The 126,370-nt window shown below is 41.5% G+C and overlaps 5 protein-coding genes and 3 long non-coding RNA genes across 45 annotated transcripts in view; 5 read left to right on the top strand and 3 right to left on the bottom strand.

Moving 5' to 3' along the window:
• The window catches only part of ZNF45 (zinc finger protein 45), a 23,194-nt gene extending 2,876 nt beyond the window's left edge, over window positions 1-20,318 (top strand). For 6 of the 17 annotated variants that reach the window (XM_074023807.1, XM_074023809.1, XM_065534548.1 and 3 more), the window contains 7 exons: window positions 1,002-1,123; window positions 6,262-6,420; window positions 6,512-6,584; window positions 8,526-8,572; window positions 11,038-11,164; window positions 11,773-11,865; window positions 16,422-20,318. In XM_074023807.1, coding sequence (XP_073879908.1) covers window positions 8,558-8,572; window positions 11,038-11,164; window positions 11,773-11,865; window positions 16,422-18,238 — 2,052 coding nt within the window. In that variant the 5' untranslated portion in view covers window positions 1,002-1,123; window positions 6,262-6,420; window positions 6,512-6,584; window positions 8,526-8,557 and the 3' untranslated portion in view covers window positions 18,239-20,318. The remainder of the gene's footprint in view (window positions 1-1,001; window positions 1,124-6,261; window positions 6,421-6,511; window positions 6,585-8,525; window positions 8,573-11,037; window positions 11,165-11,772; window positions 11,866-16,421) is intronic. The other 11 variants (XM_074023810.1, XM_074023808.1, XM_065534549.1 and 8 more) reach the window with 3 other exon arrangements.
• Window positions 20,319-29,978: 9,660 nt separating this feature from the next.
• On the top strand, window positions 29,979-65,465 carry LOC102136046 (uncharacterized). 6 transcript variants are annotated; one of them, XM_065534560.2, is made up of 6 exons: window positions 29,979-30,095; window positions 30,845-30,935; window positions 41,217-41,312; window positions 41,740-41,795; window positions 61,236-61,372; window positions 61,952-65,465. In XM_065534560.2, the coding sequence occupies exons 3-6, from the start codon at window positions 41,304-41,306 to the stop codon at window positions 61,987-61,989; spliced, it is 240 nt and encodes a 79-aa protein (XP_065390632.1). In that variant the 5' UTR covers window positions 29,979-30,095; window positions 30,845-30,935; window positions 41,217-41,303; the 3' UTR covers window positions 61,990-65,465. The 6 variants fall into 6 exon arrangements, 1 of the variants encoding a protein (XP_065390632.1); XR_012427661.1 differs by lacking the exon at window positions 61,236-61,372; XR_010583027.2 differs by lacking the exons at window positions 61,236-61,372; window positions 61,952-65,465 and adding an exon at window positions 54,561-54,786.
• Window positions 41,831-43,216, top strand: ZNF404 (zinc finger protein 404). The gene has a single exon (XM_074023820.1). The coding sequence runs from the start codon at window positions 42,237-42,239 to the stop codon at window positions 43,074-43,076; it is 840 nt and encodes a 279-aa protein (XP_073879921.1). The 5' UTR covers window positions 41,831-42,236; the 3' UTR covers window positions 43,077-43,216.
• Window positions 56,277-75,864, bottom strand: ZNF283 (zinc finger protein 283). 16 transcript variants are annotated; one of them, XM_074023818.1, is made up of 9 exons: window positions 75,705-75,864; window positions 75,159-75,323; window positions 74,813-74,893; window positions 71,720-71,783; window positions 67,638-67,706; window positions 67,271-67,358; window positions 65,044-65,123; window positions 64,879-64,948; window positions 56,277-61,054 (listed from the first exon to the last, which is right to left on the bottom strand). In XM_074023818.1, the coding sequence occupies exons 7-9, from the start codon at window positions 65,068-65,070 to the stop codon at window positions 59,355-59,357; spliced, it is 1,797 nt and encodes a 598-aa protein (XP_073879919.1). In that variant the 5' UTR covers window positions 65,071-65,123; window positions 67,271-67,358; window positions 67,638-67,706; window positions 71,720-71,783; window positions 74,813-74,893; window positions 75,159-75,323; window positions 75,705-75,864; the 3' UTR covers window positions 56,277-59,354. The 16 variants fall into 16 exon arrangements, with proteins under 16 accessions (XP_073879919.1, XP_065390629.1, XP_045236619.2 ...); XM_065534557.2 differs by lacking the exons at window positions 64,879-64,948; window positions 67,638-67,706 and adding an exon at window positions 69,142-69,250 and having other exon boundaries at window positions 64,997-65,123; XM_045380684.3 differs by lacking the exon at window positions 64,879-64,948 and having other exon boundaries at window positions 64,997-65,123; window positions 67,625-67,706.
• Window positions 75,865-75,954: 90 nt separating this feature from the next.
• On the top strand, window positions 75,955-76,537 carry LOC135968360 (uncharacterized). The gene is made up of 2 exons (XR_010583028.1): window positions 75,955-76,162; window positions 76,368-76,537. It is a non-coding gene; the product is annotated as an uncharacterized lncRNA (long non-coding RNA).
• Window positions 76,538-85,841: 9,304 nt separating this feature from the next.
• Window positions 85,842-113,725, top strand: LYPD5 (LY6/PLAUR domain containing 5). 2 transcript variants are annotated; one of them, XM_074023805.1, is made up of 6 exons: window positions 85,842-85,997; window positions 102,586-102,946; window positions 110,020-110,148; window positions 110,864-111,040; window positions 111,252-111,398; window positions 111,954-113,725. In XM_074023805.1, the coding sequence occupies exons 3-6, from the start codon at window positions 110,085-110,087 to the stop codon at window positions 112,187-112,189; spliced, it is 624 nt and encodes a 207-aa protein (XP_073879906.1). In that variant the 5' UTR covers window positions 85,842-85,997; window positions 102,586-102,946; window positions 110,020-110,084; the 3' UTR covers window positions 112,190-113,725. The 2 variants fall into 2 exon arrangements, with proteins under 2 accessions (XP_073879906.1, XP_045236616.2); XM_045380681.3 differs by lacking the exons at window positions 85,842-85,997; window positions 102,586-102,946 and adding an exon at window positions 108,299-108,429.
• On the bottom strand, window positions 87,941-93,573 carry LOC135968604 (uncharacterized). The gene is made up of 3 exons (XR_010583519.2): window positions 92,777-93,573; window positions 91,247-91,409; window positions 87,941-88,344 (listed from the first exon to the last, which is right to left on the bottom strand). It is a non-coding gene; the product is annotated as an uncharacterized lncRNA (long non-coding RNA).
• On the bottom strand, window positions 102,539-104,228 carry LOC135968358 (uncharacterized). Its single transcript, XR_010583022.2, has 2 exons — window positions 104,092-104,228; window positions 102,539-103,268 (listed from the first exon to the last, which is right to left on the bottom strand). It is a non-coding gene; the product is annotated as an uncharacterized lncRNA (long non-coding RNA).
• Window positions 113,726-126,370: the final 12,645 nt, after the last annotated feature.

Here is a 126,370-nt window from a genome sequence, read left to right as displayed (position 1 = left end):
TGTTAAGGTACAGTCTTTTTTGTTTTTGAGACAAAGTCTTGCTCTGTCGCCGAGGCTGGAGTGCAGTGGTGTGATCTTGGCTCACTGCAACCTCCACCTCCCAGGTTTGAGCGATTCTCCTGTCTCAGCCTCCCCAGTAGCTGGGATTACAGGTGTGCACCACCATGCCCAACTAATTTTTGTATTTTTAGTAGAGACGGGGTTTTGGCATGTTGGTCAGGTTAGTCTCGAACTCCTGACCTCAAGTGATCTGCCCGCCTCTTCCTCTCAAAATGCTGGGATTATAGGCATGAACCACCATGCCTGGCCAGGTTTAATATTTATCACATGGAGATTATGGTAAGGACTGCTGACATTTGTTGGGTGTTTCTTATGACTTGGAGAATTTCTAGTGGTTTCCATGCACTAGCTTATTTGTTTTTTATGACAGTTCTATTTTATTCTGATTTTAAAGATGAAGAGCAAACACAGACAAGTTAACTATACAGATGACCCGGTGGCATAGTCAGCGGGGCAGAGCCAGAATCAAACTTCAGTAGCAAGTCGGAACACTCAGTAACTGAATAACCTTGGGCAAGTTACTTGAACTTTCTGTGCCTCAGTTTTCTTACCCGTTAAGTAGGGATGATATTAATAACTACCTCGTAAAGTTTCTGTGAACAGATATGTAACAATGTTTGAAGTAGCGCCTCGCATGTAGTAAGTCCTCTGTGTATTATAGACTAAAGCTGGCCTTCATCTTCTACAGATAAATTGAAAAATGCAACAAGTTATTGAAGGAGCAAAGGGGTGTGTGTGTGTGTATATATATATATATTTTTGCTTTGTTTTGTTTTGAGACAGAGTCTCGCTCTGTCATCCAGGCTGGAGCGCAGTGGCACAATCTCGGCTCACTGCAACCTCCGCCTCCAGGGTTCAACCAGTTCTCTGCCTCAGCCTCCCGAGTACCTGGCATTACAGGCGTCCGCCACCATGCCTGGCTAATTTTTTTGTATTTTTAGTAGAGATGGGGTTTCACCATCTTGGCCAGGCTGGTCTTGAACTCCTGACCTCGTGATCCACCTGCCTGGGCCTCCCAAAGTGCTGGGATTACACGCGTGAGCCAACACACCCGGCCTCAAAGGTATATTTTTAAGTATTCTTTTCTTCCCCACTTTCTGCTTTTTCTATGGATGCTTTAATTCTGTTATATATTTAAACAAATGTGTATAGTTTCTATGATAGTGATTGCTGAAACCTATAACGAAGTCTAATTTGCTGTCTTTTGAACTTAGCGAGTCCCTGTGGGATGATTCTATGGTCTATATTGCCTTAATAAAAAGGTCTATGCCTGCACTATCCAATAGTGTAGCCATTAGCTACATATTATTATTGGCACCTGAAACATGACTAGTCTGAATTGAGATATGTTATAATCGTAAGGCACAACAGATTTCAAAGACCTACTATGAAAAAAAGAATGTAAAATCCCTCAGTAATTCTTATACTGATTACAAGTTGAGGGGATAATATTTTGGATATGTTGGGTTAAAGAAAATATATTGTTGAAATTAAGCTCACTTGCTTCATTTTACCTTTTTAAATGTAGCTATGAGAAAAATTTAAATTACACAAATAGCTTGCCAGCATTATATTTCTCTTGGACAGCACTGGTCCAAGAGAAAGGGAAGCCTCCCCTTTCACTCTGAGAATTTGCCTCCAGAAGCATTACCAGTCATTCTGCAGCTCTTTCCTCTTAGAGAGAGCTCGAGGGGCATCTTATACTGGAGAGAAGCAGGGAGCTGATAATCAGTAGGCCTGAGTGCCAGGCAGAGCCATGCCCCCAGCTTCCCGGGTGCCCGTGGACAGTTCCGTCAACTCTTTAAGAGGCAATGTAGAATAATGGCAGTGGTTCTTGAACTGTGGTCACATCAGAATCACAAGACCCAGGCCCTAGACTCCTTCTGTGAGCTTGAACCTCTGTGTTCTTTATTAGTAATTCAGGTGTTCTGGTCACCTATTCACCCCATTGGTAAAGGAGGGATTCCCCACCTGCTACTGTCTAAGAGTCCCCCAGACATTGAAACTTAATCCCCATTGTGGTATTATTAAGAGGTGAGGCCTTTGGGAAATGATTAAGTCATGAGGGCATGAAGGAGTTAATGCCCTTATAAAAGAGGCTTCAGAGAGAGAGTTCACCTCCCTTGTTCTTCTGCTATGTGAAGACACAGCATTCCCCCGTCCCCCTTTTCCCCTACCCTTTTGCCACGTGAGAACACAGCAAAAAGGCCCTCACTGGACCCACAACCTGCTGGAGCCTTGATCTTAGACTTCCCATCCTTCAGAACTTTTAAGTTTAGGAGTACACGTGCAGGTTTGTTATATAGGTAAACTTGTGACATGGGGGTTTGTTGTACAGATTAGTTTGTCACTAGTGCCCATTAGTTATTTTTTCTGATCCTCCACGCTCTGATGGAGACCCCAGCATCTGTTGTTCCCCTCTATGTGTCCATGTGTTCTCATCATTTAGCTCCCACTTATGAGTGAGAACATGTGGTATTTGGTTTTCTGTTACTGTGTTAGTTTACTAAGAATAATGTCCTCCAGCTCCATCCATCTTCCTGCAAAGGACTTTTTTTTTTTTCTTTTTTTTTTTTTTTTTGAGACAGTTTTGCTCTTGTTGCCCAGGCTGGAGTGCAATGGTGCCATCTCAGCTCACCACAACCTCGACCTCCCCGGTTCAAGCATTTCTCCTGCCTCATCCTCCTGAGTAGCTGGGATTACAGGCATTCACCACCTTGCCTGGTTAATTTTGTATTTTTTTTTTCAGTAGAGACAGGGTTTCTCCATGTTGGTCAGGCTGGTCTCATACTCCTAACCTCAGGTGATCCACCTGCCTCAGTCTCCCAAAGTGCTGGGATTACAGGTGTGAGCCACTGCACCCAGTCAGGATATCTTTTTTATGGCTGCATAGTATTCCATGGTATATATGCACCACATTTCCTTTATCTAGACTGCTGTTGACGGGCATTTAGGTTGATTCCACGTCTTTGCTAAATACCAGACCTATGGCTTTTTAACAAAAAAAAAAAATTTCTGTGTTCTTCAGGGCTGAATTACATGCCTTCAGTTATCAGATATCTACATGGCTTTCTCTTCCTATATTTGAGGTCTCTGCTCAAATATAAGAGAAATCTTTCATGACAAAAACTTGTTCTGTGACAGCCCCTCCTTTCATCTCTTTTTATTTCTTTACCCTGCCTTCTTGTTCTTAAAAGTGTCTCTCACTATATATTGGGGGTTTGTTATGCCCTCGTGGCCCATTATAATATCAGCTTTGTGAGATCAAGGTCTTTGTTCACTGCTGTATATTTCACATCTAGGACCCTTGGCTGGCACAGAGTAGACCCTTCAACAATTATATGTGGAATGAATGGTTCAGGTGATAAATAATGAGGCCTTGATCCACATGGTGTATCTATCAACTATTCACTACATCATTAAAGTAGCCATTGTGCAAATCTTTGAGTTCCTTCCAAATGCTTGTAGCAATATAGTAGGTGTTGGGGATGGAGCAGGAAACGAAACTCCCCATTAGACAGGTGTAATGCATATAAGTAAGTAAATATCTAGAAGGATGTTAGAGAGGAATAAGGGCTTAGAGAAAAGAATTAAGCAGAGATGAGGGATAGGAAGTGTTGGGGTGCAGTTAGGAGACCGAAATTATCTACAGGATGGCTAGAGACTCTGAGGTGGTGACATTTGAATAAAGAAGGAAGAGGTTCTTAGTGTGGCTCTTCTAATAGTCTCTCCGGCCCTAGCCTCCTCCCCATCAAGCCTCCTCCTGTCTGAGAGAGTAATCTGTTTCTAACACTCCTTTCCGGAAGTTCTTCAGTGCTCTCCTGCTGACTTGCAGATAATATTGTGACTTGAACATCATCATGGTTTGAATTCTGCCTTCCTGTCCCATCTCTTTCTGCCTATTATTTGTCTTCACATCATGACATTTGTTCTCTGGGAGTTTTATAGTGATTTTGATTCTCTGGCTAATACAGCTCAGTCATCCTCCAGGGCTCAGATTAAGCCACGTTTGCGTAGAACCCCCTGCATTCCAGTGTGGGCTTAGGAGCCCATTCCTCATGCTGCCAGAGGATGCTGTGCACTACTCTGGCATTTAGCCATGTGTAGTGGAATTGCCAGTTTCCTCATCACTAGACTGTGAGCATCTTGAGGCTGGAGAATTGCATCTCTTTTAGTAAGGTTCCCACAAGTCTTCATTGAGTTAATAAACTCATCTATTTAATGAAGTAGTAATAAATTCACCTGCCTAGTGCTAATTATGCAGGCAGTAAAACAGTGTTCGTTCTCAGTATTTTAAGGGACATATTCTGTAGGTTCCGTAACAGTGACTCATGCTGCATTGACTTTGAAGAGCAGAGAGTACTGTCCTAAGATGTATTTAACAAAATCCAGAGATGCTTTTCCTTCCAAAAATGACTTTGATCTTGCCCAAGGACAGCAAATATTGCGAAAGACCTAGAGGAAAAACTTGGAAATAAAATCTCTGCTCTCCAAATCCTCCCAACTGGAGTCAGTCTCAGAATTATACAACTCAGAGAGACCTTAGACCAACTAGTCTAGTCTTCCTATGTGCATCTCCATGTCTGATGGTGGGTTCATTCATTCTTTCAGTCATTTCTGCTGGGCAATTACTTTGTACAGGAACTGTTTTAGGTACTTGGGATATAAAGCTGAATAAGCATTCATCACAAGACAGATGGTTGATGTGCTATTATCACTTTTTTCCCCAAGGCAATGGAAATATGCCCCCTGCAAAACATTCTTATTGAGAAGAGGTTGCTGGGCAAATAATAGAGTTAGAACAAAGTGAATTACAAATTCTAAAAGTATTTCAGGCTGGGTGTGGTGGCTCACACCTATAATCCCAGCACTTTGGGAGGCCAAGGTGGGTAGATCACTTGAGGTCAGGAGTTCAAGACCAACCTAGCCAAAATGGGGAAACCTCATCTCTACTAAAGAAACAAAAGAAACAAAAAAAATTAGCCAAGAATGGTGGTGGGTGCCTGTAATCCCAGCTATTGGGGAGGCTGAGGCAGGATAATCTTTTGAACCAGAAGGCTGAGGTTGCAGTGAGCCAAGATCATTCCACTGAACTCCAGACTGGGCCACAATGTGAGACTCCATTTCAGAAAAATAAATAAATATTTCTTCTAAGATTGGAAGGTTTTATGTTTCCCGTTTCCATAGTAAGGGTTCTTCTATCTGAACTGAGAGAACTAAGAATAATTTACTAATAAATGAAACAGTAATTAACTAATACTAAACTTTTAATCTGGGTATTTTACTCTGTTTCCACCCTCCATAGAATCAGAATCATACCCTGAGAGCTACAAGGAGAACTCCATTTTTCACTGTGCAGGGGCTCTCTCCTGAAGGGTCAAGTGGAATCTGGAATCCAGCCCATGCTTCCCCATCATCAAGCCATGTGAAGCTGCAGACTCCCTGAGTGTCTTAGTCCGTTTGTGCTGCTATAACAAAATATACCATAGACTGGGTGGCTTAAACAGCAAACCTTTATAACTCACAGTCCTGGAGATGGGGAAGTCCATGATCAAGTCACTGGCAAATCCAGTGTCTAATGAGGCCACTCTTAGTGGTTTGCAGAAGCTATTGTCTTGTATCTTCCTGCGGGGAAGAGAGAAGGAGCTAGGTTACTTGCTTTTCTTACAAGGACAGCAATCCCATTATGGAGGCTTCACCCTCATGACCTAATTACCTCCTAAAGGCCCCACCTCCCAATAACATCACATTAGGGCTTCAACATAAGAATTTTGAGGGGACACAGACGTTGGTCCACAGCAGCAAGGGAGGGGCTCCTTGACTGTTTCATGTAAAGCAGCTGCATGGGTTTATGCATAACTTCTATTGATTGTTTAAGCTGCCAGAAACTGTTCCACGTGTTTTATGTATACTTAGTCACTTTCACTGATCTTCCTATGAGGTAGTTATTATTATTATATCCAATTTATAGATTAGACATTAGAGCACAAAGTACTAGCAAGTTGGAGATGCCCATATTCCAGTACTGGTGGGCTGGTTCTGGAGTCTAGACTGTTCACAACTCTGTTCTCTACTCCCTTAAGCAGCTCCCTTGGCTTCAGAGTCCAATCTCCATTTCTCTGCCTTTTACCCCTAACTCTGGAGCCCTCATTTCTCCTTCCATGAAACCTTAGATTCCTATCTGCTTATTTTTGTCTTTAGAAGCAACAGAGAGACAAGATTTGGAATAGTGGCTCTTGTATGAAAGCCAGATTCAGGTACTGTTCCTGCCTCTTGACCTCACCGAGCCTCAGCTTCCTCGCCTGTTAAATGGATACAATTGCCATCATCATATTTGTTGAGAACTCCCTAAAATGCCAGGTATTATGCCAAGGGCATTGCATAAATTCACTCATTGATTCCTCACAGTAATCCTATGATTAACATCCTGTTTTCATTTCCTTTCTTTTAGCTGAGCATAGGCACAGAGGTTTGGGTGGTTGGACCAAGATCACACAACTGATGCAACAGTAGGTTCTTCACAGGTATGTGTGAAGTACCTTAATGAAACATCATGGACCAGCTTCTTCATATGTTAAACATCACCATTTTTGTTGTTATTACTGTACTTACTGTAGCTTGTTAATTTCAGTGACATTGATTATCTAATTTATAGCTGCATAAATCTTGCAGAGTCACGATTTTTTATTCAATTTCCTCTGTCTCTGTGATAATCTTTTTAAGGCCGTACTGTTAAAGTAAATTTTGCAAGGTCTTTTTTTTTTAGATTTTGTCTTTCTCTTTAGAGATAGAGTCTCGCTCTGTTGGCCAGGTTGGTCTTGAACTCTTGGCCTCAAGCAATTCTCCCACCTTGGACACAGAGTGCTAGGATTACAGGCATAAGCCACCATGCACAGCCAAATTTTTCAGGGTCTTATACCTTTTAGAAACCAGTCCATATAGTCAAATTCATAGAGAGAACGTGGTTATCAGGGGCTGGGAGGGGGAATGGGGAATTATTACTTAATGGGTACAGAAAAAATTCTGATGATGGATGGTGGTGATGGTTGCACAACAATGTAAATGTACTTACCGAACGTAACCACTTAAATGGTTAAAATGGTAAATTTTATGCTACATATTTTACTATCAAAAAAGCAGTCATCTATGTACAGTAGTCCCCCCTTATCCACAGCAAATACCTTCCAAGAGCCCCAGTGAATGACTTAAACCTCGGATATTACCGAAGCCTCAATATACTATGTTTTTCCTTTACCTACATACTTAGGATAAAGCTTAATTTATAAATTAGGCACAGTAAGAGACTAACAATAACTCAAAATAGAATAATGATAAAATACTGTAACAAAAGTTCTATCAACATGGTCTCTCTGTCTCTCAAAATATCTTACTGCACTCTACTCACCTATTTTTGGACCATAGTTGACTTCAGGTAACTGAAACCACAGAAAGCAAAACTATGGATAGGAAGGACCTCTGTAATCTTAAGTATTATTGCAAAAGCCTCAAATTAAGTGTGGGAAACCAAGAGAGAATAACAGGTATTTCAGAGGTTAAAGGCAAGGTTAAAGCACAAACCTCTACTAAAAAATTCATTGGCTGAGTGTGGTGGCTCAGGCCTGTAATCCCAGCACTTTGGGAGGCTGAGGCAGGAGGATCACTTGAGCTCAGGAGTTCGAGACCGGCTCGGGCAACATAGCAAGACCTCGTCTCTACAAAAAGTCAAAAAATTAGCTGGACATGGTGGTGCACACCTGTGGTCCCAGCTACTTGGGAGGCTGAGGTGGGAGGATCGCTTGAGCCCAGGTATGAGTTCATGATTGTGCCGCTGCACTCCAACCTGCGCAGCAGAGCAAGACCCTGTCTCCAAAAAATATATATATATATTGGTAGAAACCATTAATGAGGACAGGTTTTATGTTACTGAATGTTATATGCTTTTCTGCAGCTAAGAAGTAAGGTACTCTGAAAATGTTCTTTGAGCTTTTCCCCTCATTTAATTCGTAAACAATCCTATGAGGTTAATTCTCTCATTGTTAATCTCTTCATTTTATGGCGTGAAAGAACTGAGGCACAGAGATATTAATAATTTGTCCAGGATTTCATAGCAAATAACAATGCCATAAATCTAGGCACTTGGCCCCAGAGGTTACTCTTAATCTGAGCATTTTACTCTCAATTTCTACTCCCCCTAGAATCAGTCATACCCTGAGAGCCACAAGGAGATACTATGTTAGGGGCACACTGTGTGTGGTCAGGCAGGTCACTCGCTTGCCAGAGTCTTACAGTCAGAGGGACAAGTAGTATCTGGAATCCAGCCTAGTCTCTGTTCATCAAGCCAGCCTGAGGAAGGAACACTGTTGCTATTTCATGTTTAAAAAACAGCTATGTGGGTTAGTGACATCCTTGGCCAAACTCTCATGGCTTTTTTCTCCTTCCCCCTTGTTTTCTCCTTCCCTCTTAAGACTTGGCACTTCTCCAGAAGGAGGAGGACAAAATGACGAAGTCTAAGGTGAGTTGGACCTCCCTTTCTCCATAAAAATTGTCATCTCATTTCTGAAAGATTACACACACCTTATTCTTTTTGTTAGGAAGATGAAGGAGAACAGTAGACATTTAAGAACCTCTTGTGTGCCAGATGCTTGCTGCTTTTTACTTTTGTGTTAATTTTTCTTGCTTCACTTTATGACTTTATGATTTGATAAATAAGCATAGAAAAGTCAGTAACAGAATAAAAATCTCTCATTTTCCTACTATTTCCCTTACAAAACAACTGTTTTGATTTTCCATGTTCTTTTCCTCAGATGTATTCTGTGTATTTGTAAGCATTGTATAGATAAAATGTTCAAGTTACACCTTTTCTAATTAATATTATTTGCCGCATATTTTTATAGTCCCTTGAATTGATGCTACTCTGTGGTGTGTGTGTGAAATAACTTTTCTCCTCATTCATCAACATTTAGGTAGTTTAGAATTTTTACTGAAAACGGTTACTACAGTTTTCCCACAAATAACCGTTTTTTTCCAAAAAGCAATTTGAAGGAGTTTTGCTATTATTTACTTTTAATGTTATAGAAACACTATATTGAAAAAGTACTTTTGATATGTGGTACTTTGGGTATTTCGTATATCAATGATTCAAATATGACATCGTGCAACATGATATCTCTGATCAGAGAAAACATTATTAGGTATTTCCATGTAAGAAAGCTAGATTTTTCTTACCCAGGCCTGAGTTGTACCCTATGTATGTTTATTTACTGATCTGTATTGTTTTACTCTTATGTTAACTTATTTTATTCAAGTAATAATGTACTTAATTTTAGAAGTCCAGTAGTACAAGAGGACTTACCAGATACTTTTCTTACTGTATTTATTCCTCACACCAACTTTATGAGGCAGTACTTGGTCTCATGCGCATTTTAATTACAAAGAAACAAGATTGTAGAATTGTGGAAAGTTGCTTAGTTTCACTTAGGATACCAGAGATCCAACTGATTTCAAAAGACTCCAGGATTTTTACTTAATTGAAGAGAGAGAGGCAAAGGAAAAGAATTCTTCACTCAGAGGACCTGGCCCTTTTTGTGTGGGTGCCTAGCTTGTCCTGGTTAGTGGAAGATGCCTCAGATAATACCACCTCTACTTGATTCTCTCCAGTGGCCTCTTCTTCTCTATGATCACTGTCATTCATTTAGGGCACCTGAATGTGCAGGGCTCCAGGGATGAACAGCGTTCATATGATTAAAACAATATGATATGCTGGCTGGGCGCCATGGCTTATACCTGTAATTCCAGCAATTTGTGAGGCTGAGGCAGGTGGATCACTTGAGGTCAGGAGTTCGAGACCAACCTGGCCGAACATGGCAAAACCCTATCTGTACTAAAAATACAAAAATTATCCTGGCATGGTGGTGCATGCCTGTAATCCTAGCTTCTTGGGAGGCTGAGGCACGAGAATCACTTGAACCCAGGAGGCAGAGATTGCAGTGAGCTAAGATCATACCACTGCACTCCAGCCTGGGGAACAGACAAGGCTCTGTCTCAAACAAACAAACAAACAAACAAACTATACGATATGCTAGTGATTCTGTATCATGGGTGATTTTACCACCCCGCCCCCCACTCCCCGGCAATATCTGGAAACATTTTTGGTACCACAGGTCAGGGGTGCTACCAGCATCTAGTAGGTAGAAGCTAAGGATGCTGCAAAACACCCTACAGTGCCCTAGACACCCCCACACAGCAGACAGCTATTCCGCCAGAAATAGCAATAGTGCTGAGTTTGAGAAACCCTCCTCTACACAAAGCTATACGACACCAGCAAAATGTAGGTGAACAACAACGTATATGCTAAAAAAAACAGACTTAAAATCATCACTAGAAATTTTACAGAGTTGTAAGATAAAACTCTAAATGGAATATCAATAAAAGGACAGTAACAGGCGAGATACCAAAGAAAAATAAAGATGTCCAGTAAATATATGAAAATATGATCTTACTAATTAAGTACACACCAAAAAACCAAGTTGTTTCTTACTGAACAGATTGCCTAGGATTTTGAAAAAGTCAGTTATATTCAATGTTATATATGGTATGGAGAATCAATGATATTTACTTTCTCTTGGGGATAGGATAAGATAGGGAAAAATTGAAAAGAAGATCTGTCGTACATCATAATTTGGAAGTTGCATATTCTCTGACATTGTGATTTTTCACTTCTTGGAACTTACCTAAGAAAATAGGTGGGTAATATCTATGTAAAAAGTTGTTCTTTACAGCATTTATTATAAAAAGGAAAAATCTCTAAAATATAATACACTTTATATGGAATGTTTAACTATATGATAGTAAAGTTGAGTATGGTCTCTTAAGAATCTGGCACCTTTCCCTACACATCTTTTTCACATTTCTCAGTGCTATCTGTCTTCCAGTGGACCTATATTGCAAGATTTAGGTGGAGTGTGTTTGATGTTGTAGGAGCCAGTGACATTCAAGGACGTGGCTGTGGTCTTCTCTGAGGAGGAGCTGCGACTGCTGAACCTTGCCCAGAGGAAGTTGTACCGAGATGTGATGCTGGAGAACTTCAGGAATGTGGTCTCAGTGGGTGAGGACAGGCATTCTCTGACTGAACATTGTCTCCCTCTGGTGTCTCTCTGTCCTTGGGTATACAGGGCTTTGGAGCTCTTGAACTGGTTTTCAGTTTTCTAATCATCCATCATAAGACAGATATGGAATTTTTAGTCTTTCCCCCTGGCAAAAGTGTGTATTTTGTTAATGAACTATAACTTGACAGCATGACAACTATACACTTTTATACTTTCTCAAATTGTGGTCATCTCCAATTAATGGCTCATGATATACATTTGATGAATTGTACCATTGGTTTTTTTAATGAAATAAAATGGGGTAGAAAATGTCAGAGCACTTGGCAATAACTGCACATTGCAGCAAAGACTATGTCTTGTTGCCAAGAAGAATGTGAGAGACAATGGAGAGGGTATGATGAAAACATATTTTTTTTCTAGTAATTTATACTTATATCTGCATATCTTGGGTCTTTGCATGAAATATACTTCCTCCAATGGGTCATGATTAGAAGTGTGGAAAACACTAATTTTGATGTCCTGAAGATGATGAAATGAGGACAAGAATTTTTAGTAATTTTGGCCTCTAATGTATTAATTATAAACCTATGTCCTTGCCTTTTCACAGGGCATCAGTCCACACCAGATGGTCTGCCCCAGTTAGAGAGAGAAGAAAAGCTGTGGATGATGAAGATGGCAACCCAGAGAGATAACTCCTCAGGTGAGGAGGGGCTGGGGCTGCTGGACTTTTTTCTTTTCCTTTTTTTTTTTTTTTTTTGAGACGGAGTCTTGCTCTGTAGCCCGGGCTGGAGTGCAGTGGCCGGATCTCAGCTCACTGCAAGCTCCGCCTCCCAGGTTTAGGCCATTCTCCGGCCTCAGCCTCCGGAGTAGCTGGGACTACAGGCGCCCGCCACCTCGCCCGGCTAGTTTTTTGTATTTTTAGTAGAGACGGGGTTTCACGGTGTTAGCCAGGATGGTCTCGATCTCCTGACCTCGTGATCCGCCCGTCTCGGCCTCCCAAAGTGCTGGGATTACAGGCTTGAGCCACCGCGCCCGGCCTTTCTATTAGTCTTGGAGATATTCCAAGGTTGGTAAACAAAAATATGTGATGAAGGCATAGTCTAGAACAGTTTTTTCCCCCTGATAAATATCTAATCTAATTCTAATTTATTGGGTGCTTTTGGATATATGAAGATCTGTATTCATTAACCCACTTAGTTTGTTCAGGATGCTAAAACAAAATAGTATGGACTGGGGAATTTATAAACAACAGAAATTTATTTCTGACATTTCTGGGGGCTGGGAAGTCCAAGTTCAAGGCATCAGCAGATTCGATGTCTGCTGAGGGCCCACTTCCTGATCCAATGACAGCACCTTCTTGCTACGTCCTTAAATGGAAGGGGCAAGAAATCTCTCTCAGGCCTCTTTTATAAGGGCACTAATCCTATTCATGAAAGATCTGCCCTTATGACATAATCACCTTCCTAATGCCTTAGGAGTTAGGATTTCAGCATACAAATGGCAAGGGCACACACATTGAGACCATAGCACCCACATCTAATGAAAGCTTAGCTTTAGTTGTAATCAAATTGAGTATCATTTCCCCCTTGTGGCTTTCCTGTAGCCATTAATAGTGAATCTTGCTCACTTGGTGAAGAACTACTTTGTAGAATAAAGATTCTCATAGCCACTTTTGAGGCAAGTCTCTATAAAAGAAAATCACTTTACACAAGGAAAAAATAATGTTTAGAGAATAGCTTTTAAGTCTTTCCCTTTAAAAGTGTTCTTTGTGGCAACCATCCCCCTCTTCCAAAGAGAGTTACAGAAAAGAATGTTACTTCTCATTTTAGACATCCCTATTCAAATATGGTATGTATAGCAATGCCTTTATTATCTACAAAATTAGCCACTAAGCAAATAAATGTTATAGAAGATAGCCATTAAATAAACATATTCTAAAGAAGGTAGATTTTAGTTTTCTCTTCATTGTAATAAGGGGCTAACATATCATTTTCAATTAGAAACATTATAACCTGGGCAAAATAGGGAAATTGCCCTACTCAAATTGACACATTCTCAGGAAGACAAAAAAAAAGTCACATTTAAAAGTGAAAACTTGCGGCTAGGCATAGTGGCTCATGCCTGTAATCCCAGCACTTTGGGAGGCTGAGGTGGGTGGATCACCTGAGACCAGGAGTTCCAGACCAGCCTGGCCAACATGGTGAAACCCCGTCTCTACTAAAAATACAAAACTCAGTTGGGCATGGTGGCGGGCGCCTGTAATCCCAACTACTTGGGGGGCTGAGGTAGGAGAATCACTTGAACCTGGGAGGTGGAGGTTGCAGTGAGCCTAGAGCGCGCCATTTCACTGTAGCCTGGGCAACAAGAGTGAAATTCCATCTCAAAAAAAATAAATAAACATAAAAGTCAAAACTTGCAAAATATATACAGACATGACAAACTAAGTAGGCTTCAACTTAAAGGAAACACATTTATCTGTTTTCCAAGTTTCCATTATTACAATATAACTTTCTATTTGAACAATTTATTTGATTAAGAAATTAATACCTTTCTTAATCATTTAGGCTAGGAGGTGTCAAACTTTTGAGTATGAGTTACAATAAGAAATACATTTTATATCATAAATAATATAAACATTCACATATGGGTAGATGTGTGTGTGTGTGGCCTTAAACAATAATTTATGCAGAGAAATACATTACTGCTTACAAAACACATCTAATATTTTTCTATTCTGTTAATGCTTGTCACAAGTTACTGAATTTATTTCAAACTCACTAATAGTCCTAGCCTTCAGTTTGAAAAACAATGGCGTGATCCATATAGAAAAATGTATTTACATCCATCCATTTTCATAGTCTGCTTTCAGAGACAACATTATTCCCGAGTCTCTAAATATTGACTCCTACTTGAAAAAGGAAAAATTTCAAAAACAATGAGAGAACAAAAATTTTAGAAGCAATCAATCCCTAGATACCCTGGCCACTTTTCTGCCTTGCGATTTTTTTTTTTCCTAGGTAATTGTTACCATGATTCTGTGATCAGCATGATTTTCTCATCAGCACTATCCACTTAGCTTAGCCCTGCATCCAGTAAAACCTTAAAACTTCCCAGAAGAATCGCTCTTTCCAGTCCCTTTCCCATTAGGCATAGTTTACTTGAAAAAGTTCTTTCACTTTTGTAATTTGGCTCAAAGTCTCCTAGAGAAGACAAGTGGGAATTCTTTTATTCAATACATCTATTGAACACTGTGTGTCAGGCGGAGCTCTTGGGTGATGATAAAGTGGTGAATGATATAAAATGCTTGTGCTCATGGATGGCAACATCCGTTCAACAGAGACATAAAAAATAATAAGGGACATATTTAGTTTGTCAGAGGGTAATACGTGCTTTGTCAAAACAAAACACGTGAATGGAACTTGCCAGGGGAGTGAGGTAGATGGGGAGAATTTACTATTTGATATTGAGTGGGAAAGAGGCCTCACTGGGCCGGGCATGGGGACTCACAACTGTAATCCTAACACTGTGAAAGACGGAGGCAGGTGGATAGCTTGAGCTCAGGGGCTTGAGACCAGCCTAGGCAAGATGGTGAAACCCCAGCTCTACAAAAAATACAAAAATTAGCCAGGTGTGGTGGTGTGCCTCTGTAGTCCCAGCAGCTTGGGGGGATAAGGCAGGAGAATCACTTGAGCCAGGAGGTTGAGGCTGCAGCGAGCCAGGTTCACGCCACTGCACTCCAGCCTGGGTGACAGAGTGAGACCCTGTCTCAAAAAAACAAAAAGGGGCCGGGCGCGGTGGCTTAAGCCTGTAATCCCAGCACTTTGGGAGGCCGAGGCGGGTGGATCACGAGGTCAGGAGATCGAGACCATCCTGGCTAACATGATGAAACCCCGTCTCTACTAAAAATACAAAAAACTAGCTGGGCGTGGTGGCGGGCGCCTGTAGTCCCAGCTACTCGGAGGCTGAGGCGGGAGAATGGCGTGAACCCGGGAGGTGGAGCTTGCAGTGAGCCGATATCGCGCCACTGCACTCCAGCCTGGGAGACACAGCGAGACTCCGTCTCAAAAAAAAAAAAAAAAAACAAAAAACAAAAAACAAAAAGGGCCAGGCACGGTAGCTCACACTTGTAATCCCAGCACTTTGGGAGGCTGAGGCGGGTGGATCACAACATCAGGAGTTCAAAACCAGCCTGACCAACATGGTGAAACTCCCCTGGTGGTTATGGAAACTTTAATTGCTATTAGGTTTTAGAATAATGTATGTTATTACCATAAACCTCTTCTCCCAGGTGTTCTTATGGAGGATATTTCCTAGCAAGAGGTAAAGGACCACTATCTGTTTACACTTGAACTTTAGGTATGTAGGTCAGCAATCCCCAATCTTGGCATCAAGGACTGGTTTGTTGGAAGATGGTTTTTGCACAGACTGGGGGCGGGGGGATGGTTTTGAAATGAAACTGTTCTACCTCAGATCATCAGACCTCAGTTGGATTCCCAAAAGGAGCACGCAACCTAGATCCCTCACGCACACAGTTCACAATAGGATTCACGGTCCCATAAGAATCTAATGCCGCCACTGATGTGATGGGAGGTGGAGCTCAGGCAGTAATGGCCATTTGCCTCCTGCTCACCTTCTGCTGTGTGGCCCATTTCCTAACAGGCCACGGACTGGTATTGGTGCACGGCCCAGGGGTTGGGGACCCTAACTTAGGTGATAAGGTATTTTCTGAAAAATGTATGTCTTTCTAACTAGCACAGTGCCTCAAAATCTCCCAATCTTGGAATAAACTTCCAATGAAATAATCCCAGGCAAAGGTTTTTGATAATTTATGGTAGGAGTTTTGCTAGACATTTTGAACAGGGCCACTTTGTTCAGATGTCTATGCAGTAGGCAAATTTTGTGGAAGCTATTCATTAGACATCTGCTATAGCAAAAAATTAGGCTTTTAGTAAGGTGCAGTTTCTTGGTAAAGATTTCTTAGGAAACATGTTTCCTGTTCTGCAACCACCACATTTTTACCTGGTAGCTCACACAGAAATTTAGTGTGATTCTAAGCAGGTCTCATTAATGTGTAGTGAATGAGAACCTGATGACTCCCTCTTGGTGTCTTGGTACATGTACATGATGATAATGAGAAATGGAACCTTCTCCTGGTTCAATGAAGCCTTAGGCTGTGGGCCTGAGTTTATAAACTTGACATCTTGGAACAAAACATTATTCACATGCTCCATCTCCAAATTTTCTTTATCCTTTTAGGAGGCAAGAATCTAAAAGAGATGGAGACTCTTCAAGAAGTAGGATTAAGGTACCCGTCTCATGAAGAATTTTTCTGCTCCCAGATCTGGCAACAGATTACAAGAGAGTTAACCAAGTATCAAGATTCTGTGGTAAACATTCAAAGAACAGGCTGTCAGTTGGAAAAACGAGATGATTTGCACTATAAAGACGAGGGATTCAGTAATCAAAGTTCCCATCTTCAAGTTCACCACAGAGTCCACACTGATGAAAAACCCTACAAAGGAGAACATTGTGTGAAAAGTTTCAGCTGGAGCCCTCATCTTCAAATTAACCAAAGGGCTAATGCAGGAGAGAAGCCCTACAAATGTGAAAAATGTGATAATGCCTTCCGTCGGTTTTCAAGTCTTCAAGCCCATCAGAGAGTCCACAGTAGAGCAAAATCATACACAGATGATGCAGCTTATAGGAGTTTTAGTCAGAGGTCACATCTTCACCATCATCAGAGAGTTCCCACTGGAGAGAATCCATACAAATATGAAGAGTGTGGGAGGAACATTGGGAAAAGCTCACATTGTCAAGCTCGTCTGATAGTTCACACGGGAGAGAAACCCTATAAATGTGAGGAGTGTGGGGTAGGCTTCAGTCAGAGATCGTATCTTCAGGTTCATCTGAAAGTTCACACTGGAAAGAAACCATATAAGTGTGAAGAGTGTGGGAAGAGCTTCAGTTGGCGTTCACGACTACAGGCTCATCAGCGAATCCACACTGGCGAGAAACCATACAAATGCAATGCTTGTGGCAAGAGCTTTAGTTACAGCTCACACCTTAACATTCATTGTAGAATCCACACAGGAGAGAAACCCTATAAATGTGAGGAGTGTGGGAAAGGTTTCAGTGTGGGTTCACACCTTCAGGCCCATCAGATAAGCCACACTGGAGAGAAACCATACAAATGTGAGGAGTGTGGGAAAGGCTTCTGCCGGGCCTCAAATCTTTTGGACCATCAAAGAGGCCATACTGGAGAGAAACCATATCAGTGTGATGCATGTGGTAAGGGCTTCAGTCGTAGCTCAGATTTTAACATTCATTTTAGAGTCCATACAGGGGAAAAACCCTATAAATGTGAGGAGTGTGGCAAAGGCTTCAGCCAGGCCTCAAATCTTCTGGCCCATCAAAGAGGCCACACTGGAGAGAAACCCTACAAATGTGGTACATGTGGGAAGGGCTTCAGTCGGAGCTCAGATCTTAATGTACACTGTAGAATCCACACAGGAGAGAAACCCTATAAATGCGAGAAGTGTGGTAAGGCCTTCAGTCAGTTCTCCAGCCTTCAGGTGCATCAGAGAGTCCACACTGGAGAGAAACCATATCAGTGTGCAGAGTGTGGGAAAGGCTTCAGTGTAGGTTCACAGCTTCAAGCCCATCAGAGGTGCCACACTGGAGAGAAACCTTATCAATGTGAGGAGTGTGGGAAGGGCTTCTGTCGGGCCTCAAATTTTCTGGCACATCGTGGAGTCCACACAGGAGAAAAACCATACCGATGTGATGTGTGTGGTAAGCGCTTCAGGCAAAGATCCTACCTTCAGGCCCACCAGAGGGTCCACACAGGAGAGAGACCATACAAATGTGAGGAATGTGGGAAAGTCTTCAGCTGGAGCTCATACCTTCAAGCCCATCAAAGAGTTCACACTGGAGAAAAACCATACAAATGTGAGGAGTGTGGGAAGGGCTTCAGTTGGAGCTCAAGTCTTATCATTCATCAGCGAGTCCATGCTGATGATGAGGGTGACAAGGACTTTCCTTCATCAGAGGATTCACACAGGAAAACTCGATAAAATATGTTTTACTATCTCAGATGGGTGCTGAAATATTTTAATTATCAGAGCTATCATAGACAAAACATTTGTTTTATAAAGTCAGTAGTTTGGCCGAGTGATTGGGAGACCACACAGCAGAGAAACCTCACAAGAGTGGAGACATATGGACTGCATTCAGAACACTGACCATTAGCTGATACATGCAGACAAGAGGATCAGGAAGGATGAGTCTGATCTGGAGTAAACCAGAAGTACTAAGATGGGAATGCTGAACGCTATTCCACTAGAATATAAGGTCCAAGAGGGTAGGGACTTTGTTGACTGCCAAATCTACTCTGCCTTTTCAGTGCCTAACACATTGTAATTTTTCAGTAATATTTGAAATTACTGTCATACTTGAAATTCAGTAATATTTGACATTTATCTCTAAAAGTTTCTCTAAAATTATACTCAGAAGAAGAATTCTTTAATGCTTGGAAGATATATAAGTTAGTCATATGGCCTGATTTTCCCATTTTTGCAGGTCTCGTGGATGAGTGTTTATCAAACTGAAGGTTGCAGCTTGTTAGTGGGTCCAGAGATCAGTTTCTGGCTAGCAACTAGAAATTTTGTATGTTAACAGTACTTTATTGAGGTGTAATCTGCATGCAGTAACATGCACAAGTCTCAAGTTTATGGCTTCCTGAATTTTGACAAATGTAATAATCACCAAGATCCATGTATACAATGTCTATTAAACCAAAAAGTTTTCTTGTGCCCATTTCCAGTCAATCCCACCTCCAGTGCCAAGTATTATGATTTCTATACCATAAATTACTTAGGTCTGTTCCTGAGCTTCCTATGGATTTAGTATGTACTCATATCTAGATTCTTATGATCAAATGTATGATGATCTCAGTAGATTCAGAGAAAACATTTGACAAAATTCAGCATCCACTCATGATGAAAAAATTTTTCATAAAAGGCATCCATGAAAATCATACAAGCTAATCTTATTTTTTTACAGATGAGGGAATAATTTATATACAGTGACTTTTTTTACATTATTAGGGAATAATTTATATACAGTGAAACTGACTAGTGTATCATCATGCATTTTGGCAAGTACTGTCATATGAACACCACCATCACAATCAAGACATTCAACAGTTCTAGCACCCCCTGCCCTGAAACTTGCTTGTTCTGTTTAGTCAGTCCCTCTCCCCATCACCAGCCCTTGTCAACCACTGACTTATTTTCCATCTGTATAGTTTATATCATTACCAGAATGTCATATAAATGGAATCCTAGAGTATGTTTCCTTTGGAGTCTGGCACCTTTCACTTAATGCTTCTGAGACTCATCTGTCTTGTTGCATGTATCAGTACAGAAGTCATTTCTTTTTATTGCTGAATAGTAGTCATATGGATGTGCCAGTTTGTTTATACATTTATCACTGGTGGGATATTTGGGTTTTCAGTTTGTAGTGATTATGAAGAGAGCTGCTGTCAACATTTGCAAACAGTTTTGTGTATCCACATTTTCTTTTGTCTTAGTAAATATCTAGGAGTAGAATTGCTGGGTTGTATGGTAACAGTATATTTATGAAAAACTGACAGACTTTTCTAAAATAACTGTACCATTTTACATTCCTACTACCAGTGTATGAAAGTCCCAGTACCTTAACTTCACCAACAATTGGTATGTCAGGGTTTTGTTTTGTTTTTATTTTGTTATTAGGATTTCAAAGGTTTTATACTGGGATTTCATTTTGGTTTAATTTACATTTCCTTAATGGCCATTGAGCATCTTTACTGCTTGTTTGCTACCCATATGCCTATTTTCTTTTGTGAAATATGTTCAAATCTTTTGTCCATTTTTTTAAAACCTGAGTTGTTTGTTACTGATTTTTGAGAGTTCTTTATATGTTCTGGATAGATATCTTTGTCAGTTATGTGTTTTGCAAATATTGTATACCATTATGTGACTTGTGTTTTTATTCCATTAACAGTATTTTTCACACTAGAAATTTTTTTTTTAATGAAGTTCCTTTTTTGTCTTTGGTAGATTGTGCTTTTGGTTTCAAATAAAAGAACTCAGCCTAATCCAAGGTCACAAAGATTTTTCTCCCACTTTTTTTATCACAACTTTTATGTTTTCAGGTTTTATATTTAGGTCTATGATATATTTGAGTTAGTATTTATGTAAGATGTGAACCTTTATATAACGGAGGTCCACTATTTGCATATGAGAATCCAATTAACTATTCTTTCAGTATTGCCATGGCACCTTTATGAATCCACTAACCATACGTGTATGGGTCTTTTTCTGGCCTCAGTGCAGTTTCATTGATTTATGTGTCTATCATTTTGCCAAATATTGCACATCTTGACTTTTGTATCTGTATATAATGTCTTCAAACCAGATAGTGTGAGTCTTCCAACTCATTATTTTATTTTGGCTATCAAATTTGTTTGCTTTACCATAATTTCCAGAATCAGCTTTGTCATCTGTAAAAATAATTTGCCGGGATTTTTATTGAGATTACAATGAATATTATAGATGAGTTTGGGGACAATTGACATTTTAGCAATACTGAGAATGTTCTAAACCATATACACAGTATCTGCCTATTTGTTTAGGACTCCCTTATTTCTTCAGTAATTTGTAGTTTTAACCTACAGATCCTGCACATACTTTGTTAGATTTATACCTACACATTCCTTTTTTGGGGGTTCTAAATTAGTACTGTTTTTCAAATTTCAATTTTCAATTGTTCTTTTTCAATATATAGAAATACAGTTGATTGTTTTATGTTGACCTTGTGTCCTATGATCTTGCCAATCTTAGTTATTGGTTTAAGTAGCTGTTCTATTGATTGCTTGGGATTTTCTGTGTAGACAATCCTGTCATCTGCAAAAAAAAAAGAAGGAAAAAAAATGTGCTTTTCCCTCCCAATTTATATGCCTATTACAGCCCCTCTACTATGATATGGGGAAACTTCTTCCAAGGTTAGGTTTGAATGTCAAAAGTCCTTCCAAGATTAGGTTTGTATGTCAAAACTCCTGACAGTAGTCCTTTGGAATGATCAAAGAAAGATGATTACAGGGGTGGGAGGGCTACCCAGAAAAAGGTCCAAAACAGAGAGGAAGAATAGTCAGTGTTCAGTCAGTTTATAAAGGGGGATGTCCTGCCAGCACAGAGTTTAAAAGAGGTGGTGGAGGGCATATGCACTTGTGGAGCAGTAAGTGAACGTTATCAGGATTGTGAGGGAGACTGGACATAGGCAAGAGATGCCTAGAGGTGGCTTGCACTAAGTCAAACTCCAAGTTTCCTCCAATCTTAACAATTCACCCCTGATGTTTGGGTTAGCAGCAAACTCCCAGGTTTCCTGTAAATAAACTTGCATTTGAGAGAGGCCAAATATGCAAAGTTGACCCAATAAAATTAGGCCAACAACGATGATAGCTCCCTGTAAGATAATGTGGCACCAGATGATGTTAATCCAGGCAGAAGGAGGCAGTCAGGAGAAGAAATGGGGATTCAGAAACTCTTGCTACATTTTAGTAACTGAGTAACATCGTTGACTGTTTTGGTTTATCTATTGAATGATTCTGGAGAGCTTTCCTGTTTTTATTGACCTACACGCAGCCAGAGGTTCCCTTCAGAGGGCCACCTTGAGATGCCACTAGTTCATCTAATGCAGTATTTTATCAACTACCATGACAGCTACAGAGCTTTATCTCATTACGGGCTTCTAAATCTTGGGCTATTTGGTATATATGGTCTGCCAGGAATTGTGACATTGTTTAGCAGCTCTAAGAACGAAGTCTGCTACAGAACTGAAAAGATCTAGACTTATGCCCATTATACCAGAGATTGTGACGAGGCCCAATTTATAATATATAAAAAGGTGGCCTGGTATCCCCTTTTATGGGAAGGGCATTCACCAGTGCATACGTGTGAGACCCTTGTACTTTCAATGGCTTTATATACTATCGTTGATAGAGGGCAGGAAAGGTGGGACTGTAAAGGGAAATTTCATGAGGAAGAACCTTGGTGAGGTTGAGGGAGTGCCTGGGGAAGTAAAGGAGCTGGAGGGTGACCAGAGAGGATGGCAACTAGATAGTAGTATGGATATCAAATAACTCCCAAGAGTGTGGAAATTAGTTGTACGAGTGGTTACCCAGATTGGGACGCCTGCTGGCAGGCCCAGCGTTGTTGGAGTTTTATTTCTTGGATGACATGTTCTGTTGCTGTTTCACATGTATTATCTGGCAAGTTGAAGAAAGTAGGATGTGGTGTCATGACGAAGGAATAGTGCAGAGTGAAGCATGGATTGCTGGACAATGGGACTCGTGCTAATGCAGTGGTGGAGGTCACTGTGGAGACCATAGGGAGTAGTTATCATGTCCAGGTCCCAAGCGTTAAGCATGAAGGGAGGTATAGTTTTAAAGGCTTTTGTGTGGGGGTCATTTCACCCAAAGGATGAAATTAAGTGGTGGGGCACCAATGGGTGTAAGTTGGCTAGTTTATAGGGCATTGGCTTACACCAAAAGGGCATCACATGAGGAGCCAATAGAATGGGACAAGGACAAATCTACTGCAGTTCCTTGATGCAGCAGAGTAGGTCATTGGCAATGGTAGGTCCCTGTGTGCTGTCATTCATCAGGGTTTGGATATACCTAGATAAGTAAGGGCCTGCCAGTAAGCTTTAGCTTCTTGCAGAGTGTGATTACATTGTGCAGGACAGGAAAATACATGACTGTAGACAGCTATATAGCAGGCAGTGTGGGAGCTTCAGTTAAGTGTAAGGTTTTATGTTAATCTGGCTAGGTGTTGGGCTGTGTTTAATGTTTGATTTAGCTGAAGGTGTCAAAGGTTGCAGTTTTACTTTTCTCTCATGTCCCTTCTTTTTCCCTCCCTGTTGTCTTTGAATTTCCCTAAGAAGTTTAAAAACAGAATCTGTGTCTTGCAGCCTTCTCAGTTTTATTATCCTGTTGTTACACAAGAATCCTATTGATATGTGGTAAAGTGTGGGGAGAGGGAAAGTGTTCTACAATCATACGATTTAATCTGTCTTTTAGTAGGCCTGAGTCCCTGGCCTGTGACCTTCAGACACAGTTCTTAGTCTTTCTGTTTTCCCCTTAGGTGAGACAGGAAGGCTAAAGAGGGCAGGAGTTGGCATATTGCCTTTCTCCCAAGTTATATAAGTATTTGATAAAGTCATTTCCCTTGGAGAGCAGTCCTTTGTTACGTGGAACACTCTCAGTGTATTTCAAAATAGTTACTTTTATCCTCCTCCAAAACATGAGATTTTTCTTGTATATTCACCATGAGAACCTAGTAGCATTACTGGAGGTAAATTCCATGAAAATGTGAAGCTCCCCCTAAGACTGGGTCCCTGGAAGATTTTTGAAGCTAGCCTCCAATGAATTCTCTAAATTACCAATTAAGCATTCCTACCAATAACATTGCTAATTACTTATTACCAGCTAATTAGTAACAGTTACCAACACTTAGTTACCAATTAGCTGGTAATACTTAATTAAACTGCTAATAAATATTACCAATTAGCTGGTAATACTTAATTAGCAGTGTTATTGGTAACACTTAGTTACCAATATTCTTTCCCTGCCTAAATGGTCTTACTTGATCCTGCTCCAAGTAAGCTGATCTCTATTTGCTTTTCTCTCCAGATTTAGGGCTTGTGGTTTGCCTTTTGACCTCTATTATCTGACAGATCCAGAAAAAATTAATTTCTTTAGTTTTTTGTTGTTGTGAGGATGGGAGTGATCCTCCCAGAAATCGGACTGACTTCCAGAAATTGGATTATCTGGTTTTTTTTTTTAATTATTGTTGTTGCGTTCTAAGAGTTTTTGTATTCTAGATACTAGTCCATTGTCATACGTATGATGGGCAAATATTGTCTCCAATTTAGTGGGTATCTTGTCACTTTCTTTATGGTATCATTTGTAGTAAAAAGGTTGAATTTTGATATACTCCTATTTATTATTTTGCTTGTGCTTTTGGTGTATCTGAAATATCACTGCCTATTCCAAACTCATGAAGATTTGCCCCTGTGTTGTCTTTGAAGAGTTTTATAGTGTTAGCTCCTATGTTTACGTCAGTGATCTGAGTTAATTTTTGTTTATGGTATAAAGTAGAATTCCAACTTCATTCTTTCTTTGCAGACAGATATCCAGTTGTCTTACCATCATTTATTGAGAAGACTATTCTTTCCCCTACTAAATGGCCATAGCACCCTTGTTGAAAATGAATTGACAATAAGTGTCAGGACTTATTTCTGGACTTTGAAATCTATTCCACTCATCTGTATGTCTACCCTTATGCCAGTACCACACTGTAGTTTTCTAGTAACTTTTGAAATTGGGAAATTGAGTCCTCCAACTTGGTTCTTCCTTTCTAAAGTTGTTTTGGTTATTTTGGGTCCCTTGTGTCTCCATATGAATTTAGGATCAGCTGCTCAATTTCTGGATGTGGTGGTGGTGGGGGGGAGCCAGCTAGGATATTGATAAGGATTGCATTGAATCCATAGATCAATTTGGGAGGGATTGGATCTTAACATTAACTTTTCTTATCCATGAACCACAGATGTCTTTCCTTTTATTTAGGTCATCTTTAATTTATTTCAATGATGTTTTATAGTTTTCAGTGTACAAACTTTCCTCTTCATTTGTTAACTTTATTCCTAAGTATTTTCTTCCTTTAAATTCTATTGTACATGGAATTGTTTTCCTTTCATTTTTTTGATTATTCATTGCTAGTGTGTAAGAACACAATTTTTTTGCATATTATCTTCCTGTAACTTTGCTGAACTCATTTACTAGTCTTACTAGTTTTTTGTGATTTCTTTAGGACTTTATGTGTATAAAATCATCTCTGCAAATATAGCCTTACTTCATTTTACTTCTTCATTTCCATATGGATGTCTCTTATTTCATTTATTTGCCTAGTTGCCCTGGCTAGAACCCCCAGTGTGTATCAAATGAAAGTGGCGAGAGTTGGCCGGGCATGGTGGCTCATGCCTGTAATTCCAGCACTTTGAGAGGCTGAGGCAGGGAGATCATTTGAGGTCAGGAGTTCAAGACCAGCCTGGGCAACATGGTAAAACCCCATCTCTATTAAAAATACAAAAGTTAGCCGGGCGTGGTGGTAGGCGCCTCTAATTCCAGCTACTCAGGAGGGGTAGGCAGGGTTGAGGCAGGGGAATCCTTTGAACCTGGAAGGTGGAGGTTGCAGTGAGCTGAGATCACGCCACTGTACTCCAGCCTGGGCAACAGAGCAAGACTCCCATCTCAAAAAAAAAAAAAAAAAGTGGTGAGAGTGCACATCTTTGTCTTGTCTCTGATCTTAGTACTCTTTCACCATTAAGTATGATATTAGCTGTGGGTTTTTTATAGATGCCCTTTATCATGTTGAAGAAGTTCTCTTCCATTTCTAATTTGTTGAATGTGTTGTTTATCATGAACAGGTATGCATATTTCATGGATTTCTCTCTTTCTCGCTGTCTTTTTTGTTTGTTTGTTTGTTTCCTTTCTTCTGCCTACTTTGGGTTTCAGATGTTCTTTTTTTCTTGTTTCTTAAGGTAAAAGCTTAGGTCACTATATTAGTCTGTTCTCACACTGTTATAAAGAAATCCCTAAGACTGAGTAATTTATAAAGAAAAGAGGTTTAGTTGGCTCACAGTGCTGCAGGCTGTACAGGAAGCACAGTGGCTTCTGCTTCTCAGGAGGTCTCAAGGAGCTCTTACTTACGGCACAAGTCACATGGCTGGAGCAGGAGGAGGAGAGCGAGGGAGGAGGTGCCATTCACTTTTAAACAACCAGATCTCCTGATAATTCACTCACTATACAGTACCAAAGGGGGATAGTGCTAAACCATTCATGAGAACTCCACACCCATGATCTATTCACCTAACACCAGGCCCTACCACCAACACTGGGGATTACAATTTGACATGAGATTTGGTGGGGACACAGATGCAAACCATATCAGTCACTGATGGACTAATAGTGTTTATCTTAAGAAACAAGAGCAAAAGAAGATCATCTGAAACCCAAACCGTATTAGTCACTGAAACACTCTTCTCTTTTAATACAGGCATTTAATGCTATAAATTTTCCTTGAAGTCTTATTTTATTTACATCCTATATGTTTTCATATGTTGTTTTTATTTTTAATTTTATTGTATTTGACCTATTGACTGTGAAATGCTGGCCGGGTCTGGTGACTCACACCTGTAATCCCAGCACTCTGGGAGGCCCAGAAGGGCAGATCGCTTGAGGTCGGGAGTTGGAGACTAGCCTGGCTAACATGGTGAAACCCTGTCTCTACTAAAAATACAAAAATTAGCCGGGTGTGGTGGCTTACACCTGTAGTCCCAGCTACTCAGGAGGCTGAGGCAGGAAAATCGCTTGAACTCAAGAGGTGGAGGTTGCAGGGAGCTGAGATTGCACCACTGCACTCTAGCCTGGGTGACACAGCGAGACTCTGTCTCAAAAAAAAAAAAAAAAAAAAAAAAAGGTTATTTAGTTCCTGCTGTCTTTTTGTTATTGATTCCTAATTTAATTCCATTGTGGAATAGAGAACAAATTCTATATAACTTGAATCCTTATAAAGCTTCTGAGATTTGTTGTATGGTCCAGGTTATAGCCTATCTTGACATATGTACTTGGAAAAATTGGGCAATTTGCTGTTGTTTGGCAGAATGTTATGTCAATTACATTTAATTGGTTGATAATATTGTTCAAGTTTTCTTTGTCCTTATTGATTTTTCATCTATTCTATCAATTAGTGTCAGCAGAATGTTGCTATGTTTGACTATAATTGTTATTTCAACTTCTGTGTAGTTTTACACATTTTTGTGTTTTTGGTCTTTTATCCAGTCTGTTGTTCATCCTGGGTCATTTCTACTGTTCTGTCTTCCAGTTTCCTGATTCTGTCCTCTGTTCTCTCCATTCTGCTGAATACATCCAATGAGTTTTTAATTGGTTACTAAATTTCTCAGGTCTCAGAATTCCTTGTTGTTCCTTTATATCTTTGCTTTCTTTGCTGAGATCCATTCTATATTTTCATTTGTTTCAAGCATGTTCATAATTACTGTCTAAAGCATTTTTAAGGTGGATGCTTTAAAATTCTTGTCAAATAGTTCTAATATTTCTATCCTAGTGTAGGCATCTATTGAGTCTTTTTCATTCAGTTTGAGATCTTCCTAGTTCTTGGTGTGATAAGTGATTTTCTGTTAGAACTGAACATTTTTGGTTTTATGATGTGAGGCTTTGGATAATACCTAACAAAGTACCACCGACTGGGCAGCTTAAACAACACAAATTAATTTCCTTACAGTTCTGAAGGGTAGAAGTCTGATATCAAAGTGTCAGCAGTATTGTTTTTTGTGAGGCCTCTCTCTTTGGCTTGTAGATGGCCATATTCTTCTGGGAGGCGTGCTACCTTCACACACCCTTTGAGTATCTGTGTCCTGATCTCCTCTTCTTATAAGGATACGAATCATACTGGATTAGGGCCCATACCAAAGACCTCATTTAACCTTAATTACCTCTTTAAAGACCTTATCTTCAAATACAGTCCACATGTTGAGGTACTGAGAGTTAGGACTTCAACATATGAACTCAGGGAGTGGAGTACACAATTCAGTTTATATCACCTGCTCTCCTCTGACATCACTGTGGTAGGGGAATTGGGTCCTGCCTCATTATTATGAGGTGGTGACAGAAATCCAGATTTCCCACTCAGCCTCCATTGATACCCACGGGGATGCTTATTACTAGTTGCAGGGATGGGAGTTCCCACTAGACCTCCACTGATACCTTTCTCTGGAGGGAACGGAGTGCCTTATTACTGCACTCCATGTGGTTTCTACTGTTAGCACTGGGTTAAGGGGTGGGGAGTGGCCTCATTCCTCACTGTGTGGTGAGGAAAGTCCTAACTCTCCAGGCAACAGTGGAAGCACGGGTCTTTGCTTGCATGCTGGGGATAGTGGTGAAGGTTTTTCCTGTGGTATTTGACTAGAGCACGGCAGTAATTGTCTAAAAGTTTTCCTTCTTGCTAGGCTGCCCTCTTCCTTGTCTTTTGGCTAAAGAGAGCAGGCTTTTGCTGGGACTTTTTTGTCTGTGCCCATTGGTGTACTGGGACTGCTGGCTTCTTTGGCTTTAAGTCTGGCACAAAGGAGGCACAAAGAAAACCAAGGGAACTCAGCACCAGTCTACCTTTTCTCTACCACTCAGTCTTCTTTTTCTCTCTCTCTTTTTTTTTTTTTTTTTTTTAATAACCAATGCCCAGGGTTTTGATTGTACTTCATTGGATGAATAGAAAAAAGTACATCTATTCCATCTTCCTGGAAGTCCCTTCTCAATTTTCTTTTTTTCTTTTCTTTCTTTCTTTTCTTTTTTTTTTTTTTTTTTTTTGAGACAGAATCTCACACTTTCTCCCAGGCTGGAGTGCAGTGGCATGATCTTGGCTCACTGCAACCTCCACCTCCTGGGTTCAAGTGATTCTCCTGTCTCGGCCTCCCAAGTAGCTGGGACTACAGGCACGTGCCCCCACACCTGGCTAATTTTTGTATTTTTACTAGAGATGGGGTTTTGCCATGTTGGCCAGGCTGGCCTCGACCTCCTGGTCTCAAGTGATCCACCCACCTTGGCCTCCCAAAGTGCTAGGATTACATGCATGAGCCACCACACCCAGCCTTTTCACAACGTTTAAAATACCAATTTTCCTGAAAAGTACCCATATATTGAATGCAATTCCAATTAAAATGACAATGCCACAAACATCCCCATTCATGTATTTTGGTGAATATGTATACACACTTTTGGGTTAAAGAATGGAACTCCTAGGTTATAGCAAATGCATATATTCGAATTCAACAGATCTTGCCAAATAGTTTTCCAAAGTGATTGTATCAATTTATACACTCGCCAGTAAACTACGATATTAAGTTTCTTTGACCTTAAAATTCATTTTCTTATTTTGAAAGAAAACACTTCTGTGGGCTCTTGGTACTTCGCCCATTCTGCCTAATGGATAAGTAGGCCGTAGTAGTATGCACCTTGGACAAATCAACCAGATTCGTATTTTAAGTGAGAGGATGGCAAATGGGCATGGGAAATTTCAGAGTGGGAGTTGGAGTGAAGGGAGAGGGCTTTAAAAATTTATATAATCTCAAAGTCTGAAACAAACCATTTTATGTCCAAAGTAACACACTTAGAAACAAACCATAATCAGGAATACAACCCCATTCATGGTCTCACGCAGTGAATTCCACAATGTCACAGAGTGAAAATATAAAACACACAGGCATTCTTGCTGGAAAACTAATGCACACTTAACGCCTGCTGTGCTCCTGGAGCTACTATAGGCGCTGGCGCTACCTGGGAGCGCGAAAAACAAAAGCCCCTGTTCTCAGAGAGCTCGCACCTAGAGTACCAACCGCGGACCGTACTCTGGAGCTCGCCACCTTCTCTCACACGCAGGTTTGAGGCTTTGAGGTCTGCATACCCGTGCTCTGCATTCTCCGGCCAAGACTCAAGATTCCACTCGCCTCCTCTAAACACGCAGGACGACCTGAAATCATAGCCCTTAACAGTGCAAGTCAACCAACGGTCCAGAGGGCCAAGCTCTTGCGCATGCGCCCTCCGAGCATAGTCTACAGAATGGCGGGCGCCGTGGACATGGTTATTCCAGATGGACTACATTTCCCAGAAGTCACCGTGCTTGGATCGCCCTCGAGCTCTAGGTCTTTTTCCGGTGTCCGAGCGGTTGTAGGCCCTACGTGGTGAGTAGATCGTGTCCAAAGAAAAGAAATCAGCGGAGGCTTCCACAGTCCCTGGTTGGAATGGAACCGGCGATGAGGGTGAGAGGCGCTGAAGACCGGAAGACCCAGGGCGTGGACGGGGGTGTCATGCCTGGAGTTTCAGTGGAATTTCAGGCCTGTCTTCTTGAGCAGCAGAGGAGGAGATTGTGTGTGCCTGTGAGAGACTGTGTGGTTGTGTGTGTGTGTGTGGGTGTGATGAACGAATAGTGTTGTGTATGTGTGTGTATGTGTTAGACGAATGAATAGGGTTGTGTACCTGTGTGAATTGTCACTGTGACTCCAGGCTCTAGGCTCTGCAGATTCCTCAGCACTGTCGCCTCACAGACACTTGGGATCTGCAGCAGATAAAGAGAGAAGCCAGATCCATGGAGGCAGGAAGAATCCCAGCAAGAAAACACAGACTTGATCTTGAGATGAGATTTTTGAAGTTGGCTGCGGCCTCAAGGCAGGCTCTGAGAAGACTCGATAACGAGTTCTCAGCAATGGGAATCCCTCCTGGATATTTCCCCCTTGGAAGCTCCGAGAAGCCAGCTATGTTTGTAACTATAGCCTTTCTAAAGCTCTAACCCAGGAACCTGCTGTGAATTAGAGACAGGTTCCACCCTAGACATCAGTGACCTTGGCCTCTCTCGTATTGGGAAGGTCAACACTGTTCCAGTTTCCCTCCTCTTCCCATCTGGTTGTGCTCAGTGAAGTAGCTGAGCAGGTATAATCATTGAGGGTATTTCCTAAGTTACTGTGCTATCCAAGAAACCCCAGATGTCTCATGATTGCCTTCTCTTTTCCAGTGCTGCCCTTCTGTTAAAAAAAAAAAAAAAAAAAAAAAAGATCCTGAAAGAGGAAAGAATTTTTGTTACACATCTGAAAGCTAAAGTCCAGGTGAGTTTATATTTCCTCATTACTCGTAAAATGCTCTTTAATTTTAAAGACAGGAAACCCTTTCTTCTCTTTGGAAATGTCCTGTCTAACAGTGACATATCTGTGAATATGCCATTACAGCCTCCTTTCAGGGCCCTTAAGCCCTTCTCTTCATAATTTAACGTTTTGCCTACTGCGAGCTATTATATTTCTAATTGTTGACTAAAAACTAGTCTATAATGAACACCATTTTGCAGAGATCTTTGCATCCTTTTATAGCCATTCCCTAAGTATAAACCCTAGTTTCAAAATGTGAGTCAAATATCAGATATTTACCATATGCTTGTACTTGTTGGGATACAATGACAAAAAGATATAGTTACTATCCTCAAATGACTTGGTATCCAGTAAGGAAAATGAAATCAGAATAGGGATAAGAAAGATAGTTGATGTGAAAGGCCACTAGAGAAATTCAGATGACCTGTCTTGGGAGTTCACAGGGAAGAGACATTATTCTGACTATAGCAGCATTGTCAGGATATGATCAAACTGTGAGAATTCAGTGAAAGAAAATGGGTCTTACACCTTAGAGTTTTTATTCTAATGATGTTAAATGCAAAGTGACATTAAATGGAACAAGATGTCTTAACAACTGTTTGCAGGACACTGTGATTAGGAGGATAGATACAGAAGTAAAATAAACCCATCTATCAGGAATATATAATAGGAAGCAGCTTTGAGACTACCAGTAATGCATACAAAATATCAGAGTCTCCGATTTACAATGACATAACTTTTCTACAGGCAAACGAATCATAGGGTGGATTCAGGTAATGGGAACTGATGAAAATAAAGTAAAAGCTTTCAATAAAACACAGCAGCAGTTTTTAGAGCAGCGTTGGTTCTCAAATGTAGGATGCATCAGAATCACCTGCAGGGCTTGTTCAAACAGAGTTTGCTGGGCCCCAGCGGCAGAGTTTCTAATTCAGTAGGTCTGAGGTACAGCCGAGTATCTGCGTTGGTAACAAGTTCCCAGGGACTATATTTAGAGGACCTTTGTTCTAGAGTATTCTAAGCTTTTTCCTCCGGATCAAAAGATATTTACAAGGTAAGGCGGGGAGGATTTTTTCCCACCTGTTCAGAAAGAAGATTGCTCTGTTAAAAATTCAGAAATCTATCTAACTACGTCTCAAGACAAAAAGATATAGTTGCTATCCTCAAATGACTTGGTATCCAGTAAGGAAGAATAAATAAAAATAGGAATAAGTAAGATAGTTGCTTTTTTAAGAAAAGGTTTAATTTTATGAAATATACTTTTAGGAAAAGGCAGAAACCCAGGACTGTAAAATAAATATTAAGTAAGTTAATATACGGGTTTATGTTTTCCATACTTTTTTCAACTTATTGATGTCAGTTTTTCTCTCTATATTGATAAATACATATATTTTATAAATGTAATCATATTTACAAACCTATCATCATGAGAATGATGGAGTGACTCCAGCTGAGTGTTCAGCTGGACAAAATAAGGTTGTTTCTGGTATTTGACTACTATGAATAAAACTTCTATGAACATCCTTTACAAGTCTTTGTGTGGACATATGTTTTTGTTTTTCTTGGGTACATACCAAAGGGAGGGCGTGTTACCTAGTTTACATTCCAACTGCAATGTGTATAAGGTCCAGTTGCTCCTCAAACTTGCCAATACTTCGTGTTGTCAGACATTTTAACTTTAGCCAACCTGGTGCATGTGTAGTGGTATCTCATTGTTATTTTTATTTACATTTTCCTGATAATGATGTTAACATCTTTTCATATGATATTACCTATTTTTATATACTCTTGGGTCAATCAACTATTTTCCCCATTTTTAAATTTGATTTGTCATTTTCCTATTGATTTGTAGGAATTTATAAATGTATTTTGAACACAAGTCTTTTGTGTGTGTATACAGACATAAAAAGGAGCGGGGAGGAGGAGAGAAATGGAGGGAGGGGGAGGGGGAAGGGAGAGAGAGAGAGAGAGGTAGAGAGGGAGAGAGGAAAGAGTTCTTGTGCTTCTTATTCACTTTCTTAATCATGTCTTATTATAAATAGATGTTCTTAATTTTAAGGAAGACCTATCTGCTTAGGTATGTCCACAATAAATGGGCTGGGTTATGAAATTTACATGAGGGCTTAAGAAATTTGGCTCAGGATCACAGCTAGCTTGCAACACATTTTCATCTTTCACTGTTTCAGGTCATAACCTACACAACTTCACCAGTGCCTAGGAATGTTCAAGGCCTTGCCTTGGGTTCAAACCTACAGGGGAAAACATGCAACTGAACAGGTCACAGGGAGGTCAAGGCACTCTATGAAACACAGAGAGTAGGGGAAACTTGGGGAACCTAGTTGAGTATGATTGGCATTTTTCGTTTCTTAAATGTTTGGGAGAATTCGCCACTGAATCCTCTTGGCCTGACATTATTTTTGTGAGAAGATCCTTAATACAGATTTAATTTCTTTAATAAATAAAACAATATTTAGATTTCCTTTTTTTTTTTTTTTTTTTTTTTTGAGACGGAGTCTCGCTCTGTCGCCCAGGCTGGAGTGCAGTGGTGCAATCTCGGCTCACTGCAAGCTCCGCCTCCCGGGTTCACGAGGTGGGCGGATCACAAGGTCAGGAGATCGAGACCATGGTGAAACCCCGTCTCTACTAAAAATATTTAGATTTTCAATTTCTTATATCAGTTCAAATTGTGTTTTCAAGGAATTTTTTTTTTTTTTTTTTTTTTTTTTTTTGAGACGGAGTCTCGCTCTGTCGCCTGGGTTGGAGTGCAGTGGCCGGACCTCAGCTCACTGCAAGCTCCGCCTCCCGGGTTCCCGCCATTCTCCTGCCTCAGCCTCCCGAGTAGCTGGGACCACAGGCGCCCGCCACCTCGCCCGGCTAGTTTTTTGTATTTTTAGTAGAGACAGGGTTTCACCGTATTAGCCAGGATGGTCTCGATCTCCTGACCTCGTGATCCGCCCGTCTCGGCCTCCCAAAGTGCTGGGATTACAGGCTTGAGCCACCGCGCCCGGCCGTTTTCAAGGAATTTTAACATTTCATCTACATTTTCAAGTTTATTAAAAAGTTATGAAGTTCATACAATTCTGATTTTAATGCCTGTAAAATATGTAGTGATATCTTCTTTTATATTCCTGATATTAGTAGTTTTTTCTTGATCAGTGTAACTAGAAGTTTATTATTCTTATTAATCTCTTCAGTGAAATAGCTTTGGCTTTATTGATTTTTCTTTATTGTATATCTGGGTTTTTTCTGTTATTCGTTACTTTTGGTATGTTATACTTTCTATAGGTTTAATTTGCTTTTCCTTTTCAAGCTTCTTGATGTATATCACTGGTTTTCAGCCTTTCTATTTTGATAAAACATATATTTAAAGCTTATGTTTTCATAAACATTGGTTTACCTGCATCTCACAAGCTTTGATATATCTTACATTCACTATCATTTAACTCAAAATATTTTCTAGCTTCCGTTGATTTATTATTTGACCAGTAACTATTTAGAAGCATCCCTTTTACACAGGCACATCTCATTTTATTTCATGTTGCTTTATTGCACTTTGCAAATATTGCAATTTTTACAAATTGAGATTTGTGGTAACCCTGCATTGAGCAAGTACATTGTCTCTGTTTTTCAACAGTGTGTGCTCGCTCTGTCTCTGTGTCACATTTTTGTAATTCTAGCAGTATTTAAAACTTTTCCATTATTTTTACGGTGACTGTGATCAGGGTCCTTGATGTTACTGTTGTAATTGCTTTGGGACACCATGAGCCACACTCATATAAGATGGTGAACTGAATGAATATATGTTCTGTGTCTTCTGACTGCTCCACCAACCAGCTATTCCTGTCTCTCTTCTTCTCTTTGTGACTTCCTATTTCCTAAAACACAACAATATTGAAATCAGGCCAATTAGTAGCCCTACAATGGCCTCTAAGTGTTCAAATGAAAGGAAGAGTCCTCCATTTTTCACTTTTAATCAAAAGCTAGAAGTGATTAAGCTTAGTGAGGAAGGCATGTCAAAAGCCAAGATGGGCCAAAAGCTAGACCTCTTGTGCCAAACAGTTAGTCTAGTTGTGAATGCAAAGGAAAAGTTCTTGAAGGAAATGAAAAGTGCTACTCGAGTCATATGGAGATACTGCTGATATGGAGAAAGATTAGTGGTCCAGATAAAAGATCAAGCCAGCCATAAAATTCCCTTAGGCCAAAGCCAGAGCAAAGACCTAACTCTCTTCAATTTTGTGAAGTCTGAGAGATGTGAGGAAGCTACAGAAGAATGGTTGGATGCTAGCAGAGCTTGGTTTATAAGATTTAAGGAAAAAAGTCATCTCCATAACATAAAAGTGCAAGGTGAAGCAGCAAGTGCTGATGTATACGCTGCAGCCAGTTGTCCAGAAGATCTGGCTAAGATAATTGATGAAGGTGGCTACGTTAAACAAAAGATTTTCCATGTAGACAAAACAGCCTTCTGTTGGAAGAAGATGCCATCTAGGACTTTCATAGCTAGAGAGAAGTCAATGCCTGGCTTCAAGGGGCAGGCTGACTCTCTTGTTAGAGGCTAATGCAGCCGGTGACTGTAAGTTGAAGGCAATACTCATTTACCATTCTGAAAATCCTAGTGTCCTTAAGAATTGTGCTAAATCTGTTCTGCCTGTGCTCTAGAAATGGGACTGTTGTGCCAAAGCCTGAATGACAGCACATCTGTTTATGGCATGGTTTACTCAATATTTTAAACCCACTGTTGAGACCCACTGCTCAGAAAGAAAAAAAAAAAAGATTCAAAATATGACTGCTGATTGACAGAGTTCACCCGGGAACTCTGATGGGGATGTATGGAAAAGATAAATTTTGCTTTCATGCCTACTACCACAACATCCACCCTGCAGCCCATGGATCAAGGATTAATTTCAACTTTCAAGTTTTATTTTTTTAAGAAATACATTTCATAAAACTCTAGCTGCCATAGATTGTGATTTCTCTAATGGATCTAGGCAAAGTGAATTGAAAAGCTTCTGGAATGGATTTAACATTCTGGATGCCATTAAGAACATTCCTGATTCATAGAAAGAGGTCAAAATGTTTAACAGGAGTTTGGAAGAAGCTGATTCCAACCCTCACAGATGACTTTGAGGGGTTCAAGACTTGAGTGGAGGAAGTAACTGCAGATGTGGCAAAAATAGCAAGAGAACTTAAATTAGACATGGAGCCTGAAGATGTGGCTGAATTTCTGCAATCTCATGATAAAACTTTAATGGATGAGGAGTTGCTTCTTACAGATGAGCAGCTAAAGTGGTTTCTTGAAATGGAATCTACTCCTGGTGAAAATGCTGTGAATGTTGTTGAAATGAAAGCAAATAATTTTGAATAGTACACAAGCTTAGTTGATAAAGCAGCAACAGGGTTGGAAAAGATTGACCCCAATTTTGAAAAAAGATTCCCTGTGAGTAAAATGCTATCAAACAGGATCGCATGCTACAGAGAAATCTTTTGGAAAGGAAGAGTCAATTGATGTGGCAAACTTCATTATTGTCTTTTTTTTTTTTTTTTTTTAAGACAGTCTTGCTCTGTCACCCAGACTGGAGTGCAGTGGCGTGATCTCGGCTCGCTGCAACCTCTGCCTCCCGGGTTCAAGCACTTCTGCCTCAGCGTCCCAAGTAACTGGGACTACAACTGTGCACCACCACGCCCAGCTAATTTTTTTTTTTTTTTTTTTTTGAGACAGAGTCTCTCTCTGTCGCCCAGGCTAGAGTGCAGTGGCACAATCTCGGCTCACTGCAGCCTCCACCTCCCGTGTTCAAGCAATTCTCTGCCTCAGCCTCCAAGTAGCTGGGATGACAGGTGCCCACCACCACGCCTGGCTAATTTTTGTATTTTTAGTAGAGGCAGGGTTTCACCATGTTGGCCAGGCTGATCTTGAACTCCTGACCTTGTGATCCACCCACCTCGGCCTCCCAAAGTGCTGGGATTACAGGTGTGAGCCACCGTGCCAGGCTAATTTTTGTATTTTTAGTAGAGACAGAGTTTCACCATGTTGGCTAGAATGGTCTCAATCTCTTGACCTCGTGATCCACCCACCTCGGCCTCTCAAAATGCTAGGATTACAGGCATAAGCCGCTGCACCTGGCCCATTACTGTCTTATTTTTAGAAATTGTCATAGTCATCCCACCCTTCAGCAACACTGATCAGTCAGCAGCCATCAACATCAAGGCATTACCTTCCACCAGCAAAAAGATTTTGACTCTCTGAAGGCTCAGATGACCATTAGCATTTTTTAGCAATAAAGTATATTTAAATTAAGGTATGTACCTTAATTTTTAGGCATAATGCTATTACACACTTAATAGTACAGTATAAACATAACTTTTCTATGCACTGGGAAACCAAAAAATTCATGTGGCTCACTTTACTCCAGTATTCTCTTTATCGTGGTGGTCTGGGGCCAAGCCAGCAATATCTCCATGGTCTGTCTGTATTTGGAAATATTTGAGAACCTCTTCTTTTTGAGTTCTAAGCTAATTGTAAAGGCTCAGAAAATATACATTGTTTTACATTAATCCTTTGTAATTTATAGATGCTTTATAGCACAGAATGTTATTCTGATAAATATGATGTAATCATTTGAACAGAATGTGTAGTCTGCAGTTTGGGAGTATAATGTTCATTTGGTTTAATTTGGTTAATCTTGTTCAAACTTTTATGCCTTTGTGGATTTATTTTTGGTGTTCCTATCATAGTTACCAATAGAGAGTGTTGAAATCTCTAACTTTAATTTCAAATTTGTCTCTCCTTTAATTCTGTTGACATTCATTTTATATTTTTTGAAACTATGTTATTAGGTACATACAAATATAGGCCTACCATTGTATTCTTGCTGAATTGCAGAATATGACCCTCTTTATTACTTACAATACTTCTTGCATTAAAATCTACTTTATCTGTTATTAGTATAGCTATGTCTGTTTTCTTCTGAATACTGTTTGATAGATTTTTCCATGTTTTTAAACACACGTGTCTTTACAGTTAGAGAACGTTTCTTGTAAGCAGCCTAATTGATCCTATTTTTCTTTTTAACCTAATCTGCTAATATTGGTTTTGAATTGCAATGGTTAGTTCATTTACATTTACTATAATTACTTTGGTTTAAGAATGCCATCTTGCTATATGTTTTCTGTTTGTCTCATTCTTTATTTTTTAAATTGCTCTTTTCCTGACTTTTTTGTATAAATTCAGGTTTTTTTTTTTTTATTCCATTTCATCTCCTCTGTCAATTTTTTGTTGTTGTTGTTTTGGGTTTTTTTTTTTTTTTTTTTTTTTTTGGAGATGGGGTCTCCCTCTTGCCCAGGCTGGAGTGCAATGACTCGATCTCGGCTCATTGCAACCTCCACCTCCCAAGTTCAAGCAATTCTCCTGCCTCAGCCTCCCGAGTAGCTGGGATTACAGGCACCCGCCACCATGCCTGGCTCATTCTTGTATTTTTAGAAGAGACGAGATTTTCTCATCTTGGCCAGGCTGGTCTCGAGCTCCTGACTTCAGGTGGTCTACCCTCCTCGGCCTCCCAAAGTGCTGGGATTACAGGCATGAGCTACCATGCCTGGCCTCGTCTATCAGGTTTTTCAATTGTACATGTTTGTATATTCTTTTGTTTTATGTATTTATTTTTTGAGACAGGGTCTTACTCTGTTGCCCAGGTTGGAGGGCAGTGGCATAGTCTCAGCTCACTGCAACCTGCACCTCCCAGGTTCAAGCAATTCTTCTGCCTCAGACTCCCAAGTAACTGGGATTACAGGCATGCCACCAAGCCCAGCTAATTTTTGTGTTTTTAGTAGAGACGAGGTTTCACCATGTTGGCCAGGCTGACCTCAGGTGATCCACCCACCTCAGCCTCCCGAAGTACTGGGATTACGGATATGAGCCACCACTCCTGGCCGCTGAGATATTATAATATAATATGTGTCTTTAATAGAGTCCCCATAGTGCAAGGACCTTTCAGTAGTCATTAATAGAGGTTAATATGTTAACTCCATTAACCTCCTTGCTCATCATTTTTGCTTTTATTGTCATTCCTCGATCCTATATTACAAGCCCCATAAAACATTATTATTTTCATTGCTTTAAATAATTCATTTGTTTAGTCATATCAGTCATGTCTTTACTCCATCTACAGCTGTTCATTGCTTGTTTGCATATTCATGCTTCCATCTGGGATTACTTTCCTTTAGCCTAATGCTTTCTTTTAGTATTATATTGTGGATCTATTGATAAAGAATTCTCTTAGCATTTGTTTCAACAAGTATTTAGTTCACCTTTATTTCTGAAAAATTTTTCTCTGGGTATAAAATTCAGAGTTCTCAGTTTTTTTCTTTCAGCACTTTAAAGATATACGTTCCATTCTTTAGGCTATGATAGTTTCTATTGAGAAGTCAACCATTTTTCTTACTGTTTTCTTATAGCTGACAGCTTTTTTTTTTTTTAACTATGTGGTTTTAAGTTATGTTTTTCAATGTTGTTTTTCAGCAGTTTGACTATGATATCTCTAGGTGTGAATTTCCTCATTTTATTTTGATTAGGTTTGACAAGTGTTTTATTTATATATCAAGGTATTTCCTGAGCTTTGGAATGTTTTTGTTCATTATTTCTTTAAATAATTTTTCTGTCCCATTCTCTCTTATTTTCTTCTAGATGTTCAGTGTCACGTTTTCACTGTTTCTTGAATTTTTCTTTTCAATTGTGTTCTCTTTTTTTCCCCTCTCTGCATAAGATTGTTGTTAATTTGAGGCGCAGTGCATTGCCTCAGACTTGTAATTCCAGCTACTTGGGAAGCTGAGGTGTGAGGATCACTTGAGCCCAGCAGTTTGAGGCTGCAGTGAGCTATGATCATACCACTGCACTCCAGCCTGGGTGACAGAATAAGACCCCATCTCTAAAATAATAATAATAAACATAGAGGATTTTTTGAAAGAAAGATCATTGTAAATTTGACTTAATGTTGCATAATAAGCTCTTTTTTTGAGACGGAGTCTCCCTATGTCACCCAGGCTGGAGTGCAGTGGCACGATCTCAGCTCACTGCAACCCCCATTTCCCCAGTTCAAGTGATTCTTCTGCCTCAGCCTTCCAAGTAGCTGGGATTACAGGCGAGTGCCACCACACCTGGCTAATTTTTCTATTTCCAGTAGTGACAGGATCTCACTATGTTGTCCAGGATGGTCTCAAACTCCTGACATCAAATGATCCACCTGCCTTGGCATCCCAAAGTGCTGGGATTACGGGCATGAGCCACCGCACCCAGCCCAATAAGCTCTTAATTAATTTTATAATTCTAAAATATTCATGTGATTGTCTTTTCAGATCTGATACTCTATTGATTTACTCCATTTTGCTCATCTTTTCCTTTCTTTTCTTTAGCATGTTAATCACATTTTCAAGCCCTTGTCTGCTAGCTCCCATATCTGGATTCTTTGTGAGTCTGTTTCTGTTGATATTTTGTTTTCTCCTACTCATTAGTAACTTTTTCCTGTTTTTTTCATGTTTAGCAGTTATCATGTGTTGGCATAATCTATTATATGTTACAGAGACTCTGGATTATGTTATCTTCCTTTAATGAGTCTACTTCAGGGTTTTTCACCCTTGACACTGCTGACATATTTGGCTACCTAATTCTTTGTTTTAGGGACTTTCCCGTGCATTGTACATTGTTTAGCAGCATCCCTGGTCTCTTCCCACTAGATACCTTAACACCTCTGCCTACATTATGACAACCAAATGTGTCTCCAGGCATTGCCAAATGTTCTCTTAAGAACAAATTCATTGCCTGTTCAGAACCAGTGATCTACACAATGGTTTTTAATATCTACCTTATTTTCCATTATGTGAATACACAGTCATTTATTTAATTAACTACCCATCTATGTATCTTTAGATTTTTCTCCAGCTTTTTTCATTACAACTAATATGTATCATCACATTCCTTTATACATCTTCAAGCACATTTTATAATTATTTCCTTTAGACAGAGTCTCAGAAATGACCTTACATGGTTAAGTTCTTCTTATGCGGAGATTTGCCTACATGTATTAATGCCCTTGATTTTCACAAGTCTACAGGACACCATAAGAATGCACTTTGCCCTACAACCTCACTAATATGTGGTACATCATCAACCTTTTAAATCTGACAACTAAATGCCTGTAAAATGACAGTATCTTATTGCTTATAAACATCATCTCTTCAGTAAAGTTACGTATCTTTTGGCAGGTGATGCCTTGATTACCTAGCTTTGGCTTCTCTGAACTCTGCTTCTCTGGTAAAGGATACCTGAAGAGATCTAGCATTTCTAAAACCATGGCCCAGGTGAGTGGATGTCTCTTTTGCTTTTCTGACATATTGTGATTGTTTAATTCATGTAATATTTTCATTTTTTATCCTGAAACCTCCTATCTCAGAAAGCTGTCTCTTGGAACCTATTTCACATTCCTCCTCATTTGCCCTCCTTTTTTGAACTGATTTTCACAATCTTCTGTATGTTCAGTCTTCTCTCAAGAGCAGTGAACTAGTGACTTTTTCTTTGCCTACTCATAAATCTTGCATCCTCCTGTGCACTTTCATAATTTTCTGAGCCCTTCTTGCCTTTTAAAAATTGCATGGCAGTATTTTAGAATTTTCTAAACTCTTTTACTACTAACATATACACTTTTAGTTTATCACTATTTTTAATATAGATGTCCTCTCCCTACCCCTATTATTGGAAAATAGCATTTGTTTTTTCATTTTCTTGCAGACCTTGATTTCACAACTGAAAGTGACAAGTTGTCTTCAGAAAAAAGAAATTATGAGGTAAATGCATACCATCAGGAGACACTGAAAAGAAAGAAAACCTTCAACCTTATGAGGTTTATTTTCAGAAATGACCCACGGTACACAATTGAATTTGGGAGACAATAGGGACCTAAAGTGGGATGTTTTAGTCAAGTGATATTCAGAAAACATAAATCCCTTCCCCTACATCAGAGAAATAACACAAAAGAGAAATCATATGCATGTAAGGAATATAAGAAGGGCTTTAGAAAATAGTCACACCTTACTGAACACCTGAGAGACCATACTGGTGTGAGACCCCATGAATGTAATGAATGTGGAAAAGCATTTGTAGTTTCCCAGCATTTTATTAGACATTGAAAAATCCACACTGATTTGAAACCCTATGAATGCAATGGATGTGAGAAGGCCTTTAGGTTTTATTCACAGCTTATTCAGCATCAGATAATTCATACTGGTATGAAACCCTATGAATGTAGGCAATGTGGGAAGTCTTTTAGACTTTATTCTCACTTTACAGAACATCAGAAAATTCATATTGGCTGGAAACCCTTTGAATGTAAGGAATGTGGGGAAACGTTTAGATTATATCGACATATGTGTCTGCATCAGAAAATTCATCATGGTGTGAAACCCTATAAATGTAAAGAATGTGGAAGGGGTTTTGGTCATCATTCAGGTCTTTACCAACATAAGAAAATTCATTCTGGTGAGAAACCATATAAATGTGAACAATGTGAAAAGGCCTTTGTTCTCAGCTATCTACTTGTTGAACATCAAAGAAATCATACTGGTGAGAAACCTCATGAATGCATGGAATGTGGAAAGGCTTTTAGTAGGGGCTCAAGCCTTCTTAAACATAAGAGAATTCATAGTAGTGAGAAACTCTATGATTGTAAGGATTGTGGAAAGGCCTTTTGTAGAGGCTCTCAACTTACACAGCATCAGAGAATTCATACTGGTGAGAAGCCATATGAATGTAAAGAATGTGGGAAGACTTTTAAGCTTCATTCATCTCTTATTCAACATCAGATAATTCATACTGATTTGAAGCCATATGAATGTAAGCAATGTGGGAAGGCCTTCAGTCATGTTAGAGACCTTAAGACACATCAGTCCATTCATGCTGGGGAGAAACCCTATGAATGTAAGGAATGTGGAAAAACCTTTAGACTTAATTCTCAACTAATTTATCATCAGACAATTCATACTGGTTTGAAACCCTATATATGCAAAGAATGTAAGAAGGCCTTTCGTTCTATCTCAGATCTTTCTCAACATAAGAATTCATACTGGTGAAAAACCCTATGAATGTAAAGAATGTGGTAAGGCATTTAATCGTAGTGATCGACTTACTCAACATCAGAGAATTCATACTGGTGTGAAACCACACAAATGCAAAGAATCTGGTAAGGCCTTTAGTCATTGCTATCAACTTAGTCAACATCAAAGATTTCACCGTGGTGAGAGATTCTTAATGTAATAAGAGGGAAAGCCTTTAGCCATGGCACATCTTTTACCGTTGTCACTATTATGATGCTATAGTGAAGATTTTTTTTTTTTTTTTTTGAGACGGATTCTCACTCTGTTGCCCAGGCTGGAGTGCAGCGGCACTATCTCGGCTCACTGCAAGCTCCGCCCCCCAGGTTCACACCATCCTCCTGCCTCAGCCTCCAGAGCAGCTGGGACTACAGGCACCCGCCACCATGCCTGGCTAATTTTTTGTATTTTTTTTAGTAGAGATGGGGTTTTGCCATGTAGCCAGGATGGTCTTGATCTCCTGACCTATGATCCACCTGCCTTGGCCTCCCAAAGTGCTAGGATTACAGGTGTGAGCCACCACGCCCAGCCTATAGAGAAGATTAAACTAGTTAATATAGAATATAAACACTTGGAAAGGCATCTGGCACATAGTATTTGCTTACTAAATATATTATTTTTATGATAATTGTTAGATTTACTAAAAATAAATTTTATAGAAGGAAGACCTATGAGCGTGATATTTTGAAAATATTCTATCATCACTTCATATAATTTTTTCTGGACAAAATCCTGTAGAATATATTAAATGAGAAATTTTTAAATTCAAAATTCATACCCCTGAAGATTAATGCTGGAATAAATACTGTGTATTTATTGAATAATGAAAGTATAGCTGTTGAAAATTAGAGAGTGGTTTAAAGAAATTTTTTCACAAATTTTGTAATACAGATAACATACATTTGACATCCTCTACAATTAAAATAAATTAGAAATGAGCAGTTAGGTAGCCAAAAGACGGATATTAACTTGGAAAAGTTTCCCCAAGTTTATGAAAATGTTAAGATTTACATACTTAGAGAAAAGGTAACTGTTTACAGTGGTGCAATGAAGGCTTGTTTGCCCTTCACCTAGTTTTAGTACATCTGATGTCTCTCTTTTTTATATGTATATACTAACACATATATACACACAAATACATATATACCCATACATGTCTCATATCTATGTATATACATAGACATATATATCATACTTATTACACATGAATATATATATTACATACATAATTTTTCCTGTTTTTTGAGCGAATGTTTTAGGTATCATTCACCTCTAAAAAGCAACGTACAACTGCTAGGATCAAAATTAATCTTCTAGATATCTACTTAACTATTGTCATAAAAAATTAAGTAACCCTATAATGTCTTAAAATATTTACTCCATTTGCAAATTTCTTCAATTTTTAAAATAATGGCTTTTAGACTGGCTTTTTTACAAGCCAAGAACTAAACTAATCTCATATATTTTATATGATTATGACTTATTAAGTCTGTTTTAGTCAAGAGCCTACCCTTCATCATTTTGTGACATAGACTTTTAGAGACTTTAGATTTGACCTAAATAGTGTTGCACATCCTGTGTTTGTCTTATTGTTTCTGAAGGTGTGATTAACTTGTTTCTTTGTCCTCTATATTTACTGTGACCTGGAGGTTATGATTAGAGGCTTGATTGGGTTTCAGATTAAATATTTTTAAAAGACTACTTCATAGATAGTATTGTGTACTTAATATTGTAAAATGTCAGGTGGCCTACAAGTGAAACTTTGTTTTATCCCTTGATTCATGTATTGACCACCAGCTCCTTCCATTGTATGGGTGAATTTTTTCTTTGCAATTAAATAAGTAATCCATGGAAAGTCATGTTGGAAATTTAAACAGTCTTCTGTATTCTATTTTTAGAGATGGGGTATTGCTATGTTGCCCAGGCTAGAATTCAGTGGCTATTCACAGATGTGATATAGCACACTATAGCCTTGAACTCCTGGGCTAAGGCAATCCTCGTGCCTCAACCTCTGGAGTAGCTGGGACTATAGGCACACAGTGCTACGTCCAGTTGCTTAAAGAAATTAAGATGAAAATCCTCATCTTTTATATTTACCCATATATTTACTATTTCCCATGCTCTTTATTTCTTTCCAGAGATCTGACTTTTTCTCTGGTGTCATTTCCCTACAGTTTGAGGAACTTAACTTAGCATTTCTTGGAGTGAATATCTGCTAGTGATGAATTTTCATAGTTTCTTTTATTGAAATGCCCTTATTTTTTAAGGATTTTTTCTAGCTATAGAATTCTGGGTTGGCAGTTTTTTGGAGATATATGAATATATATGTGTGTATACGCACACACACAAAGAATACACACACATATATATATACTTATAAAGGTAAAGAGATATATATTGTTTCATATATATATAAATCACTGACTTCCGGTCTTCAGGTCTCCATAGATTGCAAGAAGAAGTCATTTGAATTGTTTTTTCTCTGTATGTAATGTGTCCTTTTTCTCTGGGTGCTTTCCAGATTTTCTTATTACCTTTGGTTTTCAGCTGTTTGAATATGATGTGCCTAGGTATGGTTTTCTTTGTGTTAATTCTGCTTGGGATACTCTGAGCCTCTGAAACTTGTACACATGTGCCTTTCACCAAATTCCAGAAATTCTTGGCCATTATATCTTCAAATATTTGTTCTGCATTTACTCTACTCATACATTAAGTTTTTTGGTACTGTCCCACAGGTCACTGTCTTTGTTATTTATCTTCAGTAATTTTTTCCTGTTCTTCAGCTTGGACAACTTCTGTTACTCTATTTTCAAGTTCACTTATTCTTTTTTTCTATCATTTCAGTTCTGCTGCCAAGCCTATCTATCAAATTGTTTAATTTCAGATATTGCATTTTTCAGTTCTAGAATTTTCCTTTAGTACTTTTATAGTTCCTATTTCTTTACTAAGATTACCTATTTCTTCATTGCATGCATCTTTTCACAAGGCTTTTGAGTCCTGTTAAAATCCTCTATATATTGATTCATACTAGAAAAATATATAAAATCATTTTTATGAACTTATACTGTGAAAAGTTTTCATTTCAATGAATGTTCCTATTATTTTGACTAGGTCACAAAAAAAGCTTTTCCTTTCCTTGGAGTTTCAGATTTTGTTTATTCATACGCAATGTGATACTGGTAAGAAAAAAATCAGTCTTTTTTTCCTTGATTATTAAATGTTTGGGAAACTTTCCTTAAAGGAAGTCTTGAACCGGAGTTCAAAGTACAAGAAATCTTTGTAAATCTCTTACACCATTAAACAGGTGAGCATTGGGAAAGAACATAAGATAAATTGTTCTCTATTTCTGTTTTGTTTTGTTATGTTTTTTGAGATGGAGTCTTGCTCTATCACCCAGGCTAGAGTGCAGTGGCGCGATCTCAGCTCACTGCAAGCTCCACCTCCCGGGTTCATTCCATTCTCCTGCCTCAGCCTCCCAAGTAGCTGGGACTACAGGTGCCTGCCACCACACCTGGCTAATATTTGTATTTTTAGTAGACACAGGGTTTCACCATGTTAGCCAGGATGGCCTCGATCTCCTGACCTCATGATCACCCACCTCAGCCTTCCAAAATGCTGGGATTACAGGCGTCAGCCACCACGCCTGGCCTCTATGTCTTTTAACAGTTCCATGAAGTAGTCATGATTCATAATATTTACATGTATATACTTCATAGGTATACTCTTTATACAGTAGAGCAAAGCAGTTAGGGAGACATCAGTCTCTTGCATTAAAATTTCAAGGAATTCAGATTTTTAACCTAATACAGCTGGTGTATCATCTATTGTGATAGAAATATTTTTTCATACCTAACAGAAATTTTTCTTTGACAGATTGGAATGTAACCTTGTATGGCCACTATGGAACAGTATGAAGGCTCCTCAAAAAAACCTATGAAGAGAAGTAACCACATGGTCCAGCAATCACACCCAGACATTTATCAAAGGACAGGATATCCATATATCCAAGAGACATCTACATCCCCATATTTATTGCAACACTATTTATAATAGCTAAGACATGAAATCAACCTGGGTGTCCTACAACAAATGAATAGATAAAGAAAATGTGGTGTATATATATACACAGTGGAGTACTAAGCCATAAAAAGAATGAAATTCTGTCATTCACAAGAGTTATTCAAGGTTATAGTCAGAAAACCTTTAGCAAAAATTAATACTGGGGAAATCTATTTCATTTCACTTCATACCAGGGAAAAAAGCAAGAATGTCCTTCATTACTGCTTCTTTTAAATTAGTAGTAGAGCTCCTGTCCAACACTTTAAAGCAGTGGTTCCCAACCTTTTTAAAGGCACCAGGGACCGATTTCCTGGAAGACAATTTTTCCGTGCTCTGGGGCCAGGGAAGGGATAGTTTTGGGATGACTCAAGCACATTACATTTATTGTGCACTTTATTTCTATTACTGTTGCGTTATAATATATAATGAAATAATTATATAACTCACCATAATGTAGAATCAGTGGGAGCCCTGAGCTTGATTTCCTGCAAATAGACAGTCCCATCTGGGGGTGATGGGAGACACTGACAGATCAGCAGGCATTAGATTTTCATAAAGAACACACAACCTAGAACTTTTGCATGCACATTTCATGATAGGGTTCATGCTACTATGACAATTTAATGCCTCCACTGATCTACAGAAGGGGACCTTAGTCAGTAATGTGAGTGATGGGGAGTGGCTATAACTACAGATGAACTTTGCTTGCTCTCCTACTGCTTACCTCCTGCTGTGTGGCCCACTTCCTAACAGTCTTGGGGACCTCTGCTTTAAAGCAATAAAAAGAGGGCCAGACATGGCGGCTCATGCGTGTAATCCCAACACTTTGGGAGGCTGAGGCAGGAGGATATCTTGAACTTAGGAGTTTAAGACTAGTCCAGGCAACATAGGGAGACCCTGTCTCTACAAAAAGTTTAAAAACCAGCCAGGCATGGTGGCCTGTGCCTATAGTCCCAGCTACTCGGGAGGCTGAGGTGGAAAGACCAATGGAGCCCAGGAGTTTGAGGCTGCAGTGAGCTATGATCATACCACTGCACTCCAGCCTGGGCAACAGAGCAAGACCCTATCTCAAAAAAATATATAAATAAAGCCAGAGAAAGAAAATACATAAAAAGAACATGATAAAATTAATATTTTAGATAATATAATAAACTAAGAAAACACCAAAAAATCATCAGATAAATTATTAAAACTAATATGAGACTTCAGAAAAGGTATGGATTCAGGGATTTTGCCCATGCCTTTTGGATGCCACTTACAGTCTTGGCAAGCCAGATCTAGAGGTTTGTGGGAAGCCTTTATACAGAACTTACAGGCAGTGCATTAACCATGCTACATGTTTTCACTTATATAATACCCTCCACAGTGCTATGACATAGTTATACTATTGTTATATCTCTATTATAGATACTAAAGATTAAGTGACTTGAGATTAAGACATTAAGTAAACTACTAGTAAGTGGTGGAGGTTTAGTCTCTAAGATAATGCCCTCAACCACTGCACTATTTTGTGTGGCGTGAGTTCCCGAATCAAAGAATAAGGGTTGATTCCTTCACACTACATTCAAATTACCAGAAGTTAATTAAATCCAGGAAGTAATACTATTCCAAATTGCATCCTTATAAATATTAGGTTCCTCAGTGCATTTAACTCCACTTTGGTCCTCACATATTTTCCTTCCCTAAATATGAGAAACTCATACTATTCAGAGTCTTGAGTTTTATTCTCTAAAGGAGGCAGCAGTACTCCACCTCTATTTAGAGTCTAAATATTAATCAATCCATTTTCTCTTTTATTCCTTTAACAAATATTTGAGCATCTTCTCTGAGCCATACATTTCTCTAGATACTGCAGATACAATGATAGCAAGAGAAGCATATTCCCTGATCCTGTGGAACTTATAACCAAGAGTGTAGACAATCAGCATGGGGACAAATAATGTCACTTTCTCTGACACATTATTTAAAATCAAAGAATGCCTGGCCGGGCACGGTAGCTCAAGCCTGTAATCCCAGCACTTTGGGAGGCTAAGGTAGGTGATCACTTGAGGTCAGGAGTTCAAGACCAGCCTGACCAACACGGTGAAACCCCATTTCTACTAAAAATACAAAAATTAGCGGGACGTGGTGGCACATGCTTGTAATCTCAGCTACTCAGGAGGCGAAGGCAGGAAAACTGCTTGAACTCGGGAAACAGAGGTTGCAGTGAGCTGAGATCGTGCGACTACACTCCAACACAGGCAACAAAGCAAGACTCCATCTCAAAAAATTAAATAAATAAATACATAAAATAAAAGAATGTCACTTAGTGTTTGTGCAATGAGGAAAATTTTTTAAATAATCCGGAAGAGTGTAACTGACAGAAGGGTGGGGCTAATCAAGTGGGTGGTCAAGAAAGACCTGTTCAATCAGGTGGCATTTGGGCAGAGACCTGAATTACAAGAAGCCTGTTACAAACCGAGAAGGTGCATTCCAACAGAGTGGCCGGCAAGTGATAGATAGCTTGCTATTTTTTAAGGAATAGAAATACTTCATCCTGGATGGAGTATAGTAGACCATGGCAGGCAGTGAGGGGAGGGGAGTCATAGAAATAATGTCAGAATCCTGTACGCAAGACCATATATGACCTGTAGGAATTAATGATGAGTTTAAATTTGATTCCAACTGTGATTGGAAGCCTTTGGAGGGGCTTAGCACTAGAGACACTTAAATAACTAACAAAAGAAATAATGCACCAATATAAAATTAGCTTGTTAATCTTGCTTCCATCTCATCATGAAATTTGAAACCCCTAAGTTTGTGCCCCCCCCAAAAAAAACCCCCACTGACATTCTCTCTAGAATACAAGGCCTGGAGCCACTGTTGCTATGGGAAATTATGTGGAAAAATAATTTCACCTCTATATACCTATTTATCCTTTTCTCACTAAACCCACCCATTATTCGTTTCCTGAATCCCAGGGGCAGAGAGTCATCGTTACTCCCACCTCTCTCATCCTCATCCCATTGCTCTATAAAGATAATAAGGGATCAAGGACAGAAAGAAGGATATTTCAAATCCCTTCAAAATTTTGTTTTTCAGTTGGATACAGGAATGCAAGTGTATACAGACAGAAGGCATCTCAGAGAGCCTCTATAAGGAAGATAGATTCCCATTCCTGCTAAATGCCAATTTGCAATTTTGCAAAGTAATTTTTAAGCACAACTGCAGTTTAAAAGCACACTATTCCCTGGTACACACATCACTGCACTTCTTTTAGAAAAGAGTCTGATTCCTTTACCATTTATGCCCCCCAGAGACTGGAGGGCATTTTCCCCCTAGAAAAAGCCTCTAGTTGATTCTGAATCTCTGCTCATTGTAGAGTTCTTGACTTTTGACTGTTTCTGTCCTGGCACAGGACTGTGTGCAGGATAAATGTCCCCACCCAAAACATTAACCTACAAATTACAGAAATTGAGGATACGGTTTTTGTAATATGAGTCCCTGATGCAGACTGGAAACTTTTAGTAACATCCCAAGAGGAAATGTAGAAAGAATACATAGGCATCATGCCCAAGTTTGCACAGACAGAAAATTAGCTTTGCTTTGAGCACACTGCTTTGCTTTTAGTTTAATAAGCTGTACTATGGAGATGGGGCAGTGACGCACAGATTTTCCACTGTTGAATGACCACCGCAACATTCACTGTAAATTATCTCTAGAAGTCTGCAGCTATAGAAATAATTCCAAAACTAACACCTACAGACAAGACATGTTCTCCTAAAATCTTTCTCCTTCTCACTCAAACCAAAATGGTCAGATTTTCTCCTTTCTTCCTGTTTTTATCCCCACAATTATTCATGAACAGACATACTTCGTGACTTTAATCATTCTGCTACAAGCCATAAGACTCATTTTAAGCAATATTAATATAGAATCATTTACTCAACTGTTTTGCTATTGTTAAACGTGTACAAAATAGATATAAATTTTATATATTCATGTAACAACCAGGAACTTTTTTTTTTTTTTTTTGAGACAGAGTCTCACTCTGTCGCCCAGGCTGGAGTGCAGTGTGGCGCGATCTCGGCTCACTGCAAGCACCGCCTCCCAGGTTCACACCATTCTCCTGCCTCAGCCTCCCGAGTAACTGGGACTACAGGCTCCCACCACCACGCCCGGCTAATGTTTTGTATTTTTAGTAGAGAGGGGGTTTCACCATGTTAGCCAGGAAGGTCTCTATCTCCTGACCTTTGTGATCCGCCCTCCTTGGCCTCCCAATGTGCTGGAATTACAGGCGTGAGCTACCGCGCCCGGCCCAACTGGGAACATTTTTATAGTAAAGGTTTATATTTTCCAGTTGACTAAAGTCATGGGAATAAACTATTCTCAATGAAACCATTGATTATTTCTCAGTTGCCCCCCACAGTGGAATGTGTTGACTCACAGTTGGTATGAATCTGGTAGCTTAGAGTATTTGCCACAATTCTTCCCTTACTCTCCGCCCTTGGCAGAGCTCATCCCTGCCCCATTGGTGTTGGGCTTGGCCATGTGTCTAGTCAACAGAATTTGGGTGGATTACAATGGATATAGATACTTGAAACATGCTTTGGCTCAGCCTCTTGTGTTTCTGTCATCTACTATGAAAAGAACATGCCTAGGAACCTGCTGGCCAAGAATAGGGAGACACCAAAAACAGAAAGGTAGAATAAAATCCTTTCAACCACGTGAATTATTTCCAAGTCACCTCTTCAAAGAAAGCAAGTGGAAGGGGTTTTCCACCAAAATGAATGAGTAGAAAACAAGAAATTCAGTAGAGGAGAGAGGTGAAGAGAATCCCAGTGGTGATGGTGGTGGAGGCCACAATATCTCTTATGCACCAGGCAGAGATCTGGGCAAACAGTCCAGAATGAACCATATTTTTAAAATGTGGCCAAGGACACTGCAGACCCTTCCTCCACAGTAAACACTTGGGTACAGTGAAAATAAATTGAACCAAAATTTTTACTGATGAAATCCATAATGACACTGGTATATGACTAACACTGAATTATGAGATATTAAAGGAATACTTTCAAGTCTTGAATGTCTACCCCAAGGCAATGTACTCTGCTATGTACATGGACCATCTGCTCAAGAACACAGAAGAGGCTGGCAAGTGTAGTCGTCTCTGAAATGGATGATTTTATAGCTTCAGAAAAGGTGAGAGATAAGATTTTTGTTTCTTTTGAATTTCGTGCTATGTATGTGTGCTGTAAAAATGAACTGAGGCTGGGTGTGGTGGCTCACACCTGTAATCCCAGCACCTTGGGAGGTGGAGGCAGGTGGATCACTTGAGGCCAGGAGTTCAAGACCAGCCTGGCCTACATGGCGAAACCCTGTCTCTACTAAAAATGCAAAAATTAGCTGGGCACGGTGGTGCACACTTGTAGTCCCAGCTACTTGGGAGGCTGAGGCAGGAGAATCGCTTGAACCCGGGAGGCAGAGGTTGCAGTGAGATCACGCCACTGTATTCCAGCCTGGGTGACAGAGAGAGACTCCGTCTCAAAAAAAAAAAAAAGAGTAAATATGTTCACCCTGTGGGGAAAAGAAAGAGAGATCAGACTGTTACTGCGTCTATGCAGAAAGAAGTAGACTTAAGAGACTCCATTTTGTTCTGTACTAAGAGAAATTCTTCTGCCTTGAGATGCTGTTAATCTGTAACCCTAACCCCAACCCTGTACTTGCAGAGACTTGTGCTGTGTTGACTCAAGGTTTAATGGATTTAGAGCTGTGCAGGATGTGCTTTGTTAAAAAGGTGCTTGAAGGCAGTATGCTTGGTAAAAGTCATCACCATTCTCTAATCTCAAGTACCCAGGGACACAATACACTGTGGAAGGCCGCAGGGACCTTTGCCTAGGAAAGCCAGGTATTGTCCAAGGTTTCTCCCCATGTGATAGCCTGAGATATGCCCTCATGGGAAGGGAAAGACCTGACTGTCCCCCAGCCCGACACCCGTAAAGGGTCTGTGCTGAGGAGGATTAGTGAAAGAGGAAGGCCTCTCTGCAGTTGAGATAAGAGGAAGGCATCTGTCTCCTGCTCATCCCTGGGAATAGAATGTCTCAGTGTAAAATCCGATAGTATGTTCTATTTACTGAGATAGGAGAAAGTCGCCTTAGGGCTGGAGGTGAGACATGCTGGCGGCAATACTGCTCTTTATTGATGTTTGTGTGCGTGCACATCAAGGCACAGCACCTTTCCTTAAACTTATTTATGACACAGAGACCTTTGTTCACATGTTTTCCTGCTGACCCTCTCCTCACTATTACCCTGTTGTCCTGCCACATCCCCCTCTCCGAGATGGTAGAGATAGTAATCAATAAATACTGAGGGAACTCAGAGACCAGAGCCGGCACGCGGGTCCTCCCGTATGCTGAGCACTGGTCCCCTGGGCCCACTGTTCTTTCTCTGTATTTTGTCTGTGTCTTATTTCTTTTCTCAGTCTCTTATCCCACCTGATGAGAAACACCCACAGGTTGTGGAGGGGCTGGCCCCCTTCACACCCGAATTCCAGTTACACCTTGGTTTCATTTCCACATTGTAAATCTTGGCCTTCTCAGTCAGGTTAACTAACAGAATTCCAGAAATTAAGCGTAGACTCCTCTGAGTCTGGAAGAAAAAATACTTAACAAGGTTAGACCAAAAATATTTTCCCTGTCCCCTACATCTACAATCAGATAATATTCTACATCACAAAAAATTCCTAGTAAATGTTCTAACAATATAGACTTTATATTTCAGGATTTTTGCTTTTAAAAATTAACATTAAGGGGGGCGCAGTGGCTCATACCTGTAATCCCAGTACTTTGGGAGGCCGAGGCGGGCAGATCACCTGAGGTCGGGAGTTCGAGACCAGCCTGATCAACATGGAGAAACCCATCTCTACTAAAAATACAAAATTAGCCAGGCGTGGTGGCACATGTTTGTAATCCCAGCTACTAGGGAGGCTGAGGCAGGAGAATTGCTTGAACCTGGGAGGCGGAGGTTGCGGTGAGCTGAGATTGCGCCATTGCACTCTAGCCTGGGCAACAAGAGCGAAACTCTGTCTCAAAAAAAAAAAAAAAATTAACATTAATCTCTAAAAAACTGAAATTATGTTTGGTGGTCTTAATATATACATTTAATTTAAATTGTCTTATGAAATTTATACATATTTGTAATTTTACTTTTTAAAATAAAGGATCACTTGTTATGTCTCACATATATATAAAAAGCTAATGAAACTTAAGAGTCTGATTTTTTATTTAAATAAAACCTTTCAGAGTCTATGGTTAATTTAAAGTAATACCAATGATTATTTCAGGAATTACATATAACCCATTTTAGCAACTAAAAGCAGATGTACACTGCTGGCTAATGGGAAATGTTTCCTTGTTCCTGTCACAGGAGATGCTCTCCCTTATTATTTTCTGTGGATGTTGTCATGTCTGTTTGTAATATCTGGAAGCCTGCCAGCCATCATGGTGCCAGCCAACAGTGGGGAGTGCAGAGTGGAAAATGGAAGAGAAACTGAGCCTCTGAAAATTTAATTTTGCTGATGAATCAAAAATATCTGGAGCCCACTGTCCCTCTGAAAGCATGTTATATCATTCAATATACTTCCTCATTGTTCTAGCCAGTGTGGGTTTTTTTTTGTTTTTGTTTTTGTTTTTGTTTGAGACAGAGTCTCGCTCTGTCACCAGGCTGGTGTGCAGGGCACTATCTCAGCTCACTGCAAGCTCTGCCTCCCGGGTTCACGCCATTCTCCTGCCTCAGCCTCCCGAGTAGCTGCAACTAAAGGTGTACATCACCATGCCCAGCTAATTTTTTTTTTTTTTTTTTGTATTTGTAGTAGAGATGGGTTTCACCGTGTTAGCCAGGATGGTCTTGAACTCCTGACCTCATGATCTGCCTGCCTCGGCCTCCCAAAGTGCTGTGATTATAGGCATGAGCCACCACGCCCGGCCCCAGTGTGGTATTTTAATTTCTACTGAGTGTATCCTAACTGAATCAAACATCTAAGTGTCATGGTTCATACTGGGAACTGGAGATGCAAAGATAAAGCTGATTCCATCACAGCCATCAAAACCAGCTCACTATCTGGTGGGGAATACACACACACACACACACACACACACACACACACACACACACACAGAGAGAGAATGTCATGGCCTAGGTGTTAACTGTTGTCCTCCAAACTGAACAGAGGCTCTGTAAAAAACAGACACATCAAATGTATCCAATGCCCGGAGCAAGGAGCAAAGACAAATTGCAAGAATATACAAATAGGCAACAATCAGAAAACGGAAAATTAAACCACAATTATCAACAATCAAATGCCACTCTATTACCTGTGAGAGTAATGAAAATATTCTTTAAACTGATGATGTCAAGTATTAATCAAAGATGTGGAGAAAGCAGAACATTGATATACTGCTAGTGAGAGTATAAGTCGGTTCATTTGTTTGGAAAACTGTTTAGAAGAACTTAAACTTACTAAAAAGTTGAACAGATATGTATCCATGACCACACCCCAGCAATTCCACTCCCCGTGTATACAGAAAGAAATGTGTACACGTGTGCTCCAAAAGACATGTACAAGTATGAACATAACAGCCCTATAAGGAAGTTCTGACTTCCCAACACATTATTCTTAAGAACACATAATGAAGGATTTTCAACAAGGGGCCATGTTGGGATGCTTCTTTTATGTGGGTCTTGGCTAGTACTACATGGCTATGAAGGCTCCTTAAAGGAACTGTGCTGAACACTCAATAAATCTGTTATGTCTGAAGTAGGAATTAAAAGACAAGAAAAAATGCAACAGATGGAACTAGAAAAGTAGTCAAGGATCAAACAAAATAACCTAACAGGATCATACAATATTAAAGAACAGGCTACTGCAATACCAAAACAAAAATACAATAACAAAGAAAACTACTATATAATGTCACTCATGAGATGCAAAAATACTAAATAAAATGGCAAAATGAAATCAAGCAATGCATCAGAAGGATACCGTGACTAACTGGAATATCCAGGAAAGGGGAAAAAGTCAGTGAATCTGTCAGAATAAATCATCACATTAACAAATTAAATACCATACAACTGTAGAAACAGATAGTGAAATGGCATTTAATTAAACTCAGGAGTCACCCCTACTTAGCTACAACAAAGATGTTCACTTGTAACTGAGAGCATGATGCTGCTATTCCATCATAGCTAACAACCAGACATGGTGAGTGAAATTATCTTTTGGTTATAGCAGCATTTCCCAATGCAATTTCACCCACCTACAAAGATAATAGGTCATGGGAATCAGTATTTCAACAGTGAAGTTTGCCATACACCAGTTTAAACAAAGTTCAACCATTTTCTTCACTGGAATAGTCTTTTTTTTCTCTCTTCTCTTTAGTCTTTTGATAAGCTGGTGAGGTGCTTTTGCTTGTTCCTTAAGAGGGGATTTAGTAGATGCTACTTTATAAGCTTCTTTAGCTTCTTTAACTATAAAATCCTCCTTCATTTTCAAGACTAGTAAGCACTGGTGATTCCTTGAGATATAATTTCAGAAATGTTGGGATAAGGCACCGTGTCTACATTTCTTGGTTAACAGGCAAATGTGGCACCCAGAGGGAGTGGCATAGTAGCCAATTACCAATAATATATCCTGTTAAAACTCCCAAAGTACTCTGCTTTGTGTTACAGTTGATTATTAAAAGTGCAATTGTTGGCTTTTTATGCCTTTGAAAAAGTGCAATCATGTAGAATGATGATCACTAGAGGGTGAATGACTGATTGAACAGTGATATTACGAATTCCCTATGTGCACAAAATAGAGAGGTCAGGTGTAGACTTATGGCAATGAACCACAGACATTTAGTTATCAATGCATTAGTTCTGATGGAACTAACATTTTTTAAAAGACATAATTTTTAAAAGGGTCGATTTCTAACTGTGTGAGTATATAAACACACACTCTATTTCATCATAACTAACCTGCCTTGATGCTAACACTAAATCATGACAGCCACCTGGTTGAAAGTGGTTACAAGAAGCCATCAATTTTAAGACGCACTGTGATTTCCAAATAGTAAAATACAGCCAGGCGCAGTGTCTCACACCTGTAATCCCAACGCTTCGGGAGGCTGAGGCAGGTGGATTGCTTAAGACCAGGAGTTCAAGATCAGCCTGGACCAACATGGCAAAACCCCATCTCTACTAAAAATATAATTAGCACACAGGTGCACACCTGTGGACTCAGTTACTTGGGAGGCTGAGGCACAAGAATCACTTGAACCCAAGAGGTGGAGGTTGCAGTGAGCCAAAATCACATCACCGCACTCCAGCCTTGGTGACAGAGAGATCCTGTCTCAAAAAAAAAAAAAAAAAGTAAAATACATACCATATGATCACACATTTCCAAAGATCATTGATCAAGGTTGACCAATCCTATTAGGTATATAATAGATCTTTACAACGGACAACTCTAGTAGTTATCGTAAGTGATCAAACTTGGCACTGGTGCTAGTGGGGGAAATGGATCCTATCTGCTTCTGATGTACTGCAAGATGAAGTACACATCACCATCTATGAAGTGTTCTGGTAAAAAATGCTTAAGCCTCTATTTCCAACTTCATGTTATGAGAAATGTGAAGAAGAGGCCCATATAAAATTTCACCATCAGGAAAGAAACTAATGTGTGACATTCTATAAAACAGCTTTCCTAAACTCTTCAAAAGTCTGGGTTTTTTCACGTCTCAATTTTTAGCTCAGCTTAAGGGATAAACTCTAAATTAAAATCCCCTCAAATTCTTTATACTGTACTAGATCTTACCCAGAATGAACTATCTGAAATTCAAATGGATGAGTGGTTATAGGAAGCTTTTCTGAATTCATTCCTCCAAATGGTTGTGCTTCTCCTAAGAATTCACCAGTAGTAATACTAATAATAAAGACAATATGAACAATAGCTAATATGTTTTGAGCATAGGCTACATACCAGATACTCTTCCAAGTATACGATGCATACTAAATCCATCTAATCTCTATAACAGCATTATTAGTTACCATCAGCATTTTAAACATCATGTCCAGAGGAGATAAGCATTTTGCTCACCATCCTACAGGTAGTATGGAGGTGAAATGGTGATGACAGTATGGTATATGCCATGGATAAAGGTTTTCCTACATTTGTTACATTAACAGAGTTATTCTCTAGGATGAATTTACTGAAGTTTAACAAAGATTGAATAGTGTTAGAAGGCTTCTGTACATTTAACATATCTGGTATAAATTATCTTATGCTGTTACAGGCATTAGAAAATTTTGATTCCCTCATTTGCCAAATCTTTCTATAGTATGACTGTCCTGCTATTCTAATCATAGAGGTGCAAGTGAAGAATTTCTTATTTAAATTAAATTATATCGTGACTTGTCTCATGTCTTGAAAAATGTGAGTCTTGTCTCTAAAATTATTTCTGGAAGAGAACAAACTTTGTTTTCAATTCTCAATCATTTATGGACTGATAATTTTGTAAAATAGAATGTTATGGAAATGTCAAATTGCTATAAAAGTTCCAAATATTTACTCACTTTCCTCATTTATCTCATGATTGACAGATGACAATTTTATGACTGCACCAGTCTCTGGATAATAATTTGAGTGGCATCTGTCTAAAGGCCTTCCTTTAATTCTAATTCAAATGATTTCTCATTTTGATGAATTCTCTGATGTACTCTAGGATATTTACTATGTCTATAAGCCTTCCCAAATTCCTTATGTGCATAGGATTACACAGCAGTATGAATTCTCGGATGTGCAGCAAGAACTGAATTAAGTTTAGGTCCTTCCCACATTCCTTCCATTTAAACCTTTTTAACAAATACCAGTTATCTGATGTTATCAGACTTTGTGTCATGAATAAAGATCTTCACACATTCCTTACATTTAAATGATTTTACATCAGTATAAATTGATATCCAATAAGACTGTACAGAAGTCTAAAGGCCTTTTCATATTAGTTATATTCAGAATATTTCTCACTAGTATGAATTGCTGGATAGCAAGATAATTGTCCATACACAGAAACAAATGACTTTTGCACATCCCTTACATTCACAAGGTTTCTCAAGAGTAAGAGTTCTTATTATGATGAGTTGTCTGTAAACACACACAAAATGTTCTGTTACAACTTTCAATCATAAGGTTTCATCGGTATCAATTTTCTCATTTGAGTAAGTTGTCCACAGAAAGGCTTCCCCACATTCTTTATATTTGTAGGGTTTATCATTACAAGTTCTCTCATGAACAAGTTTTGAGCCATGAGTAAAGGTCTTCCCGAATTCCTTACATTGATAAAGTTTCTCACCAGTATGAAATCTCTGATGAACACTAAGTTGATAGCCACTACCAAAGGCCTTCCCACAGTCTTTACATCCATAAGTCTTCTCATTAGTATGCACTCTCTCATGCTTAATTAGGCTTGAACCCCAACTGAAGGCCTTCCCACATTCCTTACATTTAAAAGGTTTCTCACCGGTATGAATTTTCTGATGTTGAGTAAGGTGATAGCCACGACTAAAAGCCTTCCCACATTCTTTACATTCATAAGGTTTCTCCCCTGTATGGATTCTCTCATGTTGAACAAGACTTGATCCACAATTAAAAGCCTTCCCACATTCCTTACATTCATAGGGTTTCTCACCAGTATGAAATACCTGATGTCGAGTAAGTTGATACCCACTACAAAAGGTCTTTCCACATTCTTTACATTCATGGGATTTCTCACCAGTATGAACTCTCTCATGTTTAACAAGGCTTGAACCCCAACTAAAGGCCTTCCCACATTCCTTACATTCAAAAGGTTTCTCACCAGTATGAATTTTCTGATGTTGAGAAAGGTGATAGCCACGACTAAAGGCCTTTCCACATTCTTTACATTCATAAGGTTTCTCACCAGTATGAATTCTTGCATGTTGAATAAGACTTGATCCGCAATTAAAAGCCTTCCCACATTCCTTACATTCATAGGGTTTCTCACCAGTATGAAATATCTGATGTCGAGTAAGTTGATAGCCCCAACAAAAAGCTTTTCCACATATTTTACATTCATAAGGTTTCTTACCAGTATGGATTTTCTGATGCTGAGTAAGTTGATAGCCACGACTGAAGGCCTTCCCACATTCTTTACATTGATAAGGTTTCTCACCTGTATGAATTATCTCATGTTTAGCGAGGCTTGAGCCCCAAAAAAAGGCCTTCCCACATTCCTTACATTTATAAGATTTCACACCAATATGAATTTTCTGATGTTGAGTGAGGTGATAGCCACGACTAAAGGCCTTCCCACATTCTTTACATTCATAGGGTTTCTCACCAGTATGGATTCTCTCATGTTTAACAAGACTTGATCCCCAACTAAAGGTCTTCCCACATTCCTTACACTCATAGGGTTTCTCACCAGTATGAAATCTCTGATGCACATTGAGTTGATAGGCACTTAAATAATTCTTCCCACATTCTTTACATTCAAAGTGTTTTTCAGCTGTATGAGTTCTCTTGTGTTGAACAAGTTTTGAGCCATGACTGCAAGCATTCACACGTTCCTTATAAACATAGGGTTTCTCTGTATTATGAATGCTTTGATGTGGAGTAAGAGATTTACTTTTTCTGTAAGAGGGTATTTCTTCATAGCTGATTATCATTTGACTGAAGTATCCCTCTTGACATCCTTTTAGTCCCTCGAATATACTTTTGCACTTCCAATTATTTCTGAAGATGGATGCCTCAAGGCCAAGGGTTTTACTTTTTTCCTTCATCTCCCATTGGGAAAAATTTATTTCAAAAATATCCTTTTCTGAAAATATTTTTTTGGTCTCGTATGTTGTTGACTCCAAATCTGAAAGAAAACAAGAAAACCACACATTTTATTTCCTTCACTAGGAAAAAAAAAAAAACTATAGTAGAAATAAAAGACAAATTAGGTGACTTTACTGAACTCATCAAGGCACTCCCCTATTAAATAACAAACTTAGCCTTGATTTTGCAGCTCTTGTGATCTCAATGTTCTGATTTTATAGTTTTCTGGAGGATTCCACAAAGTTCACTTCAACAAGTCCCTCATTTTCCCATGCTGATGTTGCCTCAAACCAAATGTCAGCTTCCATCAGTCAAGCCCTTATGTGCCCAGTTGTGGTTATCCAGTGTCCCCTGCTAGGTATGTATCTTAATGGGAATCAAATTCTTATCATAATGAGCTTTGGCTGATTTTGTTTTGTCTAACAACTCTTTTGTCTTAACAACTCAATGTCACAACTCTTGTCATTTTATCGAGGCAGCCATGGACAATATGTAAACATATAAACAAATGGGTAAGACTATGTTCCATACAACTTTATTTGTAGAAACAGGTGGATTTGGTGTATGATGTCACAAAATTACGCATGGACAAAAGATTATTCAAAGTGCAATGATTTTAATGTAACATAGTACGAAAAGTTCACAGATATGGTGTGTACCAGCTAATCACATCCCTCACTCCTCAGCCCCACCACAACTGTGGGGAGGGCAGCAGCCTGTATTCCTGGAACAGCCAGCTGGGACCTGGGTGGTCAGTGTGACTTTGTCTTCCAAAAACTTCAGGGTTGTGCAGTTTGGTGGGTTTTGTGTTACTTTGAGGGACCAGCACAGATGACTGCCTTGATTTTAGCTCCATCAGTCACAGAAGCTTTCCCCAGAAGCATCTATTGGAAGATTTAAAGGGCTAATGGACCTTTTCTTCTCCCCCTTTTTATAGCCAGATATTTAAGTAAATCTTTGTCTGGTACTAACTGACTGCAGAGATGATGGAACAGAAACTTCAGTGACCACATACAATAAGGAATATACAATTTGCCAAAAGAGTTTGAAAAAGTCTGACAGCTCCAGCCCTCAACAAGCAGAAATCAGCCATGCCTGAGGAATGGGAAAATTGAATCTCCAGAGGTACCACATTATAATACTCAAAATGCCCAGTTTTAACAAAAAATTACAAGCATACAATGAAACAGGAACATAGGGTGCCCATTCACAAGAAAAAAAGAATCGACAGAAACCATTCCAGAGGAAGCCTAGACATTTAATGAACTATCCAATATGCTCAATAAGCCTAAAGAAACCATGGACCAAGAGCTAAAGGAAATCAGGAAAACAGTGTATGAACAAAATGAAAATATCAATAAAAGGATAGAAATTATTAAAAAAAAAAAAAAAAAAAGAAACCAGACAAATTCTGGAGTAAAGTAACTGAAATGAAAATTTCAATAGTGGATTCAGCAGAAGAAAGATTCAGCAAACTTGAAAATGAGTCATTTGAAATTATTGCACTAGAGGAGCAAAAAGAAAAAGGAATAGTGAACAATGAAGAGAGCCGGAGGGATTGATGGGATACTGTCAAGTACACCAACATACACATCTTAAGAGTCCCAGAAAAAGAAGAGAGATAAAAGTACAGAAAAAAAAATGTGAAGAAAGAATGTCTGAAAACATCCAAAATCTGACAAAAGGCAGGAATACACATATGCAAGAGACTCAACAACTTCAGGCAGGATAAACCCAAAGAGACTCATATCTAGACACATTATAGTCAAATTATGGAAACCCAAAGACAAAAAGACTTCAGAACACAGGAAGAAAGCAGAAGCCTAACACATACAAGAATCCTCAACAAGACTAACAGCTAATTTCTCATCAGAAACCATGGAGAACAGAAAGTAGTAGGATGGTATATTGAAAAGTCCCAAAAGAAAAAACACTGTCAACCAAGAATTCTACACCAGCAAAAACTGTCCTTTAAGAATAAAGGTAAAATTAAGACATTTTCAGAAAAAACAAAAGCCGAAAGAGGTGATTACCAGTAGACCTACTCTAGAAGAAATGTTAGAGGGAGTGTTTCAGGCTAAAGTGAAAAGACACAAAACAGTAATTAGAAGCCATAAGAAGAAATAAAGAACATTGGTAATAGTAACTACATGAGTAAATAGAAAAGTTAGTATTATTGTACTTTTGATTTGTTGATTTAAAAGACAAACGCATAAAACAATAACTATAAATCTGTCATAAAGTAACCCGGCATTTCAAAGCAATAGCTGATTATAAAACTAAAGCAGGGAAATTTCATACAAAATAAACCTCTGACACCTTGTTTATCAGAAAATCAGGAGGTACTTAAAGAGTATGCCAAAAAGCCATATCATGAAAGGATTCCCACCGACCAAATCTGGAACAAGCTCCAACACTTTGAGCTTCAAAATAAATAACAGAAAAAACAGAATATAGCCCATTGACTAGAAATGCAACATATGAATAAATGGAAAGTTTGAAGAGGAACACAATATTTATTTATTTATTTATTGAGACAGGGTCTTGCTCTGTCACCCAGGCTGGAGTGTGGTGACACAATCTTAGCTCACTGCAGCCTCAACCTCTTAGGCTCAAGCAATCCAGTCACCTCAGCCTCCCAGTTGCTGGGACTACAGGTGTGCACCACCAGAGCCCAGCTAATTATTTTGTATTTTTTGAAGAGATGGGGTTTTGCCATGTTGCCCCATGCTGGTCTCGAACTCCTGGCCTCAAGCAATCCACCCGTCTCAGCCTCCCAAAGTGCTGGGATTACAGGTTTGAGCCTCCACTGTGCCCAGTTCTACAATATTTAATAGTTTCAAAGTTCTTCCCTATAAAATACTTATGGAAGGGAAAAAAAGCAACTGCACAGGGAGGAAGCCAGCAGACACCACCTTAATCAAGTACTCAGAGTGAATAACATGAGTAATGACAAATCATTCATACTACCCAACAAAATGCAGGGAGAAGAATGCAGCATCGATTCTGTGATAATCCTGCCAAAGATTCATACTCTAAATCTAATCATGAAGAAAGAGCAGACAAACCCAAACTGAGGAACACTGTACAAAATAACTGGCCTGTAATCTTCAAAAGCATCACAGACATATGTGCAAGTCAAGGAAAGACATGTGAATGGTTTCAAACTGAAAGAGACTACACAATCCAAATTCCACAAACAAGAACAACAAAACAATATATTATCTGGCCCCTTCCTATCTCCCTGGCGTAATTTCTTAGTACATATTCCTTTAATAACTCTACCCTAGAGTTCTGGTAAAGTTTCTTTCCAACAACAGGGCCTTTGCATTTGCTGTTCACTGTGATTGATCTGTTCTTCTCCCACATATTCACATAGCTTGAATATCTCTATTCTTGAACATCTGTTCAAGAAAGCGTTCCTTGACCATCTTATCTAAATTAGCCCTGTCAGTCCCCATCATTTTCTATTCCCTTACACTGTTTACCTTTTCCAAAGAATTTGGTTCATTACACACTATTTATTTATTCACTTACTTATTTGATGTTTCTCCTTTACTACAAAGTAAACTGCATGAAAATAGGCAAGTTATCAAAACTTGTTCATGATTCAATGAATAGTGCTCAGCACAAGGCTGGCCAGAAGTAGACATTCGATAAAGTATTTGCAGAATTTATGAAATCTGGTTTCTTTGACAATGGTTACGAAATAAATGTCCTATAATGCAAATCCAGCCCCTTGGCCATTAAAGGAGAGAGGTGATTGTAGGGAGGGCCCGAGAATGGTGTAAAGCTCACTGAGGGATGGGGAAGATCAATGTGTTTAACGAACCCATTTCTAACCCAGCAAGTATAAGAACATACCCTTGGGAAGGGGAAGAAGAAGTTCACCTGGTTTCTTCAAAGATAGCCCTGGAATTTCCAGTGCAGAAAACTGATGATGCAAAGAGGAGACTAAATTATTTCAGGCAGATGACCTTACCCAGTGACACCAAGTTACTATAGTTCTCCAACATCACATCCACGTACAAGTCCCTCTGAGCAGGGTCCAGGCATTCCCACTCCTCCTGAGAGAAGTCGATGGCCACATCCCTGAATGTCACCAACCCCTAAAACCAAAAACCCATGTATTACTTGTGAAATTAAAGAAAACATTTCCAAGAGGGAAAAAGAGGGTATGAAGGATAAACTACAAAGAGGGGGAGAAATACAACAATCAAGGAGGCTGAAAGCCTCTGATATAGGTAGGAAAAAGCAAGAAAATCAGTGTGACTAAAGCAGAATGTCAACATGTTCTAGAAGAATCCTGTTACAGCAGAAAAAACTTCCCGGATACTATAAGATAACTCAGCTATCCAGACCTGTCTGGTAATACATTTTTAAAATCTCAGTTTCTTCTCTGTTAAATAAAAAGTGCATGTATGTATACATCATGCATATTTACTATGTGCTATGTGCCTTTCTCATAAATTATTTGTAAAAGTGAATTGCTCACCATCTTTCTCCTTTAAGAAATAAAAACAAGGCCTGGTGCAATGGTTCATGACTGTAATCCCAAGCATTTTGGGAGGCTGAGGTGGGCAAATCACTTGAGGTCAGGAGTTCGAGACCAGCCTGGCCAATATGTGAAACCCCATCTCTACTAACAATACAAAAATTAGCCAGGTGTAGTGGCAGATGCCTGTAATCCCAGCTACTTGGGAGGCTGAGGCAGAAGAATCGCTTGAACCTGGGAGGTGGAAGTTGCAGTGAGCTGAGATTGCACCACTGCACTCCAGCCTGGGTGACAGCAAGACTCTGTCTCAAAAAGAAAGAAAGAAATAGGAAAACATGTAAACTTTTTCCCAAATGTACTACAAAATCTTTATTTTATAAAACTGATTCCCATTAAATTAGGGACTATCAACAAGACTCGAATACATCATTGTTAGATTACATCATAAGCATTTTTTCTTATAATGAATAAACAATTTTTTTATTTGTTGCAATTCATTTTATCCTCTCAATATATGGCTTAATCACTCAATTATATCTGTACATTTAGGCTGAACAAAACTTCTGTAGACTTGCTTGATTGTGGAAATATATTATCATCTAGACCTTAGGCATCATCTTATCTGTTACTATCAACTACCCCTCGCTTAGTACGTTACTTGTTCCTGAGTTAGAGGATGCTGATACAGGACACATGAGGACACTGATATAGGATGTTGCACATGACACAAATGTCACTCATGACCTACACATCCTGGTTGATGAAAAAATGACTTCAAAGTCAACTGGTTCAAAATCCACTGGTGATGGAGTCCTTTGGTGACTCCAGAGACCACTGGTCTTCATCTCTTAGGAAACTCCTAGAAAGAACCACTAACACCCCTTTTTCTAATCTGAAGCACCTCCCAACACATGCAACTTCACATAAACCGAGGTTGAGACCAAGAAACCCCAAAGTCCATCTTATCTCTGTGGAAAACTTGGGTCTATGGAGAAGTTCCAAGGTTTTGCATGTGGTCCAATGGGACCCTCATCACTAACTAATCACACTGCAGACCTGACATGGGAATGAGAAACTCGGGTAAGGGAAATGGTGCCGATGTGGCCAATCAGAGGTGATACCAAAAGGCATCACCCAAGACAGTCAAGATGGTTAAACATGAAAGTGCTCCCAGAGAATGCATAAACAACTAACATCACTCTTCGGGTGACCATCCAGCTGTCTAACGACAGTGTCTTTGGTAGCCACCTTCTAAAATCAGCATCTTACCCTAAATTTAAAAATACTGCTGTTTTCAAAATCCCTGCAGTCTTTCATTCTCTTCCCTTTCCTCCTTTATATGACTCCCGTTGGTGCCTTTGATGGAGGAAATCAATGCACTATTGATTTTCTTTGCATACAAGTAAAAGTGTGTTAAAAGTGTGTTGTTAACTGTATTTCTTTGAGTTATCCTTAACAGAAGCTTAAGTATTTCCCTCAGAGGACTCCATTGCTCTATCATTGCTCTTACTAGAAGACTGGGAACACAGGAGATGTTAAGTAACATCTTCAATGAATATGACATTGATTAAAAAGGGGAGGGGTACAAGGGGAGGACACTAAGCTATTTGGCACCATCCACCACTGGAATAGGAAGAACTGAGAAGCGGGTTCAGGGATGGAGTTCTGTCAGACAGAAGGCTTTAGGAAAATTTAAAAAAAAAAATATTCACACGCCCTGAAAATCACAGTATTTCATGGAGAGAAAAAATACCAACTTACATCAGTCATGGTTCTGGAATTGCAAGAACTAATTAATGCTCCATGGGATTCCTCTATTGGTGAAGCACAGAATCCAGAAAAGCCAGAACTGGGGAGGGAAAACGAAGTGTTAAACCAGGCGTGCCTCAGTGATCCCATCCTGACTTACGCTAATAGAAGATCTTATCTTCTCCATGCCTGCTTCTGCTACACACCCCACGTGCCATTTATGGAATCCAAACTTCCACCTAAACCCCAAAGTTCTTCAGCAGGGAGGTTTCTGGCAGTGTCTGGTTCTGAGGATGTGAATCTGGACCTGGGATCTGACGATTCAGTCCTGCCCAGGAGATCAGATCATCCTCTTTCCATTCCTACCTCTCAGGAATACCTGTCATGGTCCAAGCTAGAATGTCCTTCATGGGTTCAGGACTGAAGGAAGTTGATCAAGACATGGGAGCTGGACAGGATGTATAAAGAATTCATCAGGAACCCAAAAAGCTGACTTTCCAATGCATATATCAGTAATATTTATGACACGGAACATGATGCAATGAGTACATGCTAACTTAGGGAAATAAGATATACTCAATAGAAAAAGGAGGTTATGAGATTTATGGTATGATTACATTTATAAAATACATACATATCAATACAGAAAGACTGACAATCACATCAACAGATAAAAAGTGTTTAGAAAGTTATGCATCTCAAGAAAAAAAATAAAAAATAAAATTACATATCTGTATATATTAATAACATTTATCTTTTCATTATGATCATGTTTTTTGTTTAGGTAATCCACATAATCACTGTAACCATGGCCATGCATTACACAAACTGTATAATTTCTACATATGCCTATGTCTTGCCTAGAAAAAAAAAAATGGATGAAATTCCCCAAGTTATGCCATGGATATATTAATAGAATAATATTAGTGTAATAATACTAATATATCCATAGCATAAGTTGGGGAATTTCATCTTTTCATTTCTGTTTTTTGGGGGTTTTATTTTATTTATTTATTTTTTTTGAGACGGAGTCTCGCTCTGTCGCTCGGGCTGGAGTGCAGTGGCACGATCTCTGCTCACTGCAAACTTCGCCTCCTGGGTTCACGCCATTCTCCTGCCTCAGCCTCCCGAGTAGCTGGGACTACAGGTGCCCGCCACCATGCCCAGCTAATTTTTTGTATTTTTTAGTAGAGACGGGGTTTCGCCCTGTTAGCCAGGATGGTGTCGATCTCCTGACCTCGTGATCCACCCGCCTCGGCCTCCCAAAGTGCTGGGATTACAGGCATGAGCCACCGTGGCCAGCCTATTTTTTTTTTTGTTCCTTTTCCATTAATGAGGTTTTGATTCTGCTTTTCTTATTTTGACTGATAGATTTATTTTGTATCTGAACCTGTCTTAAACATAGTATCCTCCAGATAACTAACTGCTGAATCACCTGATCGTATTAGGCTCACTTTGCAACTAACAGTAGTAGTATAAACTTTATAGAATAAATTCCATTTGCCTCCAAATGCTTGATCATGATTCAACAGTATTGCTTATAACTACCTTCCTATGAGTTCCTAAAGCAGGTCCCCTGGATTGCCTACTGGCCTTTGTTGCTGGCTGCTGACTGCCTTACACTTACTCCAAGGCATATTTGGTCTCCAAGGTAACACCTATGTCTTCCAAACACTGTATTACCCCCTAAGTACAAGTATTACAGGGTCAGGCATTTGGGGCAAATTCTTCACCCAAAACTTCACTTAAGAAATTGCTAAAGAACAAAGAAGCACACAAGAGGAATACACAAGGATATTCAACCAAAAATAACTTCTGATCACTAAAAATGAGAAACTAGGTAATAGTAAACAAAAGGTTTAATAAATTGCGACCCACCATACCCTCATTGGTTATGATGGTGTTGGTTCATATTCATTGATGAAGAAAGACACATATGATCAATTCCTTAGGCAGGCAGGTTTGTGACTAACATAATGTGGGAGGTATTTTCTGTTGAAATTGAGATAAAAGATCTGGTGTCAGACCTTTAGGATGTGAATTTGACCTTGATAGTTACCAATTTCTCAACACTTCTTTTTCCCCATCAATAAGAGAAAAGTGTTCACTATAGAAGAGTAAGAAATCCATACAAAATACTGAATGGTATATGATAATTGTTTATAAGTTGTCTTTGTTTCTTCTTCAGAGACAGGGTCTTGCTCTGTTGCCTAGGCTGGAATGATGTGGCAGAAACACAGCTCAATGCAGCCCCAACCTCCTGGACTCAGGTGATCCTCCCACCTCAGCCTCCCTCCCCAGTAACTGGAACCACAGGTGCATGCCACCATGCCCTGCTAATTATTATTTTTTAAAATTGTTTGTAGAGACAGGGTCTCACTGTGTTGTCCAGGCTGGTCTTGAACACCTGAGCTTAAGGAATCCTCCTGTCTTGACCTCCCAAAGTGCTGGGATTACAGGTGTAAGCCAGCAGGCTTGCCCACATTGTCATCGTTATTATTGAAAATGGCTAGGCACGGTGGCTCACGCCTGTAATCACAGCACTTTGGGAGGCCAAGGCGGGTGGATCACGAGGTCAGGAGATCGACACCATCCTGGCTAACACAGTGAAACCCCATCTCTACTAAAAATACAAAAATTAGCTGGGCATGGTGGTGGACGCCTGTAGTCCCAGCTACTCGGGAGGCTGAGGCAGGAGAATAGTGTGAACCCGGGAGACGGAGCTTGCCGTGAGCCGAGATCGCGCCACTGCACTCCAGCCTGGGCGAAAAGTGAGACCCCATCACATAAAAAAAAAAAGAAAAAAAGAAAAGAAAATGAAGAATGTTACTGTCCCTTATCCTGTTATAACAAAGAAACTTAATGATACTCTCTTTTGCTCACAGTAAAACGTGTCCTTCTCAGACCTGCTTTCTTATAACACGAACTCAAATTTCACAGGTCAGCCTTGAGCCTGTACTCTTCCTAAATAACAATGTGAGAAAAACAGGTTCTCAGAAACATGCAGAGGAATATACCACTTCCTCCCAGAAGATACATAGAGATTCAGCATCATTAAGCTGCATCAGAAAATACAACCCGAGGCCGGGCGCGGTGGCTCAAGCCTGTAATCCCAGCACTTTGGGAGGCCGAGATGGGCGGATCACGAGATCAGGTGATCCAGACCATCCTGGCTAACCCGGTGAAACCCCGTCTCTACTAAAAAACACAAAAAACTAGCCGGGCGAGGTGGCGGGCGCCTGTAGTCCCAGCTACTCGGGAGGCTGAGGCAGGAGAATGGCGTAAACCTGGGAGGCGGAGCTTGCAGTGAGCTGAGATCCGGCCATTGCACTCCAGCCTGGGTGACAGAGCGAGACTCCACCTCAAAAAAAAAAGAAAATACAACCCGATTAGGTATCAAGCTGAGAACTTAACCAGAGGCTCAGTCTTACTCTTCTGTACAAATTGGTGGTTTAAACATTTACAACCATAACCTTCTCATTCTACCTTCTGGTATTTACACCTGTCTTTGGAAATGTTATCTGTAAAATGTATTTTTTTGTAAGATGGCTCTATATTGAAGATTATTGCCATTGTCTGGCGAGGTAACCTTTAAAATAATATAATTCTAAAACTCCTTTTTGCCTGGTAATTCATTTTTAAATGACATTTCTATAATCCCAGAAGTTGTGCATATTTGAAGGTTTTCAAATAAGGGAATCACTAGCACTTCCCTCTTATCCCTAAATATTCAAAATTAACGTACAACCTAGATCTGGGTTGTTTCTTTTTCAAACTAAGAACTAAAGAGTCTTCAATTCATTTACATCACCAATTACTATAATTTTATTCTGCAGGAAAAAAACAAACAAACAAAAAACAAAACAGACCCATAGGCTAAAAGGAAAAAGGATTTAAACAAAAATATTCCAAAGTGCCGGGTGTGGTGGCTCACGCCTGTAATTCCAGCACTTTGGGAGGCCAAAGGAGGCAGACTGCTTGAGCTCAGGAGTTCAAGACCAGTCTGGGAAATATGGTGAAACCCCAGCTCTACCAAAACAGGAAAAATTAGCCAGGCATGGTGGCACACACCTGTGGTCCCAGCTACCTTCCCTCTGAGGTGGGAGGATCGCTTGAGCCTGGGAGGTGGAGGTTGCAGTGAGCTGACACTGCACCACTGCACTCCAACCTGGGTGACAGAGTGAGACACTATCTCAAAAAAGAAAACAAAAAACAAAACAAAAAAAACATTAAAAATGATTAACTCTAGAGGATGTGATTTTTAGCTTCCTTCTCGATATGTCTCCTAGATTGCTGAGGTTTTTTTGGACCAAGCCTGCATTAATTCCATAATTGGAACTATAAAGACATTTCCAAATGTAAAAGACTGAGTGACAGGAAGGATATATTTCAGTCATGAAGAAAACTGAACAAATGGCGCCAACACTGAAAATCAGTGGGCCTGAAACAATTCACACCTACCAGCTCTTGAACATCCTGTAGCTGTTATTCAATGTAATGAGACACGTTCACTGTCAAGATTCTCCTGTAAATCAACACAAATTAGATAGACCACCTTCAAAGTCTGAGGAAGAAAATAAATGTGCATAAACAAAACAGTATTTGGTACATAGTAGATGCTTAATAAGTATGGCTGCACCTCTCCACTTCTTCACTGAATGACGAATTAAAGTAACATTTTAGATGTAATCCTTGAAATATGTCTTCCAAAACCCTGTCTTATTAGATGGGATTGACAGGTAACACAATATTCTTGAGCACTTTTGTTTATAACTATAATGATTGCTTAAAATTGCATCATTTATATTTTTCCTTCCTTTGATTCTTTATAAACTTAATTTTTATTAGGTGCATATCATTCCATCACTAGATATACTAAAATTTACTTGACTATTTCCATTCTACTGGACACTAATTTTTTTTTCTTTTTTTTTTTTTTGAGATGGAGTCTCACTCTGTCACTTAGGCTGGAGTGCAGTGGTGCAATCTTGGCTCACAGCAACCTCTGTCTCCTGGGTTCAACTGATTCTCCTGCCTCAGCCTCCTGAGTAGCTGGGACTACAGGCCCACACCACCACGCCCAGCTAATTTTTGTAATTTTAGTAGAGCTGGGGTTTCACCATATTGGTCAGGCTGGTCTAACTCCTGATGTCAAGTGATCCACCCGCCTCCACCTCCCAAAGTGTTGGGATTACAGGCGTGGGCCACTGCACCCAGCTGGACTCATTTTTTTCAAGCTCCTTCCCAGCAATTACAGTCTTTTTTCCAGAACAATGGAGCTAGATCTTTTTGGGTCATGGTCACTTTTGATAATCTCATGAAATTATAGACACTTTGCCCACTTAAAAAAACACATTTACATATATTTACAAAAATTTGGTCTCGATTTCAAGGGGTTTTGGTCACCTAGAAGCTTGTCAATGGAACAAGAAGACCTCAGGTTAAGACTTCCTGTCCTAAGGCTGGGCACAGTAGCTCACACCTGTAATCCCAGCACTTGAGGAGCCTGAGTCAGGTAGATTGCTTGAGTCCAGGAGTTCGAGACCAGTCTGGGCAACATAGTAAAATCCCCTCTCTATAAAAAATCCAAAAACTGGCCAGGCTTCATGGCACATACCTGTAGTCTCAGGTACTAGGGAGGCTGAGGTGGGAGGATCGCTTGAGCCTGGGAGGCCAAGGCTGCAGTGAGCCATGATCATGCCACTGTACTCCAGCTTCAGCAAAAGGCCAACACCCTGCTTTTTTTTTTTTTTTTTTTTTTTTAAGTTTTCCTGTCCTAGATCATTTGAGCATCTGGTCACTTTTTTTTCTTTTTTTCTTTTTTTTTTTTTGAGACGGAGTCTCGCTCTGTCACCCAGCCTGGAGTGCAGTGGCACGATCTCAGCTCACTGCAACCTCCAACTGCTGGTTCAAGCAATTCTCCTGCCTCAGTCTCCCAAGTACCTGGGACTACAGCCACCCGCCACCATCCCGGCTAATTTTTTGTATTTTTAGTAGAGACGGAGTTTCACCATGCTGGCCAGGCTGGTCTCGAACTCCTGACCTTGTGATCCACTCACCTTGGCCTCCCAAAGTGCTGGGATTACTGCTGTGAGCCACCGCACTCAGCCCCCACTTTTTTGTTAATTTGCAAGCACCCGTCACAATCAACTTCATATTTCTCTTACTCTAATCTATAAAAAGTTGACAGGAAATAATCTAGAAGAGCCCAATAATAGCAACTCAATATTCAGTAAGCCCATATCATGGGGATGACACTGCTCTAAGAAGCTTTACACATAATAACTCATCTTACATCATCACAACTCCATTAGGTAGGTACTATTCTGTCCCTGTTTTATAGATGTGGCACAGAGGGCCTGAATCAATTATCTAAGTTCACACAGCTACCAACAGGCAGAGCCAGGATTTGGATTCAGATACTTTGGATCCAGAGCCTTAATTTTTTTTTTTTTTTTGAGACAGAGTCTCTCTCTGTCACCCAGGCTGGAGTACAGTGGTGCAATCTTGGCTCACTGCAACCTCCACCTCCCAGGTTCACGCCATTCTCCTGCCTCAGCCTCCCGAGTAGCTGGGACTACTGGCACCCGCCACCACGCCTGGCTAACTTTTTGTATTTTTAGTAGAGAAGGGGTTTCACCATGTTAGCCAGGATGGTCTCGATCTCCTGACCTCGTGATCTACCTGCCTTGGCCTCCCAAAGTGCTGGGATTACAGGCGTGAGCCACCATGCCAGACCCCAGAGCCTTAATTTTAACTACAACATAGTTCAGCTTCTTACATGTCACACAAAGCTGGACTTGAAACAAGCCATGCTTGACAATGTTACAGACTTCTATCTAAAGATTATCTGAAAGTCCCCACTCTTGTTGGTGCAAATCACAAATCCCTATGCTCAAAGCTCAATCATATTTCCACCCCTAAAAGCCTCACAAAGCAGACAACATTGTCATATACTGCCAGAAACGTTCCCTTACTTAAAATCCCTCATACTTTGCCTTGCTTTAAGAATCATGATTATGGGCCAGGCGTCGTGGCTCACACCTGCAATCCCAGCACACTGGGAGGCCAAGGCCAGAGGAACACTGGAGCCCAGGACTCCAAGGTTGCAGTGAGCTATGACTTTACTACTGTACTCAGCCTGGGCAACAGAGTGAGACCTTGTCTCTAAAAAAAGTAAAAAAAAAAATTTTTAATTATGACTACAGAAAACTTAAAAAAAAAAGTTTGTATATAGCACCACCTAAATACTAATCTCTTCAAATAATCATAGTTTAAAATAATGTTCTAATAGCAATCTACAAGAGGTGCCTTTCTATAACTCTTCAGTGCACTGAAGGATCTGAACAATTTGCCATGTGAACAGGTGGGTAGGAATTGAGGAGAAGAACAATAGGGGGCCACCGGGGGAAATATGTACCAGCATGGCAGGTCATGTGACTGGGAAGACCCAGTCAAGATCTTTCAAGCCAAGGAAAGAAAATGTTCTCATGACCTAGAATCAAAGGTAGTTGTAGGTATATGTATAAAAAAAGTATGTATAAAAAACCTCACCTGAACCTTGATTTCTAAATATGCGCAAACTCCTTTTCTCCTCTTTGAGCTCCTTCTTAGAAATCTGGCAACCTAGCAGCACTGGGGGAAAAACAGTAACATGAGACATCAGCATTTCTAGAGCGTCACAGACTTAATTAAAAAAGAAAAAACAAGAGCAAAACACCCTCTAGGGCCACTTCTGCCTTCATCCACACAAAACCAAATGGAACGAAAAGGCAGGCTAGAGTCTGTCTCTGTGTTGAGGGCAATTCTTGGGGACAGAGGTCTGGTTTCAGTGGCTCTGAAACATGTAGCTAGCTCACCACCAAGGAGCTCCTAGAGGCGCCTCTTGTAGGAATCCTACCTCTAGAACTTCCCCCTCAGGTCTTGACAAGATCCTGTCGCGAGGACACTTCCAGATCTAAAATTCTCATCCTTCTTGCTTGAAACGTTCATTACAGGGCTTAGCATAGACTTCTTTCTTGCAGTCATTTAACCGTGGAAGGCCCAAAAACAGGCTAAAGGGAACCTAGAGCATTTGGTCAAAGCAAATCACACTTAAAAATACGGCCACGCACCGCATCACCCCGTCACACATTCACAACTGCACCCACCTCCGCGGAGACACGCCCCGGCCCTGCCACGCCGTCTGAGACACACTATCCCTCGGCTGCTCGCGTGCACACAGGCTTGAGTGCCGCACACGACACGCCCTGTCCGTGACCCAGCCCTCCCCATCTCCAGCGCCCCCGATGCCACCACCCCCACCCTCACCCTCACCCTCACCCTCACCCTCACCCTCACCCTCACCCTCACCCTCACTGCCGTTTCCAATCGGGCCCCGGTAAAGCCAGCCGAGCCCTCCCAGCTTCACCCGGGCTGAATACTTTTACGGACACGACCAACTCACCATGCAGAGTCCAAGAACCTTAAGGACACCGGAAAAGGACCCGGAGACCCGTGGTTAGTTTGGACCCGGAGGCTGATGGGAAACAAGAGCCTGGAAACGCTCGCAGGCTGCGAGAGGAGCCACCGGGAGTGTTTCTGGCCGGCAAACTCGCCCCGCCCCTAAAAGACATGTGCCCCGGAGACTTCTGGGAAATGTAGTCCACAGCTGGATAGTCTCCGGAAGTTGGAACCGGGACAGGGGGGATGCTCCCAGCATGCAACTCGGCTTCACCAGTCAAAGGCGGTTTTTCCGAAGATGGCTGGGAGCTCCAGCCTTTGCTTGAGGGTCTTTGGTGTTGACTGAGAGCGAATTAAAAGGTTCTCAGCCTTCGCTAAGGAACGCATTCTGGAGTCTAGAACAGCCGAAGATGGGACTGGGGTGTCTGGGGACTTAGACCTGAGCGAGCAGGGGAATCCAGGGTAAGGTCCCTGGAAATGACCTGCGCGACACTACCAGTTTACCTGGGTACGAGCGCCTGGAACAGTGTCTGGCAGTTGAACAGATGGGTGTGTCTTGCTTTGAGGGAGTTTGTTAGTTCGATTCGGTGTCTGGAACCCTGCGTGGACCTGTTTATGTTCATAGGATGGTTTCTAAATTTATGCCTGTGTGTGTCTGTTTCATTAGGTGTGAGATGAACTGTGTTAGAGATTTTATATGCCGCTGTTGAAAGACAACAAGTGGTCGTGAGTGGATATTGTGACCATGGAGACTTATGGCAGTGCAAAGGCGGCCATAAATAATACAGAAGCAATCCAGCGTGGCTGTGTTCCAATAAAACTTGATGGATTATAAAATTTGAATCTCATTCTTTTTTTGTAGGGTATGAAACCATTTATTCTGAAGCACACACTCATACACCAAAAACAGTACTATATATTCCCTCTCTCTCTCGTGTGTGTGTGTGTGAGAGAGAGAGAGAGAGAGAGAGAAAGGTTTTAAAGGAGACAACTAACTGATTCTGAGGTTAGGGAGAAAAGATCGAGCCTGAAGTTGGTGTGGTAAGAACCTTTGGATATAAATATTTTTTAAAAAAAGAATTACCTAAAAATATTAAAGCAAAATTTGACATTAAAACTAACAGAAAGAAAATGAAGTGTTACCTTTTAGGGGCTCTTTCTGGTCACTGGTATCACCTGTCTCATCCTCTGCCATCTCTCACCTCCTGGTCTCTCTTGCTTATCAAGAGAAGACTAGAGCACCTGGATCCCAGCTTTTCCCCTGCCTCAGCTGAGGCCACTACCCTGGTTGACTCCCATGGTGACATAGATGCCACATCCAGTATCGTGGGTCTGAGTCTTCATCTGCAGGATCCTTGAGCTTTCCTCGGCACCCACTCCCATTTCCCATCTGGGACTTCATTATCATCAGCATCTGCTCCACCCCCAAAACCACTGGTGGGAGCAGCCTCCTCTCTTCCCATGTTACTTGCTCAATGGCTCCCACAAGTACTATTCTGAATATTTTGGGGATCTTTTGATTTTTTTAAATTTTTTATTTCCATAGGTTTTTGGGGAACAGGTAGTGTTTGGTTACATGAATAATTCTTCAGTGGTGATTTGTGAGATTTTGGTGCACCCATCACCTAAGCAGTATACATGGCACCCAATTTTTAGTCTTTTATCCCTCACCCCCTTCCCACCCTTTCCCCCTGAGTCCCCAAAGTCCATTGTGTCATTCTTATGCCTTTGCATCCTCACACCTTAGCTCCCACTTATGAGTGAGAACACACGATGTTTGATTTTCCATTCCTGAGTTGCTTCACTTAGAATAATAGTCTCCAGGCTGGGCACGGTGGTTCACACCTGTAATCACAGCACTTTGGGAGGCTGAGGCGGCTGGATCACCTGAAGTCAAGAATTCAAGACCAGCCTGGCCAACATGATGAAACCCCATCTCTACTAAAAATACAAAAATTAGCCGGGCATGCTGGTGGGTGTCTATAATCCTAGCCATCTGGGAGGCTGAGTCAGGAGAATTGCCTGAACCCAGGAGGTGGAGGTTGCAGCAAGCCAAAATAGTGCCACTGCACTACAGCCTGGGCGACAAGAGTGAAACTTTGTCTCAAAAAAAAAAAAAAAAGAAAGAAAGAAAAGAAAGAAAGAAAAAATAAATAAATCCAGGCAAATGCCATTAATTCATTCCTTTTTATGGCTGAGTAGTATTCCATTGTCTATATCTACCACAGTTTCTTTATCCACTCATTGATTCATGGGCATTTGAGTTGTTAAACATTTTTGCAATTGTGAATTCTGCTGCTGTAAATATCTGTGTACAAGTATCTTTTTCGTATAATGACTTATTTTCCTCTAGATACCCAGTAGTGGGATAGCTGGATCAAATAGTAGTTCTACTTTTAGTTCTTTAAGGAATCTCCACACTATTTTCCATAGTGGTTTTACTAGTTTACATTCCTACCAGCAGTGTAGAAGTGTTCCCTGTTCACCGCATCCTCAATAACAGCTATTTTGTTTTCATTATAGACATTCTTGCAGGAGTAAGATGGTATCATACTGTGATTTTGATTTGCATTTCCCTGATGTTGAACATTTTTTCTTATGTTTGTTGGCCGTTTGTATATTTTCTTTTGAGAATTGTCTATTCATGTCCTTAGCCCACTTTTTGATGGGATTGTTAGTTTTTTCTTGCTAATTTGTTTGAATTCTTTGTAGATTCTGGATATTAGTCCTTTGTCAGATCTATAGATTGTGAAAATTTTCCTCCGCTCTGTGGGGTGTCTGTTTACTCTGCTGACTGTTCCTTTAGCCATGCAAAAGCTCTTTAGTTTAATGAAGTCCCAGGCCCTTTGTTTTTATTGCGTTTACTTTTGGGTTCTTGGTCACAAAATCCTTGCCTAAGCCAATGTCTAGAAGGGTTTTTTCCAATGTTATCTTCTAGAATTTTTAGTTTCAGGTCTTAGATTTAAGTCCTTGATCCATCTTCAGTTGATTTTTGTATAAGGTAAAAGATGAGGATCCAGTTTCATTCTCCTACATGTAACTAGTCAATTATCCCAGTGCCATTTGTTGAATAGGGTGTCCTTTACCCACTTTATGTTTTTGTTTGCTTTGTTGAAGATCAGTTGACTGTATTTGGGTTTATTTCTGAGTTGTCTACTGTGTTCCACTGATCTATGTGCCTATTTTTATACCAGTACTATGCTGTTTGGGTGACTATGGCCTTATAGATTGAAATCAGGTAATGGGATGCCTCCATTGCTTAGTCTTGCTTTGGCTATGTAGGCTCTTTTTTGGTTCCATATGAATTTTAGGATTGTTTTTTCTAGTTATGTGAAGAATGAAAGTGGTATTTTGATGGGAATTGCTTTGAATTTGTAGGTTGCTTTTGGCAGTATGATCATCTTTACAATATTGATTCTACCCATCCGTGAGCATGGGATTTGTTTCCATTTGTTTGTGTCATCTATAATTTCTTTTAGCAGTGTGTTGAAGTTTCCTTGTAGAGGTCTTTCACCTGCTTGGTTAGATATATTCCTAAGTATTTTATCTTATTTTATTTTTGCAGATGTTGTAAAAGGTGTTGAATTCTTGATTTGATTCTCAACTTAGTCGCTGTTGGTGTATAGAAGAGCTACTGATTTGTGTACATTAATTTTGTATCCGGAAACTTTGCCGAATTCTCTTATCAGTTCTAGGAGCTTTCTGGAGGAGTCTTTAGGGTTCTCTAGGTAAACAATCTTATTATCAGCAAACAGCAACAGTTTGACTTCCTCTTTACCAATTTGGATGCCTTTTATTTCTTTCTCTTGTCTGATTGCTCTGGCTAGGACACTCAGTATTATGTTTAAAAAAAAAAAAAAAAAGTGTTGGGAGGTGGCATCCTTGTCTTGTTCCAGTTCTCAGAGGGAATGCTTTCAACTTTTCCCCATTCAGTATTATGTTGGCTCTGGGTTTGTCATAGATGGCTTTTATTACGTTGAGGTATGTCCCTTGTATGCCAGTTTTGCTGAGAGTTTAGTCATAAAGGAATGGTAGATTTTTTTGAATGCTTTTTCTGTGTCTATTGAGATGATCATGTGATTTTTGTTTTTAATTCTGTTTATGTGGTGTATCACATTTGTTGATTTGCATATGTTAAACCATCCCTACATCCCTGGTATGAAACCCATTTGATCATGGTGGATTATCTTTTTGATAGGTTGCTGGATTCGGTTAGCTAATATTGTGTTAAAGATTTTTGCATCTATGTTCATCTGGGATGTTGGTCTGTAGTTTTCTTTTTTGGTTATGTTCCTTCCTGGTTTTGGTATTAGGGTGATGCAGGCTTCGTAGAGAGGAGTCCCACTTTCTCTATCTTGTGGAATTGTGTCAATAGGATTGGTACCAATTCTTCTTTGAATGTCTGGTAGAATTTAGCTGTGAATCTGTCTGGTCTTGGAGTTTTTTGTTGTTGTTGGTACAGTAGTCTTGAACAATCTTTTGTTTTTCTGTGGTGTCAGTTGTAATATCTCCTGCTTCATTTCTAATTGAGCTTCTTTGGATTTTTCTCTCTTCTTTACTTGGTAATCTTGCTAATGATCTATCAACTTTATTTATCCTTTCAAAGAACCAGCTTTTTGTTTCATTTCTCTTTTGTATTTTTTTGTTGCACTTTCATTTAGTTCTGCTCTGATCTTGGTTATTTCCTTTCTTCTGCTGGGTTTGGGTTTGGTTTGTCCTTGCTTCTCTAGTTCCTTGAGATGCGACCTCAGATTATTAAATCTCATTATTCTCCAGTCACAAAATGTTATTCATCTTTTTAAAAAATATTTTAAAATGCACAAGCCATTCTTACTCTTAGCTCATTCACTGTGAAAAGCAGATAGCAGGCCAGATTTGGCCCCTGGGCCATAGTTTTCCTGCTCTGGGATAGACAAATAATCAGAGGCTGGGAGCTCTAATGGACATTTTGTTTGGCCAGTGGACAGTATAATCCAAATATAAACAAACATAAAATTACACACTGTGATGAGTGACAAGGGCCAGTGATGAGTAACCATGATTTAAATTTAGATGTAAGGAAGACCTGTAAAATAAACTAATAATTGAGCTGAAATTTGAAAAATGAGAATGAATACTGAGGGCAAAGTCTTAAGGGAAGACAGAATTCCGAGAGCAAAGGCCTGGAGAGGGGAAAGTGCTTGAAATCTTTTGAGAGGAAAGGAAAGAGGATCAAAGGTGTGGAAGCATCACTTTCTGGTGTCCACTTCATGTCCTCTTCTATGAAAGCTTAGTTCTGATTCATAAATATCACTTGGCTGGATTTCCTCCTCTAAGAGTTCTCTGAGGCAGCTTAGATGATTGGCATAATTACCGACCCCCCTGCAAATCTAGATGTCTTTCTTTTTCCCTCAACTCTGAAGGATATTGTGCCCAGTGTGACAATCACTGGTGGGATGCCACCCAACAGCCATCTCCTTCTACTTTTGTGACAGAATCACGGTTGGTCCAGCAGCCTGGAGGAGATATGAGCTTCCTGAGTACCAGACCCATTGACACATGATTCATAGGAATTAATTAATTCAAGCAAAAACGAAAAGCCCAAAACAAACAACAACAACAAAAATCTGTATATGGTATTATTGTTCTACTGGAGTATGCCAAGGAGAATAAATGAAACACACACAAATTTCTAGAAGCTTGCCCATGGTCTCCCAGCTATTAAAATGGTAAGATAAGGCTTTGACCTGAGATGGTTGTGTTTCAGTGTCTCAGGGCTTAGTCACTATTCTGTTAAAAAAATCCAGGTGGTGGCTGGGCGCAGTGGCTCACGCCTGTAATCCCAGCACTTTGAGAGGGCGAGGCGGGCGGATCACAAGGTCAGGAGACCAAGACCATCCTGGCCAACGTGGTGAAACCCCGTCTCTACTAAAAATACAAAAAAATTAGCCAGGCGTGGTGGCGGCCGTCTGTAGTCCCAGCTACTTCGGAGGCTGAGGCATGAGAATGGCGTGAACCCAGTAGGCGGAGCTTGCAGTGAGCGGAGATCTGGCCTCTGCACTCCAGCCTGGGAGACAGAGCGAGACTCCGTCTCAAAAAAACAACAACAACAACAACAACAACAAAAATCCAGATGGTGGTAGTAATTATCCCATTGATAGGTGAGAAAATTGAGTTGAAAAATGTTTATCTATTTGCTAAAAATAGCTCACGATTAGTTTCAGAATATAACTTTTTAAATACTTAAAATTTCAATGTTTATCCTTGTGTACCTTTTTTTCCCAAAAATTATAATCACCCCTTGCATATTCTCATGTAACTGGTATTTTTCATTTCTTAATAGCTTATGAATATTCTTCCATATTGAGCAAGGTAATTCTACATTATCATGGTTACTTATTTTACTGATTATCAAATTTAATTTACCTGTATGTTTTTGTTTTTTCTTTAGATATTTTGCTGCTTTAACTGATATAAATATTTCTATAGACCAAGGTTCCCAACCTGTGGGCCACGGACAGGTAGCGGTCCATGGCTTGTCAGGAACTGGGCCACACAGTAGGAAGTGAATGGTGGGTGAATGAGTAAAACTTCATCTGTATTTACAGTCACTTCCCATTGCTTGCATTACTGCCTGAGCTCCACCTCCTGTCAGATCAGTAATGGCATTAGATTCTCATAGAAGCACAAACCCTATTGTGAACTGCAATGTGAGGGATGTAGGTTGCACACTCTTTACAGGAATCTAATTTCTGCTGATCTCTCACTGTTTCCCATCACCCCTGAATGGGACAGTCTAGCTGCACGAAAATGAGCTCAGGGCTCAGACTGATTCTACATTATGGTGAGTTGTATAATTATTTCATTATATATTACAACATGATAATAATAAAAGAAAAAAGTGCACAATAAATTTAATGTGCTTGAATCATCCCAAAACCATCCCCCACTTCCCATCTGTGGAAAAAACTGTCTTCCACGAAACTGGTCCCTAGTGCCAAAAAGGTTGGGTAACACTGCTGTACAGAATGTTTTATACATTTTTCACTGTTTCAATGATTTTCGTGGACTACATTTCTCAAAATGGATTCCTGAATTAAAAGAGATGCTTCTCTTAAATATTTATGTAAAGTTACTCTCAGAAAGGTTGTAAGTGGATTCCCCCCACCAAAAGTATTGTGAATGAATATCTTCTTAAAATTTACAATTGTTTTGACCCTTTCCCAGTCCTTAAACCAATGATAACATTTTATTTTTTAATAGTTCCATGTCTTTTATTCCTCATAAGCTTAGATATGCATTCAAATATTTATTGGTCATTCTCAATTTTTCCTTTTAAGGGTCTATATTCTTTACCTATTTCTATACATTTTTGTATTCATCTATAGGTTGATTTGTTTTAAATTTATTGATTATCTATTTGTTGTATCTGAAATATTTTCCCTTAGTTTATTTGCTACTTAAATTTGAGTGAGGGAGGGAAGTTTACTGAAACATACTTTATATTTTCTATAATTTACTAACTATTTACTTCATAATTTGTGTTTTGGCTGTCATGCCTATAGACCAAAATTACAATAACATCAATTTGTAATTTGATAAGTACTCTGGTAGTCTATTTTTAGGTTGTGCATGTTGCCAATGTTATTTGTTTTAATGTGTGAGAGATGGAAGTTACTTTATTTTTCCAGGTGGTTAACTAGTTAACGCAGATGACTGCTTTTCTGTAATACTTTTACTGAGATATAATTCATATACTCTAAAATTCACCCATTTAAAGTGTACAATTCAGTAGATTCTGTTTTTTTTCTTTGAGACAGTTTTACTTTTGTTGCCCAATGGTGCGATCTCAGTTCACTGCAACCTCTGTCTCCTGGGTTCAAGCGACTCTCCTGCCTCAACCTCTCGAGTAGCTGGGATTACAGGTGCCTGCCATCACACCTGGCTAATTTTTTTTTTTTTTAAGACGGAGTCTTGCTCTGTTGCCCAGGCTGGAGCTCAGTGGCGCTATCTCGGCTCACTGCAAGCTCCGCCTCCCGGGTTCACGCCATTCTCCTGCCTCAGCCTCCCGAGTAACTAGGACTACAGGCGCCCGCCACCACACCCGGCTAATTTTTTGTATTTTTAATAGAGACAGGGTTTCACCGTGTTAGCCAGGAAGGTCTGGATCTCCTGACCTCGTGATCCACCCACCTCAGCCTCCCAAAGTGCTGGGATTACAGGCGTGAGCCACCGTGCCTGGCCGAATTCAGTAGTTTCTAGTTTATTCAAAGTGCTATGCAACCATGATCACAATCAACTTTAGAACATTTTCATTGCCCCAAAAAGACACTGATACCCATTAGCAATCATCCATTTTCAACCATTCCATGGGCTACAGGGATCTTTTCTGTTATTGCACTTTTTCTATATTATTATTTTATGTAATAAGCATGCATTACCTTTGTAATTACAAAGTAAAAAAGAAAACGTTTAAAAAAATACTTATGTATACGAGATTTTAAACTGATCCAACTGATTTCACTATTTCTGGGCCACAATCAATTTCTTATTGTTTTACTTTTCAGTCACTCAAGTAATTCCATGTTCTAATGCTTTTCAGGCCAGATTGGGAGCATTCAGAGTGGTATGGCTGTAGACATGTTCTAATGTTTTTCAGTGAGGAGGTAAAACAGAAATGGGGACGGGCGCAGTGGCTTATGCCTGTAATCCCAACACTTTGGGAGGCCGAGGCGGGCAGATCAGGAGGTCAGGAGATTGAGACCATCCTGGCTAACACGGTGAAACTCCGTCTCTACTAAACACACAAAAAATTAGCCAGGCATGGTGGCGGGCACCTGTAGTCCCAGCTACTCGGGAGGCTGAGGCAGGAGAATGGCATGAACCCGGGAGGCCGAGCTTGCATTAAGCCGAGATCGCGCCACTGCAGGCCAGCCTGGGCGACAGAGTGAGACTCCGTCTCAAAAAAGAAAAATAAATAAAATAGAAATGAGGGAGGTCTATTAAGTTAAAATAGTTCAGTATTTCAAGAAAGAGTACATTGCTGAGATAGTAGAAGGCAGCCAAAAATCTTTCAAAATAAGTAATAAAAATATTTATTTGGATTTAGCAATATTCAGTTAATTGTTGTAGTTTGTAATATTCAAACAACTGATGATAAATAATGTCAGAAATGAAAGTGTCCCCTTACTCATTCCCTATCTACAGAAATGACCAAAGTTAATATTTTCAGGTATTCTTCCAGATTTTTCTGTACACTGAATGTATGTATAAAGATACAGCTATTTTGCACAGAAATGGGATCATGTTATCTATATAATTCTGCCATTTGCCGTTTCCACTTCAACACATTATTCTATTTCATGTCAGTTATAGATTTAATTCTTTTTAACGTTGAATTATTACCTAACCCAGCACTGTTCAATGTAACTTTCTGTGATATTAGAAATGTTTATATCCCTCTTGTCCAATACAGTAGCCACTAGCTGTCTTGGCTAATGAGCCTTTGAAACACGGCTAGTGTGAGTAAGAAACTGAATTTTGAATTTTATTTAATTTCAATAAATTTAATTTTAAATAGCCACAAATAGCTATCATATTGGTCAGCACAGACTAACAATGTCTCAAAAAACGAACATTGAGGTTCTTCAATATTACGAACTGAATTCTTCAGTATTACAAACATGGCTTTGGTAAGCATTACTGTACCCACATCTTTGTCTTTCATGCCAGCATTTTCGTAGGCTAGATACTTGTACGTAAAAATGCTGGTTGCTTAGGGGTTTGCTTTCACACTTTGTAAATGCTACTACACAAAACTGTAAAAGAGCTGTAGTCATTTCCACCCACTATGTGTGAAAGCTCTCATTTCCCCACATTCTCAACAATATTGTGTACCATCTACATTTTTAGTTTTTGAAATTTGATAACTGAAAACGAAGTATGTCATCTGTTTCCGTTACCAATTTATTGCCTCTCACCTCCCCACGCACTTTTCAATATACGCTCACTGCTAAAGGGATTCCCCAGAAGCGTTCCTGCGCCTGCGCACTCGCACTCGGAGCACAGGTTACAACTTCCAGAAACCCCTGGGCCGTGCCCTCCCAAGGCACTTGGGTTTCCGGCGTCTCCTGAGTTTCCGGCCCTGGACTACAATTCCCACAGGCCACCGGGCCGAATGAGCGTGGGCCCCTGAGGCGCTTTGCGCATCCTAGTCATTCTTGGGCTCCGCGTGTAAGCAAGTAGTTTCGGAAGGAGACGTCGAAGCAGGACGAGGCGCAGAGGGCGTTGCGAACTCCTACTCCAGTCGGCAGTGCAGGTGAGAATGGGAGAGGCACTGAGGTGAATGCGAGCCGCTGAAGAAGGTGACAGTGTGGCTGGGTATAAAGAATTGAGGGAGAGGGGTGTGTGGGGGACCAGCCTCAACACCACCCGTAGGGTACCCGATGTTCGGTGGCGACAAAGGCATGAGAAGAGACAAGAGTTCGTGAGGTGGGAACCAGGGAGCTAGAGCAAATCAGAGGCTGCAAAGGCGCCAAGCTCTGGTCTCCACACTATTTATTGAATACAGTCACTTAGATCTAAGAAGCAGGTGTTCAGGGGTGAAACGGTGAAAGGCGGGCGGTGTGTCATACACCTAATCTATAGCAATGACGGTTTAGGTAAATGGTCTTTGTGCTGAAGCAGCATAAACTTAACTACTGATTTATTCTTTAACTTACCGGAGAGCAGCTGTGGGGAGTGGGCTTAACTAGGAGCCGGCGTATCTGGCCACATTCCAGTGCTTCAAAGGAGTGCCTTTCTCCTTGAACACAGTGTTTACAGATAAGAGAGCAGGTCTTGCTCTGAGCATGGGAACATAATGGCAATTAGGAGGCTTTCCTCCTCAGAGACCTCTTGTGGCTTTCCACAACTTATTGTCCCATATTTTTATGGCCAGTTTATGCAGCCACCCCCAAGCCCTTTTCCCAACAGGGGTAGGCAAAACGAGGTCGGCCGTCTCCCTGGCTGCGTGTGATGGACCATCCATGGTAGTGACAGACATGGTGTAGGGGGTGTGTGCAATATTATGTGCGTGACAGAGCCAGGGATGTGCCCTACCATGCGAATGGTGACGTTGCATCTGCATGAGAGTGCACATGCCAGGGCTGGGATGTCTTGTGTGACACATGGAATGGGGTGTGTGTGTGTGCATCTGTGCACATGAAATGGCCAGGGTATGTCGTCATGACTGCATGTGTGCTCATGACAGAGCAGGTGTGTTTCTCTGTGACTCTGTGACAAACTGTGTGTATGTGCAAAAGAGAAGAAAGTGGTGTATGGCAGGACTGGGTTAAATCTGTGACTGTGACACAAGTGTGTGGGTTTGTGTGTAGAGTGACAGCTGGAGTGGGGTTTTATGATGGTGTAATGTGTCCTATGGTATGTGACAGGTCTCAGGTATGTCTCTGTGACTATGTGGTATGAGTGTGTGTGTGCGTGACCTATGCGTGTGACAAGTCAGGATATGTCTCTGTGACTGTGTGTGACAGGCATTGTGCATGTTTGTTGGGTGGTAGCTTGTATGGATATGACAGTATATGAAAAGTATGTGAAAGGTTAGCACCTGTGCATGTTACAGGGCCAGATGTGTCTGTGACGTTATGTAGAAGACTTTTGTATGTGCATGTTTTGTGTGTGTCTTTGGAAGTGACAGGGCCAAAATGTATTTACATGACTATGTGACAGTTCTTATGTACGTGTGAATCATGGTACACACAGTTTGACAAATATTATGTGTGAGGTCATCTTTAGACTAGGCAAGCCGGGGCTAGCTTTCTGTGTGTGTCTGTATGTGTGTAAGAAAGAGAATTCTGTATGTGTGTGTGTCTTTGAGCATCTGACTAGTCAGCATATGTGTCTCTGGGACTATGCTGACACACTTATGTGTGAGTACCTTTGCACATGACAATTCCCGAGTGAGTCTTTGTGACTGTACATAACATATTGCATGCATACAAGTGACAGGTCTGAAGTGGATTTGTGTGTTACAGACATGGAGTACATGTAGGTGTCTGTATGATTATCAGGGCAAAGATATGTCTCTGTGGTTTGTGACAGATATACGTTTGAAAGAGAGAGAGAGAGTGGATATGACAGGATCTGGGCATATGTCTATGACAGATTGAATGGTGATGAGGCTATGACTGACATGTGAGGTGCTTTGTGACTTACTGAATATGTATCTTTTAGCATGTCAAAGTCAAAATATAGACTAATGTCTGAAATTAAAACAATTTATTTGGGTAGAAAGAATTGCATTGGGGTATACATGCAGACCAGGGGGTCTTTGGTATGTCCAAAGAACAAAGAAAAGGTTAGAGGTTTTATTTTTAAAAAGAGAAATGTGGATGGGCGCGGTGGCTCACGCCTGTAATCCCAGCACTTTGGGAGGCAGAGGCGAGCAAATCACTTGAGGTCAGGAGTTCGAGACCAGCCTGGCTATATGGTGAAACCCCATCTCTACTAAAAATACAAAAATTAGCCAGGCATGGTGGTGCATGCCTGTAGTCCCATCTACTTGGGAGGCTGAGGCACAAGAATTGCTTGAACCCAGGGGGCAGAGGTTGCAGTGAGCTGAGATTTCACCAACGTACTCCAACCTGGGTGGCAGAGCAAGACTCCATCTGAAAAAAAAAAAGAAAAAGAGAAATGTTATGTATTGCTCTTTGAGAAAGTTCACTGGCACTAGTAAAATTTGGGGGAGCTGGCAAGTTTTGATTGATAAGTGACAGCAGTGAGTAAAACTATTCTTAGAGTCACTGGAGGCTGTTTCAGCAGCTATTAGATAAAACAGGTTATAGGTTGCAGCGGACTCCTTCAGCAGCCAGGCTTGCAGGGAATTACATTCTTGCAGCAATGTTACATGCCCTGAGTGCTTTTTCCCTCTGGCTTTTCTACTCTGTTTTAGTTGGGTATAACAATAATGACCCAATTCCTGTGATCAACTTTCACAAGTATGAGTGCGGTTTGTATGACTTTGTCATGTATAACTGTGACACAAGACTGAGCAGTTATTATTGTATTATATCCGTGGATGGAACATTATATGGCTAATAAAAAATGGATATGACATAACATTAAATGATATTCAAAATTATGATTATTAATAACCAAGATGGCCAGGCACAGTGGCTCACACCTGTAATCCCAGCACTTTGGGAAGCTAAGGTGGGAGGATCACTGGAGCCCAGGAGTTTAAGACCACCCTTGGCAACACAGTGAGACCCCATCTCTACAGATTTTTAAAATAAATTTAAAATAATAATAATGACCAAGAAAAAATGTAATTATATATGAATAACATCTACTAAGTATTTCATTGGCTATTTTGTGATGATTATATATTCAAAGTGATATTTTAGTTGAATATTCAATGAATAAGGGGAGAATATAACCACAGGTATTAAGTATCCAGTGTACCACACAGTATTCTGTGTTTGCATATATTCCTCATCCCATCTTACCAGAATCAGGCTATTCATAGCAGATCTTGACGGTGAAATGTCCAGTTGCATTAATGAATGTCAAGAACTTAGAGGTGTTATCCAGTCAAATGATTTTCCATTCACAGTACAATGTATTTGCTCACACTTAATGACTGTAAGAAAAGTCTTCCCCCACAATTCTGTTATTTTTTTAAATTTGGAAATAGCTTTCTATTTCTGAAAGAAGTAATGACAAACTGTGAGGCAGCCAAATATATATATATGTGTGTGTGTGTGTGTGTGTGTATATATGTGTGTGTGTATATATGTGTGTATATATATATCCAAATATATATATATCCATATTATATATATATATACTAAAAATATATATATATTTTTTTAGTCTTAAGCCCTAGTTCTGGTGCAAAGCTATTAAAACTCAGCTTGGAACTTACTATCTTTTGTATGCTAGTGAGATGACTCATGTTGAGGGGATAAGAGGGGCCTGGATAACTTCGGGTTGGAGTCTGGTCACCAGAAAAACCAACCATATGATCAAAGGATCAGAACTTTAAGCCTCACCCAACTCCAACTTGGGGAGGGGAGAAGGGCTGGAGATTGAGTTCGGTCACCGATGGCCAGTGCTATAATCAATCCTTTCTACATAATGAAACCTCCATAAAAACCTTGAATGATGGGGTTCAGCAAGCTTCTGAGTTGGTGAACACACCAGGCGTGGTGGCTCACACCTGTAATCCCAGCACTTTGGGAGGCCAAGGTGGGCAGATCACTTGAGGTCAGGAGTTCAAAAGCAGCCTGAGCAACATAAACACAGATTGCCTGAGTGATCTGTGTTTAAGTCTGGGGCTCATCCAGAACCTGATCTATCCCACCAGCCCACACTACAATCCAAATATCAACTTATTTTCTTATTAATCCTACAAAAACTTCTCTGTCTATAACCAGCCTATCAGAGATACACAGATCAAGTGTCCAGCCCCAGATATGTTAGCTGTATCCCTGTGAAGGACTCATTTATCTTGGAATTCAGTTCCTTAAGGCTAATTTGCCTCTACCACTTCTATCTAACTTCATAGAAAAGTGTGACTTTTATTTTGTCCAGATTTTTCTTATTTTTACAACGGGGTAGAAGGTCTTTTGTGTCATTATACATCCTAAACTAAAGCAAAAGTCTTATATGGGGTTTATTTTTCATTTTTCATTCTGTTTTTTCTTGGTCTTTTTAAAAGGTTATTGTTAAGGGTTGAATTGTGTCCCCTCAAAATTCATGTGTTGAAGACCACTCCCCAGGACTTTATAATATAAGCTTATTTAGAAATAGGGTCATTGGAGCCAGGCACAGTGGCTCACACCTGTAATCCCAGCATTTTTTTTTTTTTTTTTTTTTTTTTTTGAGACGAAGTCTCGCTCTGTCGCCCAGGCTGGAGTGCAGTGGCGTGATCTCGGCTCACTGCAAGCTCCACCTCCTGGGTTCACGCCATTCTCCTGCCTCAGCCTCCTGAGTAGCTGGGACCACAGGCGCCTGCCACAACGCCTAACTAATTTTTTTTGTATTTTTACTAGAGACGGGGTTTCACCGTGTTAGCCAGGATGGTCTTGATCTCCTTACCTCATAATCCGCCCATCTCGGCCTCCCAAAGTGCTGGGATCACTCAAAGGAGTGAGCCACCGCGCCTGGCCATCCCTGACTATATTTTTGACCACCTGTCCTTAATCTATTTGTAGACAGCAATTGGTTAAGTTAAATTTTCCACAGACTTCTCTTTCAGCTGCCAGCAAATAGTCTAAGGCCAGTCTATTCTGATAGGTGGCATTTCTCATTTGGTTTCCTGCCGGACTAAAACAGTCAAAGCTCTACGAGTTTCATTAGTGATTATTTGTAAGACGGCCTGCAACCGTATGATCCAATTGAGCATGTGGATGGGGATTTGGTATCCCTGTGAGCCGTCTTGTGCCCATGTGGCAAGCCCATAGTACTGTATGACCCTCTCAGGGGGCCACTCATCATCTTTCCAATTTCATATAGCTGTGCTTCTCTTTTCCCGGGAGGCATAGACAGGGAAACCTAGGAGCTCACCTGTCTTTATGGGCAGTAGAAAAAAGGATGGCTTCATGGTGCCAATGACACAACTACCTGCCCATTGATCAGGTAACTGAGTGTAGGCTGTGTGCCCACATATCTAGTATAGTCCAGCGGGAGCCATCCAGTCTCGATGAGATTCTCGATGAGCCTTGGCAGTCTGTAATTTAGAAAATTTACTAAATGGATTATTTTCAGTATGGTTTAGACCCCACCAAGTGACTGTCCTTGTTGTGCTGTTGTACAACTTCTGTCCTAGACAACTGAGCTTTCCTACAGGGATGGTGAAGTCTTTTCCTTCTCTAGCTACACAGTATTGTCCAATAATTGAAGTTTTTAGGACCCAGAGGTTGCTAGTTTGGGCCTTCTGAACTGGAATTGTGTCAGGAACTGCATCAGTGGGCACCAAATCTCAGGCTTCCCAAGGTCATCAGTCTCCCATAGTAGTTCCCTCACATACATATCAGAAAGTAACATTGAGGAAATGAGCTACACTTTCTGCTAACTGCAGAAAGAAGTTCTTTGTCTTTTTTGGAAGCTCTGGTGCTGGCAGATTCAGCTCATCATAAAAAGTTTGAAACACTGGTTTGGGAGAGCGCCTGTGGACCTCCCCTTGAACTAAAATGGCAGCTTGGGAGTTAACCCTGACCCATCGATCTCCAGGGTTACACGTTCTCCTTTTTTCCAACGGGGGTCTAGGGGATTAGTGGGTCATGAGTTAGAGGCCAACGAAAATTGTGCCTATTGGCTATGTGTTATTTAGGCTGCTTAGAAAAAGGACAGAAAAGATCCGGTTCACCTTCAAAAAAAGGAAGCCAATCCCTCCTGTTCTACCGGTCACTGTAACCCACTAGAACTAATAATCACTAATCCCCTAGACCCCTCAGGAGTCTGAGGCAGGAGAATTGCTTGAACCCTGGGGGTGGAGGTTGCAATGAGCTGAGACCATGCCATTATGTTCCAGCCTGGGCAACCAGAGCAAACTCCATCTCAAAGAAAAGGAAGACGGGAAAAATGAAAAGAAGGAAGGCTATGTCCAACTTGAAGTTAGAAAACAGAATAACAATAAACACAAAGAAAGTTGGATGAAGTCAGCAATAAGCACAAATTAAAGAAATAGAAAACACTGATACAATAGAGGCTAAATGCCAACAACTGCTTATTTGAAGTGATCCACTTCTGAGTTCATTAAAAAATAGATTATTTTAAAAGATGAATAAAAAAGAAAACAGGCACAAATAATATTAAGAAAGAAAAAGACTACACAAGAATAGAAAATATTTTTTGAATTAGAATAAATCTGAAAAGAGATGAAATGGTCAATTTCCTAGAAGGCTGTAACTTAAAGAATTGACAAGAGGAGACAGAAACTTTTAAGAATAGACAATTTGTCATTAATGATACAGCATCCGTAGTTTAGAATTTAAATTCTAATCATCACCAGGCTCAGATAATTGCATGCAGGAGTTGAATTAGGAAAGAGTTCAGACACATCGTATGTGTCACTTCAGATCCTCTCAGCCTCACCTGTGCCTGGGGCCTCTGGAAACTTGTTTCTCTTGACTCACTGCTACAGCAACATCCCTGCATGAACTCGGAACAACTCTTCATGGGCACAAGCAGCAACAGAGCCTGACCTCATGCCTGCAATGGACACCACTTGTCTGAAGCCCTAGGGCTTTCCTGTTGATGCTGATTCGTGAGAGGTTACAGAACCCATTGAACTATTCACACGCGACCTGGAAGTACAGTGGAGTTAATAGTCTGTGGGACAAACCTTTCATGAATAGGTAATAGGAGCCAGTGGATGAATTCACCTCCCTTCTTCTCCTCAGCTAGATGGTCTTAAAATACAAAATTAAACATCAATTACACTTGATAGCAAGCAGTGGCCAGCTCAGTAAGACCTTCATACAAGTGTTCTCTCCTTCCCTACCACACTATACTTTTCCCTCGCTCCTGCCTCCCTGGAATTGTACCTGCTGATAAAATAATAGCACAGAAACTTCTTAGGGTCCTCCCTGTAGGGAATGTAAGCTAAGAGGAGTGTTTCCAGGAGAGACCTTCAAGATCCTTGTGATAGGATTTTAAGCTTGTTACTTATCCACGTTTGGCCCAAGTCTGATCTCACAGTGAGTTTGGTGAGTACATGAACTCACCCTATGGTTGTTTTCCTCTACCCTTTAACATATATTTGGGATAGATATGCTCATCTTCTGGTAGAACCTATTATAGTGGCTTCCTAACTTGTGAACTAAGAGTCTTTACGGGCCAGGCGCGGTGACTCATGCCTGTAATCCCAGCACTTTGGGAGGCCGAGGCGGGTGGATCACGTGGCCAGGAGATTGAGACCATCCTGGCCAAAAAGGTGAAACCTCGTCTCTACTAAAAATACAAAAAATTAGTCAAGTGTGGTGGTGCGCACCTGTAATCCCAGCTACTTGGGAGGCTGAGGCAGGGGAATAGCTTGAACCCAGGAGGCAGAGATTGCAGTGAGCTGAGATCACGCCACTGCACTCCAGCCTGGCGACAGAGTGAGACTCCGTCTCAAAAAAAAAAGAAAAAAAAAAAAAAAAAAGAGTCCTTATGGTATAAAGGGCCAAATGGAAACCCTTCAAACTCAATACTGTGTTGTGGGAGGAATTACAGAGATTGCGTCATCATCAAAAAGTAAGAGGATGAAGGATTCTTTGTCCCTATCATATCCCCATTCATTTCACTTGGCCCCTGCAAAAAACCTGCATGACTGAAGGTAGTGGATGTGGTAGATTGAAAAAAAAAATCCACAAATTCTTCCCATTCCTGTGTGTATATTCTTTGCAACATGACTTTGCAGGTCTTCCCTTCAAAGGTGGAGTCAGTTTCTCCACTCCTTGAATCTGGGCATGTACGTTTGATTTTCTTGGAGACATTAGTAAATGTGACATGTATAGAGGTTTGAAAAATGCTCACTGAATGGAAATCGCTTTCTTGTTGCATTTTGAACCCAGCTCCCATGAGTTCAAGCAAGCCTGAACTAGACTGAGGGATGATGAGAAACATAAGGCCAAGTTATCCTCATACCCACCCGCCTGACAATAACCAACCAACCATTAGAAATTTGAGTGAGGCCTGACTATACTATCCAGCTGCAGCCAAACCAGCCCAGAGCAAAAGAAATGCTCATAAAGCCCCCAGAATTGTGAGAAATAATATTTGTAATTTCAAGCCTCTAAGTTTTGGGGTTACTGATTGTATTAGTTCTTTTTCACACCGCTGATAAAGACATACCCGAGACTGGGTAACTGATAAAGACAGGTTTAATGGACTCATAGTTCCACATGCCTGGGAAGGCCTCACAATCATGGCAGAAGAGCAAGAGAGAGCAAAGGGATGTCTTACATGGCGGCCAGCAAAGACAGAGTGATAGCCAAGCAAAAAGGGTTTCCCCTTATAAAACCATCAGCTCTCATGATACTTATTCACTATCATGAGAACAGCATGGGGGAATCCCCCACCCCATGATTCAGTTATCTCCCACCGGGTCCCTCCCACAACATGTGGGAATTATGGGAGCTACAATTCGAGACTTGAGTGGGGACACAGTCAAACCATATCACTGATTATGTGGCCAAAGCTAATTTATAGTGACTACTTTAAATGTAAACAAATAGCAGCTCCAATTTCAGCTGCTATGTCAGATATGGCATCTTTACTGCAGTTGACCAACCTAGTTTTTGGTTCTTAGTATGTGCTTAGTGATCTGACAAATTACTTGATCTCTGACATTTAGGAGAATCAAAAGCCATTCATGTGTGCATGGTAAGGACTGCAGCACTATCTTGCCCCAGGTTCCTGATAACCCTCCTAATCTCCATTATGTTGTAGTCCACAGAGGCCTTGGTCATCTTTACATTCTGAAGAACATAGCACTGGTTCATTCCACCAATAACATCATCTAATTGGACCTGGTGATCAGGAAGTGGCAATCACTGTAGAAACCATAGTAATGCAAATGAGTGACAGAAAGAGGGAGATAAACCTCATGAAAGTTCACTAACTTACCACATCAATGAAGATTTTAGAAGTCCAATCATCTGGGACATGCCATAATATCTCCCTTAAGGTAAAGAATAAATTATTACAACTCACACTTCCTAAACTGATAAAGAGGCACATAATTTGGTAGGGCTCTTTGACATTTGAAAGTGATAGATATATGATAGATGATAGATGATAGATAGATAGATAGATAGATAGATAGATCGATCGATCGATAGATAGGGTGGGGCATGGTGGTTCACGCCTGGAATCCCAGTAGTTTGGGAGGTCAAGGCGGATGGATCACTTGAGGTTAGGAGTTCGAGACCAGCCTGGCCAACATGGCGAAACCCCCTCTTTACTAAAAATACAAAAATTAGGTATGGTGGTACATGCTCTTAGTCCCAGCTACTCAGGAGGCTGAGGCAGGGGAATCGCTTGAAGTCAGGAAGTAGAGATTGCGGTGAGCTGAGATCACGCCACTGCACTCCAGCCTGGGTGACAAAGTGAAACTCTGTCTCAAAAATTAAATTAAATTAAATTAAATTAAAATAATAGATGGGTGTATATAGATGTGTGTATATGTATAATATATAGATTTATATGATTCATATATAAATCACACTTCAGAATAGTGTTCTTTTTTTCTCTTTTTTAAATAATTCTAGGTGTCTTTTATAGCTGGTTTTTGGTTTTGTTTTCATTTTAGACAGGGTCTCGCTCTATTGCCCAGGCTGGAGTGCAGTGGCACGATCACAGCTCACTGCAACCTTGACCTCCCTGGCTCAAGTAGATCCTGCCACCTCAGCCTCCCAAGTAACTGGGACTACAGGCACATGCCACTGTGCCCAGCTAGTTTTTAAATTTTTTGTGGAGAAGGGGTCTCCCTGTGTTGCCCACACTGGTCTCAAGCTGCTTTTTCTTTCTTTTTTTTTTTTAAAAAAAAATAGGTTCTCACTCTATTGCCCAGGCTGACCTCAAACTACGGCTTCAAGCAATCCCCCCACTTTGGCCTCCCAAAGTACTGGAATTACAGGTGTGAGCCATCATGCCTGGCCTGGAATATTGTTCTGACTCATTTTTCAGATAAACTTGAAGGCTGCTGAGTTTCAAAGCAGGTGAGGGCTCTACAGCAGGTAAAGCCTGTGATGCAATCTCTCTGTCCCTGAGCCACATGAATCAGCAACTTCGATGGTGTCAGCTCTATCTGTGATGGTTGGAGCTGTTATGTGGAGTCTCTGGCAAGATACAAAAGCAAAATTACAGCCCGTAAGGTTCTGAAGTAAATCCAATTATTATGCAGCATATAAGTGCTTTCAATTTGAAAACCAGCTGCTGAGTACTAATAGAGTCTGTGATTTTGACCATGGGACATCAAGTATCTATATGACTAAAACTACCTGTCATGAGTTGGGTATCTAACCCACTGAATCACAATGTCATTTTGGCACAGTAGTAATTCATTGTAAGAGATCTAGATGGCACAAAAGAGTTACACAGACAGCTCAGACTCTCATGTCATTGGCCTTGGTTGCAGCTATGTTGTTCCTTTAATTCACATCCATGACATCATATGAAGATTTTACTGTAGAAAATTAAGGAAGAAAAGGTCTGGCTCATAGATGGATCAGTATGACTGATATATTTTGGAAGCTGAACCTGAATTATCGTATTATAGGACCACTACTCAGAGGTGGGTCCTAACAGGCAGTGGTGAAGGTAAATCCTGGTGTACAGAGCTGTGATCGGAGATCTTCACTTCATCTGTTTGTGTGTCTTAGAGATAGGTCTTTTTCTGTTACCCAGGCTGGAGTGCAGTGGTAGGATCATAGCTCACTGCAGCCTCAATCTCTTGGGTTCAAGTGATTTTTTCATTTCAGTCTCCCCAGTAGCTGGGACTACAGGTGTGCACCACTACACCAGCTAATTTGTTTTAAATGTTTTGTAGAGGTGGAGTCTCCCTATGTTGCCCAGATTGATTTTGAACTCCTGGGCTCGAGCTATCCTCCCGCCTCAAGCTCACAAAGTGCTGGGATTACAGGCTGAGCCACCACACCTGGCCCCTGCACTTAAATTGGAGTGAGATGTGGCCCAATGTGCAGATATACATGGGCTCCTGGGAAATGGCCCATGGCTTTCTATTTGGTCAGAATCTTGTAAGGAATGAGACTGGAAGCTCAGGGGCAAGTAGGCCTAGGAAGAAGTATGTGGATAAATTCATGGGCGTACACACAAAAAGCATACATGTATGTGTCTCATCCTAATGCCTACAAAAAATAATCCTTGGCTGGGCGCAGTGGCTCATGCCTGTAATCCCAGAACTTTGGGAGGCTGATGCAGGCAAATCACTTGAGGTCAGGAGTTCGAGACCAGCCTGGCCAACATGGTGAAACCCCATCTCTGCTAAAAATACAAAAATTAGCCGGGCATGGTGGTGTGCACCTGTAATCCCAGCTACTCAAGAGACTGAGACAAGAGAATCACTTGAACCCAGGAGGCGGAGGTTGCAGTGAGCCAAGATTGCACCACTGTGCTCCAGCCTGAGCAACAGAGTGAAACTGTGTCTTAAAAAGTAAATAAATAAAAACAATAATCCTCCACAAAGAAGGCTTTTAACAACAGTGATGATTCATGCCATGAAAGTAAGTTTGTCCATCTCCTCAGCCAGTCCCATGCTGGTTCAATGGTCTCATGAACAGAGCGGCCGTGGTGGCAAGGATGAAAGCTATGCCTGTATGTTAGTCCATACTGTACAAGAAGTATAGTGCCAGCATCTGCTTCTGGTGAGGCCTCAGGAAGCTTACAATCATGGTGGAAGACGAAGGGGGAAGAGGTGTGTCACATGGCAAAAGACAGAGCAAGAGAGAGACGGTGGAGGTTCCAGACTCTTTAACAACCAGATCTTCCATAAACTCATTACTGCGGGAGGGCACCACGCAGAGGCTCCCACTCACCGAAGCTAATCAAGTTACCGCCACTACTGAGTACCCAATCTAATAGAGTGCAGTGGCACGATCTCTGCTCACTACAACCTCTGCCTTCCGGGTACAAGCGATTCTCCTGCCTCTGCCTCCCAGGTAGCTGGAATTATAGGCGCCCACCACCATATCCGGCTAATTTTTGTATTTTTAGTAGAGACAGCGTTTCGCCATGTTGGCCAGGCTGGTCTTGAACTCCTGACCTCAGCTGATCTGCCCACCTTGGCCTTCCAAAGTGCTGGGATTACAGGCATGAGCCACTGCACCCAGCCAGTGAGCTAATTTTTCAACACTTTCACACCTTTAAATTTGTTTACAATAAAATTTAGAAAAACCGCCTTTATTTTCATGATGTCACATTTCTCAACTATTCCATGTTATCCTTTTTTTTTTTCCCCTCAAGCTCCTGGGCTCAAGTAATACTCCTGCCTCAGCCTCCCAAGTGCTGGGATTACAGGCATGAGCCATGGCACCCAGCCACATGTCATTTATATTTCAAAGTTAATCTGTGAAACATTGCTTACATCAAGTTGATTCAAAATATTGACCTCTCACCTTTTATTTAGAGCCTCGTTCGCTGTAAATAAAATAAAAATAAAAAGGATATTTAATAATTCTTTATGAACTTTTTTTTTTTGAGACGGAGTCTTGCTCAGTCGCCCAGGCTGGAGTGCGATGGCGTGATCTCGGTTCACTGCAAGCTCTGCCTCCCGGGTTCACGCCGTTCTCCTGCCTCAGCCTCCTGAGTAGCTGGGACTACAGGTGCCCGCCACTACGCCCGGCTAATTTTTTTGTATTTTTAATAGAGACGGGGTTTCACCGTGTTAGCCAGGATGGTCTGGATCTCCTGACCTCGTGATCCGCCCGTCTCGGCCTCCCAAAGTGCTGGGATTACAGGCGTGAGCCACCGCGCCCGGCCTTGTTTGCTTGTTTGTTTTTGAGATGGAGTTTCACTCTTGTTGCCCAGGCTGGAGTGCAGTGGCACGATCTCGGCTCATTGCAACCTCCGCCTCCCGAGTTCAAGCAATTCTCCTGTCTCAGCCTCCCAAGTAGGTAGGATTACAGGCATGCGCCACCGTACCCAGGTAATTTTGTATTTTTAGCAGAGACGAGGTTTCTCCATGTTGGTCAGGCTGGTCGCGAACTCCCGACCTCAGGTGATCCACCTGCCCTGGCCTTCCAAAGTGCTAGGATTACATGCGTGAGCCACCGTGCCCGGCCAAGACTCCATCTCTGTAAGAAATAAAAGATCAGGTCAGGCCCAGTGGCTCATGTCTGTAATCCCAGCACTTTGGGAGGCTGAGGTGGGTGGATCACTTGAGGTCGGGAGTTTGAGACCAGCCTGGCCAACATGGTGAAACCCTGTCTCTGCTAAATATACAAAAACTAGTGGAGTGTGGTGGCATGCACCTGTAGTCCCAGCTACTCGGGAGACTGAGGCACGAGAATTGCTTGAACTTGGGAGGCAGAGGTTGCAGTGAACCAAGATCACTGCACTCCAGCTGGGCAACAGAGCGAGACTCTGTCCAAAAAAAAGAAAGAAAGATAAAGACAGAAAGAGAAGGAAAGAAAAAGAGAGAGAGAGAGAAAGACAAAGAAAGAAAGAAAGAAAGAAAGAAAGAAAGAAAGAAAGAAAGAAAGAAAGAAAGAAAGAAGAAAAAAGAAAGAAAGAAAGAAAAAGAGGGAAAAGAAGGAAAGAAAAAGAGGAAGGAAGGAAGGAGGGAGGGAGGGAGGGAGGGAGGGAAGGAAGGAAGGAAGGAAGGAAGGAAGGAAGGAAGGAAAAAATAAATTAGCAAAATTAGTCAGGCATAGGGGCACACAACTGTGGTCCCAGCTACTCAAGAGGCTGAGGAGGGAGGATCACTTGAGCCCAGCAGGTTGAAGCTGCAGTAACCCATGATTATGCCAGTGCACTCCAGCCTGGGTAACAGAGCAAGACCCTGTCTCAAAAAAACACACAACTATATAACAACATCAGTAGCAAGACAAGCATCTTTACTCCCATTAATTATATTCAATTATGTACTGGGGGTTCTAGCCTATACAATAAGGCAAGAAAAAGAAAAAAAGGCATAAAGATTGGAAAGGAAAAAATAAAACGGATTTTATTTTGCAGATGCCATGATTCTACTGTCACCATGTGCAGTTGTTCATGTTGGGCACTGCACAAGAGCACTACACCTAAGGAGGTGCTTTTCATTTCACAGACATCTTTAGTATTTTGAAAACAACTTTTTGAAAATTATTGTGTGTTGTGTATTCTATTGCCGGCTGCAAAAGTGATTTACAATTTATTGCAACTATGTTCCAGCAGATGGCAGTAAAGTGTCTTGTTCCAAAAGGGTTGGTAGCTACCATTCTACTTCCATATACTAAGGAGACATTGGTTTTGAAATGGAAAAACCTGTTGATTTTATGTCATTTAAAATAGCCTGTGCTTCTAAACAATGAGCTGCTCTTCCACCTGATATGCAGAACATTTTTTTAAAGTCCCTAATGGTGCCAGCACATTGTCTGTATTTAGTATTTCATATTGCAGTTCATATTTTCATCTAATTCTTTACTCTACCAGACTGGAATTGTTGAATTCTATGTTTAAATCTACAAGTCTTGACCAGGCATGGTGGCTCACACCTGTAATCCCAGAACTTTGGGAGGCCGAGGCAGGTGGATCACCTGAGGTCAGGAGTTCAAAACCAGCCTGACCAACATGGTGAAACCCTGTCGCTATTAAAAATACAAAACATTACCCCAGTGAATTAGCCGGGTGTGGTGGCAGTCGCCTGTAATCCCAGCTACAGGGGCTGAGGCAGGAGAATCGCTTGAACCCGGGAGGTGAAGGTTGCAGTGAGCTGAGATCGCGCCATTGCACTCCAGCCTAGGCAACAAGAGCGAAGCTCTGTCTTAAATAAATAAATAAATAAATAAATCTACAAGTCCTTTCACTTGGCACAAATCACTGTATAATAACTAATATCCAGCCAGGCGCGGTGACTCACGCCTGTAATCCCAGCACTTTGGGAGGCTGAGGCGGACAGATCACGAGGTCAGGAGCTCGAGACCAGCCTGCCAACATGGCGAAACCACGTCTCTACTAAAGATACAAAAATTAGCTGGGTGTGGTGACGGGCGCCTGTAATCCCAGCTACTCGGGAGGCTGAGGCAGGAGAATCACTTGAACCCGGGAGACAGAGGTTGCAGTGAGCAAGACCATGCCATTGCACTCCAGCCTGGGTGACAGGGCGAGACTCTGACTCAAAGCAACAACAACAATAACACAGCAAACTAATATCCAGTTACCATTAATCATCCACAAAGAATGTGTGTGGGTTGAAATTAAAGAGTATTATGCAAGTCTGTTAATTATATTATTATAGTAGTTGTTTATTATTGCTTTAGAAATTTCATGAGTATAAAAATAAACTCATGAAAATTTAATGATTTGTTACCTACACAGTATTGAAAGATGCTAAAATTCTAAGATAAAATATTAACCTTATTTGATGTCTATCAAGGACGAAAAATAATCAGGACCAGAAAATGGAAAGCTATTATGAAACCAAGTGGATCATTGAATGAATTTTTGAGAAAAACAAAGTTGCAAAGGGAAAAAATTTCCACAGCTGCTGTTTTGGCAGAATGTAGCACAGATCCGTTACTGATTGAGCAGAATAGACCATGAATTTACTCCTTCCACTTTTGTGTAAGCCAAGAAAAGAAAATTCAAGAAATAACTGGAAGACAGGAAAAATGGAGAATAAATGAACCCTTTAATTACATGTTCTTTTCATCAATCCAGGTACCCAGCCACCTAATTTAAATATTAAACTCTTTAAATGTGAATATTTAAATATCAAACCCTTAAATTTAAACTCTTAAAAGTTATTTGCCTTAAATAAGAGCAATTAGGCTGGGTACAGTGGCTCATGCCTGCAATCTCAGTGCTTTGGGAGGCTGAGGCCAGTACGTCAGTTGGGGTCAGGAGTTCAAGACCAGCCTGGCCAACATGGTGAAACCCCGTTTCTACTAAAAATATTAAAATTAGCCAGGCGTGGTGGCGGACACCTGTAATCCCAGCCTGTCTGGAGGCTGAGACGTAAGAATCACTTGAACCTGGGAGGCAGAGGTGAGTCAAGATCACGCCACTGCACTCCAGCCTAGGCAACAGAGGGAGACTCTGTCTCAAAAAAAAAAAAAGAACATTTAACTTCCAAAAGACAGTAACGATAGACGGAAAAGTTGTTTCACATCAATTTTTTCAACTGAGGAATAAATGACCAGATCATGTAACTTTGTTTAATCTCAAAGGATTCTGTAATTAATCTTTATTTCAAACAGGTGGAAAAAAATACACTAGAGGCGGAGAAAAATACACTAAGGCAAAGAAATGAGTAGAATGTGGTGTGGATGCTGTGATTTGCCACCAAGATCTCTTCAAGAATGAAGGACTCTGACAACTGCTTCTGACGTCAGCCCCTGGGACGTTGCCTCAGCTGACCAGAACCCACAAGCCCAGTACCAGACCTCCCCCTGGGGTGCACTGAACCCTTGTTTTGACTGAATCAGGACCCAATCTCGCCCTCTGCTCAAAATCCAGCTTCCTTTGCCTCCTTTTCGTAGCTGTTGATCCCAAGGTCCTGCACACTAATCTCAGCCTCACAATCTGCCTCCCAGGAGAGCCCAGCCTGCAACAACACAGGTGAGCACAGCTATCATACATTATTTGAAAATGAGAGGGTGGGCCGGGCGCGTTGGCTTACACCTGTAATCCCAACACTTTGGGAGGCTGAGGCGGGCGATCACCTGAAGTCAGGAGGAGTTCAAGACCAGCCTGGCCAACATGGTGAAACCCTGTCACTACTAAAAATACAAAAATTAGCTGGGCATGGTGGCAGTTGCCTGTAAATTTAGCTACTACTCAGGAGGCTGAGGCAGGAGAATCGCTTGAACCTGGGAGACAGAGGTTGCAGTGAGCTGAGATCTCACCATTGCACTCCAGCCTAGGCAACACGAGTGAAACTCTGCCAAAAAAAAAAAAAAAAAAAAAAAGAAGAAGAAAAGAAAGAAAATGAGATGAGGGGCAGTTCCATAAGAGTGTGCAACATTCAAAATTATTTGATGTAATAACCAAAAAAAATTCAAAGCAGGGTCCCAAACAGATATTTGTACAGCCATATTCATAACAGCATCACTCACAATAGCCCAGAGGCGAAACACCCCCAGTGTCCATTGATGGATGGATGAATGAATAAATAGAATGTGGTATATCCACACAATGGGATATTGTTCAGCCTTTAAAAGGAAGGCAATTCTGACACATGCTGCAAACAACATGGTTGTACCTTGGGGACATTATGCTAAATGAAATAAGCCAGTTACTAAAGGACAAGTACTATATGACTTCACTTATATGAGTTATCCAGAGCAGTGGTCCCCGACCTCTTGGGCACCAGGGACCGATTGTGTGGAAGACAATTTTTCCATGGACCGGGGGGGGGTTGGGGAGGATTTCAGATGATTCAGGAGCATTACATTTATTGTGCATTTTATTTATATTATTATTACATTGTAATATATGATGAAATAATTATACAAGTCACCATAATGTAGAATCAGTGAGAGCCCTGAGCTTGTTGGGTTTGTTTTGTTTTGTTTTGTTTTGTTGAGACAGAGTCTTGCTGTGTCGCCCAGGCTGTACTGCAGTGGTGTGATCTTAGCTCATCACAAGCTTCCGCCTTCTGGGTTCAAGGATTCTCTTGCCTCAGCTTCCTGAGTAGCTAAGATTACAGGCGCACCCACTATGCCCAGCTAATTTTTATATTTTTAGTAGAGATGGGGTTTTACCATGTTGACCAGGTTGATCTTGAACTCCCGACCTCAAGTGATCCTCCTGCTTCAGCCTCCCAAAGTGCTGGGATTACAGATGTGAGCCACCACGCCCGACCCACTGAGCTTGTTTTCCTGTCAGTAGATGGTCCCATCTAGGGGTGGTAGGAGACAGTGACAGATCATCAGGCATTAGAGTCTCATAAGGAATGCACAGCCTAGACCCCTTGCATGCGCAGTTCGCGATAGGGTTCACGCTCCTATGAGAATCTAAGTCACTGATCTGACAGGAGACAGAGCTCAGCTGGTAGTATAAGTAATGGGGAGAGGCTGTAAGTACAGATGAGTTTTCCCTGCCTTGCCCAATGCTCACCTCTTGCTGTGCACCCCATTCCTAACAGGTACTGGTACCAGGCCCGGGGGTTGGGGATCCCTGATCTAGAGTAGTCAAATTCACAGAAACAAAGTAGAATGGTGCTTGCCAGGGAGTGTGGGGAGGAGGGATAGAAGAAAGGAGAGTTGTTTGATGGGTAAACAGTTTCAGTTTTGCAAGATGAAAAGTTCTGGATATTGATTGCACAACATGAATACACCTGATACTACTGAACTGTAAAAGAAAATTAAGATCTGATTTGAAAGAAAGAAATATTGATGCTGCAGGAAGAATGTATGTGAAAACAACAAAAGAGGCCGCGTGTGGTGGCTCACACCTGTAATACCAACACCTTGGGAGGCCGAGGAAGGTGGATCACCTGAGGTCAGGAGTTCGAGAGCAGCCTGGCCAACATGGTGAAACCCTGTGTCTACTAAAAATACAAAAATTAGCCAGGCATGGTGGCAGGCACCTGTGATCCCAGCTACTTGGGAGACTAAGGCAGGAGAATCACTTGAACCTGGGAGGCGGAGGTTCCAGTGAGCCAAGATGGTGCCGCTGCACTCCAGCTTGGGCGACAGAGTGAGACTGGGTCTCAAAAAATAAAAATAACAAAATAACAAAGGAATATATTGGCACACAATCTGGATGATCCAATTTTTGACAAGGTAATGACTAGAGTTCCAAAAGAAAATTCACAATTCTGATAATGTTTGGAAGAACATTCATGCAGAACATGAAGATTGGAAGCAAGGGATGACCCACGTTATTTAGGGAATAATATCTTAAAACGCATTACAATTATGACTTGTTTGATTAATGGAATCATTTCAAATAAGGCAAGAAATACTAAATACTTCTCAACTATTTGGGCCACAAAGTCTAGAAGCTACCCACATTTAGTAAACTGCTTATGAAAATCAAATATGGAAAAAAATTTTTGAGAGGCAAGATGTTTGCAAACATGATTGGAAATGGAACCATGCGTGGAAACTGATGGAATGCAACAGAAGATCCTTGAGAACATTCTAAGGCATTCAAAATTCTAAGGCATTCAACAGACTCGTGAACACTCACACACCAGGCAGATGAGGACAGCCAGACGGATGCTCCCAAAAGGTACGGGGAGCTGACACTTCAAAGTCTCCAAAAGCACCTGAAGGATACCAGAATCAAAAGTGCACACAGCACTCACATACTCACACACTCACCAGACTGGTTGGCCTACCCTGTAAGCCTCAATCCTTGAAACTGAAAACTGCTGTGAAGACCTCCAATGCCTTCACCTTCCACGGAGACTTCAGAAAACCCATCCTCCTTCCTGGCCAGACTCCACTCTCCAGAGACACTGAGCACAACCTTGCCCTGGTCTGGATAGACCCCCACTTAGAGCCTGGGGCAGAAACTGGAGAATCAGGAAGGAAGAATAATTTGGATGCAAAACAGGTTCTGGGAAGTGAGGCCTGATGGGAAGAGGAGGGATTTGGCAAGATAAGGGTAAGGTTGGACATAGCCTGGTGAGTGTTCACAGTGGCTGCTGTCAAAGAAGAATTACACAGGCAAGGGAGACTTTATTCAAGGTGAGCAATAGGGAAAGAGACTGAACTCGACTCCACTGAAACAAACATGCTAGGGTGTTTAAGCCCTAGGTAAGTTAATGGAAAAGTACTGGAGGACTATAGGGGCAGGTGGGTCAATGGGATGTGTCCATCACATGGAGTTATTCCTGAGTCTGAAAACGTTTTTCTCTGTGATTGGGCCATCTGGGTTTCCTGATTGTCAGTTATCAAAGTGAGGCTCCTACCCTCGCACAGAGACTCGGAGATAGGGTTGCTGTCTCCCTTGATGATTTCAAAGGGATAATTCCCAGGTCCTTGAAAAAGACATTCCTGGGTTGTAACACTGGCAAGAGACCAGGAGATTTGCCTGCATTTCAAATGGGCAGAGAAGGTCAGGCGCGGTGGCTCACATCTGTAATCCCAACAATTCGGGAGGCCGAGGCGGACAGATCACTTGAGGTCAGGAGTTCGTGACCCGCCTGGTCAACATGCTGAAACCCCGTCTCTACTAAAAATACAAAAATTAGCTAGGCATGGTGGCACATGCCTGTTATCCCAGCTATTCGGGAGGCTGAGGCAGGAAAATCACTTGAACCCGGGAGGCAGAACTTGCAGTGAACTGAGATCACGCCACTGCCTAGCCTGGGCAACAGAGTGAGAGTCTGTCTCAAAAAAAAAAAAAAAAAAGTGGGGTGTGGGGGTGTAGGGGGAGCAAAGAAAGAATCTGCAATTATATTTGGCCCTCTGTGTCCATGGGGTTTTGCATCCACAGGTTCTACCTCCACGGATTCAGTCAACTTTGGATAAAAAATATTTTGAAACCAAAAAACAAAAAAAACCATAGAAATAGAAAACAATATGACATAACAACGATTTGCATATTGTTTATATTAGCTAATATAAGTAATATAGAGATAATTTAAAGTATACAGGAGGGTGCACATAGCTTGTATGAAAATACTACACCATTTTATATCAGGGACTTGAGCATCCTTGGATTTTGTTATCAATAAGAGCTCTGGAACCAATACCCTGCAGGTACTGAGGGATGACTGCACAAGTTTTCTAAAGTAAGTGCTCTACAAAAAGTGTGATCCGGGGCCGAGAGTCAGGAAGAAACCTGTCTAAAGTTTAGTCGATCTGAGGAGACCATTAAGGCTCTTTTGGTCACCAGCGTTACATGGACTCTGCCATCCATATGTGGGTCTGAGATTCTGGGTGTCTGCACATGACTGCACCTACTCTGTGGCTAGTGGATGAGCCCGATCCAGTAGGCAGCATCTCCAAGCAGCAAGAAGTGAGACAAACCAGCAGGTGCTAACCTGGGGTCTCTGCTCCAGCACTACCTACCTGCTGGTGCCTCCCCTGGACCTCCTCATCTGCTGAGTGTCTGAGCATCCACATGGGTCTGTCTGTGTCCTCGGGGGACAGTGTCCCTCTGGTTGTCTGCTGTATCTCCATCTTCCTGATTTCATTCATTTAATAAATGTTTCTGAAACACCTTGGGGGCATGTCATGTCTATCACGGTGACCCTCTTCACCTCTGGTTTGTCTGTGTGACTACACAGTCACATCTGTTCACACCAGGCTGTCTGTCTTTCTGCATCTCATGTGTAATTGCTTCCTCAAAGGCACGCGCTCTCTCTCTCTCTCTCTCTCTCTCTCTCTCTCTCTCTCTGTTTCTCTTTTGTGTCTATCTCCCCCTGCTTGTCTCTTGGTGCCTCTCTGTTTGTTTGTGTCTTCATTCATTGATTCATTTGTTCACTCATACAAAAATATCTCAGACATTCCTGGAGGCCCCCGAAGAGTTCACAGCCTGTTGGGGAGACAGACGCTAGCCCAGCCTAGTTTGATCAGGGCTGGGAGACAGGGAGGTATTGGAGGCTGAGGATGTGTGGATGAGTGGGGAGTTAGGGGTCAGAGAAGTCTTAGAGGAGGGGACGATGAATGTGTCTTTGGGTGTGGAGAAGTGGCCCCAGGATTGGAAGCTGTGTGGGTGGTGTGTGTTGGGGTAGGGGGAGGGAAGGGAAGTCAAAAGGCCATATGTGCCACCCTCAGATTAGAGCAGGGTGTTGGGAGGGGTGTAGGAAGAAGGCCAGCAAGACACCAATCATTCAAAATTAAGGGTTCCAGACTTCTAGTTCCCTCCTCCCTCAGACCCAGAAGTGCAGGCCTCCAGCAACTGAGGATCACCCTGGTTCCATCACGATTACCTAGGAAGAGACCCGCCCACATAGGGAGGGTGTGATGGAGAAATACTGGCCAGGCAGGGTGGCCGGGATGCTTAGGACTCAGTAGGGAGAACCAGCCAGGCAGCACATCACAGCGGGAGGAGCTGTCCCAGGTGGCGCAGCTCAGCAATGGCAATGGGGGTCCCCAGAGTCATTCTGCTCTACCTCTTTGCGGCTGCACTCTGCCTGACAGGTACCCAAACTTCTGAATCCAGTAGTGAGAAGGGGCTGGGGGCCTGGACTCCTGGATCTGAGGGAAGAGGGACTGGGAGCTTGGACTCCTGGGTCTGAGGGAGGAGGGGGTTGGGGGTCTGGACTTCTGGGTCTGAGGGAGGAGGGGGCTGGGGGCCTGGACTCCTGGGTCTGAGGGAGGAGGGGGCTGGGGGCCTGCACTCCTGGGTCTGAGGGAGGAGGGGGCTGGGGGCCTGCACTCCTGGGTCTTGGTGGGCGGGAGCCTGGAGACTATGTCATCTTCATTTCTCTTCCCTGTCTTCGTTCTTCTCCCATCAGTCATTTTTCCTGGTGTCTCTCTTCCCACCATCCCAGCCTTTCTTCTCTTCCTTGCCCAACCCCCAGTTCAAAGGTATTTCCAGGGAGCCCTTAGGACTCTTTCCAGAAATGGCAGGAACCCTGGCTTCATCTTCCGGCAACCTCTACCCCATTGTGGGCTAGGACAGGAACATACTCATTTCAGAATGGAAGTGGTTACAAAGACAGGGAATTAGAAAGGTAGAAAGGAGGCTATTCCTACATACAACTAAATCTGTGTGTTTCTGCTCCTCAATGGGGAGAGTTTGATTTCTGTATGTGTCCACGTGCAGCACGTCCTGTGGGTCTCTGTGCTTGTGTGTGTTTCTCTGCATAGGTTTCAAAGTCTTAGTCTGAGCAAATGCTTTTGTGGGTCTGTTTCTGAGTTTGCTTTCTTTGTAAAAGAGATACGTGTGTAATTTTGTGTATCTGGGTCTGTGTTTATGTATTTCTGTGATTTGTAGGCCTATATTTATCTCTATGTCTATGTGCTCAGTATTTCTGTGATTTGGGACCTCTCTGGGTATGGTGTTCCGTGCATCTGGTCCCTCTCTGTGTTGATATGATTATCACACATGCACAAGCATCCTCACAGACACACGCTTTGGTGTCTGTGTGATTTTCCATGTGTGAAGTGCTGTGCCTTAGTTAGGGGGATTTATATTGCAGGGACTAGGGGCATACTTGTTTCATGTGGGAATGTAAAACTCTGCCTGGGTGCATTCAGGATATTCTGTGTATATTTGTGAGACCTGGATGAACGTGTGTATATGTTGTTATTGTGTGTTTATGTCAGTGTTGTGTGTTGCTGGGGCCGATGCGTGGGTTTGCAGGGCCCTACAGGATCACACGTCACTCTGCCTGTCCTGGAGTGCACGTTGCCCGTCAGGGGTCACTTACTGTGCTGTCCACATTGTGAGTTAAGTGTGGGGAAGGATGGGCAGAGTGAGAATGAATCACTTTTCCTTCCTATTCTAAATCATAGATAGGGAGCGGGCTTCCTGGAGGAGGGTGGAGACCTGGAGCGGCCTGGAGGGAAAAAAACTGGACTGTCAGCTGCAGAGAAGTCATTACTGTGCCATGAGACAGACACAGCTGTGACCAGCTGCAATAGCAGCACCTGGTCTCTCAAGGCGCGGCTTCCCTGGGAGCAGAGGGGCCAGGCCCATGTGCCTGTCATTGACTGGGTGGAGCTCTGAGTTCCTGGGACAGGCTCACAGTGGCCCTACTGACTCCGCTATGTCCCTCTCCCCAGGGTCCCAAGGCCTGCAGTGCTACAGTTTTGAGCACACCTACTTTGGCCCCTTTGACCTCAGGGCCATGAAGCTGGCCAGCATCTCCTGTCCTCACGAGTGTTTTGAGGCTATCCTGTCTCTGGACACCGGTGAGGAGTGGGAACAGGGGGACAGGGATGAGAGATTAGGGAGGAAAAAGGCGGGAGAAGGGAGAAGAAGGGGAGGGGAATTGGGCAGAAGATGAAAAGATAAAGATAGAAAGATGGGGAGGGAGAGGAAGAAGAGGAGAAAGAGAAAGAAAAGGGTGGATGAGGGCTGGGTTGGTGGCTCAGGCCTGTAATCCTAGCACTTTGGGAGGCAAGCTGGTGGATCACGAAGTCAGGAGTTTGAGACCAGCCTAGCCAACAAGACGAAACCCCGTCTCTACTAAAAACACAAAAAAATTAGCGGGGCGTGGTGGCGGGCGCCTGAAATCCCAGCTACTCGGGAGGCTGAGGCATGAGAATCGCTTGAACCCGGGAGGCAGAGGTTGCAGTGAGCCGAGATCGCGCCACTGCACTCCAGCCTGGCGACACAGCGAGACTCCGTCCCCTGCCCCACAAAAGAAGAAGTGGATGAGGGACGAGATGAACAGTGTGGGGAGGAGACAATGAGGAAGCAAGGAAGAGAAGGTGGGAGAGGAGCACAGGAAGGAAGAGCGGAGGAAGAGAAGAACTCGGGGAAAAGGTCTGGGGGTGAGAGGAAGCAGGGAAGGAGGGAGAAGGTGTAGCTGAAAGCAAAAGGGTAGAGGGAGGAGGAAGAACGCTGAGACTGGAGAAAGAAGGGTTTCGGGAAGCAGAGCACGAGCCCCGATCCCGCCCCCAGGGTATCGCGCGCCGGTGACCCTGGTGCGGAAGGGCTGCTGGACCGGGCCGCCTGCCGGCCAGACGCAATCGAACCCCGACGCGCTGCCGCCAGACTACTCGGTGGTGCGCGGCTGCACAACTGACAAGTGCAACGCCCACCTTATGACTCATGACGCCCTCCCCAACCTGAGCCAAGGTGCGCGGGAGAGCGGGGCTGGGCTCCGGGCGGGACGATGAGAGGACGGGCAGCCTCGGGGAAGGCGTGGCCACCGCTGAGCGCCTTCTCTTGGCGCGCTAGGATCCCAGCCCCCTAGACGTGCTAAAGCACGGGCTCTGGCGCAGTGCGCAGCCCGCACGACTGTGCCAGGGTACCACTGCCTGAGTGTGCGTCTACCCTCTCTTGCCAGCACCCGACCCACCGACGCTCAGCGGCGCCGAGTGCTACGCCTGTATCGGGGTCCATCAGGATGACTGCGCTATCAGCAAGTCCCGACGGGTCCAGTGTCACCAGGACCAGACCGCCTGCTTCCAGGGCAATGGCAGAATGACAGTCGGTGAGGGGCTGAAAGGGTGGTAGGGCCTGGACAAGACATATGGAGGCAGGGCAACCATGAGGGTAGTGACACCAGACAGGCCCAACAGGGAGACATGGCCCGGCTCTGAGGTAGGAGGCAAGGCCCTGGTCTGAGGGAGGAGGCATGACCGTGGTCTGAGGGAAAAGGTTTGGCCCTGGTCTGAGGGAGGAGGCCATGTCCTGGTCTGAGGGAGGAGGCATGACCCTGGTCTGAGGGAGAAGGTTTGGCCCTGGTCTGAGGGAGGAGGCATGACCCTGATCTGAGGGAGGAGGCATGACCCTGGTCTGAGGGAGAAGGCCATGCCCTGATCTGAGGGAGGAAGCATAACCCTGGTCTGAGGGAGGAGGCATGGCCCTGGGGTCTGAGGGAAGAGGCATGGCCCTGGTCTGAGGGAGGAGGCCTGGCCCTGGTCTTAGGAGGAAAACCTGAAGCAAGTCTGAGGACGGAGGCATGGCCCTAGCCATCAAGGTGGAAGTTCAAGTGCAGCTGTCTCCCTCAGTTCTGACGGCTCCTCACTGCTCCGCCCACCCCCAGGCAATTTCTCAGTCCCTGTGTACATCAGAACCTGCCACCGGCCCTCCTGCACCACTGAGGGCACCACCAGCCCCTGGACAGCCATCGACCTCCAGGGCTCCTGCTGTGAGGGGCACCTCTGCAACAGGAAATCCATGATCCAGCCCTTCAACAGTGCTTTGGCCACCACCCCTCCCCGAGCAGTACAGGTCCTGGCCCTGCTCCTCCCCGTCCTCCTGCTGGTGGGGCTCTCATAGACTGTCCCTCCAGGATGCTGGGGACAGGATTCACACACCTCCTTCTTGCTGCTTCAGCCCCTATCACATAGCTCACTGGAAAATGATGTTAAAATAAGAATTACACTCCTGTCCCTCTGGCCTTTCATCTCTCCCTCCCTCGTGCCCCCCAACCTGGTCAACAGGACTGGAAGAAACTGGACACAGTCACCAGCATCCCAGGGGAGGGCAAAACAGCCATGTCCTGCCCTGATGAAGAGCAATTCTCATCACAGCTGTTACTTACTGAGCACCAGGCACCCCGTAACACGGCTTCCTGTGCTCTCCCTCCAGAGCTTGTCGCAGCTCTAGGAGGGAGCTATACAATGATGTCTTTATTAGTGTCATCATGAGAGGCCCAATAAGCAGTATGCCCTAACCGTTAGTAGGCCAGCCTGTGGAGGTAAGCTGCATGGGTTCACATCCCAGCTCTGCCATTCAGCCCACAGAGACCATGAGCAAGTTACTTAAGCCAGGCTCTGGAGCTAAGCTGCATGGGTTCAAATCCCAGCTCCACCATTCAGCCTGCAGAGACCATGGACGAGTTACTTGAACTCTCTGTGCCAATATTTTCTCACCTATAAGGTGGAGGTGAAAATAAACTCTATAAATCATGACAAGAACTGCTTCACAGTAGTTGTGGTGAGGATTCAACAAGATTAACATTTAGTACTGGGACACAGCAGTGGCCCAGTATAAGCGGGCTACTGTCATAAGCTCTAAGTCACAGGTCAACAAACTGAAAGGCAAAAGCACTTGGTTGAGCTTGTGTATCTAGTGAGTAGAGAATCAAGAACCAGATTCCCAGCCCCATGAACTGCTAAGCAGCACCACCTCCCAAACACATGAGTGCCAATTAACTTCACAGAAAAACACAAAAGGCAAAGTTCAGCGAGGTGAAATTCTCCAAGCTGTAAAGATCAGGGAAGACTTCCTGGAGGAATTAACCCTTGAGCAAAATCCTAAAGGATCAATAGTAGCTGGCAAAAAGAAGCAAGAGGAAGGGCATTCTAGGTAGAGGAGACAGCCTGGACAAACGTCTGAGGGAGGAAGGAACACAGGGTGTACAGGACACTTTCATAAGTGCATGAACTTCATAGAGATGGGATCCTTCAGCATGTTCTCTGTGCACATGCTTTACTATGTTCTTTCACATGCTTTTTGCCACTTGATCTTTCCAGCAACTCAGTGAGGGAAGCAAAAAAGTAAGTTGCATCCTGCTATTGTCTGAATGTTTGTGCTCCTCAAAATTCATCTTTTGAATCCTAATCACCAAAATGATGTTACTGGGAGGTGGTGAGATCATGAAGGTGGAGTCTCCATGAATAGGATTAGTGCCCTTATAAAAGAGGCCCCAGAGACCTGCCTGGCCCCTTCCACCACATGAGAACACAGCCAGCAGGTACCTATAAGCAAGAAAGTGGGTTCTCACCAGCCATCGAATCTGCTGGTGCATTGATTGTAGACTTCCCAGACTCCCGGAGCTGTGAGACATAAATTTCTGTTATGTGTAACCCATACAGTCTATGGTATTTTGTTACAGCAGCCTGAAGGGACTAAGACGCGTTCCTGTTTTACAGACAAGATGCCCAAAGCACAATGAGAAAGCAATTTTCAGAGTAAGTGCATAGCAAGAGTAGCCTCCCGTATCTTCTCGCTCCATGTCAGCAAGCAGCCTTGGGGGAAGGTGGGCAATTCAGAAATGCTGTGCTCCTATGCTTCTGTAAGGCCAACATGACAAGGGCTTCAGCAGTCTTTACACCCTGACATACAAGGGGAAGCTGGCAGGGAACAAAAGTGGCAAAAATTCCCACCTTCAAGGAGCTAGCCTTTTTGATGGGCTAGCAATCCAAAGCAAACTTTGGATTTTGTTTGTGTATTTATTAGAGACAGGTCTCGCTCTATCCCAGGCTGTAGTGCAGTGGCACAATCAGCTCACTGAGGCCTCAATCTCCCAGGCTCAAGCAATCCTCCCACCTCAGCCTCCCTTGTAGCTGAAACTACAGGTGTGTGCCACCACACCCTGCTAATTTTTGTATTTTTTATAGAGATGGAGCCCCACTATGCTGCCCAGCCTAGTCTCAAATCCCTGGGCCCAAGCGATCCTCCTGCCTCAGCCTCCCAAAGTGCTGAGATTACAGGTGTGAGCCACCATGCCCAGCCAGATTTTGGATTTTATTGCAAATGTGGTCTGAAGTTGGGATGGCCAGTTTGATGTGTCAACTTACCTAGGTGACAGTTTCAGTTATTCAATCAAACACTAATCAGTGTGTTGATGTGAGGATATTTTGTAGATGCGATTAAAGTTCGTAATCAGTTGACTTTGAGGAAGGGAGATTGTTCTAGACAATTTGAGTAGGCCTGACTCAATCAGCTGAAAGGTCTTCGGAGCAGAGATGCGGCTTCTCTGAGGAAGAAAAAAAAAAAAAACTGCACCAACGGACAGCTGCTTCAGCCCATGTCTAAGATTCCAGCTTGCTCCTTCTGACCTGCCTAGCCAGGCCACATAAGCCAATTCTTTGCAATAAATATTGTATCATAGATCGTCTACTGCTTCTGTTTTTCTGGTTAATCCAAGGCTAATACAGAATGCGTTGGAGCCAGTGTGGTGGCTCATGCCTGTCATCCCAGCACTTTGGGAGGCTGAGGTGGGCAGACGACCTGAGGTCAGGAGTTCATGACTAGCCTGGCCAATATGGTGAAATCCCATCTCTACTAAAAATACAAAAATTAGCCGGGCGTGGTGGCATGGACCTGTAGTCCCAGCTACTCAGGAGGCTGAGGCAGGAGAATCGCTTGAACCCAGGAGGCAAATGTTGCAGTGAGCTAAGATCATGCCGTTACATTCCATCCTGGGCAACAGACTGAAACTCTGTCTCAAAAAAAAAAAAAAAGTGTTGGAGAAGTAGAAGACTGCCATAATCATATATAGGTGTGTATATATATGTTGTATGTGTATATAATTATATGCACATATAATTACATGTAATATATGTTATATAACACTTTCATTGAGGCATAAAATATATACAATAAAATGCATAAATTGCAATTTTTCCATATGTACATACCTGAATAACCTCCACCTAGGTCAAGATGTAGAAAATTTACAGCCTATGTCCCCAGAGCCTCCCTCACAGCCCTTCAGAGTCAGTTTCCCACCCCAAAGATAACCATGACTCCAACTTCTATCATAGATCAATATTGCTTATTTTAAACTTCATACGAATGGAATCTACAGCATGTGCTCTTGTGTACGTGCTTTACATTTTAAAAGCTTCCCTGTGGCAAGAATAGAAGCTAGACCTGTGAGGTGGCTACTGTACTAGTCTAGGCAAGAGATGATGTACCCATGATGGCAGAGGTAGTGCGAGGAGTTGGAAAATGAATGGATTTTTAATTTAGCTGCTCCTTTACAGGTTGCAGGGAATAGATTTTATTAGTGGAGAAGACAGGACTTGCTGATATATTGGTTGAGGTGTACTTGAGATGACTCCTAGGTTTCAGCCTGAGGAACAACGTAAATAGGTTTCAGCCTGAGGAACAGGGGGAAAAAAAGAAATTGTTCAGCTTCATGGTAATCTTTTTTTTTTTTTTTCTTTTTGTTTAGACAGAGTCTTGCTCTGTCACCCAGGCTGGGGTACGGTGGCTCGATCTCGGCTCACTGCAAGCTTCACCTCCCAGGTTCAAGCGATTCTCCTGCTGCAGCTTCCTGAGCAGCTGGGATTACAGGCATGAGCCACCGCGTCTAGCTAATTTTTTTGTGTGTTTTTAGTAGAGATGGGGTTTCACCATGTTGGCCAGCCTGGTCTCAAACTCCTGACCTCAAGTGATCCGCCTGCCTCAGCCTCCCAAAGTGCTGGGATTACAGGTGTGAGCCATCACGCCCGGCCAGCTTCCTTATAATCTTATGGTGCCACAGTGATGATAAAGGCAGTCCGACATTGGCCGAGGGGTTGTTAGGCCGTGTATGACTGTACTTCTGAGACAGAAGATTCTCCCTGAGGTATGGTGGCCAGGGACTCCTGTGAGATGCAATACATGAGCAATTGGCAGTTCTTTGCCATGAGAGTGATTCAAAAACTTCTAAAAGCTTATACTTGACAGCTCTCACTAAGCAGGACAGGGGTGCACTGACTGTCTTAGAACTCATAGTATGGGGAGTCCAAGTGAAAATGTGGACTCAGCTATGTAGCTGCTTGGGTATCGCCACCCAGATGCCTTCGTGAGTGCTTAGCAGAGAAGGAGACACTTTTCAAAAGTAATTATGGTTTTGGACCATAAATTTTATTTTATTTATTTATTTTTTAGATGGAGTCTTGCTCTGTTGCCCAGGCTGGAGTGCAGTGACATGATCTCAACTCACTGCAACCTCTGCCTCCTGGGTTCAAGCAATTCTCCTATCCCAGCCTCCTGAGTAGCTGGGACTGTACAGGTGCATGCCACCATATCCGGGTAATTTTTGTATTTTTAGTAGAAATAGGGGCAGGTGCTGAGGGTGGTGCTTTCACCATATTGGTCAGCTGGTCTCAAACTCCTGACCTCAGTTGATCCACCTTCCTCAGCCTCCCAAAGTGCTGAGATTACAGGCGTGAGCCACCATGCCCAGCCTGGACCGTGAATTCTGACTCATTATAACTAGGCTCACACACATCTTTAAGAATCAAAATAGGAACCATTACAATCAACACATTTTTGCCAACAAGAAATAAGTTTGTTGATTCCTGTAGTATAAAAATACGTGCTTCAGGATTCAACAAACTCTGCTTCATGACCATTTTGAACTCAAATAAGAAAGTCCCTCTAATTTGCTTTTTGTCTAATATAATTTCCATAGTCTAAAATAAACATAAACATCAAGTAATAAGTCATTAGCAAAAAAACGTAAAGCAAGAAATGCCCATTAAAATGATGTATAACAGGCCGGATATGGTGGCTCACAACTGTAATCCCAGCACTTTGGGAGGTCAAGGTGGGCAGATCACTTGAAGCCAGGAATTCGAGACCAGCCTGACCAACATGGTGAAACCCTGTCCCTACTAAAAATACAAAAATTAGCCAGGCATGATGGTGCACACTGTAATCCCAGCTACTCGGGAGGCTGAGGCAGGAGAATCACCTGAATCTGGGAGGCAGAGGTTGCAGTAAGCCTAGATCGTGCCACTGTTCTCCAGTCTGGGTGACAGAGCAAGACTCTGCCTCAAAAAAAAAAAAAAAGATGTATAACATTAACCACATTTATTTAAGAATGTATTCCGATATCAAATGGCAAATTCCAACAATGCAAAAATCGCCATTACTTTTGCACTCGCCTAATAAAACCTTCACCTGCTGGAAACAGTGGCTCACACCTATAATCCCAGCAATTTGGGAGGCAGAGGCGGAAGGATTGCTTTAGCCCAGGAGTGTGAGACCAGCCTGGCTGTCTCTCTAAAAAGTTTAATTAAAAGTAAAATAAAAAGCTGCATTTATTAGCGAGGATGTGGAACTACTGGAATTCTCACATCCAGGTAGTATGTGTGTTTTAAAATAGAACAACCCCTTGCAAAAACTATCTTTCAGTACCTACCTAAACCAGACTCTGCACCCACACTGTGACCCAGCATTTCCACTCCTGGATAGAGCTCTCCATCATAAATTAGTGTATACATTTTCCCAAAAGACGTGTACTAGCAGAACAATTTATAATAGTCACAAAATAGAAACAGCCCAAGTACCTATCAACAGTAGGGTGGATAAATCAATTTGTGGCCTATTTGCATAATAGAGTACTACACAGCAATGAGAATGAACACTCTACAAGTGTATGCAATAGCATGGAGGAATCTCACAAACAAATGTTGAGCAAAAGAATAAAGACACACAAGAGAACATTCTGTATGTTTCCATTTAAGCAAATCACAACAGTTGGCAAAACTAAATATGCAATCAGAAGTCACAGTAGTGACTATTTGGGGGCGGTTGCAACTGGAAGAGGGGTAAAGGAGTATCTAGGAGCCTGACCATTGTGTTTATTCATCTGAGCATTCATTGAGCCGTTCACTTGGCATTTATGCTCTTTCTATATGCATATGATTTCCAATGCACATTTTAAAGATCTTAAAATACTTTCTTGGGGTAGAAAAGGCAAATGGAACCAAGGCATGGTGGCTCATGCCTGTAATCCCAGCACTTTGGTAGACCAAGTCGGGAGGATTGCTTGAGCCCAGGGGTTTGAGACCAGGTTGGGCAACATAGCAAGACCCTATCTCTAAAAAGAAAAGAAAAGGCAAATGGTGGTGGTATCAGGGGATGGGGGAACAAAGAGGAAACAAGAGCCTGGTTCTTTCTTAAAAGTATTAATTTGTTTACAACCAATGAGCAAAAGAGTAAAGACTTCAGTTAATCACCTTATCAAATGAACTGGGGCATTTTATGCAACATATTACATAAAAGAACATAAAAGAAATAATAAATGAATAGATCCAGAAAATATAGTCTGTATTCCCTTTATTGGTCCCGAATTATCCAAATTATGTGTAACATTTTTGTGATTGAATGGACTTAAGTTTGCATGTCATTCATTTTGCCTACCCTGTCACACACATCTCTTTGTACTCTTGATCTATGGTCATCTGTTTGAATATTTAGCCATTTTTTACTACTCACTCAACAATTAATTATTGTTGTCTTCTAGTTGCAATGCACAAGAAATATCTGATATTGATGGAGTGGGGGAAGCAATGGAGAAGTAAGATGGATTTTACTCACAAAGTTTTTATTTACAAACACTTGATAAAGAGAAAGATGAGGCAAGGTCAAAATAAATTAGTAGATGGATAATACATGAATGTAATGGAAGGGAGGGAAGAAGGAAGGAAAGGAGGGAGGGAAGGAAGGAGGAAACAAGAAAAGAGAACAAAGAAGAAAATATGCGGCCAGGCGCAGTGGCTCACGCCTTTAATCCTAGTACTTTGGGAGGCTGAGACGGGTGGATCACCTGAGATCAGGAGTTCGAGACCAGCCTGGCCAACATGGCGAAACCCCGTCTCTACTAAAAATACAAAAATTAGCCAGGCATGGGGGCAAGTGCCTGTAATTCCAGCTACTCAGGAGGCTGAAGCAGGAGAATTGCTTGAACCCAGGGGGCAGAGGTTGCAGTGAGCCGAGATCACACCACTTCACTCCAGCCTGGGTGAAAGAATGAAACTCCGCAAAAAAAAAAAAAAAAAAAAAAGAAAAAGAAAAAATAAGAAGAAGAAAATATGCATAGCTGTAATTGCATTTCTGTAATTGGTCACAAGGCCATAGTTGATAAGTTTAACCTCTTCCGTTACTCATGCCAAGTAATGGAATTAGTGGAATGTAATTCCTTTGCCCTCAGTTGGCTGGTGGTCTTTATTGAACAAGATGACCCAAAACAGTTTTCCTGAAAGGTCTAAATCCTCCATGGGGTCAGTGGGTCTAAATCCTCAGTGGTCCTACCTTTTGTTTGTTTGGTTGGTTGGTTGCTTTCACTAATGAATATAGATGTTCTAACAGGTGCTTCAGAGCATGACTTGGGTCCCAGACATGGCCTTCCTTGGCCCCACTGTGTAACCCAGTTTCCTCTTGGTAATTGAGATCAATCGCCCTAGCAAATAGAGTAATGCTTTTCTTTACCTCTTGGTTCAGTGGCAAGAGGACCTGCAAGTGGCCAGATGGCTGTCTCATCGTCCAGCTCAGTGGACCAGCCGCTGCGCCCCCTGGTGGAGGCATACTTTATTTGAGACTCGACCCAAACCAGCAGAGCTCAGAGCTGTTGCGGACAGGAAGCAAAATTCTCCAAGTGAGTATTAGATGTAATGATGAGGGGTGTGGTGGCTCACACCTGTAATCCCAGCACATTAGGGAGACTGAGGCAGGAAGATCGCTTGAGGCCAGGAGTTCGAGTAGGAGGTTGCCAGGTGAACAGACTTGGGAACAGCATGCAGGCAGAGGGACAAGCCCACCCCAAGCCCTCAGGAAACACTTGTTAAATGGCAGAGAGGCCACAGGACAGGAGCAGGAACTCATAAGAGACAGAGAGCTGCAGGGACAAATATCCAGCAAACAGTTATAACCCGTTCTTCTGGGTTGGTGATGCTGGGGACCTAGCAATGAGTTAGATCAAGCCCTGCCCTTCTGGGCTGGAAAGAGACAATCACAAACCAGGAGGCTCACAGTTGAAAAAACATGAGATGTGAGGGACTAAGGGAGCTCCAAAGAGGAAGACCAGGGAAGGATCCTCCTAGGAATGAATCCCTGAAAAGAAACATAAATGACAAGTAGGAATTGGCAAAGAAGCAGGAGGAAGAGCATTCCAGGTAGGAAAGGTGGGAGGCACAAAGACTTGGTATGTGTGTAAAGTGTGAGGAAGGCCAGAAGTAGTGGCTCACTCCTGTAATCCCCGCACTTTGGGAGACCAAGGTGGGAGGAACACTTGAGCCCAGGACTTTGAAACCAACCTGGACAACATGGTGAGAGCTTATCTCTACAAAAGACTAAAAATATTAGTGGGGCATGATGGTGTGTGCCTGTGGTCCCACCTACTAGAGAGGCTGAGGTGGGAAGATTGCTTGAGCCCAGGTATTTGAGGTTGCAGTGAGCTGTGTTCCCTCCATTGCAATCCAGCCTGGGCAACAGAGTGAGACCCAGTCTTTATTTATTTATTTATTTATTTTTGAGACAGAGTCTCATTGCAAACTCCACCTTCCGGGTTCACGCCATTCTCCTGCCTCAACCTCCCAAGTAACTGGGACTACAGGTGCCCGCTGCCACACCCGGCTAATTTTTTTGCATTTTTAGTAGAGACGGGGTTTCACTGTGTTAGCCAGGATGGTCTTGATCTCCTGACCTCGTGATCCGCCCGCCTCGGCCTCCCAAAGTGCTGGGATTACAGGCTCTATTTTATTTTTTAAGCGAGGAAGATGTGAATGAAGAGGCGGCAGTGCCCCTGAGGGGCTTACAATGTCAAATAGGGATAACACTTTGGGGTAACACTTTCTGAACTTTCTCCTACAGCCAATGGGGAGCCATGGACTGATATAGAGAAGGGGAGAGGCATGGTCAAAGCCAGGTGACACGAGGCTCTCCCTGTGGCCATGCAGGAGACAGACCCAGGGGAGTGAGATTGGAGACAGGGAGACCAGGGAGGTGGATGGTTAGAGGGCCTCTCATGCCTCCTGGCTTCCAGAGTCAAGGGCCATTTAGGATTAAAAGGCTGGAGGCAGAAGGAGGAACTGAGAAACCAGAGTATGAGTGTTATGGTCTACAAGGAGTTAGAAGTCCCTTCTAAGTGATGATAGTGGTTTCCTCTGGAGGTTGGGGGTTCCTGATCGTAAAGGAGCGCATAAGGAGATTCCAGGGAATGCAAATATTTTCTCTTGGTGTGCCTTTGATTTTATGGAGGTTCACACTACATCATTTGTCCAAAATGTACCACTATGTTTTATGCACTTTCTACATATAAGGTATATTTTATTAATTAATTAATTAATTAATTAATTTTTGAGACGGAGTCTGGCTCTGTCGCCCAGGCTGGAGTGCAGTGGTGCAATCTTGGCTCACTGCAAGCTCCACCTCCCGGGTTCACGCCATTCTCCTGCCTCAGTCTCCTGAGTAGCTGGGACTATAGGCACCCGCCACCATGCCCAGCTAATTTTTTTTGTATTTTTAGTAAAGACGGGGTTTCACCACGTTAGCCAGGGTGTTCTCGATCTCCTGACCTGGTATTCCACCTGCCTTGGCCTCCCAAAATGCTGGGATTACAGGCTTGAGCCACCGCGCCCGGTCTATTTTTTTTTTTTTTAAATGTCAAAAGCAAAGACAAGGCTAGAGCTCAGGTCTTTGGACATCCATATTAGAGCTGTTTAATCTTTGGTGATAGGGATTCAGAATACTGGCTATCTCTGGTGTATCAGTTGGGAGGGTTACAAGAGAGTCTCTTATGATGATGGAGATAGCTTGATCGAGATGGTGATCACTCATGTCCGTACACAGGTTTAACTGAATTGATCCATACACTTAAGATCTGCAGACTTGCGATGTGTAAGCCATACCTCAACAAAAAGAAAACAATCTTAGGTCAGTCCTGGTGGCTCACGCCTGTAATCCCAGCACTTTGGGAGGTTGAGGTATAAGAATTGCTTGAAGCCAGGAGTTCAGGACAAGCCTGATCAACATAGAGAGACCCTGTCTTTACTAAAAATTTTAAAAGTAACAGTGGTGTGCGCCTGTAGTCCCAGCTACTTGGGAGGCTGACGCAGGAGGATCACTCGAGGGCAGGAGGCCGAGGCTGCAGTGAGCTCTGATTGGGCCACTGCACTCCAGCCTGGGTGACAGAGCGAGACCCCACCTCTAAAAAGAAAAAGAAAACAATTTAAAATACCACATATAATTAAATGGTATTATATCTAGGATTTACACTGAAATAACATAGGAAGTGAGGAAGTAAATGGAAGCATATATGAAATGCAATTGACCACTAATTGGTATTTGTTAAATGGATACATGGAGGTTTATTATACTCTTTTGTTCACTTCTATATGTTTGAAATTCTCCATAATAAATATATATGTACATATATATGAGTATGTATGTGTATATGAAAAGGTAGATAATAGATAGATAGAACTAATACCCATTTAACTCACAGTGACCCATACACCCACTTCTTTGGGAACCCAGACATCTCTCTTCTCCTGGTAATGCAGGTAATGATTATCTAACGACTAGATTTTACACACAACCTTGCCCCTTCCCAAGATTCCCCCACCCTCCCTAGCTTAAGTGGAAGTGGAAGTCCAGGTCAGCACCAAGGACAGATCCATAGTATTGGGTCTCAGAACCACAGACAGCAACTCAACTAATGGAGGACAAAAGACAGGGAAATGAAGAAATGCCATCTAGCCCCCCTCCAGAACAGTGTGGAACAGGACAAGAGGCTAGAGTCGAAAAAAGCCCATCAGTATCATTGAACAAGAGCATTCGTTCAACAAATATTCATTGAGCATCTGCTATGTGCCAGGCACTGAACACAGGATGGTAAGGTTCCTGTCCTTAAACAACGAGACAGATAAAATGAGATCATTTTACATAGTCATAAGTTCTATGATAAAATATAAAGTAGTGAAATAAGATTCAGGATAATTAAGGGAGATGGAAGAGACCATTTTTAAAGAGGTAGTTAAGGCAGAGATTATATTTGAGCAGAGTGGCTGGATGCTGTGGCTCATACCTGTAATCTCAGTACTTCAGGAGGCTGAGGAAGGAGGATTATTTGAGTCCAGGAGTTTAAGGCCAACCTGGGAAACATAGGAAGACCCCTTCTCTAGAAAATTTTTTTTAATTTGGTAAGCGTGGTGGCTTGTACCTGTAGTCCCAGCTACTCAGGAGGCTGATGCAGGATAATCACTTGAGCCAGGCGTGGTGGTGGGCGCCTGTAATCCTAGCTACTCAGGAGGCTGAGGCATGAGAATCACTTGAACCTGGGAGGCAGAAGTTGTAATGAGCCAAGATCGCACCACTGTACTCCAGCCTGGGTGACGGAGCAAGACCCTGTCTCAAAAAAATTTAATAAAATAGGAAATAAAAATTATATATAAATAATATAAATACATATATATGAATATATAAATAATATAAATATATAAATATAAATAATATAAATATAAATATAAATAATATAAATATGATATATATTTGAAATATAAATAATATAAATATACTATATTTATATATAGTATATTTAAATAATATAAATATAAATAATATAAATTTTTATATATTTTATATATAATATAAATTTTAGATATATATAAATTATAATTATATATTATATAATATATAATATATAAATATACTATATTTATATTATATTATTATATATTATTAATATATTATTATTTTATTATATATTATATATGTTATATAATATTATATATACTTTTTTTTTTTTTTGAGACAGAGTCTCACTCTGTCACCCGGGCTGGGGTGTAGTAGCTGGATCTCAGCTCACTGCAAGCTCCGCCCCCGGGTTTACGCCATTCTCCTGCCTCAGCCTCCCGAGTAGCTGGGACTACAGGCGCCCGCCACCTCGCCCGGCTAGTTTTTTTGTATTTTTAGTAGAGACGGGGTTTCACCGTGTTAGCCAGAATGGTCTCGATCTCCTGACCTCGTGATCCACCCATCTCGGCCTCCCAAAGTGCTGGGATTACAGGCTTGAGCCACCGCGCCTGGCCAATATTATATATTATTGTATATTATTATAATATATATTATAATTTATATATATATTTGAGCAGGGAACTGAATGAAGTGAGGGAATGGCCCATGAGGAGAGTGGAGATAAAAGCATTCAGGAAGAGGGAACAGAAAATGCTAAGACCCAGAGGCAGAAAAAAGCTTGGTATGTTTGAGAATTAGCAACAAGGCTAATGTGGTAAAGCAAAGTAAATGCAGAGGAAAGTAGTGGGAGGAGTTTTGACAAGATAGGAATAGACACACAGAAAGAAAGTGAAGAGAAAGACAGACAGGAAAATTGAGACACAAGCCAAGATTGACCAAGAAAGGCTCATAGGCAAAAAATTAGGAGCAAAATGATGCTAGTTGCAGTGTATGGAGTGCAATTTGCATTATACATTTTATTATTTTATTATCTATTCACATATACACACATATTCATATATATACTTTTTTTTTTTTTTAGTTGAAGTCTCACTCTGTCACCCAGGCTGGAGTGCAATGGCACGATCTTGGCTCATTGCAACTTCTGCCTCCCAGGTTCAAGTGATTCTCATGCCTCAGCCTCCTGAGTAGCTAGGATTACAGACGCCCACCACCACGCCCGGCTAATTTTTTTGTGTGTTTTTAGTAGAGATGAGGTTTTGCCATGTTGGCCAGGCTGGACTTGAACTCCTGGCCTTAAATGATCCGCCTACCTCAGCCTCCCAAAGTGCTGGGATCACAGGCATGAGCCACCGTGCCTGGCCCATATATATAATTTTTTATTATGGAAAACTTCAAACATGCAGAAATGAACAGAAGGGTAAATAATCTACTTTTTACTGTGTAACAAACCTCTCCAAAATTTAGTGTCTTAAAATAAACAATCTCATGATTGAGGGTTGACTGGGCATTTCTGCTGGTCTCTCCTGAAGTCATTCACATGGCCACAGCATTCTGTTACTGTGGGATTGGGGCTTTAGCCAAGATAGCTTCATTATCCCTGCATGGCCTTTCCGTGTGATTAGCTTGGGCTTCCTTACAGCATGGTGGTTTTTAAGTTCTAATGGTGCAAAAGCAGAAGCTTCTAGAGTCCTTAATAACTGGACGTGGAACTGGTCCAGTGTCACATTTGTCACATTCTATTAGTCAAAGCAAGTCATGAGCCAGATAGACTGAAGGAGAAGGAACATACTGTATCTCTTCATGGGAGGAGCCACCTGTCAGTGCAGGGAAGGGAGAAGTCACTGGCAGGCAACTTGGGAGACAATGTATCACAAGAGTTTAACATAGACCAGGCCCAGTATTAGGGCTCCAGACATCCTCTCTCACCTAAGCCTCAAGCAGCCCTGTCACATAGGAAACATAATCCCTCTTTTACAAGTTTCACAGAGCACACAACTATGGATGGCAACTAGGCTTGAACTCAGGTTTGTCTCTAAACCAGGCTGTACATATGATATATTCCATACAAAAATAAAGTTAGGCCGGGCATGGTGGCTCACCCCTGTAATCCCAGCACTTTGGGAGGCTGAGGCAGGTGGATCATCTGAGGACAGGAGTTCAAGATCAGCCTGGCTAGCATGGTGAAACCCTGTCTCTACTAAAAATACAAAAATTAGCCTGGTGTGGTGGTGCACGTCTGTAGTACCAGCTACTTGGGAGGCTGAAGCAGGAGAATCACTTGAATCCAGGAGGTGGAGGTTGCAGTGAGCCAAGATCATGCCACTGCACTCTAGCCTGGGTGACAGAGCGAGACTCTGTCTCAAATAAATAAATAAATAAATAAAGGCAATGGTCACATCGAGGCTTAAACCAAGGTCTCTAGACTCCCATATTGTGAGATATAGATATCTGTATATAATATACATCTGTATGCACTACACATCTGTATACTATGCCATATACTATACTACATATCTGCATACACTATATATAGTA

The sequence above is a fragment of the Macaca fascicularis genome, chromosome 19, assembly GCF_037993035.2.
Source record: "Macaca fascicularis isolate 582-1 chromosome 19, T2T-MFA8v1.1".
NCBI classification, from domain to species: domain Eukaryota; kingdom Metazoa; phylum Chordata; class Mammalia; order Primates; family Cercopithecidae; genus Macaca; species Macaca fascicularis.
Note: the sequence above shows the minus strand (reverse complement) of the source record. Positions and strands in the feature narration are given on the sequence as shown.

Bases quoted from the DNA above. Each gene is read 5' to 3' on its own strand.
- LOC102136046 (XM_065534560.2), top strand. The intron at 41,796-61,235 runs GTAAATGCATAC...CTGATTTTATAG, and splicing joins CAGAAAAAAGAAATTATGAG to TTTTCTGGAGGATTCCACAA. The intron at 61,373-61,951 runs GTATGTATCTTA...CCCTTTTTATAG, and splicing joins TATCCAGTGTCCCCTGCTAG to CCAGATATTTAAGTAAATCT.
- ZNF404 (XM_074023820.1), top strand. From the start codon at position 42,237: ATGAAACCCTATGAATGTAGGCAATGTGGGAAGTCTTTTAGACTTTAT.
- ZNF283 (XM_045380684.3), bottom strand. From the start codon at position 67,668: ATGAAGGACATTCTAGCTTGGACCATGACAGGTATTCCTGAGAG. The intron at 65,124-67,270 runs GTAAGTTGGTAT...TTTTGGTTTTAG, and splicing joins ATTCCAGAACCATGACTGAT to GGGTTGGTGACATTCAGGGA. The intron at 61,055-64,996 runs GTAAGGTCATCT...GTTTTCTTTCAG, and splicing joins TAGTAACTTGGTGTCACTGG to ATTTGGAGTCAACAACATAC.
- LYPD5 (XM_045380681.3), top strand. From the start codon at position 108,366: ATGGCAATGGGGGTCCCCAGAGTCATTCTGCTCTACCTCTTTGCGGCT. The intron at 110,149-110,863 runs GTGAGGAGTGGG...TCCCGCCCCCAG, and splicing joins TATCCTGTCTCTGGACACCG to GGTATCGCGCGCCGGTGACC. The intron at 111,399-111,953 runs GTGAGGGGCTGA...GCCCACCCCCAG, and splicing joins CAATGGCAGAATGACAGTCG to GCAATTTCTCAGTCCCTGTG.